The 138,680-nt window shown below is 40.0% G+C and overlaps 3 protein-coding genes and 2 long non-coding RNA genes across 12 annotated transcripts; 2 read left to right on the top strand and 3 right to left on the bottom strand.

Moving 5' to 3' along the window:
- Positions 1-40,012: 40,012 nt before the first annotated feature.
- nkx2.4a (NK2 homeobox 4a) lies at positions 40,013-45,224 on the bottom strand. 2 transcript variants are annotated; one of them, XM_054796587.1, is made up of 2 exons: positions 44,610-45,224; positions 40,013-43,471 (listed from the first exon to the last, which is right to left on the bottom strand). In XM_054796587.1, exons 1-2 carry the CDS (start codon positions 44,977-44,979, stop codon positions 42,789-42,791), a joined length of 1,053 nt encoding a protein of 350 aa, XP_054652562.1. In that variant the 5' UTR covers positions 44,980-45,224; the 3' UTR covers positions 40,013-42,788. The 2 variants fall into 2 exon arrangements, with proteins under 2 accessions (XP_054652562.1, XP_054652564.1); XM_054796589.1 differs by having other exon boundaries at positions 40,013-43,444.
- A 1,933-nt stretch (positions 45,225-47,157) lies between these two features.
- LOC129192792 (uncharacterized) lies at positions 47,158-50,825 on the top strand. The gene is made up of 3 exons (XR_008573499.1): positions 47,158-47,304; positions 47,782-48,066; positions 50,587-50,825. It is a non-coding gene; the product is annotated as an uncharacterized LOC129192792 (long non-coding RNA).
- A 28,050-nt stretch (positions 50,826-78,875) lies between these two features.
- Positions 78,876-85,155, bottom strand: nkx2.2a (NK2 homeobox 2a). 2 transcript variants are annotated; one of them, XM_054796768.1, is made up of 4 exons: positions 85,078-85,155; positions 81,091-81,133; positions 80,544-80,869; positions 78,876-80,187 (listed from the first exon to the last, which is right to left on the bottom strand). In XM_054796768.1, exons 1-4 carry the CDS (start codon positions 85,145-85,147, stop codon positions 79,604-79,606), a joined length of 1,023 nt encoding a protein of 340 aa, XP_054652743.1. In that variant the 5' UTR covers positions 85,148-85,155; the 3' UTR covers positions 78,876-79,603. The 2 variants fall into 2 exon arrangements, with proteins under 2 accessions (XP_054652743.1, XP_054652744.1); XM_054796769.1 differs by having other exon boundaries at positions 78,881-80,160.
- A 16,848-nt stretch (positions 85,156-102,003) lies between these two features.
- LOC129192784 (uncharacterized) lies at positions 102,004-127,482 on the bottom strand. Of its 5 annotated transcripts, XR_008573497.1 has the most exons (6): positions 126,669-127,443; positions 126,467-126,518; positions 115,436-115,559; positions 111,405-114,195; positions 110,417-110,473; positions 102,004-103,379 (listed from the first exon to the last, which is right to left on the bottom strand). It is a non-coding gene; the product is annotated as an uncharacterized LOC129192784 (long non-coding RNA). The 5 variants fall into 5 exon arrangements; XR_008573494.1 differs by having other exon boundaries at positions 102,005-103,379; positions 110,417-114,195; XR_008573493.1 differs by lacking the exon at positions 102,004-103,379 and having other exon boundaries at positions 103,387-114,195; positions 126,669-126,825; positions 127,425-127,482.
- Positions 127,483-127,607: 125 nt separating this feature from the next.
- On the top strand, positions 127,608-138,403 carry pax1a (paired box 1a). Of its 2 annotated transcripts, XR_008573539.1 has the most exons (6): positions 127,608-127,855; positions 128,205-128,834; positions 129,430-129,563; positions 129,648-129,858; positions 130,570-133,165; positions 137,136-138,403. XR_008573539.1 is itself a non-coding variant. In XM_054797644.1 (5 exons), exons 1-5 carry the CDS (start codon positions 127,852-127,854, stop codon positions 130,662-130,664), a joined length of 1,074 nt encoding a protein of 357 aa, XP_054653619.1. In that variant the 5' UTR covers positions 127,608-127,851; the 3' UTR covers positions 130,665-136,603. The 2 variants fall into 2 exon arrangements, 1 of the variants encoding a protein (XP_054653619.1); XM_054797644.1 differs by lacking the exon at positions 137,136-138,403 and having other exon boundaries at positions 130,570-136,603.
- Positions 138,404-138,680: the final 277 nt, after the last annotated feature.

Raw genomic sequence — 138,680 nt, 5'->3', positions numbered from 1 at the left:
ATGCCTGACAGAAAATGACAATTTTGAGCAGATTTTGGCTTTTACAGGCTGTGGTCTTAAACTTTTGATCAGGTGTTTTTTTGTATGTTTAAATTACAAGTTCAATATGTTTTTTTGTCTCACTCCCCCTTCTTGCTTTTGCATATTGTAGCTCTACTTAAAACCTCATTAAGATCAAAATGTGCAAAATGCAAAATCTAGCAATTTTTCAACTGGTCTTAAGATTTTGATCAGGTGTGTGAGTGTGAACAGTCTGTATATACACAAAATAATATATAAATACAATATCTATATAGTAGTATATAGTATATACAGTGGTGTGAAGTGTTTGCCCCTTCCTGATTTCTTTTTTTTTGCATGTTTGTCACACTTAAATGTTTCAGATCATCAAACAAATTGAAATATTAGTCAATGACAACACAACTGAACACAAAATGCAGTTTTTAAATGAAATTTTTTATTATTAAGGGAGAAAAATATCCAAACCTACATGGTGCTACATGAAAAAGTGATCACCCCCTAAACCTAATAACTGGTTAGACCACCCTCAGCAGCAACAACTGCAATCAGGCATTTGCAATAACTTGCAATGAGTCTCTTACAGCGCTGTGGAGGAATTTTGGCCCACTCATCTTTGCTGAATTGTTGTAATTCAGCCACATTGGAGGTTTTCGGGCATGAGCACACACATTGGCGGCCTTTTTAATGTCATGCCACAGCATCTCAATAGGGTTGAGGTCATTACTTTGACTAGGCCACTCCAAAGTCTTCATTTTGTTTTTCTTCAGCCATTCAGAGGTGGACTTGCTGGTGTGTTTTGGATCATTGTCCTGCTGCAGAACCCAAGTTGGTTTTAGCTTAAGGTCACGAGCAGATGGCCGGACTTTCTCCTTCAGGATTTTTTGGCAGACAGCAAAATTCATGGTTCCATTTATCACAGCAAGTCTTCCAGGTCCTGAAGCACCAAAACAGCCCCAGACCATCACACTACCACCACCATATTTTACATTTGAATGTTGTTTTTCTGAAATGAGGCATTACTTTTACACCAGATGTAACGAGACACACCTTCCAAAAAGTCCAACTTTTGTCTCGTCAGACCGCAGAGTATTTTCCCAAAGATCTTGGGGATCATCAAGACTTTTTTCTGGCAAAATTGAGACGAGCCTTAATGTTTGTTTTGTTCAGCAGTGGGTTTTGTCGTGGAACTTTGCCATGAAGGCTGTTTTTGCTCAGTGTCTTTCTTATGGTGGAGTCATGAACACTGACCTTAACTGAGGCAAGTGAAGCCTGCAGTTCTTTTTGGATGTTGTTGCCGGGTTTTTTGTGACTTCTTGGATGATTTGTTGCTGCGCTCTTGGGGTAATTTTGGTTGGCCAACCACTCCTGGGAAGGTTCACCACTATCCCATGTTTTCATGGTTTGTGGATAATGGCTCTCACTGTGGTTCGCTGGAGTCCCAAAGCTTTAGAAATGGCTTTATGACCTTTTCCATCCTGCAACATCGCCACAAAGCCAGCTGCTGTTTGATGCCCCAGCACAACCTGGAGCTCCTTTGTCCCATTGAAGGAAAAAGCACCCCAGATCATGATGCCGCCCCCTCCACTGTGCCGTGTGGAAAGCATCTCAGGTGGGATCTCCTTGTCGTGCCAGTAATGTTGAAAGCCATCAGGTCTGTCAAGGTTCCATTTTTCTCATCAGAGAACAAAGCTTTCTTCCACCTTAAGTGCCCGTGATGCTCTTGTGCAAATTTCAAACAGGCAGTTTTGTGGCGTTTAAGGAGACGAGGCCTTGAAGATGTTTTTTGTTCTTAAAATCCTTCTCTTGCAAATGCCATCGTTATTGGACTGGTCTGCTCCAGTAACAACCTTCATTTGGACCGAGGGTTGTCCCCCTCTTGACGGACAGCCAATCAGGTCCTCCAGCTCAGGGCCGGTGACTTTTTTTTTTTCTTTGGGTCCACCACTTGACTTTTTTGTTCCATAACTTGCAGGATCTTTTAATAAGTTTATAATGACTGTCTTACTGCATCCAACTTCAGCAGCAATGGCACGTTGCGAAATGCCTTTCTTAGCGCCACAATCTGACCATGTTCAAAGAGAGAAAGCTTTTTTGCCTTTGCCATCAAGAGGTCATGACAGTGTGAATACCTGACAGAACCTTCTTAAGACCGAACAGTGCGAAATGTAAATTCTTTCAATGTTTCAACTCCTCTTAAAATTGCGACCAGGAGTGTACATCACATACATCTCCAATATCTCTTATATGAGACTTTTTTTCTAATGCTGCCCCATCCTTTGCCATCCCTGAAATGAAGGTACCACTTCTGTCTTCCATCTCCTGATAAGATTCTTTTTGCCAATCTCAATGCTTGTTTGTGCCCAGCTTTTTATATTTTTATCAGTCCCTGTTAGTTCTAATGGATTAAATGGAAATTTTACCTTTTGAAATCTCAAGTGTCATATATTCTACCCTGAACTCTTTCACAGGACTATCAGATATGAATAAGGTGACCCTCCTCCGATTTGCAACGCCAACAATTTCCTGAATGTATTAGTCCTAGACTAAACAGCCTGGGATAATAGTACCTAAGGGATAATTAAATGTCCCTGGCCACTATTTAAGGAAATATGAACAAAAACACTTCTTTTTGAGGGCAGAATTGTGGCAGTGTGGTTAGCAGATCAGCCTCTTGCATTCTGGGTTTGAATCTCAGCTCAGACTTCTGGAGGACGCATGTTCTTCCTTGCACTTGCGCCGGTGTACTTTGTGTACTCCCACATCCAAACCCCCCCATATGCGGTTAATTGGAGATTCTCAGTTGTTCGTATATTTGAATGATTGTGACTGACTGTGATTGGATGGCAACCAGAAGTCGTTAAGTCGGACAAACTCGTCAATTTCCCACGTAAATAATAAGGTTTACATTTGAGATTCCAGGGCAAATAGTTAAACATGTCTTTTGATATACCAGTAACAGTTAACACAGTAGCTTATTGAGTCAACACAACACAACAAGGTTATGTTGGGTGTTTCGTGCTAATGTATCCAGCTTTCAGTAGATGCTAAAATGCATTTCATTAAAAGCAATGCAACAATAGCATCTGTCTCTGTTGAATGTGTGAAAATATTTTCCGCTAAATGCTCTCTTTTTTTGTTTTTTTGTTTACCTCATTGTGTGTTTAGTTAAAAGCACCACTGAATATACAACAGCGCTCCAGACAAACTTTTTTTTTTAGGGATGTCTGATATTGTCGGCCCGCTATTGGCATAAAAATGTAATATCGGTCAATATCGGTATTGGGGTGTTCCCTGTAATAAAAAACAATTTTAAAATGTGTCTGCGAATATTAAAAATAGTAAGAGCACAGTTGGACTCACAGAGTGTAAAGACGCACACCATATTGTACGCTAAGTGAGGCAAAATTTTGGCGTAAATTTTGTATGTTCCCCAATAAACACACCAACGTGGGCGGACGCTAACGGAGGTTCCTGTGTAATATCATTTTCCTGTCTCATGCTTCTTCTCTGCCATCACTGGTGCACTTCTCTGTTGGCATCACAAAAACAAACAAAAGAAAGCCTTGGAATAATATGTGTTAATCACGCACGTCACCTTTTTCCTTCTCAATGTATTTCTCGCATTTTGACAGAAAAATAGTACTGCGTGCAGATATTTCAAGCATTTTTTCCAAATCAAAAATAAATACTTCATTGTCGGCTTGTCACCTTGACATTCTCGCTTCACTCCTCATTTGAAAGCAAGGTATCCATCAGTTTGTTAAACAAAGCCAATAATCAAATGCATTGGCATTTGTGTAATAATATCATGATGTTATATTCGTATTTATATTCATATATACTGACTGTTACAAGTGGCCCTCTGAGGACCGCCATAACGCCGATGTGACCCTCAGTAAAAAGTTTGACACCCCTGCTTTAGATCCTCACTTTGGTAATTGTAATGGTACTAGTAATGGTTTAATTCATCTTGAACGTGCACACAAGTTACAGTAGAGCTCATCACATAACACAATTCACAATTCCGCATGTCCAGGAAGGAGTAGGAAGAAGCCAAGCTTGTTAAATCCTACCCCTTATCAGTTTCACATCAGTTGCAATACATTTGTTCAATGTGCAACCAACTTTATCATGGTAAGAAATTGATCATAGCTGATGAAATAGTTGACGGAGACTCCGTTTGATGCTGAGTGAGACAATGCACCTACTGAAAATGAAGCGTTTGTAGTCCATGCAAGACTGGTTAGACATTGCATTGTACGTGCACGTGTACTTTATAAACATCAACTGCTTGTACTGCTTCTTTCCTTACTCAATCGTTTCCACACACAGAAATGCAGAAGGTTGAAAGTGTTGTCCATGCATATCATTGTTTTAGGTGTCATTTGTCCCTAAGATCATATTTCTCCTCTTTTGTTGAGAAGAATTTTTTTTACGTTTTTGGGTAACATGTTAGGGCCGCACGGTGGTCTAGTGGTTAGCATGTTGGCCACACGGTCACAGTCCGGAGATCGGGAAGGCCTGGGGTCGAATCTCCGTTGGGCATTTCTGTGTGGAGTTTGCATGTTCTCCCCGTGTGCGCGTGGGTTTCCTCCGGGTACTCCGGTTTCCTCCCACATTCCAAAAATTAATTAATTGGAGACTCTAAATTGTCCATAGGTATGAATGTGAGTGTGAATGGTTGTTTGTCTATATGTGCCCTGCCATTGGCTGGCGACCAGTCCAGGGTGTACCCCACCTCTCGCATGAAGTCAGCTGGGATAGGCTCCAGCATGCCCCTGCGACCCTAAAGAGGAGAAGCGGCATAGAAAATGGATGGATGGTAACATGTTATACTGAAGATCTTCACTGTTCTACTGTTTAGGTCTTCACTGAAATGAAGTAATAGATAAGACACTTCATTAGGTGCACCTGCACCAGCAAATGAATCAAATGATCTGAAGTGTGTAAGCTTGAATGCCATTTCATAGAAAGTAGACCTCTGCCAAGGCCACACTGTTCTCAACTCCGGCTAATTCTGTGGATCGGAAATTTTGCACAAATCTGCACCACAAAGTTAAGGGTTCTTACTTCCTTACCTACACCTGTGCACCGCCCATTGTACAAAATTTCCTCCGTCAGAGTTACATTGTAATCCTGCTAACGAAGTAACTTAACTAACCAGCAAGCAATATTCAACGACGACAGATTAACTCAACTGGCAAAGTTAAACACACTGCTGAACAATGCTATGATTTTGTTCTCATGCAGGTGTGTGAAGTGTTCCTGTACGCTGGACAAACTGCAGCTTTTGAGTGCGTGCATGTCTTCCAATCGCCTTCCTTTATTTGTTATCACTGAGCAATCGTTCAAAGCAAGGTCATTTTGATCTCCTGCCTCAATAGGCCGCAATTAAAAATTCATTCATGCCTCTTCGGCAGCTTCTTTGGTATGTGTGCTTAGGAAACAAAAGGCTGTGCTTTTGATTACACGCTTGGGATTTTTCACAGATAAGGCATCATTATATAGACTTAAACAATCTTTCCCACTGATGAGCAGAAAAATGTGTTTGTTTTTTTTTAACAAAGACTGGGGATTTTATCCTTGAATGTTGGAATAAAAACTATATTATTCATCATAAAAGCCTAACTCAAAGACTTCAGCTTAATTTCAGAATTCTGCCTTTTTATTTTAAGGAATCTGTAGCTACCTCAAGTTTGATTGCCTGCTAATGCATCTACCTTCATATGTTTCCCATAAGTTTACTGTATATTTCGCACTTTGTTCAGCAGTCTTTGAAGGCACCATAGTCGTTATGAGTCAAAAAGTGAATCATATTTATAACTTCTACACCGCGACTCTGATTCCATCTGTTCATGGATCATCTTACATTATTCATTACTGGTGAGTAACTATACATTTTAGCATTTTAAATGCGTCTAATAAGTGTGCGAGGCATAGTGAAGAGAAGCAGGGGAGGGTTCTGGACTTCAATCTAATCCACAGTCACTCTTATTGTTGATGGAAATTGGCGTCGGCAGGATTAGACCATCGTGACACAGGTTAGTTTTACCCTACTGATGATGTGTTGTTGTCAGAGCGCTGGTAGCTAGCCAGAGTGCGCCGGTAGCTAGCTGGGGCGCTTTGGCCTTAGCTAGCTGGCGTGTTAGCATTCTCGTCTTAAGCCATGGCAAGTTACGGAGCGCGACAATCGTCTCGCGTTGTTTAGAAGACACAGTCAACCGATTGTTTCTCTCGCGATACCCGGTGCATGTCTCCACAATCGATTCATCTAAAGATGTATGGCTGATTATTATCAATTCAGGAGGCTTCTTCTGGCGCATCGTAATCATAACCGGGATATCCGGTCGCATCAGTTTATCGTTCACATCCCTAATATATACTGTATGTGTTTGCCCCCCTCCTGATTTCTTATTGTTTGTCACACTTAAATGTTTCAGATCATCAAACAAATTGAAATATTAGTCAATAACAACACAACTGAACACAAAATGCAGTTTTTAAATGAAACTCTTTATTATTAACACTCGAACTCCCAAGGCAGTCATTTTGACTGTTTTCAAAATTTGCAATGTCATAACTTAGTTAAAAAAAAAATCTATGTACCCATAGGACCCTGACTTTTCCTAAATGTGTGTATATTTTATTCAAACATTGTTTTATCATTAAAATTTCAAAACACAAACAAGATCTGAGTGTTACTACCTCGAATGACCATAGCAGTCAAATTGACTGCCTGATTTTTACAGGGGGTGTCATATTTCACTATTTGCTACATTTTTCCCGCCCTTCCTCCTGCTCTATTGGCTGTTTGTTTTTTATGCTCTGTGATGCTAAAAGCTAGCTATAGCTTCACTCTAAACCCAAGAGAGACAAAAATGACAAGTAGAAAGAAGGTGACAGCTATGGAGGCTTTAGCCTTGCTTCAGAGAAAATGGTTGCAGTTCGAGTTTGCATGTGTAATTGCAGAGAAGTGTTGTTGTGTCAATTCAATCAAACACTCAATCACTATAGTTTTCATTTAGTGTCCTGATGTGTTTTTTACCTATTCCACCAATTTATTTTGAGATCTTTTTAATGATAATCCAAATTATATACAAAGAGTCAAAATGACTGCTATGGTCATTCCAGTAGTTGCAGAATTCTGGTAGACCGAGTGTTAAGGGAGAAAATAACTCCAAAGCTACATGACTCCGTGTGAAAAAGTGATTGCTTCAAATAAATTTAGTTTTAATTTTTTTAAGTGGGCTTTTTTTTTAAATCATAGCGCCTGAATATTATAACCCCTGCCTTACAGCGTGCTCTTTTGTGCTCTTTTACGCATGTGAAAATACTGTAAGAATGCCACTTTTGTAGAATTGGCTTTTTATTTTCTAATGTAAGAATAATGTCTCCATCAACAACTCTAACCATTGAATCGGATCAAATCGAATAGCATCGTGTGTACACTTTTGAATCATTCTGTTTTTAAAATATATGTTTTTGAATTGTATCTTATCCCGCGTATCTACACGCATATCGAATCATTTACCACAAAGATATTTATATCCCTACTTATTATACTGTAGATAAAAACTTTCTTCTATCTTCTATCTGATTAATTGTGATGAATTATGAGTTAACTGTGGACAAAATGAGATTAATTGTGATTAAATATTTGAATGATTGATAGCCCTCATATATGCAATACATATATATATGTATATGTATATATATTATTGTGGTTGTAGAACTGCACTGCATAAAAGTGAAACCTTTTTCTAGTATTTTGTCGTCCTTATGGAGCTAAATAAGACTTTGTATAAATTGTAGAAACACCTGACACATGACGGCGTGTCCTTGTCCATCTGACAGTGTAAAGAACTACAACTGGATGAATTGTACAGCTCTTGTGTTGGATCAGGAGTAGCTAATGCTGTGGTCAACCTTACAGTATATCCCATTCACTATCAATTGTGTCTACTCCCGAACTCTAATCTGTTCATTTTTGATACTCTATTATTTAAATTGTATTTTTTAAAATCAGGAAATACAAATGGGTGACATAAATATGTTTGGTGAACATTCTACGTATTCTATTTTTCATGGCATGGAACATATTTGGTATATGGTGCCAGCGCGTTTATTACTTGATTGAGCAAGTATCTGAAAGTGCGGTGGGTGAACAATGAGTCCAAGGATGATTAGCATATGAATGACGTCTGTGAATGAGAGTGTGTTACAGAGGACGGCTGTGTCTCCATAGTCGGGGCACGGAGGTTGGCTCCCCTCTGCCCCCACTCTAAAAACCAGGTGAGATTTTGGCATACAAAAGGCCAGGAGAACATGTGTTCAGCATGGAGCCTTATTATGTAGATGCTATAGGAACGGCCTCAGTGGATATATGAAAGGACTGTATATATATAGAGAGAAATGCACACTTCCAGCAGCTTAATAGAATATACGAGAACATACACTAAAAGGCATACTGCACATGTGGGTGAAACATATGAAAAACATAACAACAAAAAATAATAAATGCTAACAACTAAGATGAAGAACAGCCGTCTGTTCAGTATTCTATATGGAACAATGTTATATGGAATCTATAACACTGCGGTCTATTACTGTGTGGCCAACATGCTAACCACTAGACCACCGTGCGGCCCCAAGAACAAACTTATTTTTAAAAAAAAAGTTCATCTCACTTGAGTGTACCAAGTAAAACGTAAACATCTATCGTGGTCCACTATAACTATTAAGTTCCATTTACTTGGTTTGCATGTTTTTTTAAGTAAGGTTAACTAATGGATTTTACAGTGGCGCACTTGGCACTTTGCTGAGGTGGTCTGTTTTCTTGCTGCTCTCATTCTAATTATTGCACAGTGGAACCTCAGATAGCGTATGCGTGTTTTTTTCGTCAAAATTTCGTCAAAGATTTATGCTCAAATTTTGCCTTGGTTTGCGTACATTTTCTGGTTAGCGTACAATATGTCTTGTTGTCTTATTAATACACTGCGGGAGTGCAACAGTGCTTTTAATGTGTTTTTATCACAAACGTTCTTGTTAGCAGCCCGCTAATACATGGAAACAGGAACCGAAAGTCAGCTAAGTAGCCGATCTATGATGTCATCGGCGGATGACTCTGTAGTTCTCCGTTAACTAACACTCTTACAAAACAAGTCTCAAAAATGTTCACACAAAATACATTTTTATTGTTTTACTACGATAGTTTTACACATACTGTATAAAGCACTTCTAAATGCATGTAAATATCAAATGAAAGGGATGAGTGAACATTTAAATGTACTGTTACTGTCAGTGAAGACGTAAGACAAAGACACAATGTGGTGGCGAGCTCAATACGGACACCACTTTTGTGTTAAAAGTTATTGATAAGTTATTGATTGAATTCAGTAGTATAGAATAATTTGTCGTTTCCCATCTGGCAACACTGATTCTCCCTTTGAGGAAAAGTTGTTTTCTTACTGCGGCCCACAGACACTTGCTCAGAAGTACAGAAGAGATCCTCATTCTCCTCCATTGCTGCTGTCCGAGTGTCTCCTAATGACTGATGCATTTAATGTGGCTGGGTTTTTGCAGTTTCTTGCAGAATTATTTTGAAGCGTAAAACGGGCAATTAGAGAGCTGAGCCAATCTGGTACTGTGGGAAAAACAGCATAATAAGCAAGCCCGGATAGGCTGCAGCCCCTGTTGTGACCCTGAACAGAATAAGCATCCGGAAAATGCATTCCGAAATCACTATAACATATTTAATAACAATAAACAACAACAAAATGGGTCTGTAATGTATCTTCACACAAACATTGGACCGTGTTCTCATCTCAATTAAATTCCTGAAACCTTTAGAATGAACACCTAAGCTGCAATTTTATGCAATATAACACCCTAAAATGTGGGGTGAGACCCATAACGTTAAAGTCTACATACATAATCCAGTTCAGTAGAGGCGGAAATATGAACATCTCAATTTAAATTCATATTCTGATGCATCTAAAAGCAAAAAGGGCATTTGCCCATTTACAATAATAGGTGTTTTTCTGAGACCTGGTTGATTGACGAAACAGAGACTGACGCATTAAAGCAATTGTTTATTGCCAGTGAATCATGGTAAAAAAAAAATATGTATGCTGTAAAAACACGGGCTTGTTGCAAGGTTAAAGAATTAGAATATAGCCCACTGCATTTAGCAGGTGACAGAAATTGATTTGCTTGAGCGAAGGATTTTTTCTAAAGCTTGGCTGTGGTGGCATTCTGCTCATATAATCAAGAACGAGCCTTTGCCTGTCTACCCAATCTACAACCTGTTCCCAGTGGGGAAAAAATGACTTGCAACAGGGAAACCTGCATGAATACTAATTTGCCTACTTGGCTTTAACAGCTTTTGCATGCCTGTCTCATAGGAATATGTAGAACATGATGTCTTTCCATCTTCTCATATTAATTACCCCAAATGAATACTGCGCCATCACAAGTTGAGTGTGTGTGTGTGTGTGTGTGTGTGTGTGAGTGAAGCGAGAGAGAATTGCGGGAATAGCTCTAAACAGGGACTCTTGGCTCTCTTTCCTAAATGTGGTTAATTATAATGTGATTTGAACCATCTCAAGAAAGACTTCGCCACTCTACATTTTCAAGCTCTCTGGTCAGAGCGCTCTTCATTATGGCTTGGCCTCGTGGTCTTCTGAATAAAGACTTAAAATAGACCAAATATAGCAATAAAAATGACAAATATTTACTTATTTGTGTGACAAAAGAATCAACGGTTTTGTGTAAATTATTCAATTATGTTAAAATTGTACATTTCATGTCGTAGATTGATTTTCATCGTGTGTGAGCTGGCGGGCCGCACGGTGGTTTAGTGGTTAGCATGTTGGCCACACAGTAACAGCCTGGAGATCGGGAAGACCTGGGTTTGATTCTCCCTTGGGCATTTCTGTGTGGAGTTTGCATGTTCTCCCCGTGTGCGCGTGGGTTTTCTCCGGGTACTCCGGTTTCCTCCCACATTCCAAAAACATGCATGTTAGGTTAATTGGCGACTCTAAATTGTCCATAGGTATGAATGTGAGTGTGAATGGTTGTTTGTCTATATGTGCCTTGCCATTGGCGACCAGTCCAGGATGTACCCCGCCTGTCGCCCCAAGTCAGCTGGGATAGACTCCAGCATGCCCCCGCGACCCTAATGAGGAAGAAGCGGTATAGAAAATGGATGGACGTGCACGTACAATGCAATGTCTATGTCAGCATCAAACTGAGTCTCCGTCAACTATTTCATCAGCTATGATCAATTTCTTACCATGATAAAGTTGGTTGTACATTGAACAAATGCACCACGTATTGTTTCATAAAAACACAAAATATTTGTACTTTTGCAGTACAAAAGTCAGTTATGTGAAACGCTACACTGCCAATGGACCAAATGAAGAATTCCACCAGATTCAACCAAGTCACCATAGCAAGACTTGTTTTCTACATTCTCTCAGGATGTATTGAGTCCTTTTGGCAGCACATTTATCAGTGGCTTCATCTTGGCCAGCTGTCAGCAGGACCAGGTCTTGATGTGGGCCAGATTAATTAGTAATCCTCCGTCTGTCTGTTCCCCATTCCTCGCTGTTGTATCAGCAATGTAGTGGAGGATAATTTGGTGCTACATGCATGCAAGGTGCAGCAATGACACCTTATGCCTTGTGATTGAGGGCAATCTCCAGGGGACGCCGCTACAATTTATTCATGCTACGCTCTCCTACAGCCACTAGAGACGTGTTTGTGCCTGACTGCAATACAGCCACTGATTTTCTGCTCTGCATCTTCCCCGAATGCACAAATAATGTTAAATGATCTGAGGGAGATGTTGCAGTGTCTAGTCTGCCAAGCTGTGGTGATGTTCTGCTCTATATGTACAAGTCATGGAAATGAGGACAAAACCTAATTTACTGCTTTTACAAATGTTTCTCGTCTTCCTCGTCCCTCTCAGGAGAAAACACAGCAATGCTCAGTGCAGCTGAGTCACAGCAAAGGGCATTCATGTAATGCGCTGTTGATGGATGCAATCTGTTGATGATAGAGATGTTAACAAAAGGTGATCAAAGCATATTAGCCCAAGACACAGTTGGGGGATTGGTTGGATCCCCCCCCTGTCATTAACACTGGCTGTTATCTGGTATGTGGCACGCTCACTGGCCTTCACAGGGGAATACAGGGTCAGTCATTAGCATTGATTCAATGGATCAATGTGAATCTACTAACTGCCAGAGCTTGTTTACTGCTGAGGTTGTTCTTAGGAATAACACATTATATTGACTATGTTCATCTTTGTTTTTAACAACATGGCATGTGAAGTAATTTTACCATTTTTCTGATCCCAAACTCAAAAATAATCAGTGCAAACCAAGTGTCAACAATAGATACACGTATCCAACTTCTACAAAAAGAACTAAAAAAGGTGGGAAGATTGTGGTCATATCAACAAAGCACTCCTGGCAACTTAAAACAATTGAACTCATATTAGTACATGTTTAACAGTGAAACAGTCTCACATATGAGATGTAAAAAAAAAAGCCAAAAAGAAAGCCAAAGAAAGAAAAATACAAACTTTTGACAAAGGCAGAAAGGGACAAGTGTAAAAAGAAGTTACATACTGTATACTATGATGTTGAAAAAGCAACACAAATGTTAAACAGTAAAATACTTGACAAAGGCAAAAGGAGACGAACATACTTACTTATCACACAAATATAAACAGGGTGTCTGCATAACGAGATGTCTTGCACGTGCTATGGTGTCAAAAAAGGCAAAGACAAACTTCAAGTAATGGGAAAACAGTAAAACACTTGCTAAAGACATTCGCTAAAGTGTGTTCCACATGTAAAACCACCGTAAAGCACAATTAACTGCACAGTGAAATGCCTTGCGTATGCTATGGTGACAAAAAAAGCCAAAGAAAAAGTCAAAGAAACATGAAAAACAGTAAAACACTTGGCAAAGACAAAAGGGGACAAACGTTCTTAGATTTCACACAAGTGTAAAAAGAAGTTAACTGCATGACAAGACGTCTTGCATATGCTGGGGTGTCAAAAAAGCCAAAGAAGAAGTTAAATAAACAAACATTAAAAACAGTAAAACGCTTGCTAAAGGTAAAACGTGACAGACATTCTTACTTTTCACATAGGTGTAAAAGATAACGGCTGTTAAACACAAATAAATGTCTATTGAAATGTCTCGCGTATGCGTGTGGGGGTTCTTCACACCGTATGGCCGAAAGGTTGGGTTCCTAATCAACTTTCATCAATTGCGTTGCCAATGTTACACAGAATGTCACCAAATATAAATAAGGCTCTTCCCCTCATCGAGATCTATCGAGATCTATCTGACCTGAGACCTGTCCAATGATATAACATACAGTACTGTAATATGATATAACATGTGTTGGGGGTCTTCACTCAGTATGGGCTAAAGGGGGGGTTCCTAATCAAGTGGCCCGTTTTCAATGTTGTCCATCAATTACGCCGCCATGGTAACACCAGATGTTACCAACTATCAACAGCACACTCCCCCTCACTGAGATCTATCCAATAATATTGCCTGTATTGGGGTTCTTCACGGTATGGGCTGAAGTGGTGGAGGATGAAAGTTTCCTAATCAAGTGGCCTATTTCTAACTTTGTTTGTCAATTACGTCACCGGGGTTACACAAACTGTTACATAGTATAAACAGAACACGACCTAAGATCAAGACCTTTCCAGTGATATAACAGGTGTGGGTTCTTGGCATGGTTTGGCCCTCATTAGTCGTGGCAGAAAAAGATATACAGTAGTCCCTGGGTATACGTCGCGGTACCGTGCCCTCTCTCTCTATTGTGTTTTTTTTCCAAATTAATTAATTAATAAAATGATCGCCGTTTCATGGTTGAGTACTGCCTATTATTCGTTTTTTATATTTAACCAAATTACACGTATTCATGGGCTAAATGAAGCGTTTTCATGCATAAAAATGGCTAAATGAACTAACTAAATGAACTAAAATACAAATACAAGAGAGCAGAAGGATTCTAATTGTGGATGCAGTATTCTATATTGGCCACTAGGTGTCAGTAATTGTTCGGTGAGACAAGCGATGACATCAGACACATTTAAGAAGGGGTGTCCGAAGTGTGGCCCATTTATTGGGCCTCAGCATATTCTAAAAAATACAATTACCGTATTTTCACGACCACAAGGCGCACTTAAAAGTCTTTTGTACAAAATGGGCGAGGCGCCTTATAATGTGGAGCGCCGTATGTGTGTACCGAGTTCCAAAATCTGTAAGAAAATCTATAAGTGTTGCTGCGTGACTTTTATGAGCGCTCCGCTCGACTGAATGGGAGCCTGCCGACACGCTGCTTGTATAGAGGAAAGGAAAGGTGGACGTTATTGAGGACGCTAAAGGCACGCCCCAGTAGTTATGTAAGTATATTTTTATTATGAAATGGCGCCATCTATCCATCCAACTACATCACAAACATGGACGACTTTTACTGTTGTGCTTGGTTGCCATGGTAATGGACAGAAACTGCTACCTGTGGTAGTCGCTGACGCTGCCTAAAGAAAAGGAGAAAATGGCTGAGTGACGTGTACGGAAAGAAACCGGATGTTTTTTTCACACGCGTCACCACAAAAGAACCAGGCTTGATGAGGGAACTCCAACCGCTGCACATCGGTGTAAACATGGCGTTTAAAGTTACATTGCGAGCGCCGTGGGAGCGATAGATGACAGCTAGCGAACACTGGAATCCAGCGCCGTGCTAGTTTCGCCACAATTTGTGAATGGATGTAAACACGGCGTTTAAAGTTACATTGCGAGCGGCGTGGGAGCGATGGATGACAACTAGCGAACACGGCTTCACTAATGGATTGTGGATGCTTGGGCTAACGTGTCTGATGCACTGTTCGAGCTTTCACAAAAGCCAGCATCATTTCTGAGGCGCCGCAGGGCAACGAGACTGACTGACAATCAATAAAGTACAACCCAACTCAGTTTTGCTCTCGCCGGCTTTTTAAAAACATACAATAACAAGCATGCTAGCGTATTGTCGCGTCGTTCCCCGGCGTGCTTTGCGGTAGTGTTTTGGTGCGTCGCTGAGGAGCACTTCCTGTTCCCCAGCGTGCTTTGCGGTTGTGTTTTGGTACAAATGCTCTTAAAGTTACATGTTTGAACTACATAGTTGTTAGTTATTGTTCTGCAAAAATAGAGGTAACGTCTTGTCTGTGTTTGCGTTGCTGTGTGATGTTTTTAGTTGTGCACGATGACTTAGACTGTTGTGTTGAGTGATGACCAAAATAGCACCTGTAGCTGAGACTGCGCCTTTTAATACTAATATACCGTAAATTCCAGACAATAAGGCAGTACTTTTTTCACATGCTTTGGCCCCTGCGGCTTAAACAATGATGCCGCTAATTTATGGCTAAAAGAACTACAGTTCCCATGATGCTTTGAGAGCAGATTCAGGAAGTAGTGAAGTGGACGCGACTATCACGTTTTGAAGGCTTATGCAGCAATCGTGTTTGAGCTGACAAATCTTGAGTAAGTTTGATCAAGTGTAGAATTACTACAGCTTCTGCTTGGACTGCTTGGGCCGTGGCAGCTGTTGAACTCCAATGAAAAAAATCATCTCACATCTCACTCATCGGAGCTAACAAGTGACACTGGGAACACCAAGTGAAGGTCGGCTTGCAAGGTTATCTAAATATCCCATGTTACAACGTGGACACCTGCAGCTTATAGACATTTTTTTTCTCTCTTTAAATTTGGTGGGTATGGCTTAAAATGAAAAGTCTGGAATTTACAGTATGTTTTTTTTTAAAGGTGTAATATTATGGGAAACAAACAAAATAAAGAATAAAGTTGCAATTTTAGGAAAATTAGGTTGGATAAAAGTTATAATGTTACAAAATTTTGTCATACAAATATAATATAAGGATAAATATTATGAGAGCAAAGACAGAATATGACAAGAAAAATGTACCAGAAGAAAGTTAAAATATTTGTAAAAATAAAACTGAGCAAAAAAGAGTAATGTAATGACAAAAAGTTCATTCTAATAATACACTTTGTCACCAGTAAAACTAAGCTGAGATGCATGTAGTTTTTCTTCTTTAAATCTAAAAAACATCTTGCATAAAGTGGCCCCCGCATTGTTTGATTTTTCAGTGTGCGACCCTTGGCGGAAAGGGTTTGGACACCCCTGCATTAAAGGAACAGCTAATGTAATGCTAATGTAATGGCGTATGCCTCGTCACATGCTCCACTAATTTTAATGTTTCTGTTGCAGTGTCCTCCTATGGCACCTTGTTTACTCTCTTTCTGTCTCACTAATTTGCTGCTCAGGTACTGGGGTTGCTGGAAATGGGAGCGGGATTTTACAAGACGTGTGTCACAAGGTCATTTCAACGTGCTTTCTTCTCTTGGTGGTAAATTTAAGTTCAGTTGAATTTGTTCATGGAAGTTTTTAGTTTGGGTGCTTGGTGTTACCTTCGGGACACCAACTTTATGGGAGGGGGTGTGACGGCCCTGCTGAGGCTCCAAGGGGACCTGAGGTGTGTCACATTTGGTAATGGTAATGGTTTGAATTTATTTTGAACATGAATACAAGTTTACATTGGATATTATTGAGTCTTACCCCTTCTCCATTTCCCAGCAATTGTTAATACATTTCTTCACTTCCTGTATTCAACAGGGAATACATACCCTTTACCAATTTTTGTAATGATAAAAGAAAATGATAAGGATGTGTAAGATTTACTAATATCTCCTGCTCTGAGGTCTCCATGGAGCCTAGCCATTGCCCAAATGACCGAACCTGGAGAACCTGGGAGGATGGTCTCAGAAAATATACTGTCAGGCTCCATTTCAGGCAGCTTGTTCCCTTTCTCCTCCCCACAGATGCTTCGCTGCACCATGCTGGTCTTTGTTTGGCTTCTATTTGCTTCATTTGGTTCATTTCTTACCTTTTATATTAAAATAAATCATTTAAAAGGTTAAGTCATTCCATGTCCTTGACTGTCTTTGCCAAAACCCATGAGCCAGATTGAGACAACCCATCAAGGACTGAACTGATACAAGGGAACTCATAATACACTCATGACTAGTTACGCAACAACACCAAATTTGTCTTCAATACAAAGTGACTGGGGGACGTGTGGCCTCAATGTCAAACCATGTTTGCGCAGCTGTTCTAAGCATGGTGTTCTGAAAACCTGTTTTTAAGTAGTTGTTGTAAATCATTTCTTATATTTGTTTTTTTGGGGGGGATTTCACATTCTTTGAATCAGAGTTTGTGAAAGGATTTCACTCTTTTGTAAATTCATTTTCTTTTTGTAACGTTCATACTTCTGGAACACCGTACAAATGACATGCACGTGAGAAGTCTTATTAGATTACGGTAGTATTGTTGAGCGCATGTCTGTGTGATAAAAGGAATTCACGCAATGAGAGCCATCATTTCAGAGGCTGTAAACTTGTTTGGCCTTTTTGGATCATACAAGCACAAGAGGCAAACAAGTGCCCTCAAGGCTTGCGGTGCTTGTGTGAAAGAGGTATTTTGACAATTAGCCCAATTTAATTTCCTTCCCTCTGCATCTGCTCATGGAGTTCTAACCATATTTGTTCGACAAGTGTCACACACACGTTGAAAATAGGGCTGGCATATTTTCTCCTTATGATAAGCAATATCAGCGAATAAAGAGAATAAAAATGCATATATGATTAATACAATTTCCAGAAAAGGTGAACACTTTCTGAGTAGTTGCCAACCACAGATGATGACTTATGTGCATTACAAATATCCAATAAAAGATGTTGTTTTCTTCTTGTCTTTCACTCCACGCACATATCCAGTGGGGGGTGGGGGGTGAGGGGTGGGGGGGTGGTGGTGGTGGTGGGGGTGATCCGTCATTGACATATCTAAGTTGGGTATTTGCACAAAATGAAATCTAAAAATGACTATTCAGTTATCCCTCGTTTTTATCGCAGTTAATTGGTTGCACACCCAAATGTGAAAAATGAGTTAGGTAGGAGTCCTTATTTATAAATGGAATATTTTTGTAGTTAGAGTATAAAAAAAACTGTTTACGACTTTCTAAAGATATGTTTTTTAACATTATTAGGGCCCTCTAGACATGAAATAACATTCCTATAGTTACCTTCACACTCGTATTACCCAGTATAGTAGATATAATCGGAGAAAATAAGCCATTTAAGACATAAATAAGACTAGTCTGTGTTGCAATAAATGTGTTTCCGAATGTGTGGAGGAAACAAGAAGTGACGTCATGGTTTCAAAGTTGAGTTTTACCTTGACAGTTTTACCTTTACTGCTACTGGCCGCAACAGTAGCTTGTGTTATTATTATGATTATGATTATTATTGTGATTGTTGTGAGATAATCCAAACCTGCAATAAAAGTCTGCTGTTCCGGAGATCAAGTCTGGCTCTGGTATATGTCACCGAACATTCAAGTAGCATCACTGACACCCGGCGACCAGTGTTGAATAGTACATATCACAATTTGAATGCACCTTCCTAATGCATGATATTTGTATTTTACTTCATTTAGATCCAATCCAATCCAATCCAATCTACTTTATTTATATAGCACATTTTATAAACACTGTTTCCAAAGTGCTGCACAGACTAGCAAAACCACAAAAATAAGTAAATAAGGGAATGTAAATGTAAGTGTAAATAAAAAGTAAAAATCACTACAGTAAAAACTAAAAAATCCAATAAATAAAAACAAAGAAACGTACAACAGTAAAATATTCAAACAGGAAGTAAAAACAATAAAAAGCAAAACATTCCAAGAAGTAGGTAAAAAAAAAAGTACATTGAATTAAAAACTAAAATAACTAAAACAATTAAAACTAAAAAAAGTAAAAGACACAGAGGACCACACGACTCACGCCGAGTTAAAAGCCAAAAGCCGGCGAATAAAAGTGGGTTTTAAGACGAGACTTAAAGCTTTCAATTGTGGGGGCCGTTTTTACATGAGGGGGGAGAGTGTTCCACAGCTTTGGACCAACTACAGAAAAGGCCCCCGGTCTCCCCTGGTCTTAAGTACGGTCTTAAGCACCACCAGTTGGAGCTGGCCTTCGGCCTTAGCCATTGATATGGGTCGCACGGTGGTCTAGGGTTAGCATGTTAAGCAATTTGCTTAAATATATATTTTTAAAAACCAATAATAGCCTATTCAACCGAAAAGCGAATCATTTATTAATTAAAATGATTTTTGAAAAAACGCAATAGATTGAAGGCACGTGTTCGAACCGCGATGTAGTGAGGGAGGACTATATTTACATCAGAGACCTGTTCACCCAATGACTTCTTACAAATTTGACATAAAATAGAATATCCAACCCTTATTTTACTGTACATTGAATCAAGTCATCAATGTCGCTCTACGAAAGGTGACAGGGATTTCTGTCCACAACGTCTTGGTATTCTTTTAGTCTTTCCATCACGATGGAATTAGCACAGAGGGAAGTGAGCATTAGGCACGTCTGCTTGTGACTTTGCTGGATTTACCAAACTGAGCCTCTGATTCCTCATTGCAAAGGTGTCGTTAATGAAACCCTGCAGCCGCTATGGGCACATTCTCTTGGCATTAGAACATCAAAATTGTAAGGTTAATATTGTACTGGTTTCCAACTGTAGTAGATACCAGATGACATAACGTCACGCATTTTTACCTCCGCCAAGCGCAGCGCAAAGCCCAAGCACAGGGCGGGGGTTATGTTTTTTGCCGGCGTTTATATGTTTGTTTCTTTTTTTCTTCCTTTGTGTTCAAAATAACTTGAAAAGTCCTGAATGGATTTGGATGAAATTTTCGGGAATTGTCGGAAATGGGATATGGAAGAGCTGATTCAAATTTGTGGATGATCCGGATCACCGTCTGGGTCCAGGACTTTTTTAAACGGTTCTTTAACATATTTGTGCATATAACGCCACAAAAAATGGTCAGAGCAATTGGAAAAAAAAAAAATACAGGACAAGTTTTCCAATTCTACAAAATATCAAAGACTCAAAGAAAAAATGTAGGATTGTTATTTTGGTGTGAATAACAATATGGGGGGAACTGTGGCGCTTGACGGAGGTCTGCGCTTCCGAGTGCTTCTCTAGTTGCTTGTTGGTTGTATGAAAAAAAAAGTGTAAATTTGATCGTAATGTACAGAACTTGAAGACAAATTAATAACATCACTGATAATAAATACATTTTAAAAAAATGTATTGATTGTTTTTTTTAAAAAAAAAGTTAAAAAACCATTTTGACAAATTCGCATAATTCATAGTTTAAGGTCTAATTTAGCTGATTTTGCCACGGCGAAAATCAACCTTAATTGTCAATTATATGTTCAAAACATGACATTCAGCCATGATTGGAACATTGTTTATGAAAACCACGTATCTTTGTACGTCTGAAGTGCAATAAAAGATCATTCTAAAACATGTCTTTGTTGGTTGTTTAGCTAGATGTTTTTAAAAAGTCCAAACTGTCACAAAGTGGCAAAGCAAGGTTATGTCAGACAGCAACAATAGAATAAAAAGCATAAAAGGATTTTTGAGATTTCTAAAATCAACTTAAAAGGAGTTTAGGAACTGATTGCTTGAATTTGGCAACAGTTTGTCGCTGCACAGTGTGCATCATCAACACCATGGAAACATGTTTTTCAGGGATGCACCACGGAAAGTATATTGTAGTTGAAATTGCTTTTAAAATGTTACGTCCTTCAGTCGGAGAGAATAATCAAAGTGTTCAGTTGTACATCATTGAAAAGCTAATAACTGGGGTGGTTTGTGTGCAATTATCGGAAGCTTTTTTTTTTTGTTGCAGAAAGTCTATACTTTTTCCAACGCAGTATCCAAATAGGAATCGTCCAAGGCCGTGGACATATTTCCTAGACACTGTGTAAAGGCTTTTTTAATCTTAAAAAAACTACAAGGCTCTGTGAGTATTCTTCAATCTTATAGATGGTGGTGAACATAAATAGGTTTTCAGCTGTATCTATCTTCATGAAATAGGGGCTAGTTTCTGCTGGAGCACTGAATGTTGGACTCACCTTCACCAGTTGGTTCATTATGGAAGTTATTCAGCCAGAAGCATGTTCTCCTTGAAATTCGAAAAAAAGAAAAGCGACAAGTTATTGATTCAGTATTTTGTACAAAGCGGCTGGTTTGTTTTAACGTCACACTATTAGGCCCATGTATGAGCACTCAGAGCCGTGTCACAAGGTAATAAGGTTCTACCTAGATAAGACATAAATGATTCTATTTCTGGAAAAAAAAGACACATTTTACATGGAAGCTAGCATTTAATTTTTCATTGCCGCTTATTCATACTTGGGATTTCTTTCAGTCATAGCTGAATTTTCAAAACGGGTCATACATTTTCAATTAAAGTAATTCCTTCCACATCCACTCAATAGTACTTTTAATCAATGTATTGTTGACTGACTGAATGACAGTAGAAAACAAAATACGAACATATACAGAGTACAAATGAAAACATTTGTAAAGCACAGCAAGTAACAGTCTTTCAGTCCGTAAGCTTATTTTGCATTTATGAAGTTTTTAAACGCCGCACGTTTATTATTATGTATAAATCGAATATTTTCCTTGGGTGAGCATAGAAAACCTGTTTACGACCTTCTAAATCCGTTTTTCAAAACTATTAGAGCCCTCCAGACATAAAATAACACCCCATCGTCACCTTTACTCTCGTACTACCCAATATAGTAAACATAATAAGAGTAAATAAGCCATTTCAGACATCCAGTGGTGTGAAAAAGTGTTTGCCCCCTTCCTGTTTTCTTATTTTTGTGCATGTTTGTCACACTTAAATGTTTCAGATCATCAAGCAAATGTAAATATTAGTCAGTGACAATACAACTGAACACAAAATGCAGTTTTTAAATGAAACTTTTTATTATTAAGGGAGGAAAAAAATCCAAACCTACATGGCGCTGTGTGAAAAAGTGATTACCCCCCTAAACATAATAATTGGTTGGGCCACCCTTAGGGACAACAACTACAGTCAAGCACTTGCAATAACTTGCAACGAGTCTCTTACTGACTGGGGTGACTGTATTCTAATATTGGTCCAGCGCTTCATTCCCGATACTGATATCAACCAATACCGATATTGGCAGCAGATCAGTTCCCAGTTCATTCAGTTATTGAATAAACACATTGTGCTTCTTTTACTGTGATGCCACTGAATGCATTTCACCAAAGTACACAGTTTGTGCAAAATAAGACAAACACCGCCATTTGCAATGTAACAAATGTCACATTTTGTCTCAAAGTCATTAAAATATCATGACCGACTTACCCCTCGCATAACCAGCGCCTTCATTGCCAATTGAAGCTATTTTTCAGATTCCCTTATTTTGTTGGAGGCCGTCTGACTAACATGTTTTATTGTGAAGGCCACAAGTGTGCTGTTTTGTCTCTTGACGGCTTTGTTGTGACAGTGAGACAATGCTTCATGGCTGCCATCTTTTTGTCAAGTTGAGCTTGATCACTGAGTTAGCAAGCTTGTCGTTGTGTGGAGCACGTCAACACCCACATGCCAGGATCATTATCGTCAGAAAAGTACATACCAATATGAACCAATATCTAATTGTTACGCCAATATCGGTTGATCCCTCGTTTTGACTACAGTATTGTCAACAAAAAATGGAGTTCCACATGGACTTGTGCTTGGTCCACTTTACATTATCAATAGATACATCAAGTTACTAAATAGTAGGCCATCCATCCATCCATTTTCTATACCGCTTCTTCCTCATTAAGGTCGCGGGGGCATGCTGGAGCCTATCCCAGCTGACTTCGGGCGACAGGCGGGGTACACCCTGGACTGGTCGCCAGCCAATCGCAGGGCACATATAGACAAACAACCATTCACACCTATGGGCAATTTAGAGTCGTCAATTAACCTAACATGCATGTTTTTGGAATGTGGGAGGAAGCCGGAGTACCCGGAGAAAACCCACACGCACACACGGGGAGAACATGCAAACTCCACACAGAAATGCCCACGGGAGAATCGAACCCAGGTCTTCCCGATCTCCAAGCTGTTACTGTGTTGGCCGACGTGCTAACCACTAGACCACCGTGCGGCTTAAATAGTAGGCTAATTCAGTAAAGTTACAATATAATTTATTAAAGGTAGTTATTCAAGTTTTAAGTGTTCGGTGATTATATAATCAGCCCTCCGACATGCTGTGAATTAAATCAAAATAGTCTCATTCTTTTCTGCTCTGTTGTTAATTTATTAAGCTTATTACAAAGGTCAACCTCAGTTCATCAAGCCCCTCCCCACATTTGCTGTAAATTAAACCAAAATAGTTGCAATCGTTTGTGCTCGGTTTGTGCTGGTTTGTGCCGTTAAAATTATAATGTGTGCTGGTTTTGTTTTTGAGTTATTACAAATTATTTTATCGGACAATGAAGGTTCACCAAGCCCCACATTTGCTCCAAATTAAAACACATACATAGTCACAGTCATTTGTGCTAGATTTGTGCTGGTTTATGTTGTAAAAATGATCGTTTGTGTGGCTATAGGGTTAGCAACATCGCTATAGGGCTATGTTTGATTTGATTTGGGCATATCGGGGGGCTGATTATGTAATCACCGGACACTTAAAACTTTAAGAACGCAAAAATGGCAATGGCACAAATGACCATTTTAACAGCACAAATGATTGCCACAATACTTAATTGAAAACAATTTAATTTGGAGAAAATGCGGGGTCGGTTGAACTCAGATTGACCTATGAAATAACATTTAACCCTAGAACACGAACGTCGAGTGACTTTCACCCACACAATTCTTGTCATGTGACTTTCATTGTGTTGCTGCTGTCTGAGTTGCATGGGTCCTTGGGTAACTTTAGGCTGCCCGCCGATGTCATTACTGGTATGTTTGTTTCCCTCCTCCCATCTATGGTTTTTTCAAGAGCCATGCGTTTGGGTGATTTTCACCCGACCTTAGTGATAGAGGGTAACATATTTTACGGGTGGAATTGACCCGATGTTAGTGTTAGTGTGTTTAAATCAGGCGCTCTTTGCACCAAAGAACTAACTTTGGTGCGCCTCCTCCGTGACGCAGCTTCAAAAAAGAAGCTCGTCCTACTCTTGTCATCCATGCACACACAACCAAGTATCGGACCCATTCACAAGCCTGAAGTGATCAAATTTTATAACCAAACAAAGGGAGGTGTTGATACTTTCGACCATTTCAAACCAGGAGGTGGCCACTGTGTGTGCTATATGGCATGATGAACGCTGGTGTGATCAACTCATAGATCACACTGCAGCGTGTGCAACATCCCTACACCTGGCACTCTTGTGGGCGAGGTTGGACCAATGGCAGCAGAAAGCGGAGGTCTCTGAGTGAGGTGTGCTGACTGCCCCACAGAGACGGACAGGAAGACACGACAGGTGTCATGTCTGCCGTCAGCCAGTGTGTCCTCGCCATTACTCCCCTGCCTGTACTGACTGCATGTAAGACTCCATTATTTTTTTTGTTTGGAAATTTCTCGTTAAGGATTACCTGATTTTTCAATTATTTTTCTGCTTTTCTAAAGGCTCCCCCATGGTACCTTTTTCAAATTTTATGTGATATTGCATATTGGGAAATTAAAAAAAGTACTACAATTTGGCATACAGTGTTGTACTTTTACATAAATTGATGAAAACTGCATTTTATCCAGGCTATTATATCGAGTAAAATATGCCCAACATCAGTGTTACTAATTTTAACGTTAGTGTTCTAGGGCAGTGATCCCCAACCCCCGGTACCATGGGGCCATTTGGTACCGGGCCGCACAGAAAGAAAAAAATTATTTCCATGATGTTTTATGCCGGATTCTCTCTGTTACATCCGTCTCACTTGATGCATGTCGATGTGCTAACTTTATCTCTCGCCGCACAGATAGACTACTATACTGTATTTTGACCATTTTTCTTTCACCTCATATTTGGTGTCAAATGCTGATACTATGTGGGAATGCATAAAGGGAAGTTTTGATGACTTATTGAGTGCTAATGTGCACATTTGTCTCAAGTGAAGTCATGCTAGCACACTGCCTTTTACCCCACATGTCAAACAGCCATGTAGGGTACCTCTTTCTATCCTGGTTTTACTCATTGCCATTGTTGTTTAGTACAAGTATAACTTTTGAAGCAGTTTAAAGCTTGAAATTGAGTGAAGGGCAGCGCGGTCAACCAAAGGCCACCTTTCTTTTTTCCGCCTTTGCTTCGGGGTCTTGCTGATGGTAATTCTCTGATTTGACTTTGATGTGCCAATTTGTGCCTGATGAATAATTGTCTGATTTGCTGATAGCTTGTGGGAGTCAAGTGTATTCTCGTGGCACTCAATGCAAATGGGAGATATTTGGGTCCTTCAAATCACAACAGTAGCCCCTCAACATTTGCCTCGTTCCGCTGTGAGCAAACTGACCAATTAGCTGTGTTTGAAGAAGCCATTTTTGATTAGAGCAATCAGTAAACAGCAAGGCCTCTTCATCATTGTGCCCCTGATTAGATGAGTTGTCACTTAAGAAGTTGTTGAAGATTTTAATTTATCGCCTTATATTGCTGAAAAGTATGGTAATTACATAATCCATTCTCCACCGTGCAGCACTTGAATTCAAATTTGACAACCTGCTTTCTTTTTTGTAACATCTCTGAGTAAGTCATCTAATAGGTGTTCTTCCAGCACAGATGGACTACACTGAAATGACTGGACGGGAGATGTTGAAGAAATGACAAAATATGAATAAGTCTGTAACACGCTTCATAGTAGCTCTTGGTGCACTCACAGTGTACCTGCTGGCTCAAACAGGCTCATTACTAGTGATGGTCACAGAATAATCTGCATGCGTAAGAACATGTTATTCATACCCATCCTGAAGTGTCTGCATCAAATCCTAATTAACATTGAAAACCAATTAAAAGACAAACAACTGCTATAAGTGACATTTCTTCATAATACTTCAATGGCGCTCATTAGTGAACAGGGACAGACACTCGGAAAACTGAAAATGAAATTACTGATCCCTAATGCCAAAGCCCTGTAAGCAAAAAATAGTGACAGCAAAAACAAAATACAGTCATGTCTCACCACTTTGTGGTTCAAATTTCATGGCTGTATCAGGGTTTTTCAAAAATACATTAATTAATGTTTGTTTTGTGGTTGCATACAGCCTATTAGTAAAAAATATGCATATTAGAGCAAATTTTACATATTTTTTGCCTACATTTAGCATGTTCGAGCATAAAAATGGCTAAACGAACTAAAATACAAATATAAGGCTTTCAAAAGATGCATTCAAATACGTTGACGTAATACTCTGCACTTGTCACTAGGTGTCAGCAATGATACTGTAATGTTCGGTGAATGTTCTCACAGCAGACACCATAATCCCTAATAAGAATCACGAATAAAAACATTTGCTACCGTTGCAGCCGTAACCCGACAGCAAGCTGAAACTCTATTCTGAACCCTGACATCACTTCCTGTCTGCCACCTACTCAGCTCCCCAAGGGAACACATTTATAGCAACACACGAGCACGAGTCTTATTTATGTCTTAAATGGCGTGTAAAAGTGACTGTAGTGGTGTTAGTGTTATGAAACGGCTGGACCCCAAATCGGAGAAATGGTCAAAAACGCCCAAAAACAAAGTACAACAAAAAGCCGGGCAAAGCCACAGGTAAACGGTAACTAAGGGAGCAAAAGGCATGAATGGCAAAAGCTAACAGAAGTACTCGCAAAGGCCTAATGAGATCATTTCTCTCAGGTGTGACCAGATGGCTCCGCCCAGACACGCCCCTCTGGGCACATAACAGTACTCCCAGCTTTTATAAGGCGCTCCCTGGCGGCTTACCTGGCATGTCCGGATGGAGAGAGTGGAAGTCGCGGATGAGAGATGGATCAAGGATACAGAGTGGGAGACCCAGGAACAGTCATCTGGTCCGTAACCCTCCCAGTCCACCAAGTACTGCACCGCCCCACCCCTTCTTCTGACGTCAAAAATGGCTTCCACCGTGTATGCTGGATGACCATCCATCATGTGCGGAGGAGAAGGAGGCACGGCCGGCAGGCACAGTGGGCTTGTGGACACTGGCTTGGGACGTGATACATGGAACACTGGATGGATCGACGAGGGATTAATGACAGCATCGATCTCATACGGTGCCGCAAATCTTGGCGCCATCTTTGTAGACATCCCTGCTGAAGGTGACCCCTTCCTCCCCTGACTGCTCGTCACTGAACACATGGCTGAAAAAGCTCCTGCTAGCTTTATATAATAAAAATGACATTACATACATACATTACATTCAGTCCAGAACCCGCTCTCCTCAATTGCCATTGTTCATCAGCCATTGCCGTTGTTCATTTTCTATGTCATTCACTTTCACATTCATACCTATGGACAATTTAGAGTCTCCAATTAACCTATCATGCATGTTTTTGGAATGTGGAAGGAAGTCGGAGTACCCGGAGAAAGCCCACGCACACATGCGGAGAACATGCAAATTCCACCCAGAAATGTCCAGCGGAAATTTGAACCCAGGTCTTCCAGATCTACTGACTGTGTGGCCAACATGCTAACCAGTAAGCCCGAAACATGTCTCACACACTTACAGCATGAAACATATTTTGAATGATAAAATGCACAGGTACTCAACCATAATGAATGATAATGCTAATTGACAGAACAGATGAATCAGAGTCAGGGTCTAGCGCGACATCTGTGCTTACGTCTGTTTATGTCTGTGCTTATGTTTGTGCATCATTTTAATGCACAATGTTTGCCTTTTGTCATTCCAGGTACGATTTACTGTAAGTATGACTTTTGCGTCCCACAGCAACTATGGTGTGTTGAAGGATCACCGAACCAAATGACAAACCTCAATGCTTGACAAAATCAGTGAAGCATAAAGACATGAACATGTAAAAATGTTGGGTTTTTTTAACTGTGGTTTTGTCATGCTCTGCGTCGACACCGCTCAATATTTTGGGGTCGTGTTATAGCTTGGTTTTCATATTTCCTTTCCCTTGTTTTTTATCTGCTTTTGTGTTTACCACGCAGATCCCGGGGTTCTCTATTTGGGCGGAGCTACAGGACGTGCGCAGCTGTGCCTCATTTTTATTCACCCCTTTTTATGCTTACCTGTGGCGGCTGGATGGCACTCGGTGATTCCTCCTGGCTGAACCTCCATGCCATGTGCTGTTCCTGCTGCCATCGGCCTTCCAGTCCTGCCTGCTTTCCCCTGCTTACTTGTGTAGCTCCGCCTGACCGGCCTTGGTATTTGTTGAAGGTATTTTTGCTACCATTTTTCCGCAATGCCCTTTTGTTTCCTTGGCGTCGTAGTTTTTCGTTCCTGAGCTGTACGTAGCAGCCGTTAAAAGACTGTTTTCTGGTTTTCACCTCTGCTTACTGGGATCCAGACACGTGTCCTACAAATCCTCACAGGTTTTGCTGTACATTTCACCCATATTATCAAATATTTCTAAATTATTACCAATTTAGGGTGAATGAGATGCGTTTTCTGCGAAAAAAATGGCCAGTTATTTGAACAAATATGAGCAAATTTGCTGCGCCCAGACTGCTGAATTGCGAATGCGCGTGGATCCTATATAATATGAAAACTGTACAAATGAATAAAGGCGTGCACTTCACTACATGTCAGACACTGGACTTTCTGTCTGTTTTTATTGTCAATGAATAGAAATCCACACTCTAAAGAGTCATATTTACACTTCACCTTGAACTGGTCGCCATTCAATCACAGAGCACATATAGAGACGGATAAGCGTTCACACTCACATTCACACTGTCACTGAGTGGGGACTGAACCTACGCCACCTGCAGGCAAGTCAACCACCATTGGTGACCATTTACGGTCCTTTTGCTTTTTTAAATCGAATCGTTCTCAAAATAAAGACCCAACTTTGGATGTGCATTTGAATCATTTATTTTTGACTGTCGGTGACGCCACTAGTTCAGAATCCCTATTCTAAGGCAGTGTTGGCTTGTCTTTGCTTAGAGTTTGTTTAAAGATTGGTTTATGGCTTTAACTAGTTCTTACAGTCAGAAATCAATTTTCTGACTGACTGTACATTACAGCAACAGTTTGGTTACAGTCATGGTGACAGTTTGACTCTGGAACAAATGAATTTGGTTATTTCTCATCAGAAAACTACATCCAAACTAATTAAAGGGTTGCTATTGTCACGGAATTGATGGCGTTATAGGCTCTATTGTTGTGTTACAACAGCGTTGCTGTGAAAGTGTCACTGTCACTGGCATTTATTGCAAATAGAGAATACTGATCTTTTCGTTCTATAAGCTGACGTCAGACGACAGTGATCACGCCTTCAGCCTACCACAGACTTTAGTGTATTGACCACCAAATCCCCAAGTGATGCCTCAATCAATACAGCTGAGTAAGTATTGCAGTGATGGTGGTGTGTGTCTGACACTAAACTGGGATTAGGCCTGATTAGGGCAGTTTTAACATGTCCTGCTGATTAGGACCCAGTGGATCTGACCGCTAATTAACTCTGAAGTGTGGCTGGCCGCACAGACAGAACAGTGATGGTAGGAGAAGTGGGCGTGGGGGACAACCAGACCAAACGCTCTACCACCGTCTCCCTCTCTTGTCCACTCACCACCACCCCCACAAAAGGGCCTGGGGCTTTGACTGGGTCTTCTGCATTGTGGAGAGGCGAGCTGAAAAAGAGTCCAATTTCCCTTTGGCTGTGCCACTACCCCCTGTGGTGTGGAGTCAATGTACCCTTTCTGTGCCTTCGTATGACCAGCTGGCTACGGAGGGCCAAATAAACACTCCAGATCCTGTGGCAGCTATGATTCCCATCTGAAACACAGCCTTTGTCCCGTGTGGATTGGCCTCTAATTGGTGTGCTGGAGACAAATTCGACAGTGATTGTTATTTTCACTGATGAGCTTTTAATGGAGACAAAATACACAAGTAATACAAATGACAAGTAAATAAAAAGCCCATGTTGGCTTGTAAGATGATAACAAGGACACCCCCCCCCACACACACACACACGCACACACGCATGCCCCAAACGTGCATTTTTCCAAGACCAAATGTTCTCGCAGGAATCCTAATTTTATTATTGAGTAATTAAATGAATAACTTTCATTTTATAATAAGTAGAATAACAAAAATTGAAAAGTACAAACTTATATCTAAAGATTATTTAGTTTTTTTTATAAATTATTTATATTTTGATGAGAAAAAATGTATTTTATGACAGTAAAATTTCAATATTGCAAGCAAAAAGTCATTCAAAAAGATTACACACAAAAAAAACGTAATTTTACAATAAAAAGTTGTAATTGCGTGAGAATAAATCTTTATATTTTTGACCAAAATGTATAATTTCCTGAGAATAAATCCACACTAAATAACAATCATTTTTACAAGAATAAAACCGTAGCATTTTTTTGGCATTCTGGCATTCACTCGTTAGCATTCTGAATTCACTCTCATATTAAACTCATTATATTCCTTTTTTCTTGTACAACAAAAATGTACATCTTTATCCTTTTAAAACTCTATTTCACGCTTTACTCTCATAACATTTTTCTTCATAATAATATTTTTTTGTAAAAACATTTTTTTAAAACTTTCTTAAAGTCATATTAGCAATCTGCTACCCCATTTTCCAATGGTTATGAAGTCACAACCCACTATTTTTTAAGTCAAACAAAACAAAACTTACTGTATTTGTTTTTTTACATCAACTATGTCATCTTTTATGTCCACAGCACATTTTAGAGGAATTTATTAAGGCATTCTGTAAAGGAAATGAGAACAAAAATGAGAATTGGATGCATACAAAATTCAAATAGATAAAGAAATAATATATATTGTGATAATATATATATATATATTGTGTAATAATAATATCAAGGAAGATAACTAAATATTCCTCAATTTTACTGCCTCCCACCCAGAATGCATCTAAAAACCCCTTTTGCTATAAGTCTTTTTTTGCAGGATAAGATAAAAATTTTCGTCGAAGCTGCAAGCTGATGCGACTCTGAATCAGTACACTGACGTCCTCTCTCCTTCAAGTCGTTTATATGTTTGCAGCAGATTTCAATGGGAGCTTCCCCTGACCGGGGGACCCCTGACGGCAACTTCTCAAGAGGAAGAGAGGAAGGAGTAAAGAAATGTGGGATTTGGACGTAATCCTGTTTGTGTTCGGGGTCACATGCTTTGCAGAGTTGAGCTCGCAAGCTACAGTCTGGAAGTTTATTCGAGGAAAACAATCTAATTGTAATTCCCTGTGAAGAGCAGTCAGTGTCTCCCGCTCAATGCTGGAGTGGAGACAGGTTGCTGCAAGATGATAATTGAAAAGAAAGTGGGTGGTCCTCTTTGGCCCGCTGGCCCTCTGGGACAGTTCGATTGAGACTTCAGCTTGTTTTGAATGAGGCAAATGTTGTATTTGGAAAAATGATTATGTCCTTCTGGGCTTCATTTGACATTTGATTGCTCTCTCTGTTGTGTTTTGCCATTTATGTGGTTTCCTTGTGCTTGTGCACGAATGTTTGCTGCCTCTCCTTGACTGGTTGTGAGAATATTTTTATCATTGCACGCCCTGGCCTTGCAGTGTCACAAACACAAATAAACCACCTGCACAAGGATAAGTTTTATTCTCAGCCAAAACACGCTGATTGTATCCATTGCTTACCTCCAGCTTTCCAGCCTCGGCCCTATTAACCAGTAATCTGCAGGCTTGCAGCTGCCCATTACCGTGGCAACGGTAAGCGGGGGAAAAAAACTGCACTCTGGTTCAAAAGTAAAAAAAAAAAAAAGTGTTTTGTGAAGGACAGCACTGAAGTCTTTTGTCCTGTTAATGTTCATATTTGGGGCGATGAAAACAAATGCTTTAGTCTGAGGTAATCTGAGGGTGTATCTAAAAGTCTTTTGGTTGTATTGTTTCGGACAGATTGACACACATTCCAAGGATGGAGTGTAATTATATCATGTGCGTCTGTGCCAGTGTAACAGACAGGAAGAGGAGTTCTTGAATGGATTGCAAATCTCTCACAGAAACACTTGTCCTTCAAGTAAAAAAAAGTGATAGTCACAGTCAATAGCCCCTTTTTGAATGTAAGTTTAAAACTCTGTGGCGTAGCTATAAATGTGCTTTCACTTGTCAAATCTACCCCATGTTTATATTATTGCTTTAAATTAGTTTAACTTTCAACATCTTCAGGTTAAAAGTTGTTGTTGCAGAGGCTCTGACTAACTTTAATGTACCGAGACTTACATTTGCGTTGTTTTCAATATTTATTTTATGTGCTTTTGGTTCCTTAAAGTGGGATTAATAATATGTCCATGGACAGTAGAAGGCAACACATGTTGTTGCAGAGGAAATATTTGAATAGGCTGCCAAAAAAAATCTTGTGTCTCAAAGAAACAGCGAGGAGTGCTTCTGATGTTTTTAATTGTATCGAATTTTGACTGTAGAATTATTTGAATTTTGTTACATATTCATTCAAAGATGCTATGTGATGTAGATGTACAGTAACGTAATGTAAAAGTAGAATAACGTATATCCTGACTGTGCACGTGTCTGATTGGAGCATAGAGGCTAATATTTGACTCCAGGGAATTAGGTGATGCAGGGTTTGTCTAACAAAGTAAACATTGCAACAAACTTTCCACACAGGCTTTATTCCAAATGTTGATACGACTGCTAACTCACCATGAAAGGAACACAAGCAGGTTCATCAATGCTATACGCCACAAAACAATTCTCCTTTTCACAAGCCAGTTTAAACACGCCATTCTAATGTCATGTTTCTACATATTGTTGTTTTAACGCACCCTCTTCCGCCAGCCAGTGTGAACACGCGTGCTTCTCAGCAGGAGCTGCCTCTGCGCACCCCTAATAGATTTTTTTTAGGATCGGCTGAACTAATTTTCTTAAAGAAGAGTTTGTGGGACTTAATGAGGCAGAACTAATGGAGGTCCCACAGTCGTCCGCGCCATGCTGGAAGCGCCACGGCAGGACAGAGCGGCCATTGATTCTTGCTTTAAACCACTCGAGTTCCTAATCAGCTTCTTTGGTTGTACGTTTGAGGCCTGACAAACCCATTGTTGGCCTGTGTCACTGGAGGTCACTAGTTATTAGTGGCAACTGAAAACAGTTTCTTTAAATACTTATGGCCAAGTGAAAAACATGCATATGGGGACGTGGAGGGGGATTACTGGCATCACAGCCAGTCGGGAGAGAATGTGACATGGTTTTCTAATAAGGGATGCTCCATCCCCCTCCCACACACACACACACACACACACACACACACTCTTAGCCTAGTTCTGTCCCATTCAAGTACAGATAGTCGTGAATCGTGTTCACCTTCACAAGCCCCAGCAATAAGTGGACAGTTTTGTTTAAAACACAGTATATTACATGATTATAATAAAGTTGTTTAGCCTGTTTACTTTCATATAACTGAATGAGTAGCTCTACACTGACCTTGGGACATTTTTCTTCAACCAGAGAACCATTATATTATCTCATTTATTCTGAATTATATGATTCTAATATTAATGTTATTATTATTATTATTGCTTAGTCTATATCCTGCATTACTTGTACAATGTTTCTCTTAGTTTGTTACTCCTCTAGTAATTATTTATTTCTAAAATGTATTTATTTTTGTTAATGTAATTTATTTTTCTATATTTTATATAATTTTGGGGGGTATTTCCATTCATTCGTGTAATTATTTTCTTGCATTGTTTGATGAATTGAACTTGTTTATGAATTATTATTTACTTATTTGTGTAATTTTTTTTTCGTGTTATTATTGTTATAAGCCGTATGTCAGTTCTTACATAGTCTTGATGTTTTTTCTCCTCTGGTTAGAAGATGGCGACATTCAAACGCGGGGAGTGAACAAGCTGTCGGTAACTGACTTGGAGAAAAGGTTGACTTAAAAAAGCTCTGCTTCATCCTCCTCCTTTTCAAGCATGTTGAATTGCGCAACAGCAGCCGTGTGACGTTCCTCCATGTGCCTTGTTGAGCATGTTTGAAAGAAATCAACCATAACCAATATTAGAAACTGTCACTATTTAATGAAATTGACCATCTATTTAAAGGTTGTACACTTTGCAAATGAATGCAATTTACAGTGGGAGTTGAATAATTTAGAATGCGATTATAGATTTGAGCATATTAACATGAGCATGGTGCGGAGACAGTCAATACATTAAAATTTGTTACATTGGTGTGGAGGCCTACTGCTGGTGTAAACTCAGGCTGTGCACTTTTCATCAGTCGGTTAAACCATTGAAGAATGTTCTGAAATGTATTTCATGCTAGTGTTGTCTTGCCGGGATAGCATAACTTTGCAGACAGAGTGGAATCTTGGTTAGTGCGTCAAAAATTCACACCAAAATTTTGCCTCGATTTACGTGCATCCTCCGGTTGGCGTACAATATGGCATGTCTTGTCGTGTTATTAATACACTGCATGAGTCCAGCTGTGTTGTAATCACAAAATGTCCATCCTTCTTAGAATCCTATTGGTTGGCTAACAAAATGGCAACCAGAACCGGAAGTCAGCGACGTTAGGTCGCCCGTCTACGATGTCATCAGCGGTCGACTCTCAAAAATGTCAACACAAAACATGTTTTTATAGTAAAATTCTAAATGACGAATGAAAGGGATAAATGAACATTTAAGTTTACTTTTACCTTCACTGAAGACGTGATTGTTCCCAAAGACGCGATGCGGCCGCGAGATCAACCACCATTTTGCTCTTTTGAGTTATTTCTTGAATAGTTTCTCACCTTGTTTGTCAAAATGCTGCCACTTACAACTTTCTTTGGCTTTATTTTGGGTTACTGAGGTGAGAAACAGTATTGAATTTAAGAAATAATTCATGGTAAAACAGGCGTCTTCAGTGAAGGTAAAAGTAACCTTAAATGTTCGTTTATCCCTTTTAGTCATCATTTGTATGTATTTATATCAGGTGTGGGCAAACTTCCGGTCCAGGGGCCACATCCGGCCAGCCAAGCACTTGAATCTGGCCCGCCAGGTGCTTCCAAAGTATTCAATATAAACGTTTAATGTACAAGCTGGCAACATGACTTGCAAGTAGTCAGAGTCAATCGTACACAAGCTTTTGATGGTTTAAGTAGCTTTTCACAAGCAACTACCTCACCCAGTACACCAAACAGACACAAGTCAACACATATGCAGGGTTGGAAATCGTTGGAATTTGAACAATTCTGGTCGCGATTCCAATTCAGAGTTTCGATTCCGGTTCCTCACAATTCTCGATTCCGATGCTTTTTAGAGGCAGGTTCATAAAAGTTTGCGTGGTCTAAATGGGAACGCTAACCAGAATTCTTTTAGGATAAAATGTCTGAACTCCTCCATGAATTTTTTGATGACATGCACTTTTTTATCAACTTTACTGTGAATTTCTTACATGGTTATTTTCAGGGCCGCACGGTGGTCTAGTGGTTAGCATGTTGGCCAACACAGGAACAGCCTGGGTTCGATTCTCCCTTGGGCATTTCTGTGTTCAGTTTGCATGTTCTCCCCCTGCATGGGTTTTCTCCCAAAAACATGCAGGTGAGGTTAATTGGCGACTCTAAATAGTCCATAGGTATGAATGTGAGTGTGAATGGTTGTTTGTCTATATGTGCCCTGCCATTGGCTGGCCACCAGTCCAGGGTGTACGCTGCCTGTCGCCCGAAGTCAGATGAAGTTATCATGTTGCTAGGGCATGCCCCCGCGACCCGAGTGAGGATGAAGTGGTATAGAAAATGGATGGATGGTTATTTTCAACCAGTATATAAACATCAAAGGATTCAACTTGAATATAAACGTTATGAAGTTTTGAATTACAGGAGTACACTTTCACAAAAGACGTTTATTTTGGAAAAGTAGTATACTTTGTTTGCTGTATCAATGTTGGTGTAAGCTATTTTTTATAACACCCTTATTTTGTTAGCACAAGTAAACAGGCCAACGCTCTTATTTTGAAAGCCGGAAGTATGTTGTGTGAGTTGAGAAGGTCCCTCGACTGTTGCTAGTAGAGACGGACTGTGCCAATAGCAAACTTGTCTAGCCGTAGCTCCCGTCCTTTATTTACACCAAACTTCCACATCAGCTAGCATGCTGAAACCTTCGGTAACATTAGCATGAGACAGACGTCATTTGTTGTTTGACTTCCCGGATTCTGATTGCCTCGAGCAAGTCCAACGTAGCGCATCAAAAATGAGGTACTCTCTTATGAATGTGTGAACATTTATCATGTTGCTAGGGCACACTCCTTTGCATGATATCACGATATCACGCTATCATGCTCTTATTTATGAAGTTAGGGCAAACTTCTTAGCCGCTGCTTCTTTGTTGGTGCTCGCCGTTCAGCTTCTTCTTCCTCGTTGGTGTTCGCTGCTATTTCTTCCGGTTGGCGAAGTGGGCATTGAAACTAGGAATCGAAATAAAAACTTTGTAACGTTCGTCCCGGTCCCCATTAATGCTCAAGACTTGACGTCCAACCTTGCACAACCTAGCCTCCCCACTGCACTGCCTGGGAAGTAAAAAAGGTGGGAAGTTCACATACTCTTCAATAGTCAATGTTTTGTCGTTCATAGTTCATATTGTATATCACACATCCTTTATTCATGTACATTCTGGAAAAAATGTAAAATAAAATTTCGTAATTTGATGTGGTCTGATGTTTAAAGTGCTCCTGAACAAAGGGACACAAGCACATGCATTATAGTAGATTGTATGACACGTTTACAGATAAAAATAACACAAATATTTCCAAGTAGACCGTCAGAATTCTAGGCGTAAAATATAGTGAATGTATCAAATATGTAGTTTGGCTCCCCGGCCAATTTTTTTTTTTAATTTTTAAGTTTGGCCACCCCTGATTTATATGCATTTTAAATTGTTTTCTGCATGTAAAAGTATGACTGTTAAACTATAAAAACTTGTTTTGTGTTATAATTTTTGGCATTCTGGAACGGATTACAATGTTCCCTCGTTTATCCCTCGGATTGGTTCCCAAAATAGCCCGCAATAAGTGAAATCCGCCCACTTCTTTTATTTACAGTTATTATACAGGGTTAGGCAAAATGATCTGACACATTTGTAGGTTAAATAAAAGGCAAATAAAGTAAAGAAACAAAAAAGTGTTTTTATTTTCGAAAAGTACATGTGCCATTTTTTCCATATGATGCCATTTTGCTTTGTTTCTTTATAATGCCATTGTTTTTCGTTTCTTTTTCAGTTGCTGCCATGAATTGGACTGGTGAGCATCGCGCTTTCATTGTGGAAACGTTTATCGAAACAAACGAATCTGTAACTGCAACACAACGAGCGTTCCGTTTGCACTTCAATCTTGGTAGACATGATCCCGTACCAGCTCTAAACACTATCTTGTTATGGGTTACCAACTTCAGAGCTACTGGATCTGCATTGAGTGTGTGGACAATAATGGATCCCATTTGACTGATTTCACTTTTAAAACATAATGAAACAGAATGGCATTCTATGTACTTTTTGAAAATAACAACACTTTGTTTCTTTACTTTATTTGCCTTTTATTTAACCTACAAATGTGTCAGATCATTTTGCCTGACCCTGTATATGTATTAAGGCTGTGTTAACCCCGCACTGTACACTTTATACACGTTTCTCAGACAGGAAATAACGTTATCTGCCATCTGTCTCTTGTTTAAACACTCTCAAAAAAGTTCAAACCTTCGTTTGAATTTTAATGATCAACCTTAATGATCAACACAAGAAATTATTAAGTCACTCACGCGTATTTCACTCATGTGACCCTGCCTTTTCATCCTGGCCCCGTTCTGCTGTACTGTAGCGTTTTTGTATCCTTGTTAAAACATATTGCTGCAAACGAACCAAAGATTGATTTAAAAGCTAGTAAGCTAGCGATGACACAGGAGACATGACAGGACAACACGGAGGAGGTTGATTGAAAATGGTCAACAGCCAATCAATACGCAGAAAACAATGGGCGGTGCAGACAGACGAGAGAGGGAAGAGATACACACGCAACGTCCCACAATGCAATTCTTAAAGGGCCCGGCTCGGCCAGTAACAGCGTTCATACACTGGAATAAAAAAAAAAAGACTCACTAAAAAAATTCCGCGAAACAGCAAATCCGCAAAAGGTGGACCGCGATAGAGCGTGGCAACTGGATGTACATGATTTCCGTTAGAGTCGGACCTTCTGGGATGAATGAATGACGTTGTTGTCTTGTCTTGTCTTGTCTTGTCTTGTCTTGTCTTGTCTTGTCTTGTCTTCTCGAGATCACAAACTAGTCCAGAATCAACATTTTGCTGTCCATTTTGTCTCAACTGCTTTGACACGATTTATCAACAATTCATTGGTTCGTTTTTTTTACTGGTTATCTTGGACTTGTCACCAGCCAGTTACAGGGCATAAATAGACCAACAAGCACTGACACACACACACACACACACACACACACACACACACACACCCTCCGATAAACCTAACATGCATGGTTCTGGGATTGTCAGGGGAAACTGACTTGAGAATTCAAACCCAGAACCCGGCTGTAAAACAGACACCTAATTAACTTTCAGTTTCACTTCTCAGAAGAATTCTAAACGATTAATTTATCAACTTGTGCCCGTGAAAACAGTTAATGAAGTATATGCACAAATCCCCTGTTTATCACGGTTCATTGGTGCCAGACCCGACCGTGATAAGTGAATTTCCACAAAGTAGAATTCCTTCTTCATAAATTGACTATTTTTGTACTTACAGCATAGAAAATCTCTTTACAACCTTCCAAATATGGTTTTCAACATTCTTAGCAACCTCTAGACAAAAAATAACACTTTGAGTCACTTTCTCACTCATATTAACCAATATAGTAGACATAATCAGAAAAAAATAAGCCATTTAAGACATAAATAAAACTGCTCGTATGTGTCACACTAACCGAGTTCTGGATAAGTGGAGGACAGGAAGTGACGTCAGGGATTCAGAGTTGAGATTTAGGTTGACATAAGTTATGATGACTATTATTATTACAATTATTATGCTATAATTATTGTGCCTGTTGTGAGATCATTCACACCTGCAATAAAATCCTGTTGTTCTGGCGATCAAGTCTGGTGCTTGTCTCACCGAATAAAGTAGCATCAGTGACCAGTGTAAAATTCTGCATTCACAGTTTGAATGTGTCTTCTGAATGCCTTAGAGTATATTTGTATGATATATTTGTATTATATTTGTATTTGTATGTAGAAAAATACGTAAAATCTTTTTTTTACTAATACATATTCAACCACTAAACAGCACGATTTATAAATTAAACAATGAAAGAGTGAAGCAGCAAACTTCAAACCGCAAAGTGTTTACCAAGTCTCGAGATGACGCAACTACAAACTGTCAGGAGGCGTAAGAAACCTGCCGGCCATACACGCCGTCTTTTCCCTTTAAGCTGTCTTAAGCCAGCCTAATTGCTAGTTTCACATGAATAGTTAACAGTTACTCCACTGATTGATGCAGCAGCGTTTCTTTTCATCCGACGTGATTATGAAAATATCATGTTGCCTGAAAAGAAATTATCAGACGAAAGGTGACTTCTATGTTAAAATCTCTTTGTGAGTCAAGAACACATATAAAAAAAAAGATGAATATGCACAGGGATGTACGTTTGTACGTAAAGTATACAGCCAATAATGTTAAGGCCTTGCCAATTAGCGCGAGCTAGGTTGCTAGGTCACCATGGTCAATTGAGGAACACATCAATAGGACTTGAAAAGGTTCCTCTGTGATCAGACCTTCTGACATATTAAGTAGAATAAAAGGGAGGAAGAGAGTTGGGAGGGGGCCTTAGGGGGCTTGTGCAGGGCTGCAGAAACTACATCCACATTATAAGGCCACCTGCAATTACCTGACAAGAATAGACTGAAAAATCCTTTGCACTTGTGAAAAAGGACTATCTTATCAGAGTCTATAATAACCCAAACGTGGCTTTTAAGGAATAGTAATGAAGTCCTTCCAGCCTTTATGGAAATATCTGCTTTGTATAATAGAGGCAATTTTATGAAACGTATCATTCAGTTGTGAGGAACTGATTTACATGCTGTCATAACTGGATGTCGCATGTGTGTGTGAGTGTGGAAGTGACACGGCGATCCCAAAACTTTCCAGACTGCAATGATGATTCCAGCAGCAATTACAGTAGCGCGACACACTCATATTTCCTTACAAAGAGAGGTCCACCCCACAATAATGTGAAAGAAGCAACAAACACAATAGGCGGTGATTACCAAGCATAGCCTATTAGTGGGCCATAACTATGGCTATTGAAAGGAGAAAAGAATGGCTTCACCTCCACTTTCATTTCATGTGGTCCACCATCAAAAGCTTTGTTGACAGCCCATTCATGCCCTCAATTTTGGAAGGAAAAATCTATCAGAAACATCTTGCAGCATCAAAGTGCATCCAGGAATGCATTTCTCATTTTTTTTAATGCTCTTATCCAACTCCCTTCAGATGGAACTTGTTGCGCCCAATTCCAAATGTTAGGTGCATATTGGCTCTGATCGCCCTTGGAGTGTAGGGATGATAGCACATATACATACAGCTGCCAGGTATGTGAAGGGCTTGGAAATAGAGGCTCTTCAAGGTCTCCATTGAGACCCACTGATAGCCATCATCAGGGTGTCATCACCGAAGGGCTCCACAAGTCGTTTTGAAACATGTTTAAATGACCACAGGAAATGAAATGTTACACGCTATTATCAGCTACTGCTTTTGGAGGACAGACACGGACGGAGTGATGAGCTTAAACACTTTGGAGTTGGTTTGCACAAATCATTTATCTTTTAAAGAGAGTGAGCGCAATGGTACTCGTGTGGATGGGAATGTGTGTGTGTGTGTGTGTGTGTGTGTGTGTGTGCAGTCAAGCTGAAAAATATGTGGTTGTTTGAGTGTTTTCAGTGTGAGGAATAATCATATATACATCTGAAAAAATTACAATATGGTGCGAAAATTGTTTGGTTTCAAGAGTTCAAGCCAGACTGAGAAAATCACTTAAAGAAAGTTTTTTCAGTTTCTTTGCTGATTATGTGAACCAGTAGTTCACATTTGCATTTTTTGGCCATTTTTTCTCATTGTATGGTCTACTCAATTTTATTATCTGTGATGGGTAGGATGTTATAATAGTATAGTACAGGCTATAATGAGCAATCATCCAAATTGAGAAAAACATTCATGAAGTATTTCACTGTGTAACGAATCCACAGAATACAGTTTCACTTTTTAAACTCGACTACTATAATTAATGAACAAAGAGATTCTCATTTATTGGGATGCACCTGTGGATAGTGAAACTTGTTGCACAAAATACAACAATCCGCGATCTGAGCGTCAACAAATAATACATACAGCCATATTTGCCGGATTAGTCAGAATAACATGTACACGTGAAAACTGACACGATCTTGTTTTCACATTAAGAATTCGATATTTTTCATGATTATTATTATAGATTTGGATTAAGTGTTGGTAGCCTCATCCTTACCCAAGGTTTTAGCAAGAAAGGGGGTGGGGGGACGCACTAGTTTGATGTATTATTCATTATTATTATTTGCAATTGTTCGTACTTATTTTTATTATTATTATTATTATTATTATTATTATTACATACAACTATTCATCAAAAATAATAAGTGGTTGTAATTATGGGAGGTTGCGTTCAAAAATGAAACCGTACAATCAGATAACGGCAAAAGAAGGCCTATAAAAGCCAAACGATCACGTTAGAGGAGCTGGATCCGAGTATCCTACATGCATGTATACTGTAGATGTATACATTGCACATAGTGGTTTCCCTGTTGGCAAGTGTTAGTTAATGGTTGTTAATGATTTTCAGAGGGGATATGTTCCGGTTTTATTGCAGACATCCAGTATAAAAGGCAGCCCTTCAAAATGTCACCTGAACAATACTGGCTCCCTCATCGACCTTGCTTTCCAGCTCAATTTGGTCTCAATCACAACATAATGAAAATGCACTTCAAAACAAATTCTTCTTCTTCAAAAAAAAAACTTCCTCCGAAATAGCTCTCACACTTCAAGTTATTTATTCTTATTGTTCACTTGGGTTTGAAACATATACAGCAGCTCCATTTGTTCCGTTTTAACTTACAAAAAGAATAAAGAAACCAAATAACGAGTATTGTACAATTAAAACGCATTGTCGTGTTAGACAAGTCCCTAATTTATTTCATATTCTAATCGAATACATTAGTTTACAATATGACAAAACGCCAGGCTGTGACGTCAAACTGGATCTCACCTCTGTCCCATATTCTTTTTTTCTCAACATAGACTAGCATTAAAACATCATGAGGAAGGTCCAAAAGATTACAAAAGGGGTCCAAAGCGTCTTGAAAGGTCAAGCATGTGTGTAATGTTCAAAAATAGACTCCCTCCTTTAGAGATGTCAAGAAAATGTGCCCTGATCAGCTGGTACTTCTTGTCAGTGCGTCCCCAGGGGCCTCTCTTTTATTTTACTTTATTTATATACTGTATGCGTGTGTGTGTGTGTGTGTGTGTGTGTGTGTGTGTGTGTGTGTGTGTGTGTGTGTGTGTGATGGGCTCATCATCCGCAGGTTGATAGAAAAGTGGCTGCATCGGTCCTACCACGTTCTGCCGTAGAGGAGGTTCGAGCTGACCATGTTACTGGTGTAATCTACAGCAGAACTGTCTATCTGAGCCATGCTGAGCTGGCTGTGCAGGGAAGGGGGGCTGGGCGACATCTCCTCCAGGTCCAAAGCGTTCACCTGCTGCTGGTTCTGGTGCTGGCCTAGCACCACTCCGGCTCCGTTCTGTTGCTGGCTCTGCTGCTGTTGCACAGCCTGCTGGTTCGGCGTCGGCGTGTTGGAGCCGTTCTGACAGGGTTTGCCGTCCTTGACCAGAACTGGTACGGCTACACGCCTCGGGGACTGGGCCTGTTGTTGGCACATGGTCCCGTCCTGTTGTTGTTGTTGGTTCTGCTGCTGTTGCTGCTGCAACTGCTGCGCCGCCTTGTCCTTTGCTTGGCGCTTCATCTTGTATCGGTGGTTCTGGAACCAAATCTTCACCTGGGTCGGCGTCAGGTGAATCATGCTGGCCAGGTGCTCCCTCTCCGGTGCCGACAGGTACTTCTGCTGCTTGAACCTCCTCTCCAGCTCGTAGACTTGAGCCTGCGAGAAGAGGACGCGCCGCTTCCTCCTGGGTGCAGCGTGCAGCACCGGCATGGACTTGGAGGCGTCCGCCATCCCGGTGAGACCCCCCATGCCCGCCATGTTCATACCTGTGGAAGGTCCCATGAATCTAGAAACTTAAACATATACATACATACATACATGTGCGTTCAATCAACACAACAGCACCATACTCTTTATGCCTACCTCAGCGGAATTGTCGTGTTATCAAGCACAACATTTCATTTTAAACATATGCATCCCTAAATAAACTTTAGTAATATCGGGGAATATCACTACTACTACAGCTCCCGATAATGATAAAAAAAAAATAAAATGTTGAGTTTCTATTTATAAAACTAACATTTGTTATTTGTAACTACCACTAAATCTATTAAAGACACCTGAGTGTGTGTTAAGATGTTAGATGATAAGGTTGTTTTAAAATGAGGTTTTAATTATTTGTATATCATTTAAACAGCTTAAATCTATAAGTGTAAAGTGTGACAAGACTAATAATATGAACAAAACAGTTCCTATAATTTGTGTTTAATTTAAAGTATAACAATAAAAGTGACAAGACTAATAATAATATGAATAAAAACAAGTATATTTGCTATGATTTGTGTTTAATATAAAGTCTAATAATACAAGTGACAATAGTAAAACTAATACCAACAGAAATGTGCTATCATTTGTGTTTAATTTAAAGTATAACAATAAAAGTGACGAGAGTAAACACGTACATTTGCTATCATTTGTGTTTAATTTAAATATAATTTAAAGTATATTTAAAGTATAGTAAAAAAAAGTATTGCATTTTTCATATAAAATGTTTTTATAAAAGGACGATATTTGATATCAGATCTCTGTATCATATTGCCTAGAATAATATAATCATAAATATTTTCTCATGGGTATAAAAATGTGTAATCTCTAAAATACTACTACTATTACTACTACCACTAAGACTACTACTACTATGAATAATAATAATACAAATAATAATAATAATATTAATGATAATTATACCGTGTTTGGGTAAAGAAAAAATATACTATAATGTATATATTACGTATACATAATTCAAGTCACATTTGAAATAAGGATCTTCATAAAGAAAACGAATCCCAATCAATGTGTGCTGTCAATAAAATAATTCATACGCTTTGTGTTTTTGTTCTAATTCTTGTAATCAATTATTATTTTCGAGCCTTGCAGAAGAAAAAGAAGGGAGTTCAAAAAAAGATGTGTGGATCCCAGAGCAGCACTTACTGGTGGAGTATCTTGGATCCGGGTTGGTGCTGTACCAGCCTGTTGCTGCAGCACTATTCCTCATGCTCTCCTGGTAGGACGGCAGCTCTCCCATATTGCCAATGCTCCCATTGCAGTATCCCCCCATGGCGCTGTGGGAGAACTGGGACACGGAGTGCGGCATGTGGTAGGTGGTGGCCACGCCGGTGTTGTGGCCCATGGAGTGCTGCTGCATGCCGGTCTGAGACACCTGAGGCTGCCGGTAGGCTCCCAGTGGAGAGGTTAGGTTCCCTGCGCCGTCCATGGCACTAAACTTCTTGTAGGTCTCCTCGATTGGACTCAAAATATCTGTCACTGAAAAAGGCGTTGTGTGCTTTGGGCTCAACGACATGATTCAGAAAGCAGGTAGATTTTTTTGTGTTGGAGCAGCTCAAGCGTGTTGTTGTGTCGGCTCTCTCCTTGTTGGATGTCTACGTAAGAGAGGCTTGGAGTGCGCCTGAGATCCTATTGATCGCCTTGGAGAAGGAGGCGAGCCCAGGGCGCTCTTAGCCCGGGTTTATTGGAGCCAGGAGCCAGGTTTATGACAAACACAGTGGGGGGGCGGAGCAACGCGCCTAAAGCGCTAAACAATAGTCATTGACATTTTACTCACATAATTCATGCAAACAAACTTTCATTTATATCAACAAGTATGCACCATGTGCCTTTTATTTTGTCATTGATGGAGCATGCATTTTGCATTCCTTGCACTTTTTTTTTCTGACAAACTTTGAGAGCACTTTGGCACAAATACACAAGCACCACGCAGTATCATCAAAGTGGCACACGAAGTAGTGTGGTCTGCTCATTTATACTTCTCGAAGTGTATTTTGTGGCCCACAAGAGCCCAAACAAGAACACACGCAGGTACATCTGCACAATGGACCGTAATGACATCCAATACAGGAGCTGCTGCTTTTACAAACAGTGCTCGGTTTTCATTGATACCGTCAACTGAGTGGTGTTCAGTTAACGCGATGTTTATTACTGTGGTTACTGTAGTTTGCCGTGGTGTAGAATATACATATAAGGAGTTTATGAATGCGCATTTCCAGTCGTGCCCCCAGTGCACTCCAAATTTCGGTGTATATTGAGACGTGCTATAGAAGAAGAAGACAATACAATACAACTTTATTGCGATTGTTGCAGAAACAATAGCACAAGAGCAGCAAAATAAAGTAATAATTGTTATTATTATTATGATATAAAATACTGTATATTGAGTATCCGTTTTATATAATAATTAATATTGTTATTATAAATAATAACATAATATTAGGAACACCTTTTAGTATGATGAGGTGACTTCTGCATATAATAATTATAATAATCTACATATTGATGAATCTACAGAATTCATAACATTTTGCATGGAATCTGATTAGATTTTGAAGGTGAAAAAAAATGAAAGCGTGCAATTCTCCAATTCCTGTGTGGAAATTAAACAAACGATAAATGAATACTGGTCTGTCATCCCCAGCTGCATATTATCTGAACGTTTGATGCGGCCTACAGGATGTCATTAGGTTGTGCAGGTGTACCTAATAAAATGGCAAACGTTACATGTTGAGAAAATGAACAAAAAAATTGCCCCAGGAAGACCCAGCACAATTGTATGAAACTCCAATGGGACTTTTAAGACTTAATGCAATCTGGAGACATTATAATCCTCCAACCCTCAAGTCTGGTCAGCATGCATTAATGACACTTTGTTGCAGTCTTGACCTGACATTGTAATCTCTCAGCAAACTGACTGGCGCCAGGGGAGAGAATCAGAGCAAGAGGACACACACAACAGGAGGGATGGGGGGGGGGGGGGGGGGGGGGGGGGGGGGGGGGTCAGAAGCAAGAATCTACACTGCGAGATGTTAATTAAAAGCAGTCAATACAGTTTATGTGCGTGTTTCATCCGCTTCACTTTTAAATGACATTATAACATAAGGGGGCCATGATGTTCAATGCTGTGCAAAATGAGCAGATGCTCTGCGTGCATGCAGGTTATTTTACAAACAAATGAGCTTCAGTCTGCATGAAGACTTTAATGTAATTTAGCTTGGCAAGGCTGCAGAGGAGCTACCTCGCCTAATTGAGCAAATGAAGACGTGACATGGTCAGCCATCAATTAAGGCGACAAGTGAAGAACGCACTAAGCAATCTCCGGTTAGGCTGGTTGGAGCATATCATGTTTGCAGATACATTTCCTCCTCGGATATAAAATGAAGTGGATCACGCACACAGGATGCGTCAGTGTAACACAGAAACACAGAAAGGCAGTGAAGTATAAAGAAAGAAAGCATGAATTAAGTATATCAGATCAAGTAAAATGAGCATTTTCTGCAGGTAAAACATGGCATCTTACTTACATTTGTTGTGCTTCTGTTGGGGTAACTGCAGAGGTGGAAGAAGAAAGAACCCTAACATTATGCAAATGAGGCAAACCTCTCAACCTTGTGGATTACTGAGTCAGAGAGCAGGACCCGGGTGCACAGACCCTCCACATTAGGATCCCATAAAAATCTGCAGCTGGTTGGCCGCATACAACGCGCACCAGAGCAACTGTACACATTAATCTACTTTACTCTATATTCTATTTAAGTCACCTTGATTTTTTGGCGTCTCGTGTGTGAGGAGGCTGCAGGAGGGCGGACGGAACCATGCATCAGAAGGCCCAGTCAAGGTTGGTTGATAATAAATCTGACTAGTGTATTAATAAACAGTGATAGCTGCAAAGCAGAGACGGCGGTACGTGTATTTAAAATTAGCACCCACGAGAAATAAGAATTTGGAAGGAAAAATGGAGATAGATTATCCGTCAAAAGACTTCCTCATGTAGATTGAAGACGTTTCTTTAGTTGAATACTAAAAAAAGTATTTATTGTGTTGTTTTGAATGCTAAAAAGTATTTATTGTGTTGTTTTTCTTGTTTTAATAGCGCTCACATGCCAATTTATGGTGGTGATGATGTGTCTATCGTATTTCGCCGTAATCCAAACAATCCTGACAATAATATTAAGTCTAACACGGATGCACACGCAAGCGCGTTTTTGCGCGAGGCTAATAGAACTATAGCTAGAATGTTCCATTATTTGAGACAGTGCGTAGGGCCAGTATTGGTGTTAATGCAAGAAAATAACGTGTATTTTCTATCATATAGACACATTCTGGACATCGACCCCCCTCAGCAGATGGACAAAAAGCGCCTGAAGTGCCTTCCTGCATCACTTGAATGTTGGTTCAATACCCTGAGAGATGTTAAGAGAAAGCTGAAGGGCCGAGGTCCCGACCTGTCACCTGAATCACAAACCAGTCCAGCAAAAAGGGGCAAAATCCGAGGGGGATTGGTTTGGTCTTCTTGCACATTTCAAATCTCCAACTTAACTCCTCACTATTCTTTTTTCCTTCAATAATGCCAGTGGGATTCTATACTGCGCCATATCTGGTAAGCGATTATAATTATCAGTATCATTCTTCATACCCAAAAGTAAAAACAAATCGTAAAATATTCCATATTGTTTTATTCATCCCAAATGCAGCTGCTTTTAAACGCTGTCACTATGCGGAATGTACGGACGTAAATTGCTCATAACCCGTGAACATGCCGGATCTTCTTTCTTCCTTATTATTTGACATTAATATATCACTTTTGATTCCAGGTAATTTCTACTGCTTCCAAATGATATGTAACAATTTGAGAAAGCAATAAAGGAATGTTATATTTACTTAAAATGCATTTACGCGCGATAAAACGGCTCTCTGGAACTACGGTTCTGATCAATAAATTAATATTTATAAAATCTCACCGTACGCAAGAGATGCAGACATTTATTTCACGCGATTTATTCACCAGCCTAGTCATTTATGGTGACAAAAATCACATTTAGGCTTTATTCAAAAGGACGACGCTTACCTGGAGCAGTTATTCAACTTTCATTTTGAAATTAGAAGAGATTATTGACATGTTTCCCTTATACCAAATACTCCAAACTACATTTTCAAGAAATGGTTCGCTTTTGTTCCCCATTTAGATCAAATACTTTCTCTCCTCTTAAATGGCTGAGCAGTGTGCGTGTAAAAAGCAGGCAGGTGCATATCATTCATGCTGGCCTACTTGAAACAGTTCTGTCCCTTGACTAAGTAGGTTAAAGGTCCTTCCAAGTGGAGAAAGTATATGGCAGGCCTCTTGAAGACCTTATTCTTCTGCAGGGGTTTGCATTCATTCACAATTAATGCGGTTGGATGGAAGATATGATGCTAATAGGGGTGGCAACAAACAGAATATAGGGATGCTGATCAGAATCTGTCAGTTTGGGAAAACTGCAAGGAGCAGAATTCAAAATGGTGTGATCGGATTAGAAGGTCAAAGAACTGTCAGTGACTGCCACTTCATCTGCTTGATGAAGTTACTATAGTCAGCTGCTGGTGAGGGTTTCATAATCCAAACCATAATATATATATTTTTTAAATTATGTGTGAAATGGAAACAGAAAAGGAGAGCATAAAATGGGCTATCGTCTGACATTTTCCCAATCTAATGCATTGAAATACTATGTGATTGGCCACAAAAGTTTTACATTAAAACTCATTTCCACCTTCAACTGATGATTTAGCTCGATGAGAATGGATTCAGGCAGATTAAAATGATCAATCATATCCATGAAATAAGAATTGCATTGAAGCCAGAATTAAGCTTTTTTCTGTAGTTTAGCTCCAGTAACAACCCAAAATTGGAATGTTCAAATTCAGCCTCTCTTATCTTGAAACATCCCCATTTATCTAAAATATTAAAATATAATATATATATATATACACTCTATATATCATTAAACAAATCTGCACACATTGTTTCCAAACTGCAAAAAGAAAAATGTATTTTTTTCCCACTTGAAATACATGCAAAGAATCTGCCTGAGAGGTTCCTTATGTCAATCTATGCCTGTGTGTCATATGTGTGTTTATATCAGCATTCGGGTAATGCTAGCGAGCAAAAAGTTTGCGGGCTTTATCCGATCATATTCTCAAATGTGGCATAAAAAAAAAACACATTTCCATCGGTTTTCATATTTTGTGGGGTTAAATAAATCGTGGTCATGGTTGTGTGCTGTCTTGTTTTTAACCGAGGTTCCCTCTTTTTTGCAATATTTTAAAATGGGGTTATCAGATCAGTGCAAAATGCCAACCGCACGGCAGGACAAAGCACATAAGGTACTTGGTTCAGAGCCTGAATACCTGCTTGGTCCACTTGTGTGCTGCATTAATGGTGGCAGCAGTGAGGGCAGGTAAACAAAGCTGTTAGAGTGCACAATGTGACTCAGACTTAGCCTCCCAAACTTATTCCAAAAAATAGCCGCTTTGTCCAACTGCACAATGGTAGCCCATAGTTGGTATGTGATGAAATGTTTGGCTGTTATATCCTCAACTGATCTGTCTATTATGATACGTGAGGAAAACACCATGTGAAATTGAACAATACATCAGGGATCTTGTTTATTTTTTTTGATGAATGAACGGATCGTTGGTGTCTTCTGTGCGGTTTTGTTCCCAGGAAACAGCTGAACCTAGACTTCGCAATCATGCGTGGTTCAAGAAAAAACAAATGATGAAATGTATTCACCTGCAAGTAATTACAATCTGCTAAAGTCTTTCCTTAAGTCCACTTATACATGTTTTGTAATTTCATTGGTCAAAAGTCTCTGAGCACTTTGGAGATGAGTTTCAGTGGCTAAACTTTAAAATGGCTTCAAACAAGACAATGTGCATAGAAACTGCATAATTTACTTGTGTGTTTGTCCGCTCTTTGGACTACATTAATGCAGGAAGCCAATAGCCTCAGCCATTATTTAGATTCGTTCACACAAACACATCACTAAATTACTTTCACCCGTGGATGTATTGATCCTGACTGATACAACTCTTCTAATGTCATTTTTGTGCTTTTTCCTCTCTCTGAACGTAATAAAAGCCGTGGGAAACATTCCCAAGTGAGGCAAGGCTTGCTTGAGAGCCCAGCGGCAAAACACAGCAGCGTAAAACAAGGACGGAAGATAGAAAATCATCTGCTATATGATTATATTATTATTTATTTTGTGTATTTGACAATCACAATGTGGTCTATATGCCTGCTTGAAAGGAATAAAAGGTTGTTTCAAGCACATTTTTAGATGCAGCTGTATTGAAATGATGTACCAACATTGATCTAAAAATAACTGTCACTGTTTAATAAAGATTTTGAAAGTTGCATCCCATCATTGTTTTTCATGGTGTGTTGTTTATTCAGTAATTCTTACGTATGAGTATATTTGTGAATATTAAATATTGTCTTACTAATCAAGCATTTGGAATGACTTCAGTACACTAAGCTATCTTTAACTTGGACTGAAAAGGAAATGCAATTGTGTGGTTTATAACATAAGCGAGGTCATTAATGTTTGAACTTGTGACATTCAAGATTTGAGTAAATGAACTGTCGAAATACAATAAATAATAAATATTAAAATAATAGTCAAAATACAAAAAGGTTGCACAGCTGTGGACTATGTTTTTTCTGTGAAAAAAATCCCATTGGGCCCCCCATCGGCAGCTGTAGCCACCACATCTTGAGGCCCCATAACGGACCCATTAAAAGATATTTTTATACTATTTGACTTGAACTTAAATTTAGTTATGTTTTGGAGTACTGTAATATGACTACATTGTTCAATAAATTTATTTTAGTGCAAAATAACAAATGAACGAGGCTAGGATCAAACCTGCGCCCTCTGCCGTAAAGGTATCAGCTGTGTCATTACACCACCAGGGACTTACAGGTGAGCAGGTGAATTCCGCCATGTTATTCTTTTATTTTGCTGGGTGCTGTCAATCATTTTGGCAATGAGTGCGGTGTCAGACTGCTTGTCTCTTTCTTTTCTCCCATGCCTCAGGCTGACTTGGTGCTCTATGCCTCACGGCAGCGATGTGCACCCTTTGCACATTTGCTGAGAATGCGCCTCCTTAACCGAGGGGCTCACGCATGTTCTGCGTGCATAGGGAGGGATGGCCCTGCATGTGTGTTTAAACGCCCAAAGGTATGGGTTTATGTTGAACACTGGAAAAATACATGCTAGATGGTGATACTGCTGAGTATATTACATTAGAACTATTAAGATTAACATCAACCATTAACACTAGAACTACCATGGCCCCTTCTTGGTAGGTCTAGTGTTAAAGCATTTAATTCAATGTTGAAAATGAGGTATTTTGATGATCAGCTAATGTTTTATGTAATTTTGAGTAAATTTCATATATAAACTTCCATGTCGCAACATGACGTGCAACTGCTCATTTTAATGACATCTAATAAGAATGTGTTTGGCCGTTTTTAACATAATTTTAAAAAAAGTTTTTAAAAACTCAGTTGTTTGCTTGAAAAGGCAATCCTCATCAATGTATATTACAAGTCTGAAAATTGTGTTTACTTCACTGGCATGCATTCTGCAATTTCAGTTTTTCTTTCTAGCCAGCATTGCTCAGTGTTGTTACTGTGTTTCAAAAGTGTATGTGGGAATTAGACCTTATTTAAAAAAAAATAAATCTGTGCACAAAAGACTACTTCTCTTGGTGTAGCAACCAAAACTTTTCAACATCATTCTTGCATTTTCTGTTGCTCTGGATTGTCTTTGTTTCCGTCCCTGCATGCGTTTGACTTCATCCATCAAGTCTATCGGAGGCTAACGGCTCTCTTATTTGTTGGCTTTGTCTTGCACTGCTCCAGTGCTTCTTTTCCCTCTAGAAAGATGTTTGCTGTGTGTGCATCGCCGTCACCTGAGGAGGCTTGATGCCATCTTGTCTACGTCTGATCATTACACTACCTGCTCTCCTCCAAAATACTGCCCTCTTGCTGCTAGGCCACTTGAAATGCTTTGCTGGCCTATTCTGTCCAACCATGATGAAACTGTGTACAAAACCCATACGGACGGCTCTTGCTCTCTCTCTCCCTTTCGCCGACCCAGCCATGTGTGCAGCAGGCAGAAAACAATACCTTTACTTAAACAATGGCCGCTGCTCAGTGGACAGGAAAATAAACAAAACATCTCTGCCACAAATAACTGTGAACTCAGCGGCCACTTCATTAGGTGCAGTCATAAAGGTAAATGAAATTTGTAACAAGAAATGTACCACATATTCTCAGTTTTGATTACCATCATCAGCGAGGTATTCATTTAATGCTAGGTTTATTATTGTTGTCGTAGTTTCAGTACTGAGAGGTGTCCCTAACATTTAGAGACCTTATTTATTTAAAAACGTGAGAGGGGCTAAATCTCTCAAATGAATGAATTAACGGCAACCTGGGTTTTCTAAAATGGGAAAATAATATTACTCTAATAGATTAGGATCTGAAACAAAATGCGATTAAAACAAACTTTAAAAGGCACTGTCAGTGATGTATGAATTTAACAATACTGTAAGTATATTGTTGTGTTTGTAGTTAGTAAGATATTTGCCACATCATATTGAGAGGGGTCTGCAATATTTTGCCCCTCTAATGCCTATTGTCATAGGGCACTCACACTATCAGAAAATAATGTACAGTATTGTACCTTTTGGGGTATGATAGCTTGTCATGGCTCAAGGTCTCAGTCTTGTACCTAAAATGGCCTACATACAGGTGGTTCTTGGTTTATGGCTTTCCGTGTTACCACGTTTTGTGGTTCAGAACATGCTCCCATAAATGAGTTTAAAACTTCATTATGGTCCGTAAACATGACACTCACTCGAGAACTAGTTTCAGCACAATAATGGATTGTGTGCTTTATGCTGGGTGGAGGAATCGTGTGTGGCTACTCAGCCACGCTGAGGAAGAATAACATCGCTGATTGAAGCTGTAGCCGTAAGGTCATCAGTGCCTGTCGTGGCAGTAACTCTAGAAACCATTGGGAGACATCAGCTGTGAGGGATGCCATCGAGTTGAAGAAGGAGTCCTATTGGGCCTATTTGGTCCAAGGGACTCCGGAGGCAGCTGACAGGTATCAGCAGGCCAAGCGGTTTGTGGCTTTGGCGGTTGCAGAGACAAAAACGAGAACATGGGAGGTGTTTGGGGAAACAATGGAGAACAACTTCAGGGTGGCTTTGAAGAAATTCTGGACCACCATCCCCCGTGTCAGGAGGGGAGGAAAAGTACACAGTCGACATTGTGTATGGTGGGGATGGTGTGCTGCTGACCTCTACTCAAGATGTTGTGGACCGGTGGAAGGAATACTTCGAAGACCATCTCAATCCCACCGACACATCTTCCAATCAGAAACCTGAGGTTGCCCAGGTGGTCAAAAAGCTCCTCGGTGGCAGGGGGCTGTGTGTGGATGAGAGACGCCTGAAGTTCCTTAAAGAGCTGGATGCTGTGGGGCTGTCTTGGTCGACACCACTCTACACGACATTGCTTACAACATGGTGGGCAGTGCCTCTGGATCGGCAAACCGGGGTGGTGGTCCCCCTTTGTAAGAAAGGTGACCGGAGGGTGCGCACCAACTATCATGGAATCATGCTCCTCAGTCTTCCTGGTTCAGTTGACTCTCGGATTCAGGAGGAACAATGTAGTTTTTGTCCTGGTTGTGGAACTGTGGACCAACTCTACACTCTTGGCAGGGTTCTTGAGGGTGCATGGGAGTTTGCCCATCCAGGCTACATGTGTTTTCTGGACTTGGAGAAGGCATTCGACCATGTTCCTTGAGGACTCCTGTGGGGAGTACTCTGGAAGTATGGGGTACCGGACTGCCTAATGCAGTTTGCTCCCTGTATGACCGGTGCCAGAGTTTGGTTCGCATTGCTGGCAATGAGTCGGAACCATTTCCAGTGAGGGTTGGACTCTGCCACGGCTGCCCTTTGTTACCAATTCTGTTCATAACCTTTATGGACAGAATTACTAGGGGCTGGGCTCTCCCTTAGAGATAGGGTAAGGAGCATTGTCCTCCGGTCAAGCAGATCCTAATGCTGGCTGTGCCTTCAACTTCTGTCCATAAAAGTAAAGAACAGAATAAGTGACAAAGGGCAGACCTGGTGGAGTCCGACCCTCACTGGAAACGAGTCTTACTTACAGCCGGCAATGAGGACTGAGCTCTGGCACCGGTCATACAGGGAGTGAATTGTCAGAATCAGGTGGTCCGATACCCCGTACTCATAGACTACCCCGGCCCACAGGATTCCTCGAGGGACACAGTTGTATGCCTTCTCCAAGTCCAGATTCTTTGTTTTGTCTCTCATAATATTACGACTTTAGAAAATATGTTTGTTCTTTAATAAGTTAACTTTATGCTTCTAAAAATTAAAATGGTCAACATTGTTACAACTGAGAAAATGAAGTATTCTCTGATTCAGTTACAAATATTGGTTGTTTCAATCCTATCCGAGCCAATATATTACCTTCCACACTGACACAATGCTCTAAAGTTTATAATCAGTGTGAACTTGTGTCGCTGACATTTTTTATTGAAATGAAAAGACATGTTAAAGTCTGATGTTAATACAGTTTGTTCATTAAGATGATAACAAGAAAAAGAAGACAATAGTTCACTTTTGTCTTCAAATTGTTTTCAAATTCATAGTCCGATTTATTTAATTTCTTATTAACTGGAAAAAATTGTGTTCTTACCTTTTGTCTGCATATGGAAGTACATGCAGCCTTTCCTTTAGAAAAAGTTCTGATACTTTGTTGCAAAAGTCTGATCACCTCCTGATGAGCTTGGTTATATAATCCTCCATCTTGGCAGAGAAATTAATTCATTCATTCAGCACAGCATAAAAATATCTTTAATGCATTTGACTTTCTGTTAGCTTGTGCTGCTGTCAAAAAAAAACACTGGCTTTTCCTTGATGGAAAAACAGCAGTGACAAGCACCTTCCAGCTCACGCCCCAACCCCTTCAGGATGCAGCAGGAGTGCCTCCCTTATTACATATCTATGTATTTTATTGTCCAATTAGCAAGAATAATGATGTCACACTTACATCAAAGATATCACACGGGCTGTAGAAAGTCATGTTGTATAAAGTTTCTGCAGCATATTATTGGCGACATGCTGACAAACTGACTTACATAAACTGGCAGGCACCGTGATCCAACTCAGTGTGCAGCGTGACGGTAAGCAGGCATGCTCGTGGCAGCCTCACTTAATCAGGAAATGTACAACTTCAAAGATTTTTATTTAAGAAAATGTTAAAAACGATGGTACCCATACAGACAATACATTTAGAATGCATAATTAATGTTTGTTTAATGTTATCATTATTTATTTTTGAAAACTTTTCATCTTGACTGCCTCCCCTGACTGCACGTCACTGGTCTTGACCCTTCACTTTTATCTAACTCAGATCGGATCATGTCAAAATTAGCATTTGTGTCAAAGATTTAATTTTAAAAATTATACTTGCACCGATGCAGCCTTTTTTTTAGATGCAAATAGTATTTTAGACACTTTTCAGTCAGGTTAAAGAGCCCTCCATAGGACTGAGTCTGCACTTCTAAAGGTTTTTAATGACTGATTCTGGCTGTTCTGCCATTTTAGTGCTTTTAGACCTACAGTTGTCCCTCGCTACATGGCGGTTCTAAAATCGCTCCCTCAGTATTGCATTTTTTCAAAAATGTATGAACTAATAAATGACCGCTGTTTCTTGGTTGAATATGGCCTATTATTAGTCAAAAATATTGAAAGACAAGTTACAGTATATGGTGTAGTGCAGGGTTCACCAATGTTTTTCTTTGTGAGAGCTACCACCACGTCGGTGACCCCTGGTGTAGTGGCTAGCATGTTGGCCACACAGTCACAGTCAGGAGATCGGGGTTCAAATCTCCGTTGGCCATTTCTGTGTGGAGTTTGCATGCTCTCCCCGTGCATGCGTGGGATTTCCCCGGGTACTCCGGTTTCCTCCCACATTCCAAAAACATGCATGTTAGGTTAATTGGAGACTCTAAATTGTCCATAGGTATGAATGTGAGTGTGAATGGTTGTTTGTCTATATGTGCCCTGCCATTGGCTGGCGATCAGTCCAGGGTGTACCCCGCCAGTCGCCCGAAGTCAGCTGGGATAGGCTCCAGCATACCCCCATGACCCTAATGACGTGAAGAAAATGGATAGTTCATAGAAAATGGATGGATGGATGGTCACTTGGCGCCAGTAATGTTACACTGATGAGACATGACATTAGACATTACATTACCTTCACACTGCATTGAATTAGTCATGGCATGTCCAACATGACATAGTGAAAACAAGTTTTCCTCCCATTCAGTGTGGAAGTGGTAATTTTTTGCCTTCTTACTTTGTCCTTCTTCCCCATTCTGTTTGAAAACCTTTCTTAAGTTTAGAATAAACAAATTGGAGGCTAACTAGTTAGCTCGGTTGCATGCTATGTTTAAAGCGGCAGCCGTCTCTTGTGTCCCTGCAGTGATCCTGTAGCCTGCGCATTACAATTCAAGATTCAAGATTCAAGATTCAAGAGTTTTATTGTCATATGCACAGTAAAACAGGTAGTTCTGCTATGCAATTAAATTATTGTTCTGTTCATTCTCCCAAAAAAGAAAGAAAAACACAAGAAAAAGAATAAGAACATCAGAAACATAAATACTAACAAATTAAGCAACAACAACTGAAGAGACATTAATACAAATAAATAAATAAAGTGCTATGAGTATGTGCGTGTGTTCCGTGCGGCGTGTGTGAGTGCTTCGTTGAGAAGCCTGATGGCCTGTGGGTAAAAGCTGTTTGCCAGCCTTGTGGTCCTGGACTTCAAACTCCTGTAGCATCTGCCTGACGGTAGGAGTGTGAATAATGAGTGTTGTGGATGTGTGCTGTCCTTGATGAGGTTGTGTGTTCTGCGTAGGACTCTAGTTTTATAAATGTCTTGCAGTGAGGGGAGGGCTGCCCCAACAATGTTCTGTGAGGTCTTGATCACCCGCTGGAGTGCCTTCCTATCACGTGTTGTACAGTTACCGTACCAAACAGTGATGGAGGCGGTAAGGACACTTTCCATAGTGCATCTGTAGAAGCAACTCAGGATTTTAGTGGACATGCCAAATTTCCTCAGTCTTCTCAGGAAGTACAGTCTCCTTTGGGACTTCTTCATAATTTGTTGGGTGTTGTGAGACCAGGTGAGGTCCTCGCTGATGTGTGTGCCAAGGAACTTGAAGGTTTTCACCCTCTCCACCTCAGTCTCATCAATGAACAGGGGTCTATGCGGCTCCTTTTCCCTTGTTCTTGGGTCGATGATCATCTCTTTGGTCTTCTCTGTATTGAGAAGGAGATTGTTATCACGACACCAAGCTATGAGGTCCGCCACCTCTCTTCTGTGTGATGAGTGATCAGGCCGATGACTGTAGTGTCATCCGCAAATTTAATGATGCTGGTGTTGTTCTGGGAGGCCACGCAATCATGGGTGAAGAGCGTGTAGAGGAGTGGACTCAGCACACACCCCTGTGGGGTCCCAGTGCTCACAATTTCTTTTTCCAATTGCGCAATGTAATGTAAACAAAGAATAATAGGTGTGTAAAGGTGACTACAGGGTGTTAACACATGTCTACAGGGCTCTAATAATGGCAAAAATCATATTTTGAATAATAAATAATAAATGTATTGTGATATTTAAAAGGAATGGCATCTCTTATCATTTGTACGAAGACGACTGCCTATTATACCTGCCACTTGCAAAAAATGACCACATTCCCAGACATCCCTGCTCGAGTGCTGAAATGACGTAGAGGCTTGGTTGGCTCAAGACCTCACCTCAGGGAGTCATTGGAAACCGGAAGGCTTTGGGAAAAAAGCAAAATTTGAACGAGAGCCAATAATTTGTTTCTTTCTTTCAGTAATTTTGCATGTATTAAAAGGGAATGGTTTTCTTATTTTCTTAATATTGTTGTATTCATTTGTTAAATTAAACAGGAAATTGTTCACAAATAACTTTGTTGATAACATTTTTGTCCTTTGTGAGTATAATGATGATCGACAAATTCAAGGCAAAATCATAAAGTAATCCAATGATTTTCAAGTACAATTGATCGGTATCAGTATTCGTATCGGCAATAGTGACCAGTATTTATTTGGTATCGAATCGATACTAAAATTTGCTGTATTGCCCACCCCATTCCCCGTGTCAGCACCTCCCATCAGGCATATACGTTTTGAAAAAAAAAAAAAAACACAAATAAAGTTGCATATTTTGAGTACTATTGTGATGACCAACTCAAACAAATATCGCTACATATGAAATAAATCCATAGAAAAAAAACATGTTTTAACGGGGACATGATATCAGGAAAACGCGCCAAATTATGCTACATAAAGTAGAAAAAAACATGACGTCACCCTTTGCCAAACCAGGAAGAAACACCGACTGGACCTGATGCCAAGGTAAGAGTACCGAGCGAACGTATGAGGCATATTTAACAAATTTGATCTTACCACTACTGACACTGTGAATTAACTTTATTATGGCATGAAAACAATACGGGAGTCTTTCAAGTGTATGTTTGCGTGTGTATAACATTTCATTTTCAGCTAGCAAAACCTACTTTGGGTGATAGTCAGTTCATGTACTTGCCGGTTCTACTCGGAATCTACAAAATGTCGGCATGTTTCATCTATACGGCGTAGAGCGACGTCGTTAGGTTATCGTCTCGGAAAGGAAATGAGGTCAAAGCGCGCGCAATTGCGACTTCATTTCAATCATTTATCCACCTCCCGTACTTCTGTCAAACTCCACATCAACGGCCAAATGTTTCAGACAGGTAAGATATTTTTTAAACACAGTAATAATATTGTAGGGCAGTGTCAAATTTGGTCATATCTTCATATTTCATTTTATGTTCAAATAAATTGTTTTAAAATGGTGTTTTGCTATTAGGATATTTTATATAGTCTATGTTAATGTGTTTTTGTATAGGTACAATACTGTAGACCTGTGGCTGATGGTACTACAAGGCATGTGAGTACAACTATTCACTATTACACTGTTGCTTCTTGGATTTCAGATTGCTTTAATACATTGTTTTAATGTCTTTCTCCTTTTTAATATACGTACTGACACTTTTATTACATTTATTTCAAAAGCCCTAAAGTGTTCACTTCAGTCACTTTATTGCTGTGTTCAATAACAGCTGCGCTAAACGAGAGACATTACTGGAAGTGAATTAATATCCCTCTCATGATGTCAACAGAACTGACTATTAGCATTGAAATGCCTTCATTTTTGCTGCAGCTCTGATGCTGTATTTCTCAAGAGATTTTTGCAGGTGTACGTAGGGTGTCTATGGCGAAAGGGGCTCAACCAAACCAGACATTGTGCTCAAGATGCAACTCGACAAAACCTAACATCAGCAATCAGACTTAATTGATTATCAACTTACTTTGTCAAGTCCGGTTTTCGGCATTGTGCTAAGTGCGCTGTCCATATGAAAGGGGGCGTTTGACGTCATATTATTCTACTTCCGCTGACAAGTGAAGCGATCCCAGCCAGTGTATTTTACAAGAAATGAGTATGTAATTATTATGGAGCGTTATGAGGAGTTCACAAAAGATTCTGACTGCTAAAAATAACACTGTCGCCGCCAATAGAGCAAGGAAGGACCTCTGACAGAACAATGCTTAGCATGTCATGGGAAAGTTAACACTGATTTATGATACTAAATATAATTTATAATATATTATAAACATATAATAACTTAATAAAAATATCCATCTATCCATCCATTTTCTATTCCACACCTCCTCATTAGGGTCGTGGGGGTATGCTGGAGCCTATCCCGGCTGACTTTGGGCGACAGGCGCGGTACACCCTGGACTGGTCGCCAGCCAATCGCAGGGCACATATAGACAAACAAAACCCACGCACACACGGGAAGAACATGCAAACTCCACACAGAAATGCCCAACAGAGATTCGAACCCAGGTCTTCCCGATCTCCTGACTGTGAGTGTGTGGCCAACATGCTAACCACTAGACCACCATGTGGCCCAATAAAAATAATTTATTTAAATCTTTGACGTATGTCTTCTTGTATGTTGTTATGACCACTAGATGGCAGTGTTGATGTGAGTACTTGCGCAAAGACTGCGTTGACGTTTGCGTCTGCTAATGTTGGCCTAATTATTATTTCATATTGCATTTTATTCCTGGTGCTCGTGTGAGCATATCTAGTGTATTCCTTCATGTGAAAACCTATCTTGCTTATAGATGGATAACATCATCAAGGAATGGTCTTTTTTTTTTCCTCCCCCCCCCATGTCCCCTTGGGAAGCTCGTAGGTTCTCAGTAAATGGTGACACCATCTCTGAATTTGTTAAACAGTGGCACTTTCATAGCTGATTTTAAGCGGAAAGCCTGAACATAACCTGGTACAGACCATGTTATGACTCTAGCCCAAGTTACCATAGTGATACAGTTGCTGTCAGAGAGCTGCCTTTGCTGAACAAGCAAGTCCGGCTTTCAACTCAACATAGCTCGCTAACCCACTAAAGTCGCTTCGCAGAATACCTTAGTGTTCAACTGCAGTTACACTTGGATGTAGTCACCATAGTTTAATTCAATAACATATTTGTTGCTGTCTAATGTTGCAATGTCTATCAGTGTTTCTACACTGGTATGACATCAATTGAACCCCTGTGGCCATCTGTGATGATGAATACTAGATGGTGTAAATATCGATATGAGATGTTTTTGCAGTGTGCATTCACCACTTGGCTGGTCATTTTTCAAATCTCAAATACAAAATGAATGATGGATGAGTTCCGTTTTGCTGCCTCAGTTTTTAATGCGTTGGTATGCAATTCACTGAGACACTTTTAGTGAGCCTAATGTAGGAGGGTTTTTTGCCTTTGTCGAGTAATTTGTCTAGTACAGCATGCACGGGTTGGACTGTGTGAGAAGCCATGCAATACAATGTTAACCTGATCTGCATAATTTACTTAACGTCTTTAGTTGACTCTTTTTACGGCAGGACGCATGTCATGAACCATATAGTTACAGTGGAACCTCCAAAGCAAGACAAAACTGTCACCATACAACCTATAGAAATTCTACACGGATTGTTTTATGTTCACAATTGCTCATAATGTTATTTTTCAATGTTAATAATAGTTATTTCATACAATGAAAAGCAGAAGTTAACCTGTAAATTGTATATTGTTGGGGTTACTGGTTGATTCTACAATGACAAGCTGCCTGATAAAACCAAAAACCTATACAAATTGCGATATTGACATCTGCGATATACATATCGCATATGCCACGATATTTGCATCGTTTACATGTCCTGTTTGCATTTGCTTGTGTGTAAGACCAGCAAAGCTAAGCTGCAGCGGTATAGCTGCAGCTGTCACCCACACTCGTTTAGCGGCGCGACAACATGGATGCGATGAGATAAGTAGCAACAAAACTACCCTGTGTTCAGCAGGTTACTGAGACCAAAACCCACAGCTCTTAGTCATGCAAATGAGGTGGAGCCAGGGCCAGCCAGAACAATAGATGCTGACAAGCCAGTATCAGAGTCGTTCATACCCAACTACAGGGAGCTACACTTCCCTTTGATCGGAGGTGCTAATGGGAGGAGAGGATTAGACCACCACTCCTCCCAGTTTTAGTGTAAGGAACCAATAGGAGGAGGGCATTGGCACACCAATCCCGCCCCGCCCCACTTGTACTGTATTTAAGGCCTAGGCTACCAGCACTTGTTCGTTCGCTGACGAAGCTCTTCGGATGAGGAGCGAAACGTCAGACACATTCTTCATAGAAGTACAGATGACATCTCAAGAAGCCTTTCCCTCGTTGGACAACTCCTGTATGACTGAGAGCCTACACAGACGAAGAAGTAGCAACAAACTTGTTGCTAAACAGAGCAGTGTGTTTGTTTGAAAGCATTTTCAGTTTAAAAGTGATGCCAACTTGGCAACTCCTAACAACTATCAGGGGGAACATGATGAATTTTCATAGCCAAGATTCACCAACATGGGGTCACCACCCAGGAAGTATATGACGAGTTGGAAAAAAGTTGTGACAGTAACGAAAAACTCCCCATCATCAGGTCAAGAAACAAAAAACTTCAAAAAATACAACACACATTCAGTGATTTTTGTATAATTTTGAATGTATTTTGGATTTTCTTTCATTTCTAGAGCTTTCTATCCAATATTGATATCAGATATCAGTCCGATATCAGCAAAAAAGTCTAGAATCTTTAATATCAGACCTCCAATATGAGCAGTGCATTCAAGTTCCCACTCCAGCACTTCTATCCAGCAGTGCCTGGAAGCCCGCTGATCACAACAGCAGCTGCCAGTGACGTGCGGTGTGCTTCATGACTGGTGAGGCACTGACTCCATTGGAGGTTTTTCGATATTAATACAGATTGCTCATTAAGAGGATAACAAGAAAAGGATGAGAATAATTCACTTCAGTTCAACATTTCTTAAAATTGTTTTCAAATATGTGTTAGTCCCATTTTTTTTTTTTAATGAACCGAAAAACATTTGTGTTCTTACCTTTTATCTGTATGTGAAGTACATGCACCCTATCCTTCTCCAGGAAAAGTTCTGATACTTTGTTGTAAAAGTCTGATCACCTTCTGGTAATCTTGGGTATATTCTCCATCTCTGTCTCCAGCTTCATTCATTCATTCAGCAGAGCATAAAAATATCTTGCATTTTCTTTGCTGCTCTCCAGCTGTCAAAAGCTGTCAAAAAACGCTGGCTTTTCCTCCCCATGGAAAGATGGCAGTGACAAGCACCTTTCAGCTCACACATGCCCCCACCCCTCAAGCTGAAGCAAGCACTGCAAGTACCTCCACATATGACATTTCTCTGTATTTTACAGTCGTCCCTTTTTTATCGCCGTTAATTGGTTCCAGACCTGACTGCAATAAGTGAATTTTTGCGAAGTAGGATTCAAGGGGATTAGGATTCAAGTAGGAATAGTGTTTTTTTTATGTTCTATGGACCATGTATGTGTCTGAAATAAAGTTGATGGTGATGATGATTATTAATTCATTCAACCCTAGCCATTTTTCAAAAGACAACCCCTTCAGTACCGTCCAGTTTAGACGATTTTGACTGATCTTTCAAGGCACAAAGAATGTAGTGTTCTAGTTACAATTTTCACATTTGGAACTGACCCATGTGTGTGCACGCGCGTGTGCATTCGTTAAAATTTCCGGACAACGTGTAACCTTCTGCACGCTACACTCCTCCACGCTCTCTCACTTCCCTCTTTCCTGTCACGTGTGATTAGTCCTTTAACATGATCCCTGCCGAGCTCGTATCAAATACACTTCTGCCACTTTGTGGCCGTTTTTATAGGTACCTCTTTTTGCCTCTGGCTCAAAAAACGTAAAAGACATATAAATACGTTGTTTGCATCAGGCATTTGGGATGATAAAAGCTTATAAATACGTCTCTGGTATTGAATGAGTTAATAATTGGAATGTTTTTGTAGTAAGCATAGAAAACCTGTTTATGACTTTCTAAATACGATTTTTACCATTATTAGAGCCCTGTAGACATGAAATAACACCCCTACAGTCCCTAAATTAAAGAATAAATTAAACTATTACCATTATTTTTTGTTTACAACACTCAACTGCAATGCACAGGCTACGGGTTCACTGCAGGGACATAAGAGACGGCCGCAGCTAGCATAATAAGCGACGGAGCTAACTAGTTAGCCTTTCCAATTTACTTATTCAAAACTTAAGTGTTTGTTTCAAACAGAGTGGGGAAGGAGGACTAAGTAAGTAGCCAAAACCTTACCATTTTCAAACAGAATGGGAGGAAAACTATGTCTGGTCAGACATGCTATGGCTGACCACATGTAGTGTGAAGGTAATGTAATCTAATGTCATGTAACATTACTGAGGCCTAGCAGCCAGAATACTTCATATAATTTGTTTTTCAATATTTTTGACTAATAATAGTCCATAGTCAATCATGAAACAGCGGTCATTTATTAATTCATTAATTTTCGAAAAACCGTGAATGATTCGGATCACGATGCAGCGAGGGACGACTGTATGATGTCACTTACATTAAAGAAATTACATAGACTGTTGTCATGCTGTATAATAAATGTTTCTACAATATTATACAGTATTAAATGGGCGACATACCAGAAACCGGCAGGGGCTGTGATTCAACTCAGTGAGCACTGCACCCAAAACGGTAGACTGGGCTTGTGCACTAAGCCGAGAAGCTGCGGCAGCCTCATCTTAGGGTTCTTCCCTGTATTTGGTGTTAAAAACAATTGGAACCATAGAGAAAATACATTTAGAATACAGTTTTTGGATACAGTTTAATGGGTAAATATCCTTTTTTTAAAATTTCATAATGATAATCCCTTGACTGCACGTCAGTGGCGTGTGTGCTAATGTGCTAGCAAAGTTCAAAGTTCAAAAAGACATCACATCACTACCTATTAGTACTAAAATATGCATATTATAGCACATTTTACAAACTAATTTTTAATTTTAAGTTTTGCCTAAATGAAGCATTTTCAAGCATAAAATGGACTAAATAAACTAAAATGCAAATATTAGGCATTCAGAAGATGCTTTCAAAAAGACGCTGTGAATGATATGTTGTATTGCACACTTGTGAAGAGGTGTCAGTAATGTTACTCTCATATTCGGTGAGAGACACAAATGCCAGACTTCATTGCTGGAACAGCAGGTTTATATTGCAGGTTTGAACTATCTCACAACAGGCACAATAATCCCAAATTAAAATCCCTAATAAAAAACAGGCTATTGTTGCTTCAGGAAACTACACCAAGCTAAAAGTCATCTCTGAACCCCCGACATCACTTCCTGTCCACCCGCCACTCTGTTCCTCTAGGAAACATATTTATAGCAACACACACTCTTATTTATTCCTTAAGTAGCTTCTTTACTTTTATTATGTTGACTATATTGGGTAATAAGAGTGCAAAGGTTACCATGCAGTGTTAGTTCATCTCTAGAGAGCTCTAATAATGTATTTAGAAGGTCGTAAATAGGTTTTCTATACTCTAACTACAATACAGAAATATTTGACTTACAAATAAGAAATCCTACTTCGCAGAAATTCTGTTGTCACAGTCGGGTCTGGAACCAATTAACGGCAATAAATGAGGGATTACTGTTAGTAATTAAAGTATGTATGATTTGTGTTGATACCCAATTTGATTCAAATCAGTATCAACTGAGACTCAAAGCTGCAGTATTGGTAACAGTTTAATTTATTTCGACCATACATGCAGTTAACATTGAATGAGTCATGTTGCAATTCACAATTCCACGTGTCTGAAAAAGAGCAGGAAGAAGCAGAGTTCATTTAATCCCACCCCCTCTCTGTATCACATCAACTGCTAATACATATGTTCACTTTCTGTATTAAACATGCACTAATTCACTATTTACACATTATTCTTCCATATTTTTAAAAAATATTTTTTAAACAAAAAAAACAATACAAACAAAACTTCCTCTTTGATATCTACATCCACCTCCTTTGACTATAGGAAGTTGTCAATTTGTTGCTTTGTTGAAGGAACATCCATTTCATCTGGTTCTCCTCTGTTTTGGACTGCCCTGTCTTTGAGCCTGGGTATAATTCCTGCGCTTTACACAATGCAACACAGTCATAAAAACAGAAATAAAATGCAAATACACAACAGCACAGACAACATCATTCGAAAACACAGGCTGTATTTCAAAAGCCTGTTTGAATATGTGTCTTTAGCTGTGATTTAAGGTGGAAGAGAGTTCCAGAGCCTAGGAGCAGATACAGTAAATTTGCAATCTCCCCATTTCTTATATTTGGACCTGGGGACCACTAGAGTCATGGAGGAGCAAAGTGCCCTAAGTGGCAGGTAAACAGTCAGCAGGTTGGATATGTAGGATGGTGCACGACCGTTATTGGCCTTGAAACAAACAAAAGCACCTTAAAATCCACCCTGAGTTGAACTGGCAGCCAGTGTAGAGAGAAGAGAATGGGGCTAAAATGGACATGTTTTGAGGTGTTGGAGAGGAGACGAGCAGCAGGATTGTGTACCAGTTGAAGTCTGCTGAGAAGGGATTGATTTAGTCCAATATAGAGTAGTAGTAATCAATCCTGGAACTGATGAAGGTACAAATAGCTTTTTCAAGGTCAGTACTGGACGGAAAAGGTTTGACTTTTGACAGGAGCCTAAGCTGGAAGAAACTTGCTTTCACAACAGCATTCACCTGTTTGTCAAATTTCAGGTTGGAGTTAAAAATAACACCCAAGTTCCTAATGACACATATGCACGATTGATGGGCTACAACTATTAGGTCATTTTAAATACAATAATAATAGTAATAGTAGTATAGTAATAGTGTGGAGAAAACAAATATAGAATAATAGTTAAAAAAAAAATTGGGACAATGTTAGATTCCAAAAGTTGAATAACCTTTGATAATCTGGTGTTGTGTCACCATGAGGCCATGTTGTTTACCCTTTTTTTTTAGCTCCTGACCATCCGATCCTGACCACCTGACCACCCGATCACGCTTGGTTTCTAGGGCTGTACACCCCTTAGCACTTATCCCTTACCCCTTGGTTTAAGGAGAACTGGGACACCACTTGATTCCTGTGAACATGCAAAACCTAGGGGAATTGGGATTCAGCCTGAATGTGCGGTTCCAATCCTGCCTGGTGGACTCCCACTTCATATTATGTGCATTATCATTGACAGTAGCCATGCCATACAATAGCTCACAGTCTGATAGACTTCTGATAGACTCCCTCTTCCTTTTCTCTGAAGGAGAAATATCGCCACGTTTTAATCTCGCGAGATCTCGTAACACCCCTCGTAGGCCTTTTTGAGTCGTTCCCGTATTTGTGTAAAATTGAAACAAAACGTAGCTAAAAGAGCCCTTCAGAGTTCACATATCTACATATCGGTGCTGTCTGCTCAATATCGTTACGTCACTCGACGTCACAGGCAATTGAATATGCTTGCACTGAATTCATGTAATCAATTTGCCTACTGGTGATGTTTGTTGCCATTCTATTGGTCCTGTCCTTGACTGTCTTTGCAGGGAGAGGCATGTCTTTACTTTTCTGAATAATTTCCTGTTTATTTTTAAATTCAGAGAATAGATACTCTGATATTTGCATGCACAAATGTTTTATGTATTGTCCATCTGTGAATGGCTTCACCCTCCTTAGAGTCTCATGTGCAGCCGCAACACTAGCAGCTGTAGTTGAATTTGGAGCGTTCATCCATTTCTTGAAAGCTCCATTTCTCTGCTCTGCTCAGCCTTCCGTAGTAGTTCAGAAATTGCTCTCCTTTTACGCCCATCTGCAGTTGGTTGCTTTTCAGAAAAAGCTCAGGGCTTGTTTTGAAAATGTTTTTCAATGTAAAATTTTTTATTTTTTGCTCATTTCCCGCCACATATCAAGCACACGGATAAACCAGTGTCACTGGCATTGAAGACAAAGGAATATGTGCATTCAGAATTAAACTCTCTATTTTCCTTTTTCTTTTGGGGGGCGGATATACAGTATTAATGGTTATGGATAGCTTATGGTGGGGTAGCACATTCACCAAAACATCTTTATTGTGTCTCACTGCACACACTGGCACTCCACCCACGTCCCTTGGTCATCCAATCAGCAGCCAGAAAGCAGTCTAGATGCATTCACGGACTTTCGGTGATTCGGATATTTCTTTTTTTGAAAAATGCACATTTCCTTCATTTAGATGTTAAAAAATGAAGCTTGGTGGAGGGAGCTGTAAAAAGGAGGATTAAGAGCAACAAGGAGGCTCCGGAGCTTTGGCGTGCTGACCCCTGATCTATACCGTATTTTTTAACACAGTTTTTACATCGCTCACATTTCAGCAACCATTTTATTGTTAGGGATTAGGGTTGTCTTAGAACAGTTGAGTGTTTGACGATTCCATTCGGAGGAGTGTGATTCCACTATAAATCATCAGCTATCAAACCACCTGAACCATGTTGTAGACGCTATGCTTTCTTTGCACTGTTCTCTTTACTTGTCTTGCTGCTGTAACAAGTAAATTTCCCCGCTGTGGGATAAATAAAGTACATACAATACAATACAATACAAATCATATGAAAATGTGATGTAATCAAGATTGTACCATTCTGACTACATGGGGGTGCTCACAGCAGAGGCTGAGCATATATTTTTCCATAGAATGTCTTTGTTTTTGTTATAAATAGCCTATTTTGATACAAATTCAGCCTCATGACTAAACAGGGGAGTACTGGACAATGCAATTGTGCTAGACGACGGCCACACACTTTGAGCTGAAACAAAACAGCGAGAACAGCGGCTGAAACAGGCAAGACGAGAGGTGGAGGACTGTGCATCTATGTGAACTGAGTCACTAAATAAAGTTACTGTTGTTGCACACTTACCATGTGTATTTGTTTATCTGAGTATTTTAGCCTTTTTCTTTGAGATGGAAAAGTTTATATATATATATATATATATATATATATATATATATATATATACAGTATATTTGACTATTACTCAATTGTGAACAAAATCGAACCAATCAATTTCGTCTATGAAACTCTTTAGTTGAAGCCAGCCCTATAAGGGACAATACTATACAAATTACACTTAGACATGACGTAGAGTTATCAGTGTACACTCCTAAAGCAGTATAGATTCACATTTGCGTCACGAAGGTTGACGCTAAATAACTAGTCCATTTCAAGTGTGATATAGAGCTGAATTTTTATGTACAACTGTGATCATGATTAACATAATGATTCACATATTTATTTAAATTCATTTAGCACTCTTGCATGAATCCACATAAGCATAAAACATACATCTTACGAAAGGTGCTTTAAGTCAGTTAATTGTCATTTCCATCACTCTCACTTTTTTTTTTAGTCTGCTGATAGAAGAATGTCAAACAGATACCTGATGCTCATTATCAGCACCCAGGTCCGACAGATTCCATGTGTTGCCATGTCAAGCACCACATGTTATTCCTGAAAAAGGTGAGACAATTCATAAATCAAAAAGCATAAACACTAAAATCAGAGAACCTGATATTGCCAGTGTCCCTCATCCCCGACACCTGAGAGCAAAAAGCTTGTGTGATGGTTATTGGAATGCACTCGGCACCAGTAACAACCTTCAATTGGTCTGAGTATTGTCCCGTGTCTTGACGGACAGCCAATCTGATCCTCCGGCTCAGGGCCGGTGACATTTTTTGGATCTAACACTTTTTTTTCTTACATAACCCTCAGGATCTTTTAAGAAGTTTAAAATGACTGTCTTATTGCGTCCAACCTCAGCAGCAATGACACGCTGCAAGAGGCCTTGCTTATGCAGCTCAGCAGTCTGACCGCGTTCAAAGAGAGAAAGCTTTTTTGCCTTTGCAATCGAGAGATCACGACAGTGTGAATAGCTGACAGAAAATTACATTGAATCCATATTTTTACCACCACTTTGGCATTTAAAGGCTGTGGTTTAAAACTTGTAATCAGCTGGTGAACAGCCTATTTCAGTTAAATGGTTGTTTGCAATAAATTGTTTACTAATTTTTTTTTGTTTCACTCCCATTTATTCTTTTTTTAAATTTGCAAAATGTAAATTCTTGAGATTTTTCAACTGCTCTTAAAATTTTCATCACAGGAGTATATAATCGGCATTCAGAAGATGCACTCAAAGACGCTGTAAATGATATGTAGTATTCTACACTGGTCACTAAGTGGCAGTTACTGTAAAGTTTGATGAGACACAAACACCAGACTTGATTTCCGGAACAACAGGCTTTTATTGCAGGATTAAATGATCTCACAACAGGCACAATATACCCTAATAAACACAAAGGCTACTCTAGCTGCAGTAACACAGCCAGGCTTAAACTCAACTCTGACCCCCGACATCACTTCCTGTCTGCCCGCCACTCAGCTCCCCTAGGCAACACGTTTACAGCACCACACAACACTTATGTCTTAAATTGCTTATTTTCTCTTATTATGTCTACTATATTGGTTAATCCGAGTGTAAACGTGATTATAGGGGTGTTTAAAAAACGTATTTAGAAGGTTGTAAACAAGTTTTCTATGCACACTTTTACACTCGGATTAACCAATATAGTAGACATTATCAGAGAAAATTTTGTGTATATATATATGTTTATATGTATGTATGTATGTTTCTCATTGTGCCTTTTGCTCTATTTTTACAATTTTTGCTGTTTTTTAAATTTTATTTTGTTTCTGCCACGGGCCTCGGATGGCGCCCGAGCCCCACTTTGGCCACCCCTACTTTTGTGGATCATTGTTGGGTTCAGTCTTGTGGCGTCCGCTCTATGAGAGAGAAACTGGTCAATGTGTTACGGTAGTTAACCCTAGCGAGAACGAAGATTTTATTGGAGGTACACGTCAATGGAGTTATATTTGTGCCATAATTTTGAGGTGGCAAAGGCAGATTTTGAGCCATATTAACGTGCAATAACTACTGTTGTGTGCTCAGGCACATCGCTGCACTCTGTCACTCCCTCTCATTCTCTCTCTTGACCCCTCTGTATGCTGCTGACCCAACCTTTTTGCTAGCGTGGCGAGGCGAGCCGGTGTACGTGCACTGGTATCTCTGGCCAGGTTTTTGGGGCTGGGCTCCTGGGGGGAGCTTGCAGGTTACTGCTTGGAGAGCAGCAAGGCGTACGGGCATATTCAGTCAAAATGCTTGCCTGATGGTCACTCCGCGGTAGGGAAGGGCATTGATGTAATAATACATTTTGGGACTGGCATAGTCACAAAGATCGACTAGTGGTTCGTGATTGACGGGTTGGTGACCCCTGCTATACAGGTTACTGACTGACACTGTCCGCGCATTTTTTATTTACTACAACTGCTAAATAATCTGCCATGGGGCAAAGAAAGTTGCAAGTGCCAGCAATTTGATAAAGAAGATGAGAAACACTATTGAATCCTATCCTGCCAGGATGTAGAGGTATACTATACTAAGGTTGTGAACGATAAACTGATGTGATTGGATACCCGGTTTGGCGAACGAACGATTCAGCTGCGCCGGTATCAGCCTCTCGTATCGATTAGAATCAGCCAGAAATCTTCAGATTAATCGATTGTGGAGACGCGCACCGGGTATCGCGAGAGAAGCGATTTACAGAGTGTCTTATAAACAACGAAAGGATTGTCGCGCATGCTCCATAGCTAACCGTGGCTGAAGACAAGAATGGATGTAAATAGTACCAGCTAGCGCGCCTGCCAGCTCGTCACCACCTAGCTAGTCACCGCGGAAGATTTTCAACACATCACCAAAAAAAACACAACTAAAGTTTGGAACATCTTTTGATTTTAGATGAAGGGAGCAAAACTTGACCAGCCAGACCAACAGTATGGTATCATTTTTGCTTTGTAACTTGTTTAGATTGAAATGTTGCACCTTGGTTAACTCCCTGGAGTGTTGAAAACTTTGTCTTAAATGTTGCACACTTACTATTGTGACATTTTTTGTATGGGATTGTTTGCTTTTCCAACCTAACAGCATTTTCATTGCACCATGTGACATAGGCTGTGTTCACACTGCAGGTGCTCATATGTGACCTGTATCTGATTTTTTTCATGTCATTGTGAACAGCACAATTCTTTTCAAATGGGACTCAGGCCTCATTTGTGGATGTAAATCCGATATGTACGCAATGCGACTGCAGTATGAACGGTCAGGTCGCATATATCCGACCTACACGTCATCGAAAGGCGTGTATTGCCATGCTTACTCGATGTAGGCAGTCATGGAAAGGTGTGGTTTATCATGCAAGACTTGGATAAAGATACTCACCCGTGTAGGCAAAATTTTCCTTCTCATCCGAAAATTATTTTTAAAAGGTGTTCGTGAAGCAGCTCTCGTGTCTCACCACTCCTGCTTCAGACATACAGTACACCCACACGCACCTTGGAACAGACGCAGCAGCAAGTTGTCCCCAAACTGCCATCGCCAAAATTCTTGCCCTCTTTCTTCTTCATCTCCTACACGGAATCATTTGGTTGAGAAAATATTGACTCTCATTGCACAAAATCCTTGAAATTTCCACAAACGTCTTAAGGAGCGCATGCTATTAATGTGTGGAATGATACTGAAATATTGATACTTCGGGATACCAGCTAAGGTCTATTCTGACATCAAAATAGTGATACTTTTGATACTTCAGATATGTGATTTTGTAAGTTGTTTTTTTCTGATGTTTTATATTAGCTTGGCTGGTGGAGTTATCTGCATAAACGCTGAAAATGGTCCTATGTCGCAATCTTAAAGAATCCTTTAAAAAAAAATTCCTGGATCCAGACGGTGATCCAGATCGCCCCCAAAATTTGATCAGTTCTTCCATATCCCATTTTTGACAATCCTTGAAAATTTCATCCAAATCCATTCAGAACTTTTCAAGGTATTTTGAACACAAACAAGCAGACAAGCAGAAACACGGGAAAAAAACAACCTCCGCACTGCACTTGCACATTGCGCTGCGCTTGGCGGAGGCAATAACCTCTGCGGCCAGTCTACGGCTCAAAACTCAGCACATCACACACGCGCCCTCCGTGCCTTTCTTGCGTTTTTTGCACATAGATCGTCCGTAGGAGCCTGTACGACTGGTTGTGACCTAGGCTTTAAGGGAGAATTCGGAACTAAGCATTTAATAGAGTAACTATGTTTTGCAATCAAAGCTTTCGTGCTTCTTGGCATGCTCACCACCAGTCTTCCATATTTCCATGTTGCTGTTGGGTAACTTTATGACGCAAAAAAATCATTGCTTTATTTGATGACTTTTGACTGTCCATTTTCTTCTTGATGACGTTCCAGAGGTTTTCAATCCAGGGTGTACGCCGCCTCTCGCCCAAAGTCAGCTGGGATGGGCTTCAGCATACGTGCGACCCTAGTGAGGATAAGCGGCATAGAAAAAAGATGGATGGATACTCTGTAGATTGGGCTGGCCATGACAGTGTCATGATCTGGTGGTCCCAAATCCATACCATCACTTAGCTGTGTGTGGCATAGAACCTTGTGCTGGAAGACAACAAAATCTTCAGGGTCAACATACGTACCTCACCAATTTCAGTCTTGCTGAAGCACCCCCAGATCATCACAGATCCTCCACAAAATTTCACAGTAAGTGTGAGACACTTTTTTTTGTTTGTTTTTTTACAGAAAAATTAGAGTGGGCTCTTTTTTTTCCAGAGCTGTATTTTGACTGAAGTTAGCAAAAATAGCTCATTAAAGTTGTATTTTTTGGTGATACAATGCCATGGTTATTAATGTAAGAACTTCAGAGATTTTGCTTATTATCAAGAAAACCACAGAAATGGCTACAATCTCTAAACTCTTATGGGCTATTTTTTGTTGCTGTCATTATATTTGTCCAAGCAAATGTTCCTTTAGTTGTACCAGACATTAAAATTACCAATAAATTGGAGAAGCAAGGGTGGTCTAGTCATTTTTTCCATGACAGTATTTGCAATATTTGACTGTCATCTTCAGAAATTTCAAAATACTAATGCTGTAAAATAATAATGTTCAATTTTTTTTTTCATCTGTCATATAAATGAGATGTTTATGGAAAAAATAGAGAATTGCATGAATAAGTTAGCTACAGAGAACTCTGTGTGAGCCTTCAACCACATAACCTGACCAGGTCTGTGTACTTTGCAGACTCTGCTGTTTCTCTAATCTCAACATTTAGCAAAGTCAAGAACCTTGACATGCACTCTGGTTGCACCAAACTGCCTCTAAGCTGGCTGCTAGTCATGTGCAGCACTTAAACCTCCACCCCGGTAATGCTATGATTTAGAAACTGCACCATCAGCATCTCTCTCTGTCTATATTTTGCTTTGTGCAAGGAAGTGAGACCAGACTGCTAATACTGCGTGGATCGAATACAATCCCTCAATCTGTCGATTTCATTTAAGTCAAGATGTTTCATATTTAACATAAAATGCAATTGTGGTAATAGTATAATTTCACTGGCAATACAAATGCTTCTAGTGTTAAAGCTGCTGTAAGTCACTGTTATCTTGTTTTTTGGTTAACTTTGACAATTTACGTCAACATTTTGCCTCGGTTTGCGTACCAAATGGCTCGTGTCTTAAATGTTTTATTTTTAAATCACAAAACGTCCTTAGCAGCCTGTTAGCTTGGTAATACGTGGAAACAGGATCCGGAACTCATTTCTGTCGCCCGTCTATTATGTCACCAGCGGTTGACTCTATAGTTCTTTGCTAACTAGAGCAGTTATACCGTAAGACTCAAAAGTCTTAACACAACACATTTTATAGATTTACAACTATAGTTTTACATGCTGAAATATAAATATAAATGAAGAATGAAAGGGATAAATGAAAAATTACGGTTTTGCGTGTTTTGAGTTATTTCTTGAATTCAATAGTGTTTCTCACCTTCTTTATGAAATGCTGTCACTTGCAACTTTCCTTGGCTCCATTTTGGGTTATTTTGAAGCCGCAATCAAAAGAAATGCAGAGACTTGAGGTGAGAAACTACTGAATCCAAGAAATAACTCAAAGCAAAACACAAAGGTGGTGTCCTTGTTGATCTTGCTGTCACATCGCTGTCTTTGTCAACAATCACGTCTTCAAAGACGGTAAAAGGAGCCTTAAATGTTGAGTTATCCCTTTCGTTCATCATTTGTGTTTCAAATTATTTTCTGCATGCAAAACTATAATTGTAAAGCTATAAAGACCTGTTTGTGTTAACATTTTTATCTTTCTACGGCGGGTTAATTGAATTTACATTATTACTTATGGGAAAAATGTGTTTGGTTAGAGTACATTTCGGTTTGAGTCTGACCTTCTGGAACGGCTTAATCACGCCACTGTACATTTTTAATTGTTGGTTTAGCTTATGAAAATAATTCAAATTTAAGGGAAAAGTAGCTCATTGAACCATCACTTGGATCGCATGGACTAACATCAATATGTGAAACTGTTAAAGACAACACTTGTTACCCTTTTCTTAAGCTCCATGGAACATCGTGGTTTTGCTTGCAGGGATTCACTTTCTTCCTGTTCCTGTTTGAAGGCTCAGAAGTCATCCTTGGGAGGCTGAACAACACATTTTAGAAGTTCTCACTCACTTGCTGAACTTTCTATGGAGATTTTCTGTGTTTTCACACTCCAGCAATAATATATATAAAATACACTCCTACACCTCGCTGCCCTCTCCAAAGCTTAGAAATCAATTCAGTCAGTCATTGACTTTTCCCATACTCATTCCTTCAACCAAGGGGGGCTGTGGGTCGAAATGTTTAAATGCTGCATGCCATGCCCCTCTGTTGTGCTCATTCTGTCTTGATTGACCTCATTGAAAAGTTTGAACTCTTGCTAATATCGACTCCCCTGCTTCTTTTCATGGTGTTAGCATCCTTCAGATACCCTTCCCTCCTCTTGCAGCTTTCAACTCAAGGACTCCCCCTGTAGGCACATGCTCACAACTGCACGAAAATGCCAACCTTTTCATTTGACGCCATCTTATCACTTTATACCTTCTTCAAGGTTACTTTTTTTGGAGGCAAATGTTATTATTGATAGGACATAATGGACACTAAAATGAATCATTAAGATAGATTTGTTCCAATAAAAAGTAACCCTCATTGGTCCCCCAGTTAATACAGGGGGACATATTTAGAAGAGACATGAAAACTGTTTCATATGAGATGAAGTAAGATGACGTAAGAAAAGTAAAACATCCATTTGGCTGAGGACGTTTGCCTCACTGCCCTCTTTGCTGTGATGGACTCTGGCTGGGTTAAGACTTCCCACGAGGACCTCTCTTCAGTTCTATTGTTCACTTTCACTGAAGTGAATTAGCCGGATCATTTTTTGTCCCCCTATCCTATTGCGCCACACTGTGGACGTTTTCAGTCTTTCTGCTTTGTTGTTCTCTCTTTTCCCTTGTAAGTTGGAAATTGAAAGCCTTGCAGACTTTTTGCACCAAGAAATAAACCGGAAGTGTGTTGTAAAGTATCCTTAAAAAATCACGTCAGCGCAATGTTTTTTTTAAGGAAACTGCTGGAAAGAAATCAACTTGCATTGACAAACACTTCAAGGCAACCTCAGCAGGACGCCAACTAAAGACCTCTGCTGCCATCTTGTGGCTGCTGTGCGCATACATTTTATGACTTCTCTTTCCATCACTCTCTCTCTCTTTTAATATCGGCACTGTGGCGAATCTAATCTGGATCTCTTTAAGGCAATAAAACCCAGATAGCTTCCTTTTCAATGAAAAATCGCTGCTTTATATACCTTTGAAATCCTCGTTTATTTGCCGATGTGAGCGATAGAAAAAAAAGATTCATGTCGAAGTTCAAATAGGCAGATTGGCGAAGATCCACGGTGTTCTAAGTGCATATTTCCTCCAGTATTGTATTCCCTAGTTATATGTATATTAGTGTTATCCACACAGTTTGAGCCGCGCTGCATGCAAACATGCTTGATTTGCCACAAGCAACCCAGTGCAGTTCTCAATAAATCTTAGCCTGGCGCTGGAATGAGAGAGCGCTATATGTTAATACATTAACATTCATCAAAACAATTGTACGGTATACATGCATATAACAACTCACGCAGGAGTTGCATTTATTTGAAAGAGTCGAATTTATGTAGAAGAATGTGAAAATAAATAAAGATGTTAGAGGTTGACCCTCCTCAAAGCCTCTCAAGTTATTTTTATGAAGCGTGCATGGAATAAACGTATAGTTAAATATTAGATAGAATTTAAAAAAAACATGTGGTTTTTATATTTTTGGCAAAAAAAATCACTCCCATGCTTAAGCTGGCAAAAAATAATACAAGTCAACAACAATAACACATTTCACTCCGCATGGGTTTCCTCGGCTCTTGTAGTTTTGTAGTTTAGAAACGAGGCATATTAATGCGGCTAAGAGCAAAGGCAAACATGGAAGAAACAGAGTCTGGTTTTAAAAATAGTTTTTGCGCTGTGTTACACGCTTTTTCGGGCAGACAATAATCCGCCTTTGACTTTTGTGAAACGGGAGGATGGAAGCAGAGGAGAAATGAGAGGGCTCTTGTTGGCATAGCTCTATCAAGGAAGAAGGACTCCCTGTTATCTGTGAATAGAGCTTCTTCTTTGGACCAGAATAGATATAGCACGAATTTTTAATTCGTTTTTCTTTGAGAGACAACAATGCTTTACTTGAAAGCGCGACACAATTTGGGTTTTGTGAAAGATCTCCTTTTTTTCCACCCCTCCTTGTCCGAGCCCAGCTGCCCATATGGGATGCAACGTGTGTAGTAAAAGATCACAATGACACCGAGTGACAGGCGGGACAAAAAGCCCAAAGATACATCTCCCTGACTCTGAACAGCACCAACAAACTCTCTGACACACTTTCTTTCTTTCCTCCTTTTTCCACTGTCTGCATCCCTGTGCCGCTGCTTGGTAACATGCACGCCTCCAACATCCAGCAGAACCGAGCCGAGGCTTTTGTCTCCGAGCTGAGTCCTGTCCTGTATTGTGCAATGATAGAGTCGACCGAATTTTATCACACCTGCCCTTTCTAGGCCACTTTATTCCATTCAAAAGTAGACTATTCTGCTAAAAACCATACCTTAAACAACAAATGTCTCTATCAAAAGCAAAGAAGCTTGAATTATTTAACCTTACAAGCTCACCCGTTGTCGGAACAAATGCTGCAAAAGCAGTAGCCCCCTTGAGACGCAGTTCTGTCAATAATTAGCAAATCTGTCCAATTTAGCTGTTTGTTCAGTGATGATAGGGGCGGCTCTAACATCTGTTGGGAGATTTTTTGAGCCAGGCCAAACAAAATGCATAGATTTTTTTTAAACTCTTCTACGAGGTTATATTGACTGAAGTCAGATAATCCACACAGTGTGCTCATTTGCGAGTCATTCGTGCTTGTTCTGCTTAGGGAGTAATGGTGCAAATTGTGTTTGACAGGGAATAACATTTCTACGGTTGTTCGTATTACGCGTGTTTAGAGAGCTGTGGGCTTCTTGGCTGTGTTCACCAAATGTTATTGATTTATTTCTTCTCTGGTTTGCAAGTTACCCGCGTTTAACAAGATAACACCGCATTCATTGCATTAAACTACTTTATGCACAAGGCCAGGGAGGGCTGTGCAGATGCTGACAAAAAGGAGAGCTTTTGACATAAAAGCTTCTTGTGTGGAGAAGCCCTCTTCTATTAAGTGAGTGGATTTTGGTCCCATTTCACAAGTGACTTCAGGCTTTATGAGTGAGGTGTTTAGATTTAGGACAAATATTCCCCTGGATTAAATTTACTTCAACAGAAAAAACTGAAGTGCTCACGCTCTATGCTGTTGTCAAAATAGTTTTTTGTTTTGATGAGGGTTTTTTTCTTTAGATGTATATAATTTTGAAAAAATGAAGGTAACGATAGTTACTCCTCAGCTGTGTTATTTTAATATGTGCAATTCGTGGGGTTATGATTTGATGATGGTTATGAACGCATTAATTTACGTGCATTTTGGCACCAAAAATGTACATTAAATGAAAACAAACTAGGATAGGAATATCTGAAAAGTTGCCAGTGTTTATTCATGGCCATAAATATTTTTCGGTCCATAAAAGAAGCAAGAAATGAACATTTCTATAATTATAAAGTGGTTCGTACGTGCTGATAATAACACGAGGGGGTGGGAAAGAAAATATATCTACAACCAACACACAACATACTTTTTACAAAAAAATGTTCACAAGAAGAGCATTGACATTCTCAATAAAATCTATAAGGGACAAGAGGTTTTTTGGAGCCAGTTCTCTTAACGAAAACATGTAAACACGGTGCACACATGAGCCCCGAATAAAAACGGTACTATGTACTGTATATGCTGCAAAAATGAAGTCTTTTTTGTGTATTTGTGTGTGTGTGTGTGAGTGCGTGTGCGCTTTCCCTTTCTTGCGTGTGTGGTGAAACCTTCCCAAAGACAAGTCTCTATCGTGTCCCTCACCAAGTCCACTGTTGCGTTTGCACCAAGTGGTGCGCCGTGGGGAAGTGCGGTGTGGCCGTGGCGCTGTACTGCGCGTTATACTGCATGTGTTGGAGCGACTGCGCACCGTACGCCGAGAACGGGATCCCGGCCTGAAAAGTGGCCGCCAAGTCCTGAGCTTTAAGGGTGTGACAGGGCTTCCCATCCCTGACTAAGACGGGCACGGCCACCCGCCTAGGAGAAGGGAGATGGCTCACTTCCATACCTTTCTCGGCCCGGGCTCGCTTCATCTTATACCGGTGGTTCTGGAACCAGATCTTTACTTGAGTAGGGGTGAGGCGGATCAGGCTGGCAAGGTGCTCCCTCTCTGGGGCTGACAGGTACCTCTGTTGCCGGAAGCGGCGCTCCAGCTCGTAGGTCTGCGCCTTGGAGAACAGCACCCGCCTTTTGCGCTTCTTGCCGGAGTCGCTCCCACCGCTGCTGGACGTCTCCTTGTCGTTGTCCGGCGATTCGTCGTCCGCGGACGGCTCCGGGGACTTGGCCGAGTCCTGGGAGCCGGCGGAGAGGCCGTGCACTGCGGCGGCGAGAAAGGGAAGGAACACTGTCAAGATGTTATGCCCGGTTCCAAAAAGACACACCAAACTTTCACACATCATCAAAAATAGACATTTAAAGAATAAAATAGTGTGAATCAACACGCTTTTGCATACAGAGAAAGCGGCCAAAAAAGGCGAGTCAGTGAGGCATTCAAATGTGAATTGTGTGCCCACAACACCACACTAGTGATTTAAGAATCAAATTGGTTTTAAAAATAAAAATAAACATAAAATAGCCTTATAAAGCACCATTTGTTGAGCTACAACACCTCGGTGCAGGAAAATGCAGCATCTGCATCTATGTGGATGCCATCGTTAAATACAGCTTGAAAACAGGACTATTCTTAAAGATTGTACTTACATGAATATTGAATACTGTCCGTAGTGGCGAGCCATCGTGTGTAGGGATTGTCACTCGTGTCATAAAATGGGTTCTTTAAAGGCAAGTTCTGCACGTTTTCCAGAGGACTTTTGACCAAAACTCCAGTGCTTTTCGTTGTGGACGTGCTCTCCGAACCCTCCGTGTCCTCCTCCGCCCCGGTGATAGATCCTTCTTCGTCATTTGTGTCCGGAAGGTCCAAAATGTCCTTTACAGAGAAGCCCGTCTTTGTGTTGGTCAACGACATATTCTGGTGGGGGGCGACAAAAAAAGTTGCAGCACCAAGCACCTTTCTCTCGGACAATCCGCTATTTTTGGGAGACACACGCACACACAAAACCAAGAAGCAGAGCTGATAGTTTAAGGGGAAAGTACAGGAGGAGCCGCCGTGTATGCATGCATCGCCTGCAGAAGTAGCTGTGGTTCGGTCTCTGCTGAGTCCAGGAAGGATGCCAAAGTGGCTCAAGTGCTATACGCGGCTCATGGATACAGTGCTGGTGCTGGGTGCAGGAGGCAAATAAGCCATTACCTTGTTCGATCCGTCCATATAAGGTTGGTCTCAACGCATGAACCTGCAGTGAAAAAGCATAAAAACACGCCAAAGGTTGGCCACGTGTGGGCGGGTCTTAGGAGTCAAGTGGATGAAGACAGTGTTTGCAGATGTGAAATTGTGGGTTTTGGGGAGATCCGAGCCTCTACCATTGGTGCTTCAGAGCATGATGAGTGGTATAACGTGTCAATTAATTACAAAGACTGGGAGGGCCTTTTTTTTTACTCCCTATTTACATACAAAGAACCTCCAAGTAGCTTTACACTCACTATACTCTAAGAAAAGAACATTTGAACAAATTGCCAATCATTTCCTTACATAACATTATTATTCGTTTAAATTAAGCTGCATTTTTGTGTGCTTTGTGTCACGTAGGTAGGCTTTGTACATAGGGGATAATTTATGTAAACCTTCTGAGTCAATATTTTGGCCACGGCTTAAGGACAAGAGGCTGAAGCAGGACTTTGTTTGTTCCAAAACTCAAAGTACTGTTAAGCAGCCTAAATCTCCACACCCAATAATAATAATCATTTTTATAATAAGAAGAAGAATAATAAATGTTAGCTGCGATATTTGCATTTAGCCCATTTTTTTCAAAAATATATTTTGTTCTTTTTTGTTCAAAACAGTTTGATGATACTTGTATTGAATTAATTGCAAATCAGTCCATCGCGCCAACCTGCTCCACATCCTAATATTTGTTTTCTGTGTGTGTAAAGCCTCCTTTAAACCGCTCCAACTTGCTTTTTTTTATTCCTGTAGAAAAGCCCATTATCATTGTTGCGTACTTTATTTTCCTCCCCTTCAAGACTTTGCCTGACGCTCTCCTCCCTCTGCCCGCTATCCAGTATGTGATGTGGGTGACAATGTTTCACGTTTTGAGCAAATCTCCGGCGCATCCTGGGTGGTCGGACCCGGGCAAACACAAATACAAACCGATTGCTAAGCTGCTGACAATGGGGGAAATGTAGACAAATGTCCGGCTCCTGTTGGAAGCTTTTGTGATGCTGCAGTTTTTGCATTTATTTCAGGCCCCAAATAATAGATGATTGACGCCTAGGGCACAATGCTTTCTAACTGTTTGGAATAAATCTGAGGTTGTTCTAGTTGTCATGGCATTCAACTGCTTTCAATGGACTATCTCTTCATTCATCCGTGGATCCTTCCACAATATTAAGGAAAGTCCTCCAGCCAGGGACACACAACAGCAGAGTTTTTTTTTTTCCTACTGTTGTTCACACATTTTAGTTCAGTGCACATTTATTATTATTATTATTATTATTATTATTATTACTGAGCAATACTTTATTTCATAAAAGCATGCTTAACGTCACGTCTACACTTGCACAATTCATCAAATCCGAAAAGAAAGAAGTCAAGATTATTTCATTTAAATCTCACCTCTTCTCCAAATGTTAGCAATGAATGACAGCCCCCCCCCCCCAAGTATTTAACATGTCGACATTTACAATAATTCGTATGTTTTACATTTTGTCATTGAAAATGTGTTCACTTTTTGTGTTGTGTGGCATTTTGATAGGCCTATCTTATTATAGGGTGGGCATGTACCATAATACAATATTTCACCAAATTGCTGACGTTTTAAAATGGGCTGCTTATTTTTTATTTACACATTATTTTTACAGTATATAAAATGTAGCCCCATATGCCACCAAAATGTGGTAGAATTAATCTTAACTGAGCGCATCCCACAATGACTCCATTCAGGTGAGCGGGTTACATGGACGACCTCGAGCCGGATCTGGTCCCCCATATAAGGGAGAGAAAGGTTACTGACCTGATCCACCAAGTAACGCTGCACCCAGCTAAATCCGACATGTGAGGGGGCACGGGGTGTCCACAGCAGACACCCTGAGAGATTTTGACAGTGCCGGGAAGGGCCCAGCTGCATGCAGCCTCACCAGGAGCGTCACTGGGCCCGTGCAGGACCGTTACTTGTTTAACCCAAAAAAGTGTGCTGAGCCAGATCAGGCTGTGTTAGACCACAGAGGCTTATCGTCCGTGTCACGGAGCTTTGCTTTTGTGTCTGTGGCACCGTGACAAGGGGGTGTCAAGTTTTGGGAGCTTGCTGCAGACTAGGACCATTTTTGGAGGGGGGAGGGGGGACTGCATGTTTGATCAGCCTCATGAGGGGTTCTGCAGGATGAGGTAAAAGTGCACATGTAGGCTAAGTGGACTTATCCACTTGGAGAGCCTATCTGGCTGTGTTTACCTGTTTACTTTAACAGGTAGTTCAAACACTCCACTTTGCCTTTTTACTCACGGAAGGACTTTTCTTCCTCGTATTATTATTATTTCAAACGCACAAAGACTTCACTGGGCCACATTCTGAAAAACTCAAACCTGCATTTATTCATAGATAGAAAATATGATTAATAAACATAAGCTACACGATCCGGTGCAGGATGAAATGATTTATTATATGAAATATTGTCGCAATTAATGGAGCCATAAAAGGAATAGTTTTGAAATTGTTCCAAAGCTGTTTAAGCGTCGCAGTTTTCTTTCTCGTTGACACCCACAACCCGTTAACTGTGCGCGTGTGTGGAAGAGAAAGTGAGATAAAGAAGGGCCTCCATGCTGCAGATTCACCTTGCAGAATTTAAAGGACAGAACAGCTGCTGATTATTTGGGTCTATATTAAAACCTTCATACATGACACACGAAACAATATGGTGATAGTTTATTATAAAAAAGAAATAAGTGAGCAAGCTGATATGCGAAGCCTGCTATGTATAATCAAGGAATAGACCCCCCCATCTTTTTTATTTTCCATACATGCACACGACCATTTACATTTTCATTTTCAGCGAAGTTAACTCAAAGAACCAAGTCTTCTTTTCATTAGTCCCCAAAACCTCGCGTCTGATTAATTATAATTCCCTCCTAAAAATGCATGCACACGTTTGTTCCCTAATAACATAAGAAAGAGCTTTTTATATTCTTGATTAAATACATCTTTCGATTGAATGCACACATAAGAATTCGTAATGACGTTGATCAGTTCCCCCATTCCTCTTAATCTTAATCGCCGAATGTCAGCGCGTTTTGGACGCTTTAGGAGGAGACGCAGGCTTTGATAAAGGTGACCATTCCCGCCTCAGGGCACACATGATAAATGTGACAAACCAGATTTCCCTCCTCTGTGATTAAAGACTACATCTAGTATTCTGCTTTATTTAAGCCGTAGCTTGTGGTCATGTACCTTGAGGGGAGAAATCTTTTTTTTTTTTTAAACACAATCCACCACTTCCGGGCAAATAGGAAAGTCTTTATTCGTCTCTATTGGTGTGATAATTAAACATGTCACGGTGAGATTACAGCTGCCCCCAGAGGATGACTTCATTTGTTAAAGTACCAGTTTATTTGTAACGGTGGATTTCATACCACACTCTGCACCATTGTTTCCCATGTTACTGTATGGGTGTGTGCGCGCGCGCGGGACGAATTGCCTAATGTTTAATATTTTATAATTACAATGAGATGCGTGAGATTTCTTAAGATGAATCAGTAGATGTGTGTGCACAAACAAGTATATAAATACAATCTGTCTTGTTCATAGAAAGCCTGTTAGTGAGTGCAGCAATAACGCCAACATCTGTTGACATCTGTAGAGCTCTAGCGGTCCCTACCGGCACTTTTGAGAAACAACAGGGGGTGCTCGACCCAAATAAGGACAACTTTTGGATTGCCAATAATATAGTTATGTAACTGCCAGAATACACACTTGAATACGAATATGAAGATATGATTATAATATAATTGTCATGTACATTGTATTGTATGAATATATTTTTTTGGTAATCATGCAGGTTTGTTTATAGTTCTGACTACTTCCACGCAGGCCCACGCACGCTATCTATTGAATAAGACTAACATTTACATGTGCACCAAACAGAAGTCCATGCAGCCAAGTGCGGGAAGATGTGCAAAGTACATGCTTACCTTTTAGATCAGAGGGGGGTTTGGCTGTGGGTGTCTTGGCTGCGTCAAGACAAGCGTGTGCAGGGTTCATGAAATATCTCCAAATGGGAGTCAGGAGTGCGTGCACAGATAAGCCTGATGTGGTTTATATACCCTGAAAGCAAGTGCTCCTCTTCTCGTATTGTCCAAGAGCGTTTGCATAGCTGGCCAAGAGGCTCTGCTCCTGCTGACTCGCTTACATTGCACAATGTTTGTTTTCCCTTCTATGACGTGAGACAAAATATTGGCCATATGTTCATAGGGGCCATAAATTTCACTTAAGCGCAAACACAGCAACCCTGCATGCATATTTGGTTTTCTTTTTTTTTTTTTCTTTTTTGGGAAGGCATTTGCAACTAACTGGCGTACAATGTCGGCGAATAATGTCACATTTAAAGAGATAAGGAGGCTGCAGGTTGATCTTCACATTGAGTCCCATTATTCCTCACGTATAGGGCTCGCTAATAAATGGCTTGGTAACCAAGAAACAGCACTGCAAGAAGAGCAGATGTGGCATGTTATCCAGCCCACAGCCACGTTTACATTAGATACCCTGATACAATGATTGATGACCACCGTCACACCAATCCACAATCATTATGCTCTGCACAGCCTTTCACCACAAGGCGGCCTATATTATGCTGAACGTTTGTTTCAAAAAGTCGGAAATGCCCTTATTTCATATAATTACAATAATAATCAAGACGTTGCTGTAAGTATTCTGATATTTATTTTTTTAAAAGCTGTTCTCAACAAGATTTAAGAAGGGTATCAATGATGGGGATGACCGCAGAGCTGATGACAAAACAAGAATAATAATTTTAAAAGGTGTTAATGCATATATATTTAAATATATATAATTCATTATAAAAAAATACAGGTTTGAAATAATGTAATGCATTCTGTGTTTAATTGAGCAAGGTATATGATAAGATGATATTTATTCTGCTAGACCGCTTTAGAAAGTGTGTAATGTATACCATCTCACAACATCATACATTTTTGAGTAATGCAACTGGTTTAAGTGTTTACTAGGGGGGTGTCCAAAGTGTGGCCCGGAGGCCATTTTTGACCCGCAGCTTGTTTTTTTATTGGGCCACTGCTTATTTTAAAAATATAATTAAATAAGAAATCAAAACAAAAAACAACAGTAAATGTTGTAAAGCCAGAAAAACTGCACAATTTAACAGGAAAAAGTTGTAATGTTAATACTAATACCACTAATAAGCCTTGTTATCTATAACAAAAACTGACATGCAGGCTCTTTATTCATTGAATTTATATAAATTCTTAGCATGTCTACATGGGTTGGTTTTAGTGTCTTAACAAAATAAAAAAAAATATGAATCCTTCGATTTCTCAGTATGTGACAATAAGTGGAAAGAGTCTGGACGCCTGTTTTACTACATCTATCTATCTGTCTGTCCAGATGGCTCACCATTTCCACCTGTTGCATGTGCACTTTTCTTTTATATGAAACACCATCTCCCGCATCAAAGGTTGGCGTAAAAAAAAAAAGCACACAATGCGTGCTGGTAATTGTTGAGGAATAACACAATGTGAGGCAAACACCGGTCGTGCCATTATGACACTTTTGGGGGTGTAGAAGCTAAATCAAGACAATGATTTTATTATGGGCAGCCTGGAATCCGTGCATGATAATAATGACGTTGCCTGGTGTTGCAAGAGTGACCATCAATCAATAGTGAATACATTACTGATGCAGTTTTTTGCAGGGCCACTTTGCTGATGAAAGAGTGAGATTATCCTCCCTGCCATCGCTGTGTTCAAGGGTGCCACTAAGACCCTGAGAATACAAATAAATAAATTGGCCTCATACCTCATTTGAAATCCTGCATTAAGGCAAAGTAGTTAGTTAGAGATGGAATGTATTCATGAGGTTCACACCAATGGGAAAAAAAGTGTTCCACTCAGCCACTCTGAGAATACTCTTGTGCTGTTTGAGATGTGCCACAAGTGCTCTGGGTACTAAATACAAGACCTCGTGAAAAAGGATGGATAAGATAGGCCGTGGCGGTCAAGCTATTATCAATCCCTGGCCTAAAGCTTGACGACGACCGTACTTCAAATATAGTTAATGGTTGTGTGAGGACACTGATGGCACTGCTTCCCAAAATCAATCAGTTCAAGTTTTAATGTATCGACTACTCGAGAGAAAAGCGGGGGAGCTTCTCAAGGAGCCTGGGATGATTTTCATGGAAGATACACTTTAAAAAAAAAAAAAAAGTTTAATTAAACCTGAGGGCTCACTTGTATGCTGGAGACTTGCACACAATGATAGCCAGTGCTATCCATTTGAAAGGTTTAGCAATTTTTCTCCACAAATGCGTGCACTTAGAGGTTTAGCATTAGATCACTGAGCCTTCACTGTTAAGGCATGAGTAAATGGGTGTTTTCAGACCTTCAAGAGCAGTGAAGCACAGTAGAGGAGATGAGCTGTTGCTCAAGAAATGCTTCACATCAGTTGAGTATTAGCATGTCTTCCATGACAACAGCGCATTGTGAATGTGAGTAACATTTTTGAAGCAACGTTCCCTGCTAGAGAGGCAGGAGAGAAAGCGACCAAAAAAGAAAGAAGTGAACTGCAGCGTGGAATAAGTTCCCCGAGCACTCGGGAAATGCCAGGTATTTCCATCAAGATGTTACATTTAGGGACGTTTGTGTACCTGACAAATGACTGTTAACTGGAATACATCTTTTCTCACTGTGAAACATGCGTGTGGAAGGCAAGTGTATGGGCTCAAGGCAACATCTTTGTATGCTTGCTTTGGGAATACATCACATGGACAAAAGTACAGACACACTCCGGTTAATCCATTAATTCTTAAAGGCACTCAGTAGAGTGCAGGCCTCTACCAATTGAAAGATTTTGGACTGCATATCAAAACAAAGGATTCCATTGAGAGCAAATGGCGAGGAGAAAAAATAAATTCCTCTATGTACATATATTTATTCTCATGGGCATCTAATGGGTTAGTGGTCTTATGTGCATGTGACATCTATCCCAAAAGTTTCATGTCAATCACTTGTGTTTTTGTATAATCCCGCTAAGATATTAACGCACAAACCAACCAACCAACAGGGGTGGAAACTGTAACCCTCGCTTGGGTTGGGCCAGACCTTTAACTGGGTAATCTTAATTTGTCTTCATCACAAGACATTTTCTGACAAAGTCAGATTTTTTTTTTGTGTGTGTGTAAGGTTCATAAACGCATGCTTGTTGTTATCATACGGACGCATCTTTTTCAATGCCACTCATGTAAGATGCATTCAAAGCCACTGTTTGGAATGTGATTCACTCCAATTAAAATGCGATAGGATTTGACAGAATGGCAATTCATGCTTTAGACTTACAACAGCGCAAGATTTGGCCGAGTCTTCACGCAGTCTTGACAAGATTTGGCAGTGGGATGATTTGAGATGCAACAGAGGATGAAACAATCAAATGAAAATGACACAAATTACAGTATTCACCCAAATCGGAGACGAGCCTGAATAATAAATGATACCTATAGGCAGGGGGGGTTTGGCCATTGGGAGTACCGGGAGTTTGTTCAGTGGGCCGACCAAAAATGGGCCGATGGATGGTCGTTTATTTATTTATCGTTGTGCCTTACTGTTACGCTGGATGAAATGGAAATTGATACATGCCAGGCACTAGGACAAAGCGGAAAATTGAAGCAAAGACAGAGTTGAAGCCTGTTTCCCTTTTAGATCGCTGACAAGTGCATTTGATTGTCTCTTTCCGTATCTTGTGAAAATATGATTGGCCGTCCCTGCTGTTACTCCATGAGTGCTTGGACTTACTCACTGGTATTTCTCTAGTTTGTGGAGTTGGTGTTCATCTCACTCTGTAAGTTGTTAGCCTGTTGGCTTTTTGTTCTGCCTTGGTCACGTCAACTAAACTGTTTTTAATATCAGAGTTTATCAGAGGTTTTATTGACATGAATATTTGAATGTGTGCATACGTGTGTTTGTGAGGAAAGCCTGGGTGCCACTGGAAATGGTTCAGAATGCTTGCTTAAGAACTTGACTTGACCTGATGCATGGTGAGTGTTACAACTACATATACTGTAGGTATCTAAAGTATTGGAATACAAGAAGCATACCATCCTGATTCATGCCACATTGCACATCTCCAAGCTTACAAGTCACATGTTGCAATGCGATGTGTTTGGGAGAACTTTCAGTTTTCGTGCAGACCTGCCAACATGTCTGAATTTGTCGTACTTAGCATGCAATTTGACTCTTGGATATGCTTGTAAGCTTCACTGCTCTCCATTTTGTTGTATTTTGCTGGTTTGGGTTTCCAGTTCAGTCTGTACAGTGCAGATACATATATAGCTGTTATCAGTTTCTCAATAGTATTTCAAATCCGGGGAGCGCGAAAATATTTCTGGCCCCCAGGGGGGGAATGACAGACAATAATTGAGAACCACTGCCTTACAACACACTTTTTTGGCACCTACAGTATATTGCATTTAAATGAAAACATGGCAAAACGTCACATAAATAAGAAAAAGTTTGACTGTACAAATAATGAATGAACACTAGAGGCTTATTTTTAAGTTAAATAGAACTGCACTGCTTTCTCTGAAAAAATAATATTCAAAAATAACAATTTAATAAGTGGCCATTTAACAGAAAAGCTACAACAGAACATTCTCTTAAAGTTTCACATTTTCTTGTTATTGTTGTAGCTGACATTGGAATTTGCCTGAATTTGTCACACAATTCCCCTTTTTGGTTACCTTTGAATAAGTTCTCTGCAGCAGAAGCACTCCACAACTCTTCCGTCAGTGAAAGATGTTTGGTTTTGCTCCAATATCCACACAATCCTTAGTGAACACTCCTTTGCACATTAATGTGCTATGACTCTCGTAGATGTTTCATACTGGGCTCTAGAGTTTCAGAGCATATGAGACACGGCGGTTTGGCACTGGATTCTGGAAGAATGAACATATATTGGTCCGTCCATTCACTTTTAAATGTTCGGTTTTGTCGATCAACTGTTTTTACTTTTGAGCAAGACGTGGTTCTCATTCGCACGGCAAGTAAACAAGCAATTTCATTGGTTCATTTTGAGATACGTCACCGCGTTTGCTGTCACATAACCGTAATAACTGAAGTAATTACGCCCGCAAACTGCAGGTCCGCGAGCATGATTATATGTTATTATACTTCTCTAACACTTTAACTGGTCATGGGTCCGTGAAGGGCCATCAGTGGGTCCGGATCTGGACCGAGGTCTGCCATTTGGTGATGGTGATCAGAAAACCAGTCAGTATCTGGTGTGACCATCATTTGCCTCAAATACTGTATAAGCTGACCCAGAGCATCCCAAGTATACTCAGTGGATGACCTGGACGGTGAGTATGCTGTCCATTCAAGAACTGGGGTGTTTTCAGCGTCCAGGAATTGTGTACAGATCCTTGCAACATGGGGCTGTGCATTATCATCATTCTCCCAGGATCTCCTCACAGTATATCTGGGAATTCAAAATTCCATCACTAAAATGCACATGTGTTTGTTGTCCATAACATACGCCTGCCCATACCATAACAGGTGCATTTTATTGATGGCATTTTGAATGCGGAGGGTTACAGTGACAAGATCCTGAGGCCTATTGTTAGCCATTAATCCACGAGCATCACCTCTTGATGAAGTATGATAATGCACAGCCCCATGCATCTGTACACTGCAAAAAATAAATTTCTAGAAAGGAAAAAGTCCAATTTTAAGCAACCATTTGTTATATTTTCCTAAAAAAGAAGCAATATCTTGTCTCGCAATTTTCACATGAGAAAAATAATCTTATAGCTAGTCAATTCTTATGAAGATATTTTTTTTTGCCAGAAATTAGATATATTTTTTTCTAACAGAAGCTAAAAACCTTACTTTGATTATTCCATTATACCAAGGTTTATTATATTCAATCTAGTCATAAAATCAGCGTAAATGTGTAAAATTATTAAACATGATTCAAGAAAATATTACTCTTAATGTAGTTTCTAAATCCAAAAATGAGTGAATTTACATGCAAATCATATACACTTCCTGGAAACTGAAAACATGCCAGTTTGTACACTTTTATATTCAAGTGAGTGCAGTATTGGCAAAACTACAGTGTTTTAAATGTACAGAGAACAACATGTCAATATTTTCCGCCGTTTTCACTTCCTGTATGGCCAGTTGCCCTTTTGAACTTCATGGCACCTAATAGGCAAAAGCAAGTACAGTCAAACTTGTCTATAGCAGCCACTAGAGGGAGTCTGCAAAAGTGGACGCTATAGACAGGTGGCCTCTATAGACAGGTTGGCGTCCAGTTTGAATGTTGACCAGTAGAGGGAAAAAAAAAGGGAAAATAATAATAATAATAATAATGTTGACCAGTAGAGGGCACTGCGGACTGCGGATAAAAGTTGTACAGCACTACTAGGATTGTTATTATCATGGTTCATGGTTCATGGTTTTAATCCTGAACATGCATGAGTCAAACAGTAGCACATCACATAGTACAATTCACAATTTTGCATGTCCAAAAAGGAGTAGGAAGAAGCAAAGCTTATTTAATCCTACCCCTCATCAGTTTCACATCAGTTGCAATACATTTATTCACCTCTTGTTCTTCCAAGTGTACTTTGTAGGTCTTACATGACGATGTAGTGCAATCATAGCCAAGGTTTTTACTTACTAAAAGGAAGCTAGAGGCTTAATAATAACTGATAGAATATATCCACGACCCACAGAACAAAGCTGTGCTAGTAATGTCTTATGCTTGTTTTTAATATTTTACTTTTTATACGGCAGAGTGTCATTACAGCTTTAGTTCATCAGGAAGTGACGGGAAGTGACGGTGGGCGTCCCGAGCAGGAGAGCTAGGCTCAGTGCTAGCTGTGAGTTTCGAGAGAGTTGGGAAGTGTGTTTATGTTGGCGTGGATGTAAAGTCCTGCAGTGTTCTTCGCTGTTAATAAAGCCATTAAAGTGCATCAGCGACGTGAGTCTCTCCTTTCCCACAACAAGCGGCATTACGGTATTGACCAGTGCACACCAGGAAATAAACGGTGTCATTTCTTACAGGCATTGGCTGGACAGCTATGTAGTGGGGCTTGTTTAACCTTTGCCTTGTGGGCAAGCAGGAAGGAGAGACGATGCTGAGAGATGTGTGTGTGTTCTGAGCTGCTGTCTGGTGGCCGCGTTCAATAAATAAAGTTGGCAGAAGAAACAGGAGAAATTTCCTTCTTTGCTTCGGAGCTGAATAACACTGACAAGTTAACAGACTAGTAGCGAACGGAAAAGAAGACGGCTTTTTTTGTGTCTAATACAGAAGATAAGGACTCTGATGGATTTGTGGATGAGGATTGATAATGTGAATAAAAAATAACGTGAGTACATTCTAAAATACTTCAGTTAAGTACAACCAAACTCAGTTTTGCTCCCGCTGCCGCATGCATGCTAGCGTATGTTTTTTTTATTGTAGCGTCGCTGGGAGCACGTCCTGTTCCCAGCCTACTTTGCGGTAATGTTTTGGTGCAAATGCTCTTAAAGTTACATGTTTGACCAGGAAATAGCAAGGTCAAAAGAAGACGGCTTTTTTATGTGGAACAACTGACAGTTTGTGTGGATCTTGTGAATGATTGTGACTGAGCGAGGACTCAGTAATTAAAGTCTACACACGACGGCTTCATTGATTGAAAAACAAAACTTTTTCGTGAATGAAGCTTCTACTAGAGTTGCTAATTTAGCCACTATATGCAGTCAGATATTGACCAAGGGAGACAAAGTGGGTGGCCGCTGGCTGTGTTGGACAGGTGACTGCCATACACAGGGTCTATAACATGTAAATTTGCTGCGGGGGATTTTTCAGTGGCCGCTATAGGCAGGTGGCCCTTCTATAAAGGTGGCCGCTAAGACAGGTTTGACTGTACTTTCATTCATTCATTCATTCATTTTTTTTGTGCCGCTTAATCCTCATTAGGGTCACCGGGGTATGCTGGAGCCTATCACCGCTGACTTTGGGATACATTGTAACATTGTAACTTTTCAGGAGACACGGCTAGAAATGACAAAAATAAACACGCATCCTAATGTGTTTTTACCCAATTGCTGTGCCTTATTTAGTTCTGGACACTAGCGTACTGTTTTATACTCCATAATCTCCACTTAACTGCAGTGGTTTTGTTGCTGTCCTCAGTTTCTCCAAAAAATCTACTTAGGTCAACAGCCACATCTGATTTTATTTATTTATGATTATTATTTCATATTATTTATTATATAGATTACAGTCACTTAAGGGGAAATGAAAGACACTGCTGTATAAATGGTGTTGCATTAGAACACGGAACCAGATCACACACATGCAAGCATGCAAGGAGAGATGTCTGAATGCCGAACGGTGACTGCACCCCTCAGCTGAGACAGAGGGGGTAGGTGCCTTACTCAAGGCACCTTAACAGTCTGGCAGCAGACTAACATCTAGTCATATATACACCTAACATCTCAGGACTCGGGACCCACTTTTTCCAAAGTCCTTATACACGAAGCTATTGCCGCCCCGCATGCCGAGAAGTAAATACATGCAGGAGACCCTTGTTCTCCCGCACCGTTGTCTTGTTTCCATCCATTCAATGTGTGCATGCCTGCATGCTTTTTGTAGTTTTCTGTGGTATTTTGAAGCACAAAAACCACCTGCTCGAAACTGAGGCAAAAAGAGGCGAGCTGGCATCCCTGTGAGTTCAGGCATTGTTTAAAAAAATGACCTAAGTCAAGATCCAATGTTTGAACAACAGAAGATACAAGAAATTATTGATAAATCAGCAGTTTCTAAATGAGGCAAAGGTGTCTACTGGGAACAGACATAAGTAAGGAAACTGCATATTCTTTTCACATAAAAGCTGCACATAAACTGTGAGTCAGGGACCATCCATCGAGCAACGAGGCGGCTTTCTTGTTTAAAAGCTGTGTAAGGGCATTAAAATCAATCAAGAAGGTGACCTCACTGGGTCAGCTTCAACACGGTGGACAATGGCCATCTCCCAAGGTGAAAGTAGAGGAGCAGTATCAAATCACAGCTACGACTGCCTCAACAATGTCCATTGGAGAGGTTTTTTGAAACAGGTGGAGAAGCACATCATGTGGTAAATAAGAATTGGAAGTGAAGAGAGAAGCGTCTACAATGAGGGTGCAGTGGCGGTCTGTCAAGGTAGCCAGGGGATGTCAACGTGCTGAGCTGAATTGATTTCACAGTCAGTCTATGAAAAGAACTTAATACAAGGTGTCACAGTTGGAGGACGTCTTCGGAGACTAAAGCACGGCATCTTTTAAAACAATAAATCATAGCATGAGTCAAGGGCGGGTTATTGCAAGATGGGCAGAGCTTGTCCTCGCCTTCGCCAACATTTGAAAGCTTTGCTAAGATATCGACTTTAACCTTCTGCATTGGTCCAAAGTAAAGTATGGAAGGAAGAATACCGTACATTTAAATAGCACTGCATGGGCAATGCAAGTTGAATTAGAACAGACATATCTCAAGGCTGTTTCTTTTATTAAAAATATATTACTGACAAATAAGTGCTGCATTCAGAGTCCTAAAACATGCAGGCATGTTTATTTTAGTGTAGACGTATGACAGCGACATAGTATATTATAAGGGTTCACTGCATTACAGAAAAGTATATGTGCAATGCTTCCAACTTGATTCCATATGCATCTTCATACACAGATTGCAATCTGAAATTCTATTTGAGCAAACTGATTTTAGGTGAAAGAGGTGGGAAATACATTTTTTGCAAAATGTCAATAGTTTAAATTAAATATTTTGCTAGAAAGTGGAGCTAATATGACAATAAAACTGACTGTAAAGTTTGTGTGGCTGTTACGTTAAGCAAAATGCAAACACACTGTAAACCACTTGTTTCTCCCACTGCAGTGGACTGATTTGCTTCCAACCGAAATTAAAGGCCCCTACCAATTAACATTACTGTTGACTGATGACCTGTTGTGCATGGAAACAATGTCTTTTGCATTTTCAAAGTTTCAAAAATTTCTGATCACTACATGTTTGTGTTTCGTTGCTTTTGGCTCCATCAGTTGTGTGCGTGTGTTCCAGAAAAGTCCCTGTTTGGGTGCGGTGCACTGCCATGAGGATATCTAACTAAAAAGACACAATGGAGTGAAACAGGAGGGCATGTTGGGGTGTGAAACATTCACCTTGAACCAGGCTGCTCCTTGCAGACACAAGGATTACCCATCTGCACATTTCTGAAGCCTTTTGATTAAGAATGCATTCAAATTGAAAGACGAAAAGGAGAAACCACAATTTAGTAATTTCAATGGCCTCTCGCAGATGGCTTGCCAACATATTTAGATAATCAACGTGTATATATTTTCTTTATACTACGTCCATGATGGCAATTAACATGTTTTGTGCTGAGGTGAAAACTTTTTTCGAGGCAATGAAGATGGATGCTAATACATTAGAGGAGGTCATGAAAATAGACTTCTATTCTTTGCATTAAAAGGAAGCTTTTATAAGGTTGTAGAAATGGAGGCATAAAGCCCTCAAGGGCAAATCAATGATAAAGAACACATCTTTAATTGGCACCCATTTCGGATTTTATAAATAACACTTGAAACATCCTATCCACGTTTCATTGACTGCATGGCAAGTCTCTCTTAAACTCCAACTACGTGAGGCAAAAGCAGCCCGAGTGCTGGCAAAAAAGAACAACAAGGAAAGCGGCTGAATGTTTACACATTTGATACGTTGTGATGAGCGTATTCATCATGAGCAAGCAGGTAATTACATTAAAACTGTAACTGTGACAGTAATGCAACACTTTTAGAAACTTGTTCATTGTATTTTACTGTGACAGACCGAATGTATTCCGGGTTATGTGTTTTTCATAGAAGTGTGTGTGTGTGTGTGTGTGTGTTTGTGTCAGGGCTGGGCTGCCACTTCCTCCAGCACCTCTCTGTCGCCACCTATTGGTGAGAGTGTGCGCCAATTCTGAGCTCCAAAGGCCAGCTGAGGAAAAGTGTGCACAAACACATCCTCCCTCTTTCAGATAATTATGTCTTTTATCTAAGAGACACATACGGCTACTTTAATGTCGCACATCAAGCCGTCCTAATGGGCCATTATTCAAATAAAAGGGGGAAACACTGTGGGGTTGGTGACCTTCTCCGTACGGCAGGGCCCTCCATCCAGGCACACCTGCTGAGACAAGGTAACGTTTATCAGTGACACCTTCACAGGACAGAAACAAAATGGCAGGCGGGGTCAGCAGTAAGGAGCGCACCGGGCCTGGCATATTGCAAACATCCATTTTCTACGTCCCGACTCTTGTGGTTGCCAGGCTACGGCCTAATATATGGTGACTGAGTGTGCGTCAGGAAATCAGAAGTAAGATGTTGACTTTGAGATAAGCACCTCTTCAAATTAAACAGCAACATCACATTGCATTCAAAACAACATTTCCAAAGGTCAACTTTAAATGGCCCCCATTTGCCATCTAAAAAAGTGTTCTTCAACTCCACGCAAATCCTCAAATTTGCATACCAGTTACTTTAGATAGTGGCATTTAACTATTTATGTTTTAATTGCATTGAATGGAGGGGATAATATCACTGCATGGTAGTTTTGTAGTGTGTTTGCCCCTGCCATCTGAACACTCGGATGTCTCCTTATTAAAGTACACAAAAAGATAATTACGTCCTGCTCTGACTGAACATTGCCATGGTGCCGCACTAGAGAATCATCGCTGAATTGGACACAGGAGAGGGAGCTCTTATGATGAATGTGCTTGGTGCTCGCACACACAAACACACACACCGTGGTGGTGAAGGCATGTCAATTCCGTGCTCATCTCCAGTGTCGAGGGTCAGCAAAATTGTTTTGATGACACTGATTGTCACATCGAGCAGACTTTCATCACGCAGTCGGCTCATTTACACCGCCGAGTGCAGCGGGAGACACACCTCCTCCGTAGAAACACAAAACTGCAGACTCGCATCATTTAATAAATACGTGGTTTCATTGACGTGGGTGGGGGCATACAGCATTTTAAACAGTTTATTCAGAAGCACATTTGTGAGGTCAGAGTTCACCCGTTCGCCACACGTTCTTCCACACCAAATGCATCAAACCATGACTTTGTGTACATTGCTTTCTGCACTGTGACACATAGTCCTGCTCAAAACAACAATGGCTCTTCGAAGGTGGCTTCCACAAATAAAGTCCATAATATTTATAGTATGTCGTGGACCCTTAATCATTCACGGCCCCGTGCAAATTTGTGGACTTTTTCTCAAAATATTTTCTCATTTGTATTTTTTTCCCCCCAAAATAGCCCGTTTTTTTCTGCAGAAAACACATCTCATTCATCCTAACTTGGTAATAATTCATAAATACGTGATCACAGGTCACATGCATAGCATACATGTACCACTGTAAAAAAAAAAAAAAAACACCACTGTTTTGACATGTTTATGTCTTTATGCTTTACTGATAATGTGTTTTAGTCAAGCATTGAGATTTTGTACTTTCTTCAGCGGTCCTTAAACGCACCGTACTTGCAGTGAAAGTTACATATAACTTCTACTTCGTAACACTGTGACTCCGATTCCATCTGTTAATCGATCAGCTGATAGTACATATATATGTACAGTATATGTGTATGTATATATATGTATACTGTATGTATATGTATATGCGTATGTATGTATATGTATATGCGTATGTATATGTATATATATATGTAGCTAATAGATACCTATTCACCAATTTCACTTTGACTCAAAATTTGGCCCCTAAGGAGTTTTACAATGCTTAAATTATTTTTTTAATTCATGCTTGTTGTAATGTCTGTTGTCTTATTACTGTATATATGTGTGTCTATTATGTATTTGATGAGATAGATTGTATAGAGCTGGAGAGAATCCATTCAATTCTTTGGTAAGGTCAGTGAATGGCGAAAACAGAAAGTTCTCTCCCATGAAGCACCACCGTCACCTGGGAAGGCCAAACAGTACTGAATTGAGGTGCTGATGTCATTAAAGAGATGGTATTGATTGACCAGAGGCCACCAAAGGCCAATGCAATTAAGGGAAGGAAAACATACAACGTTAAAGACTGTGTAAATAAAGAGACACTGCAGTAGGGCCAGACAAAGGCCAGTCTAGGGCCCATTCAGAAGCTCCTTGTTCACCATCGCCTGAGGTCTTCTACAAGAACTGAGGTTCTGGGTGGGAGGCCTGGACTTAGAGGGTTTAACAAGGCTAAATAACAACAAGTGAAATACAATGCACATTGTTTGTGCATGTTTTTTGTCCTCATTTACTTTGTAGGAATTGAATAGAAAACGTCGTTTAGCCTTTAATGACGGAAAACCATACTAAAAGGTTGTGCTCTGTCCTGCAGCTTGACCATGGTTAAGTAATTAGTGTTGCACAATAAGGCACTTTTCACAGTAAGTTACATTTACTACTGACCGGCCTACTAACTACTAATATATACACCAATAACATTCAACAACAGTGTTCTACATAAACTGTGGGGAAGATGTCTAATTGAATGTCAGAGTGCTTTAAAATGGTGTAATATGATTTAGAAACATTCAAATTTCACTGCTTCACTCTGTCGCGGTTTTAAAGACGCATTAATAAATTGTGGTTTCGTACTTGACTACAATCTATTATTAGTAAGAAAATATGCATGTTTAAGCAAAATTGACACATTTTGGCCTAAATTAGCCCCGCCTCCACCCACAGACAACGAGACTGCATGACTGACAAAAGGGCTCACACCGTTCATGCCGTTGTTCTACGGCACGAATACGCCAAGGTGCTGACACCAATGCACAGAGTGAACTCTCTTCCTGTCTTTTTGGAGGCGAGTGATGAGGAAAAGAGACACACATGCACATAGCAATGTATTGAAGCTGGTACAATTATTGAGTTCATTTTTATTTATTGTTTGATTAATGAATTATCATCCCAGGCCTAGTGCCAACGAGACATTTTTTTTTCTGAACAAGAAATCTTGTCTCGTTGTAACCTTGCGAGATCTTGTGACACCCCTAATTGTTAGTGCTTTGAAATTAAGTTGACAGAAATGGGTGACAATTTGGAACTACTTCAAACATGGATTGCATTTTTCATATTTGTGTTTGTATTGAGACATGTTATATAGCTCATTGGCAGTGGCATGAGGTGATGGTGTGTTGTTAGGCTGGGTATGGGACTATCAGGCTATCTGTGTCCGGAACTATCAGGCAATCACGGATGAGCTCCATCTCAAGGATCTGTTGAGAGAAAATAGTCTGTGTTTAGGGGTTTGCTTTGCCATCCGCATCACTCTCCCCACATCTCTCAACACACAAACACACACACACACACACACACACACATGCTTGTAGACCTTTTTACTTGGCCAAGATCAGCTCTAAACTGTGTAGGAAGTACTTGATGGTGGTCTAATAACCTTAAAGTGTTCACGTCACCAAAAGAAGTTTGAAAAACAAACCAATAACAAATTGAAAGTACTCACTTTATAAAACGCTTTTTGTTACACCGCTGTCATCTGCCAGTAAACGACTAGAAAATATGAGTGAAGTGCAGTTGTGATTATCACATGACCCCCCAGATAGTTTTCTGAACCGCCGTCATCTTGGCTGTGATGTCACGTCGAGAGCCACGACACAGCTTTGTACTCACAGCAGAGCGAAGAAAGGGAAATATTCGCATAACGCAAAAGGTACATTCACGAAAAAATCGGCCACAACAGGCGTGCTGTTTGACTGGCAGTGATTGACAGATCTATGCAGACTGCAGGATGCAAGATGAATGAGCAGTGATTGCTGTTTAGCCAGCAATTGAAATGAAAACCCATAGTCTAAGATTCATAGAATATTTCTACTCGGAAAAATGTGCATTTACTCGCTAACACTGACAGATTGACTGCAACATAGAAAACAAGTGACAGCGATCACTGCTCAGCCTTGAAATTTGGTATGAAAACCCATACTATTATTCTAAGATTCAGAGAAGATATCTAGTAGAAAAAATGTGTGTTTACTTTTACTGCCACCTTGGCACGCTTTTCCACACAGCAAAGATTGCCGGGACAACTGAAGGTAGAAGCACCCTACGGTAATACACATTCAGCCCCAAACTGTCCTCAAAAGTGTGCCGAACACAATACTATAGAATCTGATGTGGTGAATTGGGAAGGTGAACAGGCTTACTCCGTCTGCTTGAGTGTTCGAGAAGAAGCCTGCCACACATTGGTGGGCATGATATCAAAAAATAAAACGGAAAATCAACAAAAAATGTCTTCCGTGCGTAGTTCGGGTGGGAGAGTTCTTGAGTCAGCATCACTCCAGTCTCTGGAAGAAGACTGGTTTTAGTAACCAAAAGTGTAAAAAATGTTAAATATGTCAACATTCAAGCAATCATCTAACAAAGGAAATATGCCTTTCATTGTTATTTTTCATGGAATAAAATAACAAGGTTAGCATTTGGTATCATGAGCACTTTAAACCACATTCCTAGGATTATTTACAGACGATACTACTGCCTTTTGTTCTGGAGAAAGCACACAAGAGCTAATAAAAAAAACGTAACAGATGAAATGACTATACTAAAAAGATGGTTTGATAAAAACAGATTATCCCTGAACCTACGTAAAAATAAGATAGTGCTGTTTGGTAATAGCAGAAAGGATACTTGCGTGCAAATACAAATTGATGGAGTGGACATTGAAAGGGTGAACGAAAATACATTTCTGGGGGTCATAGTAGATGAAAAGATGAGCTGGAAATCTCACATTAAAAATATACAATATAAAGTGCGAGAAATACACCAATACTGAATAAAGCAAAATTCGTCAAAATTAAACTTAAAACATTTATACGCGAGAACAACGCTAAAAACCTTCAGCATTTCAGTATGTGGAATCAAATTATGTAACGGATTGAGCAAGCAACTCAAACAATGCGACAACACGAGTGATTTCAAGAAACAATACAAGCTGTTGATGTTTGCAAAATACTAGTAAGAAGTGTCCTGAAACACTGTACATACAATGCTATGTCTAGTCACTACTACACTTATTGCTAACTCTTCATTCCTGTGAGTTCATTGTCAGTACTCACCCGTTTTCTATGTTCCGTTATGTCCATTTCATACAGTACATATTATTCATTATGATTGTCATATGAAGAAGTACGGCGACAAGAACTTTGACTACTATTTTACTAGGGATGAGCCGGATGCTTATTTTAGGCGAGTATCCATTACGGATAATACATCTTTACAGAGTATGAGCATGAAACGAGTACAGCTCGTCGTAATCGTGATGAAGGAAAAGCCTCATTGGGTAACTACTTATGTATTCACTCTTCACGTTCTGCGATTGCCCAGTCACACACAGCGGCCGCCCCTCCCTAGACAGACTCGCTCCATGCCGTCACTCTTTCTCACACAGACACAATACAGACAGTGACTCTCTGCTTGCTTGTCTCACCTCCAGCGTTCTCTATTTTGCTATTGTGCATTTGACAAGACAGATTTGAAAACGGCTCGTGTCACTGCCGGTGTTTGTTTTGCTTTTTCGTCTGCTTGCTTCTAATTTGGTTGGTGATATAAAGTCAGTCTCGTAAAGTCTCACAGAAGTCTTACACACACACACAGTACACATAAAGCTGAATAATAAACAATAAATATAGCAACTTTCAATCCATGTCAATTTCAGACTTACTGTTTTTGTTCTCTGCGATTGGCTGCCCACCAGTCCAGGGTGTACCCCGCCTGTCGCCCGAAGTCAGCTGGGATAGGCTCCAGCATGCCCCCGTGACCCTAAAGAGGAGAAGCGGTATAGAAAATGGATGGATGGATGATTTAAGCCCCACCCATTTACAGTTAAACCACACCCAGTTCCGGTTTATGCCCGCAGATGCAGACAATTGAGATGGGTGAACAGATACGGACACAGATAGTGGTGTACTTGCTCATCCATAGATTTTACCACATTATTACATTACCTTATCATGTATTTCAACCAGCAAAGAGTGCATTTGGAATACAGGACTGGAAGTGAACAAATATTGCAATTGATGAAAAACGGACAGGGGTAGGATTAAATAAGCTTTGCTTCTTCCTACTCCTTTTGGACATGTGGAACTGTGGATTGTAATATGTGCTGTATTCCAGTGTAACTTTGTAAGCATGTTCAAATAAATGAAACCATTACCATTACCATTCATGACTGCAGACAATTGCTGCAGCAGTTCCCTTCCTCCATTGGTTTAGGTTTGAGATAAAAGGCAAAAAAAGGAATTTGTGAGTGACGGGTGGCAAGGCCAGATGGATGGAACAAGACAGAGCGACTTGCTGCAGTGTTTTTCATTTTTTGATGGATGCATTAGAGATCATCATTAGAGATTGATGCATTATATATATATATACATATACTATATCCATTCATTCAAAGGTTCATGAATGAGCATTTTAGATATACCGTAATTTCCGGTGTATAAGCCGCACCCACTAAATTTAGAGGCAAAAGTGGCATATTGTGGCACACACGGGTCCGTGAGGACCAGTCAACTCTTTATTTGACAGAAGCCAGTCATGATCTACGAATAAGCTCACGACGAGCTTGTCAACTCATTGGAAATTGCAGGAGGTCATTACTCGATATAACAGTCTGACTCGTGGTGTCATCCTCAAACAACGTTAAACTTATCACACAGCAACGTGAAATGGAAAATGGGATATTTAGTGCACAGAAAGATTTTTTTTTAACTTCTCATACAACACAACGTATCAATCAATAGGGTGAAACTAACTTGTCTCATGACGCTCTCATCTCAGTTTACGTTCCCAATTAGTGGGTGAACAATCCAACACTTGGTGAATCTGTGTCAGAATTGAACAGTGTCCTAATTCCGTTAAAACGTTGGACTATCTTAGTAATAGCTTTTTCTGAATTAGATATTTAAATGATTAGTAATAGTTCAGAAGTATAGGTGACGTCACGCGATTAGAACATGAGCACACCAAGCACCATGGGAAATGTAATTTTTAGCCACATATTATCCATACCGGGATATAAGCTGCAGGGTTCAAAGACTGAGAAAAAAGTAGCGGCTTATACACCAGAATTTTTTGACGTGAAATTGAATGACATCCCCATCAGCATTGTAGTCCAATAACAGCGACTTACCCCCCACTTGGTCTCCAGTCCAGTTCTGGTCAGATTTCTGTGATGAAAAACGTAGTTCCGCTTAGTTGCTGGGGACAATTAAGCAAAGAGTCTTTTCTGACAAACAAGCCATGTAAGGGACCACCACATTCCGCCTCCTGGTTCTATCCTCAGGCTCAGGTGTAGTGGCCCTTCTTCTCCTGGCGGATTTGAAAAAGGCCAAGTTGGGATACCCACAGTTAGAAAGAGCCCTCCTAATGTGTGTCTTTCCCTTCTGTCGGTGGTAAGGATATTCTCTGCACTGTCCTTGAGGGTTCTGATGACCCCTAGGTTGAGTACTAGAGAAGTTATTGGTTTGTAGGTAGGTTTTCTGTAGAACTCAGTATTGGAGTTTCCGTCCTTCCATAGTCCAAAAACAGCAATGCATTCTCTTTGATGTCTTCTTAATTGAAACAGATGTTTCTGTCCACAGAGTTGACAGAGTTCAGTAAGAAAATCTACTTTGCAGGTTTTGATCTTTCCCATTGTCAACATATCAGAACTCGTGGCTGGGCTTACTTTCTCTTAAGAAGGAAGGAGTTGGCACAAAGTCAGCTGTGATTATGGCGTACTGTTACATCCCTATTTCCTAGATAGAAGTGGGTATTGCATGAATGGATTGACTGATGGATTGATGGAGAGGTAAGTAGATAAATAAATTGGAGAAGATAGAGGCCTTTGCTGCAGAAGTTCATTCCTTTTTTTGGCAAGGTTTTCAAATAAATGCCTTGGACTGATGTCATTTTCCATGGATTGTGTGAGCGCTCCATGGGCAAGTAAATAAATCAATGCATGGTTATGGTGTTCCTGTTTTAAAAACCACACCATCAGCTATTGTCACTGTGAGCAATTATTACGCTGATTGCAAGTCAGCGTTCCAATCCCTTGGAGTTGAGAAGTATGTGTGCAAAATATCTATGGAGACCTTAGTAATGAATTAACTCACTTTTCCCTATATGAGTAGCGTGCATGCTAAAAGCATTAGCGTGGTCCTGAGTGGCGCTTTAAGCAATATGCCTTCATAAGTGTGAGGTCCGTGTCAATCAGTGTTAAAGGATGTGCTCATATAGCAACAACAGACTGCTGAAGCCCCTTTTAATGTAGCTCTCCTAATGAGAGATGAGGGTCACTTATTCTGATGGGCTTCATCGAATCATCCTCTGACCCTTCTATATGTCCGTTAAAGCATAAACAATACGCACCGTTTTGTGTGTCCTCCAGGCGTTAACATGATCCTGAGCTAATTCACCTCCCTCCTCATGTACCAAGGACCATTAAATGAATGCCATGTTTTTCATTGCTCCTCATTTACATTTCCTCATCAGAGATTCACTTTTATCATTCAAAATTAAAAGTAGGATGGCCGCAGATACGGTCGAGGGTGGCGCTCTTGCACTCCAGGCACATCACCCTGGTATTGTTCCGAGTGTTCAGCATTTTATTGTTTATATTGCTGGTTTGCCACACAATAATGAGTATTTGCATTTATTTCTTTGTCTCCTTACTAGAATACAATAAGACAAGACACAGTAACAAAACAAAACACTTCCCATGACCTCCATTTCCGCTATGCTTTTATGACATAGTTGGTTATGCTTAATATAGAGTGAAAGTTGGTGAACGGAGAAAATTCACGTCTCGGTTTACGTGCATTCGCTAGTTAGCGTACAATATGGTGCGTGTTTTGTCGTGTTAACATGTTGGTTAATTGGTTCCAAACCCGACTGCGATAAGTGAATTTCCATGAAGTAGGATTCAATATTAATAAACTGAATATTTTTGTAGTTAGAGCATACAAAACCTGTTTATGACTTTCTGAATACGTGTTTTGACATGATTAGAACCCTGTAGACATGAAATAACAACAAAATAGTCACTTTTACAATCCTATTTTTATTATTTTTTATTTTTTTAGCAACTCTCAACATCTCTACAAAAGTCATAAAAAAATAGTGACCATTTAAAGCAGGGGTCACCAACGGTAGGTAGCCCCCCCATGACCACATGAGGCGCCCGCAAGCCTGCTTTTCATTCAGGTTTTCAGTTAATAATGAAAGAACAGTAGAAAGAAATGCATTTTGAAATACAAAATGTGAGTTGTGGACACCAGCATTTTGTTCATGTTCTGGTAAAACAAGCATATTCGCTTTGTTTGGCTTTAAAATAAGCTCTGAAAATAAATGCTACAAAAATGAGTAGCTCTTGGCCATTTTCATTTTGTAAAAGTAGCTCTCGCAAGGAAAAACGTCGGTGACCCCTGATTTAAAGGAAGACACGTTACCTCCCCCTCGCATAACCTCACTTTCATTTCATCAGACCCTGATTTTGTTCGACGCCGCCTGACAGGATGTCTTACTCCGATTCTATCTGTTCATCGATCATCTTACATGAACATTCATTAGTGGTGAGTACCGATACATTTTATACTTTAAATGTGATGAATAAGTGTGTGAGGAATATTGTAGGACTTAAAGAGGTAGTTCAGATGTTTTGACTTTAAGTCTTACGACATCCCCATCTAATAACAAAAATATAAAACTTTTAAATAAAATACATCTCCTGACCAGACATGACAACTTCTCCTACTCAGTCAGCCATTGTGAGTGTAACTTGGTTGTGGAACAGTTTTGCTCTCATCAACCAATCAGAGAGATGGAAAAGTGCTGATGTCACTGTGGACCAGCTAGGTGGCCCTGACAGGCAAAACCAAAGTCTGACACAGCCCAAAGGCTACAAGCACACTACTGGAAGCGGTGTAGCCAAGAAACACGCTAGGAAATGAAAATAATTGACTTTTACGTGATTACGAGGTGTTCCAAATTCCATTCAGACTCATTCAAGAGATGATTGGGACATTCTGGCAGGAATGGAAGTGGCTTGCCGTTTCGGTTCTCCCACGAATGCAATCAGAATTTTTGGAATGCTGTGAGAATACCGTAAAAATATTTACAATCGGAGTGCAGTTAGAATACCTTTCGAATGCCGTTCGATATTTTTCCCCTTCTAATGTGCCTCGAAAGTTTTTAGCATGAGCAAAATATTCGGGTCAGCTACAAGAATGGGCCAGAATATTTGGCCGTGACAAAAATAGACAGTCACTGGTGGTCCTGCAGGGTAACCCCCCCCGTGTAAAGTGGGGCTCTACGGCATTTACTGTTTTATTAAATGACTCCTGTGAAGTGTCATGAAAATAGGACTGACTTTTGCACATACATTGCCTTACAAAACTACCAAACAGGATGAAATGGACTTCCTCTTGATCAAATCAATAGAAAAGAAGTTCATTCACTTTCAAATGTATGACGTAACGCTATTGAGACATCCCCCAAACAGGTCTCCGCGGTGATATATTGCACGCGTCCTCCATTTTTGTGTTATGGGTTTAAATTGCACCCAAACAGCAGCATGAGTCTGTCTTTGGCTGTCACCCTTGACACAGCTACTGTGGCACTGATGGTGTATATGGTGGACAAAATGGGTGGATTACTTATTTTGTTAGATCAATCAGAAAACAAAGGTGTGTGTTGGCTTTTGAGATATTTTATGATATATATTTTTTTTATTATTTATAGACATTGGCCTACAAGGGGAGGGGTGTGTCTGACCATGATGCCTTGTAAAGTATGGTCGAACAATCAAAGTGGTACCACATGGAAGTTTATAAATGTGTCCCTACTTTGAGACTAAATATTATTACCAAACCGTAAGTTACTGGTCTTTCATCACGAAGCACATTTGCCTTACATAGCATCTTATTTGATTTCAATGCGATTTTGATTCTGATGCTATCTTGAAAACACCTTTCCTGCGTGAAGCAGCAACTCCAGTCAAATGTAACTACTCTGATTTCTGACACTTTCTCTTCGCAAACAAGTGCAGTCAGCAATGATTCGGAACAAGTCAGTTTAAATGTAAAGAAAAGGAAGTGCTCCAGTTGAGTGAGCTTGTAGAGCGACGGGACAATATTCCTAGATGTCTTTCTACAATAAATATATTTTTAATTTGTGCTCTTTTATTAACCAGCAAAATCACTTCAAAATGAATAGCACATTATCAAGTCTTCTAGTGGCTCTTACTGTTCTTTATCATGAGTTTGTATCACTGTGCAATTCATCTCCAGCCATTCTTCACACTAAATATGTTTTATATGAGGCTTCATTTATCATGGTCTGTCAGCTCTTAGCCCTATCATTATTCAGTCTAGAGTTATAAATTGGAATCATTAAACGTTTTTTCATATAATCTGATGCAATAACTGCTCGGCCTTTATTGGCTTGTGAAAAGAAAATAGTAAATACAATTGTCTGTCAAGATCTTTTGAAGATAGCCGTCTCTCTGGGGCTGAAATGAAATTAGGCCGGGTGCAGAGACGGCGTCAATGTCAGCACATTTGTTCGGCTTTCATGGTGGAGGGGATGGAGCTGGGCGGATGAAGGATGGGGAGGGAATGCAGCAGATGCTGCTGTGCGCCATGAGCAATGTGGGCCTAGCTGTCAATGATATGTTTTATAGCATCACATTAATCAAAAGGTGTCTTTTCAACTTCTTGGTGCAGTTCTGTGCAGACATCTATAATGCCAATATTACATTCCCTGAATGCCGCTAAATACGCCCTCTTTGTACCTGGTCCGCCAGCTGAGATATTTTCATGAGAGGAGGTGTTGTGATGAACAGGAGCAATGCAAAAAGAGACGCAATTCAAAAGCTGTATCCAAAATTCTTCTTTTACAATGATAAGAATGTTGGATTTTGATTCCCACGCTGTAACTTTTTTACTCTAAATTCACAGTAAATTGGTGGCTAATAATTGCATGACTTTTACCGTAATTTGCTGTGTAATATCTCAACAGTCATTTACTCTATACACTAAATTAACGGTAAAGTTATGACTTTCCAGCTGTTTACAGTTAATTCCAGTGTTTTACAGTTAATTGCAGAATTACAGTGCCCTGTTGTACATACATCAGTCGATTGCCTGTAGTTTTACACATTTACTTTGAACGTAATGTAATTATTTGCCATTAATTTACTGTGCGTTTACAACACTGCGAATTCCTGTAAATGTCACATGTGAACTGTGAAGTTACCACACCGTCTGATGAATTAAAAAAACAAGGAAAACAATGCTCAATGTATCATTTTTTTGATTACTGTTCAAAAAACGAGTTTTGAAATTATACCACTTCATAATATCAACATCTGCAAATGCAACAATAACATCAACATCCTCCATGCACAGTACCGCAGATTGTCTTCAGAACAAGATGATATATTTGGCGATAGAAGAGAAAACATTGAAAATACCCAATGTACTGTATATTTTAACTTCTAAACCTAAACACCTTAAATCAAACAAACAAAGCAACATAGGAGAGATAAGCAGTGTTGTACCCCCACACTGCAATACCTCTCTGGCAGTGTCCAATCAAACTTGAACAGTTTTTGGATAAAGGCAAACATGTTGATACATCTCCTATAACATCACCTTAGCTGGTGCAGGTGTGCCTAATGTTGTGGGGTAAAAGACGAACTTGGTATCTCTGAGATACACAAACTGTTAAAAGTAGCATTTCCTAATAGTAAAATGTTATAAATGGTAATCATGATTTGAATCAATCAATCAAATATTAGAATAGAGTTATAGAGTTTTTATATGCAGCAAAATAATAACGCTAAACTATGAATTTTCAATAATGATGATGGAGATGGAGTGCTTTCACCAAAATGACGGGCATAGACTGCCACCTGCTGGCCAGTGATGTTCTGAGCGTTTTCTCTTAAACTGCATTATGTGAAAGAAACGATTTGAGTAACGACCTGAAAGCCAACCGACGTTTACCAAACAGTCCAACAAAATCTTACAGAATGAAAGCATCACCTGAAAAATAAAAAATAAAGATACACATTGCACACAAAAGACAAACGTATTGTGGCATGTGGGCTTTTTTTTTTCTTTCCTGTGAGCTTATGCTGCCATCTACTGGATAACAGTTTGAATGCTACATGGTTTTTTTTAATCCTCAAAAAACTACATTTGGGTCACGAAATGTCACAGCTCACGAGCGTCGTTAGGTACCAACGAGAGCCAATACAAACACTAAATGACGCTCTGATGTTGACAGAATTTATACGTAGTAAATATTTATGATTGTAGTTGTAGTTTGCTGTGCTGTAGAACTGCACACCAAAGACTTGTTTGTAATATTTGGGTTAAGTTGAAACAGTGCGGCTCCATATCACTGCAAACTACAGCCGCAATAGCAATTATTGTTCAGTTAATTGTTCTTTGACAGTGTCAATCAAAAGTGAGGATTACTGTCTTTGTTAAGGCATCGATTTTGATGGCTGTCATCATTGCATATCGTATATTGTCTCAATTCCTTAACACAAAGACACAAGAACACAACACAATGGCTCTGACCAGTAATGTGAGGGAGCTGTGCCTTAGACCTGTCGGTGGTGTGTTTGTATTAGACGTTCAAGAGCACCAAATGAGGTTGAGCAGTGCGGACCCTTGCTGAAATGAGACTTTGAATGAGACTTTTCAACAGTCACCTTGCTTGGATACTGAACATGCTGAAGCATTATGTTAATATAACTGTATTGAAAACGAGTATTGTGTAGCGTATGAGTGTCATTTCAGAAGTGAAAGATAGCAGATTTGTGCATACATAGCCAATTTCCCAGTCGTAAGGACTGAGATTGAGATGATTCACAATTGTAGCCTGATTCCATCAGGTTGAATGTGCTTTTCGACCTTGACCTCTTCTTCTGTTGTGGCCGCTCTTCCACTATGCGTGTTCCATAGAGAAAACGTGTTGGACTGCACCACATCATGCTCAGAGGTGTTTCTAATGTTTTGCCCCCCTCATGTAGCTGAATCAATCAAACCAAATGCGGTACAGTTCTCCAACACTAAAAACTGCAATGTTAAATGAATACCTTTCTGTCAACGTCAGCATTATTTTTGTGGGCTTTTTTAGTGGACCACGTTGTGACGGTTTAGAATTTGAAATGTGAGAAATTGTTCAAAAAGCTGACAATGTGAATGTTTACCATTGTTTCAGTTCTGATCACCCGTTCTTCATATGAGGAATAGACAAGTCCAGGTTTCTGAGAAAAAAAGATCCATTATTTGCAAAATGACCCCAGACTCCAGGTTATGAATATTTATTTACCACTGGCCCATATTTCCACCTGCATGTTGAGTGTGTTTATATGTAAACTTCCCCAAAAGAGAGTCAGTTCAGGTCCCCACCACATACCTGGGTGCACACATGCTCCCTCTCTTTGGCTTTGCTGTTAGTAATCATACCGTATATGCAGCACATGTGAAGGAGTTCAAAACAAATGGCTTTGGGTTAACTCACATACTCTGTTGTTTAACTTACCCTGATCAGAGATGTCATTTTGGCATGGTAAAACAGTAAATAATAGTAAGGACTGCAGGATTAAACAAATAATACAAAAGCAATTTCCAGCTAATGTGTCGAACAAGGCTACTCAGCTACATAACAAAGAGAAAAATGCAACATTATGCTCACTTGGTAATAGAGATGGTAGCCTAATGGTTTGGGTTATTTTGAACATGCAAAACAAGTTACAAAGCATCACATGCTTACACTTGCACAATTCAACATGTCTGAAAAGGAGTAGGACGAAGCTGATCTTATTTAATCCTGCTCTGCATCTTTTCTTCAGCAATTACTGATAGCTGTACACTTCCTGTGTTTAGCATGAACCATTTTACCATTTTTTTCTATGGTAATGGAAAAGAATGAAACTGTTTGATAGTACAGCTTGTGGATAGCTTGTTCAGTGAGAATGAATAAGATAACAGATGAGAAAGTAAATAGATATTATTAGGGATGTCCGATAATATCAGCCCACTGATATTATTGGACCGATATTGGCATAAAAAAAGGTATCTGTTTTTTTCCAGATAATAAAAAACAATTTTTTAAAAATGCTGTATAGATGGACATTTTAATGTTCACATGGCCAGGATGACACCACGGTTTGTTCACATACAGTGCAAGCCCACCTTCTTTGCGCTTTCCACAGGCTCTTGTGTTCTTGTCCGCTCTGACTGTCCTGAAGTCGGCTAACTCCACGTTAGCATCTGGGACGCTAGCTGTTAGCCATTTAGTGAAGCACAGATAAGCTGCACTCCCTGAAGGTCTTCACGTTCTTGCCAGCTCGTCAATCTTGCTCGGTAGTGAATTCAAGTTTCCTATGATAACAGAAGTTTCCAAAAGCTTTAATCTCCACTTCCTTGCTAGCCGCTTGACTTTCATCTTAGCTGCCGGCTTTGCTGCCTCGATACGGCTTCTTTACCTCAACGGGTAAACAGGTAGTCACACCGTTGCGGGACGTTGCTCTCATGGCACGTAAAAATGTGCTTGAATAAACAAACAGAGCTGCTTGAAAGACAGCCAATTGTGGCGGCGGTGTTATTTCCAAGACAAGGGATGTTACTAGGGCTGAGCCGGGTACTACTTATCGATGAGTTCAGTTGGAGAACTTTGCTCGTAGTACTGAACGCGGTGCTTTTGAGAAAACCGCAATGAACAAGGCTGACAGATCATTTCCGTTTGCCATCACTGGATGTTGAAAACCAGGTGGAATTCATCAAAATTTGTATGTTTTGTCTGAAAGTGCTTCAGCAGGTTATATTCCTTCGAAACAGCATTTAACTTGTTATTTAACTTGTTATGAACACATCAGTTTCCTAACTGCATGTTCAGTAATGCATATTTCGTAGTTCAGTTGCTGTTGAAGGTCAAATTTTCAGTGTTAATTTTTTTTAATTTTTATTTTTTAGAGTTGATAGCGTCATATTTGTTTTGTGAGCTGTCTTCTACTACTGCTTCATTGTGACACATACGCCTCACTGTGGAAGAAATACCGCATGAACGAGCACTTCTCTAGTTAGATTAATTGGTTTACAGCAGGGGTCACCAACGTTTTTCCTTGTGAGAGCTACTTTTACAAAATGAAAATGGCCAAGAGCTACTCATTTTTGTAACATTTATTTTCAGAGCTTATTTTAAAGCCAAACAAAGCAAATATGCTTGTTTTACCAGAACATGAACAAAATGCTGGTGTCCACAACTCACATTTTGTATTTCAGAATGCATTTCTTTCTACTGTTCTTTCATTATTAACTGAAAACCTGAATGAAAAGCAGGCTTGCAGCACCTCATGTGGTCGTGGGGGGGCTACCTGGTGCCCGCGGGCACCACGTTGGTGACCCCTGTTTACATTATTTAGGTGATGTTCGGCAGGCCAAATGAAAAGATTTGGTGGACCTGATATGGACCGCGGGCCGCCTATTGAGGACCTAGGATGTAGAGCACAAGTGTCAAACTGAAGGCCCCGGGGCCAGACGTGGCCTGCCGCATCTTTTTATGTGGCCCGCAAAAGCCTGGGATGAATGTGTCAATAATGCACCTTTTTCCTCGTAAATGTATTTCTTGCATTTGAACAGAAACATTGTACTGCGTGCGGTTCTTCTAAACTTGAATACTGTCTGATCATGCAACAAGATACTCCCGGCATTTTTTATTCTCGAAAAGAAATACTTGAATGTCTGCTTTGACACCTTGAAATTGTTACTTCACAATTTGGTAGTCAAAAATATATTAATCAAATGCATGGGCAATTGCATAACAATATCATGATCTTATAATCATATTTATAGTCCTTATGTTGACCGTTGATGTGGCCCTCAGTGAAAACGAGTTTGACACTCCTGATGTAGAGTTTCGTTATATGGGCCCGTGGTGAGGACCTGCAAAATGGTGCAATGAATTAAAGCTCCAAATAATTATATCCACAGTTTGAGTGATTATGACAACAATGGAACGCTTGACAGCAACCATTTGTTCATCTCCCACCGTGAACCAGGAAGTATTAGCCATTGTATCATCGCTAAAATAACATTTTCATTTACGGCATGAAAAAAAGATGGCTGTGGTAGTTATTTTGAAATATGACAAAGTTGCAAAACGGTGAATTTTACAAAAAAAAAGTCCAGTAATGTGCAGTGTGTACCTAAGACCTGCCATTTGAGAAATGAGTCAAAGTTAACAATACTGTATATGACCGGTAGGAGTATATACTTTTACGCTATACTCTTCATATGATTTCCTCTACGTCCAACATTTGAGAGAAATGCTTAGATGAGTTATTGTTGATACTGCAAATTAATTAAAAATGAAAACATGTTAACAAAAACAAAATATGCCTGAGCTTGTGTTTGTTCCCAAGCTGAATGGGCACTTTGTCATGAAAATGTACGATTGAGGTAACTAATCCTTGGCTCATTTCTTAACGATGATGGCATGACTAACAAACTACGTGCTTCAATCACCCGTGACCTCTCGCCTCGTCAGGCAGGCTGATTCTGCAAACTTGTCATCACTTTGCACCATCTTGTTGATGCTATCACTGTGTCAGCATTCTCCCTGCTGAGAACTCGATATGACCCACAGTGCTAAAAGGTGAAGGGAGAAAAAAAAACTGTAGAAACTGTACGTGCATTAGTACTCATCCAGAGAATTCATTCATACAAAGTGAGATGTCATAGTTGTAGAACGTTTGTCTGTGTACTATCATGCAATTCATTAGGGAAACACTGCCGTTTCAGGTGCAGGCAATGTTTGGCTGTTATCATGTTCATCTTGGAGCCTGCTGTATGTGTATGCACACACAGGAAAACTATTAACAGTAGCCCATCAAACCTGTCCTCCGGGACTTGCTTGCACTTGTCTGGGTTCAAGTTCAGTAAAGGAGAACGAGGGCACAGGGCGACTTGGTATTACCGGAGTCACCTAAAGGCAAGCAGACAGTGACGCGTCAATTTTTAACTTGAACGCACATGTTTTAGCACCAGATGCTAATTAAGCTCGGTTAAATTCATCATGTTCAAGTCAGATATTTTATTCATGTGCAAAGAAAGTCCCGCATAAAATACTATATTAGTGACACTGAAGCTGGATTATGCGCATTCTAAATCATAATTTAAGCAACAATGGCACGTATTCATTTATCCACATATGTTGCATCAACTATTTACTTTACTTAAACAGAAATGGGTGCAATATTAGCATAGATTACTGTTTCTTGGTCAGGTTTAGGTTACAAACACAGTTGCTAAAGGAAACGCTGCAGCTTGGTTGTCATGGTCACCACAATAACATGACCTCAAAACACACGGCAGGCGTACACGGCGGTGTGCAAAAAAAAAAAAAACAGAGATGGGCCTACATTTTTATTTGGATCTTGTACGTATGTCAAACAAAACATAGAAAAGACGAGATGGTGACATACTACTGTGGAAGATGGGGGATTTTTAAAGACAACACCACACACACAACTAAGAACGGCTTCATTTTTGGTGTAAACGACAATCACGTTTCTATTTATAATGCTAGTGTAATGCTAAGACATTGCTAGTGACACCATTATAGTTTGGCTGTGCTAAGATTGAATTAAATAAAATGTATATGATCAGAGTCAAGTCAGATTAACATTAAATTCAAAGGAAAATCCAACAGCCATTCAATAGCAAGCATAATATGGATTATTGCAAAGTTGTGTACTATTTATTTTGAACTAAGTGCATGTGAAGTGAAGTACACATCTTATTTGGTAACACTGTAGTTTAAAGATAGAGGATACAAATGATGCTCTTTTGGGAATCTTTACTTTGTTGAAACTACTTCCAGATGAGTCAACTGTAATTCTCCAAGAGCATCTGCATGCAAGGCAAGAACGTTAAGTACACATACTGTAGATTTAATCTTTTTTTTTTAAATTTTGGTTTTAAAATTAAGTTCAAAATAAGCTCTGCTTCTTCCGACTCCTTTTCTGAATTGTTGAATTGTGCAAAGATAAACATGTGATGTACTTCAGTGTAACTACGCATGTTTGAAATGAACTAAACCAAGTTCGTCCGTAAGGTAAGCTTGCTTTTTCAGCTTGTGTGATTTTTCTACATTCGTATTAAAATGATATTGGATGGACGAGAACATTGGAGATTATTAATAATGGAACGTGCAAAACACTTACAAAGAGGCATGACAGCAAGTTGATACTTTGGTCCAGTATTCAAATGTTATGTCCTTGATGAAGCCCTCCTTGACATTGTATGACATTGCAAACTCTGCAGGAGGCCGACAGCACCCATATTTACCTGTATGGGGCAGCAGGTTGATCAGTAAAGGACAGGAAGTTTCATTTAGTTTTCTTAGACAAATAGCATCATCCCACCATCATCCACCAAGATTCTAACTGTGAAGAAATATCAATTATGTCCTCTGTGCTGTTATGTACAAATCATGTGCTTTTGGTCAGATCAGTCCATTACATTACAGTACTGCTGTTGTCTTTTGAACGTTTCAGATGAAAAGAGGAACTACGCTGCAGATTGTAGCAAATGTTATACTTTGTTCACTTTTCCATGACACGTCTTGGAAATACACACATCACATTTCCTCTTTTGCTTTGGTCATACTTGGCATGGACACTAGGGGGCACTTACAACTTGAGAAAAATGTTACATAAAGGTATTCAATTTGATCCTAAAGTACTCCATATATTCTCTTCATGACAGATTGTGTTAGGATAATGACATTTTATATCATTTTTTTTGCACTACTAAATTACATTAATGCATTTGCTATGTGAGGAACCCACCAGCAAAAATGTTATTCCATTTTTAAAACTAGTTCTGAAAGTAAGGTGGTCATCGTCCTTCAACAGAAAATTATTTTAAAAACTATTAAAATATTTAACCATATGCTAGTGCCTCCTTTTTAAAAGATCCATCTTTTTTGTCAATGAAGACCAGGGAACGAAGATTTATAGAATTATAGGATTAATCCTGCTGTTATTTTAGAAATAATGTATTAAAGCTTCCCGTTTGACAGTTGACCTCATCTTATTTCACCACTTTTTTTGCAGCACTTACTCCTTGTGCGTTGGTATCAAAGAAATCAGTCAATTATCACCCTGCATGCAAACACAATGACTGCATGAGCGAAGGAAGCTGTCACCTTGACGCAGGAGGGGGCTTGCCTGCCTGGGAAAATGGGGGAGCTGTGAGGGGCTTTTTCTTGGCCTGCAAGTCCGGGCTTGGTTGCAGACCTGTCTGTCCCAACTCACTGCAAACATGTCAGACATTTCACCACCTGGATGAGTGAGTTCAGCTCCCCCATCGCAGAGTGAACTGATCTTTACCTCACACCGTCAACGTGAGATGTGCCTAGCATATCACATTTATTCCAGCTGCTTCATTAGTTCTTAAAAGGCATGAACTTGCCGGGATGCCGATGAGAGAAATGAGGGATTCCTGAAATATGTGCGATGCATAAAACAAATATGATTTTTTTTCATGAGCTGAAAGGCAATGTGTCCACGTTTGACCAAAAAATAACCGTGTGGCTTGAGGTTCTGACATCAGTCAGCGAAACTTCACACTTAAAGGTCCGTTTACAGGTGTTTCCCTGTTGAATGTGGACTTCAGAACAGCATTACAATTCACAGAGAGACACACAGTTAATTAAACCATCAGGGTCGGGACAAACAAGTGTCCATTATGCAGAAATTGGACCTGGGTTATGCAGCTTTCAGCAGAATACCACCGTGACAGGTGACCACAAGCAGGGATACATAGTGTGTGCGATTCAGGACGTCCTGAAAGCATGGCTATGGCGGGAATATACACAGGACACCCAAAACAAACCCACTTCTTGGCCTCACTGGCAGGCACACAAGGGTAGAAATAAGGGAGCGTATTTATGGCTATGTGGTTCAATAGGGTCATGGTACTGATACTGAGTACGAGGCTCTGCAGCCTTAAGAAATACTATCTGGACAAAAGTATCAGGCCACCTGCCTGAAGAAAAATACAACAACAGCTGCCATTCACTTGGGAAGTAGGAGTTGTGTGGTTTATATTGTTAGATTGTTATTATTAAAAATAGAGTGGAGGGCAGTGCATTTGCACTTCGTGGGAGGTAACCGGACAGATTATTCACTGTGAGGGCCAGTGTTGCTATAAAGATTAAAAAAAAAAAAAAAAAGATAATGATAGTGACTGGGATTCGAATACCCGTCCCCAAGCGCCGGCCTTGCTACCCACTGGCCATTCAGCTGCTTCCAGCTATAACCGCTTAGCACTGTACATAACAATAAGCGTAATTGGAACAGCTTGGTGGTAAAGGGTTTAGACAGCGCCAAACTACACTACAACATCATCTGGAGCAGTTCTGAATCAAAATGTATCTAAAAACATGAAAAAACACAAAACCTTTTTAAGTAAAATACATCTACTCACCATAGATGTCAATTTCTCCTCCTCAGTTATTCATCGTGGTTTGTCTACCGGTTCAGTCAACCGATCAGAGTACCTAAACAACGCTGACGTTATTGTAGGCCCTGTAGGCCCCTGCTGGCTCTGAGAGGCGAATCTCAAATCTGATTGGTTAAAGAAACAGCCCCGTTACTAATATGTGACATGAGCCAGCACTTCTGATTCCTGAAGGAGGTGGGCAGATTACCCCACTGACAGGGCAAAACTCAGAACCTAAAATCTGACTGGACAAAGAAATCCAACATACCCGACTGGAAGCAGTGCAGCCGAGAAACACGCTACCAGTCTGCTGGAAATGAATAATACAATTTCATGGAACAAATTGAAGTTATAAATGTAGGTCAGCGCTTCTGATAGTGGTTAGGCCAGCAGAGCTGACTGCACACACGGCTAAAGTATACTGTATTCGTTACAAAGTCATGAGGGAATAAGTCTTAAGACACTAGAAGGCTTTGGGGGAAAAAAGCCAAAGGATTTGAATGATATCCAATGCAGTAGTTTTTGATTGTGTTTAGTTATTTTACGGGCCACACGGTGGTCTAGTGGTTAGCACGTTGTCCAATACAGGAAGAGCCTGGAGATCGGGAAGACCTGGGTTCGATTCTCCCCTGGGCATTTCTGTGTGGAGTTTGCATGTTCTCCCCGTGTGAGTGTGGGTTTTCTCCGGGCACTCCGGCTTCCTCCCAAAAAAACATGCAGGTGAGGTTAATTGGCGACTCTCAATTGTCCATAGGTATGAATGGTTGTTTGTCTATATGTGCCCTGCCATTGACGGGCGACCAGTCAAGGGTGTACCCCGCCTGTCGCCCGAAGTCAGCTGGGATAAGCTCCAGCATGCCCCCGCGACCCTAATGAGGATGAAGCGGTATAGAAGATGGATGGATAGTTATTTTACATATTGTATTATATTATAATGTATTGTATTGTTACATTGTATTGTTATATTGTTCGCAAATGAGTTTGTTGATGAAACAAATATTGGTTTTGTCTTCCTGATATCTTTTTCCTGTGTTTTTTTTTTTTTTTTTTCGAATTATACTCATACATCATACTCAACATGATCGTGATGTGCCTTTGCACATCGCAAAATCATTCAATGATCTTGAAAAATTTCGAGTAAAATCGGTGTCAGTGTTGGTGATACCGGTCCTGTAGTCCAATATTTGCAGTATCGCCCATCCCTTCTCGATTCATTCAGTATTAGAGGTCACTGATGTTGAACCTGAAGTCCTGACTCTGTTCTAGTTCATCCCAAAGGGTTTGATGAGGTTGAGGTGAGGACGTATAAGTTGTTCCACGCCAAACACATCCAACCATGCCTTCCTCAAACTGTTCCAGCAAAGTTGGAAGTAATAGTCATGCTCAGATGAAAAATGTAAATTAAGACAGGAACTATTTTAACCTTTGATAAATTTATTCATGGACTAAGATGCGTGGTCCATCATTTCGTCCAATTTCAATTTCAGCATCAATAATAAAAAAAAAAAAAATCACTTTATTCATCGAAAAGGACTGAATGTGGGAGAGCAGCCTTGAGTTAATTGAGCATGCTTTTTGTCCGATCAGTAAAACGTAAATGTTTCTTGGCAACAAACCCTTGAGGTCTGCACACACGTTTCTTCAGGGTCATGACATTAATATTCTGGCCTAGATTTTTTTCTGTGTGGACTGACCTATATCGAGCCTAGTTTTGGGAAAAGGACACACGGTTTTCATAAGGCTATTAATCTTAAAAGCAGCAACTGTCAGGGAAAATACAATACCCTTATCCCTGACATAAAGAAGGCCTGTCCAAGGCCATGATTTCTGGTTTGGTGGAAAACAATATCACACTGTCTCTGATAGAAAACCTTGACTAGCCCTTTCCAGACTCCTCCATAATGGATCCAGCATTCTTTAACTTAGAGGCACAGCATATTAGCGATGTAACGTAGGACAATTCATTACACACGACTTGGATTTTCAGCTTAAAGACGGTCAGTGGAGGCAACATCATCGTTACATTCATCCCGGAAAGGAAGGTGTAGTCAGGTTTTACTGAAGGACAACGCAGTACATCGAATAAAATAAAAAGCGCTGAGCTGTAAGTCAAAAATGAATGTTACACGTCAGAGCAGACACGTGAAATGAAGATACAAGGTTTATGTCAATAACCACATGTGACCCACGGTTTTCAAGTCAGTGGGTTGATATCCAAGCAGGACAAGCATGAATCAGCAGCAGCTGTACTTGTAGTCTGAAGTGCTCCCAAAGTCATTAAGGTTCCTCCCCTAATTGACAACAGACCAGCCTTACAAAGTTGCACAAGGAAACAGCCACCCGGAGAGATATTAAACGTGCAAGTAACATTTCCAAGCGAGACTTTTTCGTTGAAAAAAACGCGATACAACACACCAGCATTGCAAAACAACATATTTTTCATGAATGACGGCATACTGTTTAAGGCATTGATGCAACCACTGTCATCCTCTACTCCAAAGAATTTAGTATGACTGCATGCGGAAAATAATGCACTGTGTAATTAGTAGGAAGCAGACATATTTTGGGGAAGAAATGCATGGTTATAGTCGACCACAATGCATCCCACTGGGCATCCCACAATTGTTAATGATGAACTGTGCTGTAAGAATTGTTCAGCAAAACAATCCGGTTCCAATTATAAGGTCACACAACAGTTTCCATGTATTGTACTGTTTATTGCAGGAACTGTGGTCACGCAGCTTGTTTGATAAAGTGAACACTGGGGAGATACACCACCACTAGGGATGCAACGATATGAAATTATTGTGACCCAAATGATCACGCTTATCATGATTATCACGGTATTGTTGAATGTGCTCCAAATGGTTAAAAATTACTGATACACACACTGGGGTCTAACAGTTTTAATTAAAAAACAAACAAACACACAATATACTTTCCTTGGCCACGCCCAACATTGCAAACTGCACATGCTCGCCGATTCTTGGGCTCGAAAGGGCACGTGACCTCGCAACGCATTGTAAGCCACGGGCGCCATTTTTGAGAGTAAGCTCAGAGTTGGTGCTTTGAGAGAGAGAGATACACAACGAAACCAACGGCTGCTTCTCCAGGAAATGAGCACTGTCCTTGAGTTTATCGAAGTACGGTTATCAATCATAATTTTACGATAATTTTACGTTGAAACGGTAATACTAACCGCCGCGAGTTTAACCGCACTTAATCATTAACACCGGTAATTGTCCCATCCCTAAGCAACATACAACTAAGCCTGCCTTGAACATAATTGCTGATACAGGACAAGAGAAATCAGAGAATTACTCTGGCAACAACACGTCATCAGTTGGGTAAAACTAACCCGTCTCATGACGATCTATGCCCAGCTCACAATCCAACACTTGGATCGAAGAAAGGAACAAGCATAGTCATGGCGACACATGGCGCTTAGCATTTGGATCGTTTTAAGATCAAGGCATTAACATAGCAACAGACGCAGATTCTCTTCGAAACTTTCCACCAATTTTCTTTCCTATACACCGCCCCTTCATCATACATTTAATGGCATATCACAAGGCTTGCTTTTCCCCATCCAAACCCTCCTGTGTAGCTTGAAGTGCATCTCTGAAAAAAATCTAGCTTCATGTCGCGTCGTGGCCATGTGGACCGTGAAGCAGGGTTTGCCAACTGGTTTGACTGCGGTAGCCACCATCACTGGCGACTCAAATTCAGGATATTTTTTCAATTCAAACTTCTCAAACATCTTCTCTGTAAAAGGACAATTTGTTGTGAGATGCTGCCCTCTCTTTATGGTGCGCTTTTCTCCAGCAGATATATGCAGCTGTGTGTCGGACGGACCCACTGGATGTTTTTCCTCTCTTGCTCAAGCTTGGCAAAACATGGCACGCACCCCATGCATCATTTTTTGTTTTTTTTGCCTTTGCATAGACCTGAGACCCACTGAAAATGACTTTGTAACCCACTTTTGGATCCCGACCCACCAGTTGACATTCATTCTATAAAGGCTGCGATATTTTGTCTTATTTTATATCATTTCTTGTTTGTACTCAACTCCTTCAGACCACCTCCGCAAATACCTTCTCCTTTGGATTGCGGATCAACATTTGCAATAAAAGTGACTGTTGTAGCACGTCCATTGGTTCCAGCTCCAATAACAGTCCCTGTGTCTCTTTAATTGCCACTGTATGCTTGCGATGAAGGAAGCTAACAAGTTTACGAGAGTTATGGTTGCTCACTGAGTTGGCGCCGCCCCTCGAGTTTCGGCAGAGAATTGCACGTCACATGCTCAACCCCTCCAAAGAGCAAAACAAGCTCGCCGGCACCATAATTAAAACTTAAACCAATGCAAAATACACAAGCCAGCAATTATGTACAAGCAAGTATGTCTCCACCCTTAAAATGGCAGCAAAAGATGTAAATCACACCAATTGAATTCGGTACCGGTGTTTGTTGCGGCATGCTTGTTCAGCAGAAGGACTTGTCGGATTTTTTGCAAAATACATTTTCTTTGTGACATCACACCTGGTACCGGGATTTGTGTAGCTTCCAACTAAATTCCGGTAGGAGATAATGTTGCGCAACACGGATTGTCGACTGCCATTTTAAAATCTCATGTTTTGAAGGTTTTTAATCTCTGTTTGAACGATCCATCCGTCCGTTTTCTATGCCGCTTATCCTAATTAGGGTCACGGGGGTATGCAGGAGTCTATCCCAGATGGCTTCGGGCAAGAGTAGGGGTTCACCCTGGACTAGTCGCCAGCCAATCGCACTGTTTGAACAAGAATGTTAGAAAAGCAAAGCACCATGAGCTACTGTCGCCACGTAGCACACCAGTACAGCCATTTACGTCAACATGCCCTGCTTAAACATTCACTCCCCTCTAAATTCAACCGTTATTTGCAAAGTAAATATGTTTTTCATGACTTAAATGTAGAGAGGCGCCTGTTAGGTATCATTTTGGTACTGTTTTTTAATGTGTTTTTTTTTTTTTTAGATAAGAAAGACAATTGATGACTCTCACACTCGACAACATTAATGATGGAAATCCTGGAATAAGCTCATTACAAAATTATTTGAACAAATACATTTATAAAATGACACATTTTATCAATAAAATGAGAATCCGTTTAACCACAAAGGAACTTCTACAGTTCAATGCTACCATCAAGGGTGGTTTGGTCCGAATTTAAATTGGAATTTAGTTCTTAAATGTCTAAAGACTAAAATTGCATGGATTTACTCCCTTAGTAGAGCGTGTGTTGCTTTTTTTTTTGTTTTGTTTTTATCACCACCAAAAGGTCACCATAGTAGAAAGGAGGAAAAATATGAAAACCATAGCAACGGGAATGACATTATTTATTCATATTTTTAGGTAGCGCTAGCTGTTGTGGCTGCTCAGTGCAATACAGAGACAATATCGACAAATACTACGATATAGAGACTCAGTATCCCTCTCTCCAGCATGTTGTGTGATCCAAATGTGAGCAGACCAGCGGCGTTCACACTTTTTCCAGTGAGGGCCGCATCCAGAAAAATTAAAGGAATGCAGGGGGGCCACTGTGATACATTTATGCATTAAAGATATTAAAAGTCAATATGTTGATCTCTCTCAACAAAGCGTCGACGTATTATCTTTGTATCTCATTAATAATGTATTAATTGGACTTTTAGAATATGCTGAGGGCCAGTAAAAAAAAAAAAAAAAACAAGCAAAAAATGGCCCCCCGGCCTGCACTTTGGATGCTCTCGGAGCAGGCTACACAATTTGGATTGTCTAAACACAATTACCAGTCGGTAACTTTATGCTAGGCTTGTATGACGGTTAAGAATGTGATGTGTGAATTCCAAAACTAAAGCATGGAACACATTGAATGTAACACTGGCAACAACGTCTTCAAGCATTGACTTGTTCAAACGCCACACACAAAATAATCAGGAATGTTGAAGCCGACACTGGCAGCGTCCCATCAACAGGAATAATTCATATTTCATCAGTTTTAAATTGCCAAACGGTCCAAATAACCTCCGCTCCTTCAGCGATGACCACATCACGCACATACTTGAATATTTAAACGTCAGCTCCTCCAGCTTCTACACAATGTGTCTTTCTTTGAAGAGTTCATTGTCAGCCTCCATGCAGATGCGACAGCTGACCTGTACCCACACAGATCTGTCCGGGATGGTTTTGTGACGCAAAATGTGCACGTTGCCTTCACAGTCTTCTCCTATCACTGCCTTTTTACTGCATGGTTTATATGCCTAGGCTACTATTATAATTATTTTTTTAAATCCATTGATTTCATTGAACATCAGACTCTGTTTCAGCCTAATCTAAAATAAATAAATATAAATATGTGATTCTTAATAATATAATAATTTAAAGTGCAGCTTGCAGTATGTCAGCCATTTTTGTGAGAGGTCGCTGATGTCTGTAGCCTCAAGTGAAATTATTCACTGTCTCTTGGTCATCTTTGTTTTCTCTGAAGCAGCATTCTGTATAAACATGACATTTACTGCCCTAACCTGAACCTGTCATTACTCAAGTTGCCCGGTTGTCTGTTTGTGATAACACAGAGGGCCACATGTACAACTGCAGTTCAGTTCAGTACAGTTCAGCGACGCATCTTCAAATTCAAAGCATTATTTCTCCTTCCGTGTTACGCCGCAGTCCCTATTTTGAAACACATTTATCTAAAACAATTCCACTTCAAACCAAAACCAGAGGACAACGTATTCTGGGCGCCCAAGTGTGTCGATGACTAAACGCATGAGAGACCTTGAAAGTTAAATGCCACACAAGGTAACAGCCAGCTCGACACTCAAACATTCTGATGGCATTGATAGGAAACGATCTTGAAGATGGCGGGCGGGTTAGTTATAAAGGTCAGCGTCACCGGCAGCGTGAGAACAAACAAACAACCAAGTCTGCGTGTCTGCAACGTTCAGTAAATGTCTGCGAGTAAGCGCTGATGCCTCTGCCTTCATGTAATAATTAGACGAATGCTGGAAACATGAAGACATATGAGACAAGTTTATTGAAGCAATTACCCAGCCTGGTAAAAGCTGGCATGTCTCACATGGCACCACTGCACGCCCTCATTAGGCGTGTTCTACTGCCCAGAGTGGCTCTTGGGCCTATAAAAGAAGTCAGCTTGCTGTCCTCCAGCCTGCATTTAGCAGAACCTCACCAGCAGGCGCACAAAGAAAGTATGTATAACCACCTAGGAGAGCCCGACTGCAGAAGATGAAGAGGGGCTGCTTGATTGAGCCATCAGTGTAACTTTTCACATAACTTTTTCACAGTAATAACAAAATGAACATGTATAATTTTTGATTTTATATTCCCGTCTTTTTAAAAGCGACAGATAATTCTGTAGTGTGTCAGTGTTTATGCATCAGGATTATTTGCACACACTTTTATAGACACGCACTGTGAATAAAAAACAACTAAAGACAAAGTCCACTATAGAGCAAATCTTTAGATGACACTTAAAAGCAACACCAGTATTTAGTGAGGGGTGCAGTGCACCTTGCTGGGGTCAGGTGTTGACCGGATGAGTTCACTTGTCTCACCTAAAATCAACTTTGCCAGCTTCTATTTCTTTTGCCATTTTTATCAGTCATTTTTTTTCGTATGCTTTGCAAATTAAAAACAAACCAGTTAAAAACAACAGTCTGTGCGTTTTATATGTGTTAAACACAATTGACGAAAGAGAGTCGTTTTATTGATTGATTGATTGACTGATTTTCTAAAGAAGGATTGCATTGTACATTTAGCATTTGGCTAACAAAATATGAAAAAAACGTTAAAAAAAAAAGATACCTTAAAATATACTGCATTACAACCAATAAATCAATTTAATTGAAATATTTCGATGAACTTCACGCCGTTTGTAACACAAAACATGATGTCTGAATTAGTTTCGGGGGTGATTACCGGACAAAATAATTCTGTAACCATGGGTTTTATTTCATGCAACAACATTACATTTAAAATATAACATTAAAAAGAACTTCTGTGCTTTAATGTAATTATACTTTGAATTGTAAAATATGAGCGGAAGTGTGAGTTTTACACCCCAGAAAGTCTGCATATTATTATTATTATTTTTTTTTGTATTGCTGCGGACAATTCATCTATATTTCGTTTTATATTAAATTTAGAATTACATTTAATTCATAAGAAATACCATCCCAATCGAACCGGGGTAAATGTTGGTGAATAAACCCTGGCCGTAGAGTTATTCCATTTGTTATTTATTCACACATAACCCCGAATTAAGTTGCCCGCGCATGCACGAGCCTAGATAATGCTGTACCTATGCCTAGATTAACCACCCAAAACACACAATCTATTACATACAAACAGCACGTAATATAAATTATTTTACTATTATAGCCGCCAGTTACAAATTAGTAACATAATTAAGAAATAAACAGCAACATGATATATTTTTGAAATACATTATTTAAAGTACAATTAAAATACGCTTTTAAATATGGCGATAACAAATGTTTCTTTCACACGTGAGCATTCCCAAAATAACAATTATTAATAGTAAAATACATTTCCAAGTTCGGTATGCATATGAATGCAATTTATGAGTGATCGTAAATTAATTTATCGATGTAATTTGAGGCTGGAGGGGACTAACACTCACTATCAGTTCAAGATTGGTAAAAAAAATTCAGACGGAAGGTATTTTTTGAACGTGCAATCTGGTACCGACCTCTAAACGGCCTCAATGCATGCAGTTCCTATGATGTCCACATGGGGGAGGCCTGCGTGACAAGAGGTTAAGTCAATTTCAGGCGGCTTTTAGAAGCTTAAAAAAAAAACACACACAGTTTTAATTCTGTTGTCTCACGTCACCATTTTACAAAACAAAATACACACGCATGAAAATGCAAGCAATTCATATGATACCTCACCGAAAAGAAAATCCAGACTCTCGTCCTCTGATCGCTTCCATGTGCTCTCGTGATGGGGATGATGATGGTCAGGACGTACCGTGAGATGGAGAAGGGGGGGGTGGTGTTGCAAAGAGGGAAAGGACAAGGACGCCGCACCTTGTTACCTTCAGGTCGACTGTTAAATTTTTACAAGACACATTTTGCGAGCGTGTATAAATGATTGCCTTCCAAACTTGCACAGGAAAACATGCTCTGATCGTGCACGTGTATGGGATCCTCGTTGACATGTCCCATAGTCTGGGAAAGTGGGAGATCTACAGAGCTATCGATTACATGAGCACACGCATTGACTCTTCCTTACTGTAAAACCCCGCAGCAGCATTCTGCACAGTCATCACATACTAATTATTTTCAGACTACAGATGATATGCAGCAAATAACACTCCAGTTATTACAATATGGAGGTCAGGAAAAGTACATAGCAAATGCGCTCAGCTCACTTAAATTGGGATGTTTTGCATTTGTCGACATCTGTAAAATAATGCAGAGCGCAAAAATGCCTCATTACAAATTCCTGATTGTATCTTCATTTATAAAGGCAATGCGATGCAAGATATAACAAGTGTAAATATTAACTAAAACAATCAACGTTCAAAAAATGCACCTCGTCCATTGTTATGACAGTGTTACTTCAGCTAACCTGAAATAATCCAATGAGTTAAACCCTGACATCCCTGCATTAGTTTGCATGGGTGCTAAGCTTGAAGTTCTTACCAGGAGGCTGCATGTTGGATGAAATGCTTCCCCTTTCTGCCACTTCCCCTATGCAAAATACTCCAGGAGGCTGCACGGCTCCAACCGGATGGGGTTTGTATTGGCTGACAGCTTTGCTCAGCTTTGGGCGACCAATGAAACCAGAGCACAGCAGCTGCGTAGAACAGCAAAGATTGACGTGGAGAGGACGCGTCAAATTAATTCCAGCAAAGTCCGGACTCCCCGGGATAACTTCAATTTGCGTTTATCGGATGAAGATCACTTTGTCGGTCATCTTTATAGCGCACACCTGAAAGGAAGAACTGGGCTCGCTGTAGCTAGAGCGCCCTTTCATCGGGGACTACTTTTTTGTGCTTCACTTTTTTGTGTGCTTTCCACCTGGAAAGTCTTCCTGTATTTCCAAGCATTTCGGGACGTAAAGAGGCAAATGGGTAAGGCTGCATCTTTTTTTTGCATGCTTCAGTGGTTTGAAGCCTATGGAAGCGTATCCACGCTCACCACGCCTGCGTAAAAAGTCACAATTTCCCTCCAAACATCCGCCACAATGCGCTCCATGTACACTCTGGTCACGCATTTTCATTATGGTTATGCTACATGGCGAGAATTAGTGTCGTGCAGGATCTTGCACGTTTTCCAGGAACGCCATTTTTCCTGAACACAAAAGATGGAGGTGGCTTGACAGAGGGGGGAACGCTATCTTTACGCTTAATTTTCAGCCATATCAAAAAAGTGTGTTAAAGTTGCTGTGCATTAAAATAAAGTGTGTTTGCAATGGCGCAGAGCAAACCTATGGAGAGGTGAACCAACTGGGCGGTGTGTTCGTGAATGGCAGACCCCTGCCCAACGCCATCCGACTGAGAATAGTGGAGCTGGCCCAGCTCGGGATTCGACCCTGCGACATAAGCCGACAGCTACGCGTCTCCCACGGCTGCGTGAGCAAGATTCTAGCTCGGTACAACGAGACAGGCTCCATCTTACCGGGCGCCATCGGCGGGAGCAAACCTCGCGTCACGACGCCCAACGTGGTGAAAAACATCAGGGAATACAAGCAAAACGACCCCGGCATCTTTGCGTGGGAGATCCGGGATAGGCTCTTGGCGGACGGGGTGTGTGACAAGTACAACGTGCCCTCGGTGAGCTCCATCAGTAGGATTTTACGGAACAAGATTGGGAATCTCTCCCAGCCGAACCAGTACGAAGGTGGCAAGCAAGGCTCGGCTCAGGCCGGCCTCCCTTACAACCACATTTATCCTTACTCCTACTCCAACTCCATGTCGCCTGCTGCCACTAAGATGGGCTCCCCTCCCGGGGTACCGGTGACGGCGGGACATGTGAGCATCTCCAGGGCCTGGCCTTCTGCACACACCGTCAGCAACATCCTCGGGATTAGAGCCTTCATGGACCCCGCAGGTGGGTTGATCACACACTTTAACACCCCCATTGCAATGCATGTGCTTTTTTTTAAAATTTTGCACAACCTGTTCTGTGGCACCAGGCTGCAGGACAATGTGTCCATTAGGCCACACTCAATAGGCCTTGTCATGCATGATGGGTGTGCAAACACCTTGCTCACCTGCTAGATCCCACTCTAATCCCGAACTGCTCATTACACGCATTTTCTCTTTACCTTTTAAAGTCTTTTAACGTTTGTTTCTGTTCGCCTGCAAGTCGTTCGTAGGGTTAGAATGAAATTCAATTGAATCAAAAAGGAGAAGATTGAAAAAAAAATATGAATCAAAGGGAAACACTTTGCATAATTATGTTGCTCTATTTAATTTGAACATGATTCAAAAAAGTAAAAAATAACATAGATAATATAATCATTCAGGAAAAGATCAAGTTCAGTACTTTTTGAAACCAAGTTTTAGAATTGTTTTTGACAGGGGATTTAATTAAGTCCGATGAATAAAGACGTAAATGAGAATTAATTTTCTCACTGTGCTTATGTTGCCTTTTGCCCGTTTTTGACGTGAAGCACATTTTTATTTATTCATTTTTAAATTAGCAATTGCTGGGACCGAGGCATACCCGACCAAAATGGAGGAGTGGAGCAGCGTCAATCGAGCAGCTTTCCCGGCAGCTCACGCGGTCAACGGCATTGACAAATCAGCCATAGATGCTGACATAAAATACGCACAGGTAATCATTTATTTCCAATAGATTATATTCATGCTCGCTGTCACATCCGTATGTTTAGTCCCACTATATGTGCATGCTCCACAGCCCTCTTCCACGCTGTCCAGCTACGTCTCAGCGTGTGCATACTCCCCCACCAACCAGTACGGGGTGTACAGCGGCCCAGCGGGTGGCTACGTGACCCCAGGACACCATCACTGGCAGCCCCAAAGCCCGGTCCTGTCTCACCCGGGCAGCGGCATGATGCACGCTGGCGAGATCCACTCGTCAATGGCCTTCAAGCACCATGCCCGAGAAGGTAAAAAAAAAAAATGTCATTACAGTAGAGGGGTATTTTACTGTCAGCACCATATCCCAAATGACGCTTAGTCACGCGTCATTTGGAATTAACGCACCGAACGGCCCCTTTATTTACAAGCGTTGTACCTAAAAGTACGTATTTAAAGAGGTATTAATTCAACAGTGGTTTATGTTATAGAGGAATGCAGATAAATTGGGTGATCTTTGGAAAGGTTATTCATTTCAGTACTTCAATTCAGAAAGTGAAACTACACACAGAGTGAAATATTACTATAATTTATTTTGTAATAATTTAATAGGTTACAGATAATTAAAATAAAACAAATTCAGTATCTCATAAAATGTGAAAAATGGTCAGAAAGTGCAATATCATAATTACAGGTTCACGCTGTAATCAACAGATAAACATCGAAGATTTCCCGAGCCTTTAATTGGTCTGCGGTTTTAACTGAACTCCTGAATCAAATAATTTTTGCAGGATATTCTAATTTATTGAGGTTAAAAGGTGTATTTTTTCCATTATTACGTCGCACTGCCGATCAAGGTTATACGTTGTTGCTTCTGCAGGCGTATTTAATGTTGTAGCCAGCACTGCTTAATGTTACGATATTAAAAAAAAGGCAAACCACGTTTCTACCCATACTAAATATTTGACGCAGTGACGTACATAAATGCATCTTTAACTTGACTTTTCTTTATTTTCGATAAGGAGAAAGAAAAGCTCCCAGTCCGCTGAGCAAGCAGCAGCAACATGAAGACTTGAACGGTGTGCATGGACTCAGTCTCCCTACCTCATCATCCTAACCAGGACTTTTACCAGCTTCATTCTTTCACTTACCTGAACTCTTTTCAACTGCAGTAAGTGTGAACCCAATCAAACACAGGCCTCTCTTCACGTTGTGGATGCAGCCAAGCCGAAATGGGCTTTGTGGCCTTATGAATGTAAGCTTGCATGAATGCATCGGTGCTCCCCCCCTCCATCGATATATTTTGTCATGAAAAACAAAACACGTTCTGCACGACGGGGTTGCCATTTTTTGGAAAAAAGAAGCTGTTAGATGTGTCTTCATTTTTGCCTGCAGTGACGGGGGAGTAAAAAAAGTCTAAATGTTGAATATTTTCCAAAGCTTTAATTACATTATATATTTTTATAATTTCATTTTAATATTAAAAACATAAAAAAATAAAGTTTTCTTAAATAAAACCTCGTTTTGTTGCATTCCATATTGTTATTGTACGACCGAATTAATTGCAGATAGAAAGATAATCAAACAAAAAAGAAAATCAGAACTGCTTTTAGGAATTTGGACTTTGCAAACCGTTTTCTGGCATAATTGTTTTTCTTGAAATGTTTTCCAGCAGTTTTTGCACTTCTCTCCTGCTAATGGTCTGCAGATTTTACCTAAACGCTGAAGAGTAGGGTTTAATTTGAGAGTGTTTCCTGTTAGGAAATTATAATATTTGCGTTGGTGCTTAGCTGGAAGAGCATTCAGGTGTAACCACCCCACCTTTCCAATGAGTTGTGCACAGCCTGGGCGCCTCCGCTGATCTTATCTGACTTGTAATGAAAGCTGCCATGATGGAAATCTAAGGTCTGATTGGGCAAGTGTGTGGAAGGTGTGTGCAACCCACATGAAGCCTCATCAAGTTCCAGAATATCAATTAGAAGCATTTTCCCCTATAAAGGCCTATAGGGTCAACTGTTTATGCTATGTTTGCTCTGTGGCCTTCTCACAGCTTTTTAATAGACTCCCTCAACATTTATGAGAGGCTGTTCACTGATGTCCCAGCTGAGTTTGGCTGGTTTCTGTATGCTAGTATGCTTGGCCTGTTTGTGGTGAGCACAGGCTTTTAAGTGCATTTAAATGTTTTTGCAATGTCTCAAAATAGGTCGTTTTCATGTTCCTTTAAGAGCATTATGGCATCTGCCACTAATAGAGCCTCTTACCGGCCTTTAAACAAAAACGGAGTGCAATGACTTCTATATTGTTATAAGTTATCATTTTATATAAGTTATTATAAGTTGTCGTGTTTTTAACATACAGTGGCCCGCAAGTAGCAGAGGTGAGGTGGCAGCCGCCTTCTCTGCAAACACGTCATGATTGTGAATCAAGTGTGTGGTCAGGAAAGAATGTGGTTGGTTGACTCATCCTTCTTGTCCACGATATCAGGGACAGTTACAGGAAGATGTTGGTGTTAGAAGTAAAATAATGCCATTAAAATCAGTGAAAAGCTCTTTATTCGTACATAGTACTGTCTTTTTTTGATATATTTAACAACGATTTATTCCTACTACACTATTGTCTGCTTCTGCACACCACATCCTCACATCCTCTGTAAACTCCATCGTTCAAATCAACTTTTTCACAGCAAGGATTATTTAATTTATAACAAAAACCCTTATGTCTCTAAGTGTCATAAAATTGCATCAATTTTATTATTTTACCCAGGAGCCTGGAGGGTTTTAACTGTACAGATTTACACTAAGTTCTTAGAATTAGATGATTTATAATGATTTTATTTCTTGATGTCAAAATGTCAGCTAATTTCTACATAAACAAAACAAATAGTAGCAAGTTAGCAGCCTTTTTTAAACATGTTGCAAAGTTCATTGTTGACCAGTCCAGGGTGTACCCCGCCTCCGGCCTGAAGTCAGCTGGGATAGGCTCCAGCTAACTCATGATCTAAATGAGGACAAGCTGTATAGAAAATGGATGGATGGTTAAAGTTGATTGATTAATGGCAAGATGGTGTATTATTTAAGAACTATTGAAGTTTTTTTTAAATATATGGATACAATCTGCTTCATGAGGTTATTGGGCTCTCATTCAATGAACTGCATTTATACAGCAGATATACCGTATGTGTACAGTTAGCTCCTAAGAAGAGTATATGGTGCATAGAAAGGGAACTCTAAAAGGGATTTAATCATACTGTCCACTATTTGTACAAACAGTTCTGGTCTAACTGCACAGTCAAACGTCCCACTGATCCAATTTAACGGCACGTTGTAGGGTTTGGGGGTCTTCTTTGCTCAGTTTTTTTGTTGCCCCTGATTCCTCTCCTCCCCTTTTTGCAGCAAAGCCCCAAGTGGTTCAGCCAGTCCAAACATGACCAACATTAGGACGGCTGATGAGCGTGCACAAGCTCCCTGACTGGAGTCGCTCATGTTTTGCCGGATACCACTTGGGGTTCAGAAAACACTCCTTCATGGTGGCGGGGTTACTTCCTGCGGGACCTATGATCATCAATCAGGGGCGCGAGTGATACCCCCCACTGAGTCCTCTGAGCTGGAAGGGCAGCAGGTGGGCTGTTTAGATGGATGTTTCCTACTCATTCGGAGCACAAGTACCTCGGTCATGTATTCTCTTCAATTACATCATAGCTTCCTTTTCAATACTGTCCAAAGTGTCAAAAGCCTTTTTCAGTCCATTTGTTATTGGTCCTCGGCTTATTGTAAAATTAAAATAAATTCATTATTAATGAGATATTACTAGATATGACACTAATTGACTTTGTCACCAAAACATAAAGCTAAGATGTGGATGGTTTGTTCAGATAGCTTAGCCTATAGGCCTATATATATATATATATACAGTATATATATATATATATATATATATTAAAGACTAGATCCCTGCCTTTTGTGGGGGTGACGTCCTGGGACCACCAGGGAATTTGCCAAAACTGCAAGTAATTGAGACGCCTAAAAAATGTCTATTTTTGATACTCGAGTTGTTGCAATAATAGTGACTGTTGTAATTATTCAGCTCCAGATCCCCTCCCCTTTCTCTCTTCAATACGCCTCCCACTTGTTAAACGCATACAATGTATAGGTACACACCATTAATGAATAATAATGCAAGATGAACAGATGGAATTGGAGCCCTGGTGAAGGAGTTAGTTTCACTTTTGCGTCTCACAGCAGCGATGGTGCGTTCAAGGATCGCCAAACAATGAGCGAAATCTCAACGCTTGGCAAAAAACCACTATCAGTGAACCATAAAGCCATAAACATGTAAAACTTGTAGGCTTTTTAACAGATGTACATGTATGCTGTACATATGACCTATATTATCACTTATTTACTATCAAAGACTTTGGGTGAATGAAATGTGTTTATGCAACAAATGCCTATTTTCAGAGAAAAACATTCAAAAAATATTTTTTTTTTTCCCTAAAAATGCTGAATTGTGAACGTGTGGGTATCCACTTTACCTGCACAATCTGAAATAAAATTTCATGTCTGTACTAAAATGCCTACTTTTATACCGATAGCATGGCCAAGTCTTTATTGACGTTTTAAGGCAGCTATTAAACGATCGATGTTTATGAATGGAGTTGTAGTTTGCACCGCATCTGACTGAGAGATGTTTGGGTTTTTTTTCATTTACAGCAAAAGAAACTTGTCAGTATGATGCAGTGCAGCTAATAAAAACTACAATGATGAACATTTTTATTCCCTCACTCAACAGAGTCACGGAAAGAAGCATTATTACCCTTGCAAATGCAGTATATTCGGTTAACCTCTGTTATTTCATCTCATTTGAGAGTGGTGAGCATACAGTATGGATTACACTCAAACACAGCTATGAGCTCAAGGGTCTAGAAAGTGTTAACCTAATAAGTATGCACAGTAAGTTTATATGTAACCATAGTTATCCCCGTGGGAAAAACCTGATGTCAAACGACCCTGAAACCTGCAGTTCAACCAAATTTCTGCCCCAAAAGGGCCTTGCATTTTCTTCCACATATACAAGTAGTACCAGCGATGCAAAGAGGAAAAGTAGAATGATGCCTATAGAACTTGAAATTGAACTAATGCAGGGAAGTGGTGCACACCCGCTTAATACAATATGGCTAAAGTGACCATAAATCAACACAAATAAGAAAAGAATCAACCTAATGGAACGTACACAAAAAAAGTCACCTGACAGGCACACGCAGTCATCCTACTATGCAAGTTTGCCGCTATGTCACGTGTCCGCATCTGCCACGGGTCGTGGAAGGTCACAGCATTTAAATAATTTGTTTTTGTTCAGTTTTCTTATGCAGCGGTTGATTATTTATTCACTTGCATGTCAATTGCAGTAAGAATGTTAAAAAGCGTCATGCATGAAGTTGACCCGCCTTGAGCAAGCCTGTTTGCTCTGTCTGCTCCACCACCAGTCGCCAAAAGGGGAGTCATTTTTTAAATATTTTTTTAGTCTTATCAGAGCGCATTTTTACACTTGTACGTCAATTAAATGCTAAAAAAAATTAAATCTACTAAATAAACAAACATTTCAATGTTGGCAGTTTAGTTCTACATTCAAGTGTTGAAATGTACGGTTAATACAAGTTTTATGATGGCAAAAGTTTGACTCTTGAACAGTGTTGGAAAATACTGCAAATTTTGGTATTGATCAAGTAAATATAGGCTCAGCAACAGTGATACTTATCGATATGGTTTACTTTATATTTTTCAAGATCATTGAATGAGTTTGTCTTTAATTTGATTATAATCACATTAAAATACAGGAGAAGTATTCCAGGCAGAAATAAACAAACTTACAAGATATGAATACATTCAAATGTATGGTAGCTTAGTGGTTAGCATGTTGGCCACACAGTCGGGAGATCTGGGTTCAAATCTCCGTTGGACATGTCTATGTGGAGTTTGTATGTTCCCCCCCCGTGTGTGACTTTACTCCAGATACTCTGGCTTCCCCCACATTTCAAAAACAAGCATGTTATTAATTGGCAACTCTAAATTGTCCATAGCTGGGATGGTCGTTTGTCTGTATGTGTCCTGCAGTCCAGGGTGTATCCTGCCTGTTGCCCAAAAGTCAGCTGGGATAGGCTCCAGCATACCCCCTGACCCTTGTGAGGACAAGGGGCATAGAAAATGAATGAGTTTTTCAGTTTTTGTATACCCCAAGTAAAAAACCAGTCCGCATGCCCTGTACTGCATCATTCCGTGAAATCGAGTGTCCAAACAAAGCACCCTACGCGTTGCTCACTCGCGGTCCGTGCTTTTTTTTTAATTTATTGAGCCCGACTGCTAATATCCCGCCATCGGGCCAAATAAAGCTGTGAGTGCCAGCACCGTTTTTTGCCGAACCTTTTGTAACAAATTAATAAGGAAAACAGGTACCACCGTACAACAATATAAGACAATGAAACAATAAAATAATCCATTTATTCCGTTATTGCATTTTATTACATAACATTTTTTCAGCAAAATGAAGTCAATAGAGGAAAATAAGTAAACAAAAGCAACAACTATTATTGGAGTCATTCAAATCATTTGGCTTTTTGTTCACAAAGCCCTGCTATGTCCAAGGACTTATTACCTGAGTTGGTAAACAATATACTGTATATTTATAACAACATGTAACAAAATGATTAACACAGCAAAAAACACACAGATTTTTGTGAACATAAACATAGAAGAGTACTGAAAAGTATCGATCACATGAAGTCACTACGGATCTGATACTGACACTACCCTCGGTATCTAGTATTTCCACGTTGGACTTTCCACAGTAATCTGACCGAGGGATAGCCATCTCTAACTGTAATGGATTTAAAACTGACCGCATATAAACTCTTCTAGCAGCCATCAAATGATGACAGACTTTCTCCAAAATGCAAGAACCGGCCCTCAAATCAAACTCAAATGATCCATCACATGCACCGTTCACTTTATGTACTTCAAACTTTCCAGGGTATAAGACCCAATGCATCATGAATGATCTTGCGCTGACGGGGTGTAACACTGCCCCTACGCTTACTGTTCGTTTTGCACAACTTTTAAGGCAACGAGAGCTCGTTTCAGGACAGTCCACATGGCAGATGAGACATGTCCTGGAAAAAGAGAGCGAAAGCTGCAAGAGAAGCCTTTTAAAAAAGAAAGTTGGCCTTGAGTCAGAGTCTGTTATGAAGGTGAGTGTCAGCACTTTTCATGTCTAAAGTTTCAAATAAATGGACTTACCATGGAAACACGGCGCATGCAAACATGTATAACAGTGTAACGAACAGTCTCTGTCAAGCACAATGTAACTTTTGACAAGTTCACCGTTGCTCATTGCTGCGGGCCTAAAGTTATGTGGTAGACTGTGCAGCGTTCTAAAACGCATAAAATGAAGACGTGAAACATCAGTGAGCAGATGTGATCATACCACCATACTTAATGTCGACAAATATTAAAGTGAGATGTAATACTTCTTTCTGTTTACCCCCTAAGTCCATGCAATTCATGTGCTGTTTACTTTTTTTTTTTTTTTTCCTCAGAGCTGACTATCCCTGAGCTTTCCAGGCAGGCAGCGTTACAGCTCTGGAGTCTGGAGGATGATAAATGTGTCTTCGCCATGTTCCTACTTGCACTGCCAGCTCACCACATCAACCCGGATGCTCGAAAAGGCCAAAAACGGGCTGAGACGCGACATGATGACATTTGACTTTCCAAATGGAAACGTGTCATTTCACATTTGATCTCTGGAGGTTCCGGCACTCTTTTAAGTCTTCCAGCAAATGGCCATAACGAGAATAACCACATTGGAGCGCAGAGCCCATGAACACAAATAAAGTCTTTGGTTAAGGCTAATATGTAATATGTGAACAACAGTTTGCAATCCTTTCATGAAAATAAGAGATTTTTCATTTTAGTGAAGATTTGGGTACATACAGGATGAGCCCTTATTGTTCAACTCCTCTGCCAGACTGCCCATCTGCGACTTATTTAAAGTTTGCTGAAAGATATACTGTGTTACTCCGTGTTACCACCAGCAAGATGCTGTGTGGTTCTGCAATCAAGTTATTTTTTGGCTCAAATTCTTATTAGGTGATAATAAGATGATGACGCCTCTCTCAAAAATGCGAGTGGTAAACCAACATAGTAGTGTCTTTGGGTTTGGGAGGAAACTCCTGTCTGAAAAACAGTTGGAGCCTACAAATCACGATTAAATACACGTTCCTGCGTTGGGAGGAAAACTTGATGCAATATTCACTTGGTGTCAAGCTCTTTTACTTTGACATTACTTTTACTGACCTAAAAACATAATAATAATAATAAATAAATGAACTTTTTCAGTAAGTTACTTGAAGTCATAGTAGCTGTCAACACTTGCCTTTTAAAATAAGGGACATTTTCCAGAATATTTTCTTTATTTTCTGGAAATTTAAGGAAAATATCGAGCATTTTCCAGGAAAAAATTGAGGTCTTGCACCAAAATTACCACCAGCCAGGAAAGAAGGGGAAAATACCGTTGTTTCCCGAAGAAAAAAGGCGGGTTTGCTGGTATGTTTGAAGTGACTAGGAACCGATGTTCATGATTTCAAACAAAATCTAAACACAATATCAACATAAAAGCTGCTTGGATAGTTTTACAACTCTTCTGTATTTAACGCCTTTTTCAAATGATTTTACTTGTGTGGTTGTTTTGTCTGTCTGTTGAGCGTCTTGCATGTCAAGAATTTTTTCTCACAACTTTCCTGCAAACAAGATCTTGATCTTAAGAGTTTTTCAACCTTCAAAACAAGAAGGAAGCACATTTTTGAGGCTTGCGAAACCTGTTGCGGTATTGTTCAATACTTCATGTGTACAGGCAGCAGGCTCAACGATGAATGGTACCACTGCAGTATGCCGTGAGTTGAGGAGATAATGCAACAAAAGGTAAAAGGTAAACAAGAGTGTAGGTCATTAATCAAGCTTTCCACTGTGCCCTGCTGCCGCCACACCTTAGCTGGTTGTGACAACAGTGCCAGACGGACCTGCCAGCCCACATCAACTCTCATGTTTTAAGGTACGTTGGACAAGCTCAAGTCTAAATAAACACT

The sequence above is a fragment of the Dunckerocampus dactyliophorus genome, chromosome 13 (genome assembly GCF_027744805.1).
Source record: "Dunckerocampus dactyliophorus isolate RoL2022-P2 chromosome 13, RoL_Ddac_1.1, whole genome shotgun sequence".
In the NCBI taxonomy this organism is placed as follows: domain Eukaryota; kingdom Metazoa; phylum Chordata; class Actinopteri; order Syngnathiformes; family Syngnathidae; genus Dunckerocampus; species Dunckerocampus dactyliophorus.
Note: the sequence above shows the minus strand (reverse complement) of the source record. Positions and strands in the feature narration are given on the sequence as shown.

Bases quoted from the DNA above. Each gene is read 5' to 3' on its own strand.
- nkx2.4a (XM_054796587.1), bottom strand. From the start codon at position 44,979: ATGTCGTTGAGCCCAAAGCACACAACGCCTTTTTCAGTGACAGATATT. The intron at 43,472-44,609 runs GTAAGTGCTGCT...TATATGTTTAAG, and splicing joins GGATCCAAGATACTCCACCA to TTTCTAGATTCATGGGACCT.
- pax1a (XM_054797644.1), top strand. The intron at 128,835-129,429 runs GTGGGTTGATCA...TTTTTAAATTAG, and splicing joins AGCCTTCATGGACCCCGCAG to CAATTGCTGGGACCGAGGCA. The intron at 129,859-130,569 runs GTAAAAAAAAAA...ATTTTCGATAAG, and splicing joins CAAGCACCATGCCCGAGAAG to GAGAAAGAAAAGCTCCCAGT.
- nkx2.2a (XM_054796768.1), bottom strand. From the start codon at position 85,147: ATGAACCCTGCACACGCTTGTCTTGACGCAGCCAAGACACCCACAGCC. The intron at 81,134-85,077 runs GTAAGCATGTAC...TTTTCACTGCAG, and splicing joins ACCCCCCTCTGATCTAAAAG to GTTCATGCGTTGAGACCAAC. The intron at 80,870-81,090 runs GTAATGGCTTAT...TCCCAAAAATAG, and splicing joins ATATGGACGGATCGAACAAG to CGGATTGTCCGAGAGAAAGG.